At 38.9% G+C, this 144,179-nt stretch overlaps 2 protein-coding genes across 5 annotated transcripts; both read left to right on the top strand.

The window, feature by feature from the left end:
- Window positions 1-18,802: 18,802 nt before the first annotated feature.
- On the top strand, window positions 18,803-25,687 carry CLN8 (CLN8 transmembrane ER and ERGIC protein). 2 transcript variants are annotated; one of them, XM_009094799.4, is made up of 3 exons: window positions 18,803-18,961; window positions 20,284-20,922; window positions 21,295-25,687. In XM_009094799.4, exons 2-3 carry the CDS (start codon window positions 20,335-20,337, stop codon window positions 21,607-21,609), a joined length of 903 nt encoding a protein of 300 aa, XP_009093047.3. In that variant the 5' UTR covers window positions 18,803-18,961; window positions 20,284-20,334; the 3' UTR covers window positions 21,610-25,687. The 2 variants fall into 2 exon arrangements, with proteins under 2 accessions (XP_009093047.3, XP_018775725.2); XM_018920180.3 differs by having other exon boundaries at window positions 18,812-18,999.
- Window positions 25,688-32,561: 6,874 nt separating this feature from the next.
- On the top strand, window positions 32,562-140,950 carry ARHGEF10 (Rho guanine nucleotide exchange factor 10). Of its 3 annotated transcripts, none has more exons than XM_018920153.3 (29): window positions 32,562-32,626; window positions 44,466-44,539; window positions 59,576-59,740; window positions 61,855-62,145; window positions 63,058-63,121; window positions 64,309-64,388; window positions 65,523-65,579; window positions 68,177-68,340; window positions 71,408-71,524; window positions 72,685-72,799; window positions 75,239-75,351; window positions 79,064-79,141; window positions 79,366-79,545; window positions 80,788-80,904; window positions 82,648-82,737; window positions 84,131-84,301; window positions 86,501-86,646; window positions 88,987-89,162; window positions 104,238-104,353; window positions 105,976-106,103; window positions 106,579-106,679; window positions 107,598-107,719; window positions 111,342-111,428; window positions 112,757-112,980; window positions 114,044-114,201; window positions 122,701-122,843; window positions 128,637-128,811; window positions 135,011-135,133; window positions 137,088-140,950. In XM_018920153.3, the coding sequence occupies exons 2-29, from the start codon at window positions 44,503-44,505 to the stop codon at window positions 137,600-137,602; spliced, it is 4,053 nt and encodes a 1,350-aa protein (XP_018775698.1). In that variant the 5' UTR covers window positions 32,562-32,626; window positions 44,466-44,502; the 3' UTR covers window positions 137,603-140,950. The 3 variants fall into 3 exon arrangements, with proteins under 3 accessions (XP_018775698.1, XP_018775694.1, XP_018775708.1); XM_018920149.3 differs by having other exon boundaries at window positions 82,645-82,737; XM_018920163.3 differs by lacking the exon at window positions 71,408-71,524 and having other exon boundaries at window positions 82,645-82,737.
- Window positions 140,951-144,179: the final 3,229 nt, after the last annotated feature.

Raw genomic sequence — 144,179 nt, 5'->3', positions numbered from 1 at the left:
TGATCAGAATTCAGCAAATCCAGCTTTTTCTTCTCCTCAGTTTTATGTTTCTTCTTAGAAATCAGAAATCAGTTCCTGTCTGTCTGCTTTGCTATTTTTTATGCTCCTAAATCTTGAAAAGTAGCAGAATTCACTTTATGACCCCTTCACACTAATATGATATTATAATTTAAATGAAAGCTGGGGCCATTATATTTATCACTGCTAACCCACAGAAATGGCAAGCACTCACTGGGCATGATGTAGCCTCAAGCATGTGGGATAAATGGCAATATTTTAGGGACTCCTTGGGAGCCTCAGCTCTCATTTCAGTTCTATGAACAAACAATAAAAATGTTTAAGTAACCGTTTGCTTAAAAAGCTTATTTATTTAATTAAAACAGTGATTTCAGTTCTGCAGATTTGTGTCATGCCTGTCCCATACCAGCCTTCTGGCTATTGTTATCTTCTCCTCTATTTCCCTGCAAGGGAAGGTCCCACGGCATCTTCCATTCTTGAATGATTTCTAGCACTGGGTTAAATTTAAATGGGAAAAAAATTATTTGTTAATAGTAATGTACTTGAAAAGTGTGGAAGTGAGGCAAAGAAGCAGTGCCATTGCTACCATCTGCTCTGAGGAGTCGTTCTGCAGGTGAGGAGCTGTGCCCCTTTTGGACAAGATCTTTCTAAATATCCGTGTCCCTGACACCGCGCTTTCCGAGTCACACTGATTTCACGACATGTGCTATTTCCCTGGAATTAACATCCATGCATCCTTCCAGCATCGGGTTCTGCTGAGCCGGTGGGAGGGAGCAGCCGCCTCTGTCGAGGGCGCTGGCAGAGCACAGGACACGGGTGGCACCGGCTGTCCCCAGCGGGGCTCAGGGTCCCGCAGCTGGGAGGAGATGGGTGACATGGGTGGAGACACGGGCGGGACGTGCGGCAGCTGGGAATACCTCTCTCTGGAGCTCTGACTTGGCCATCCCACTGTGAGCCAGCAGGGCCGTAAGAGGTGATGGGGAGCCCTGTGAACCAGTAAGGAATAATGTCCCCGCTTCCCCGCCTGGGGTTGTCATTTCGGAAGCGGTAACCAACAGCCTGCTGTTTGTTCCTGCTCCGCGAGTGAGTGCTCCATTCCCTGCCTTTGTAACCAGGATTAACGCTCCAACCCGCAGGGGGAGCGTCATCTCCGCACTCGGCCGAGCCGCAACCCCTCGCGTACGCGCCAGCATCGCTGCGGAAAGCGGGCGGAGGCTCCAGGAGCCCTGAGCTTCAAACCCAGCGCTTTCTGCCGGCCGGTGTCATCGCCGGGACCTTCTGCCGGCTTGGAAAAGGCTCTGAGACGGGGAGGAAACCGGGCGAGACGGATTCTGCCAGGTTCCAGCGCTGTGTGCCCGTCCCCCCCGGCGCACAGCCAGACGGTGCCAGTGCCGGTGCCGGTCCGGGTCCCGGTGCCCGCGCCAGATGGCAGCAGAGCCGCAGCGACGGGCGGGCACGGGACGGCTCGGAGCCAACGCCGCCCCCGCCCGAGAGCGGCACGGGAAACTTGCAAGGCTAGGGGTTTTTTTTATCGCAGAAAATGTGGGGAGGGTTATGTTTGTTTGCGTGGTTTCAAATCAATAATAAATAAAAAGGAAAACAGGGGAAGCTGGGAGCGCAGTTGAGCTCTCCAGAAAGTGACATGGGCTCCGCGGTGCCAGCGCTGGTGGGTGCACCACAAATTCTTCCCAGGTTCTCTCGGCTGCGGACCTGCGGCTGTGGAGTCACGGCCACATGCTGTTTCTGCAGGGAGAATTTGCCAAAGGGTGACAAACCCCGCGGAAGGTTGTTCCAAATGTGTCGGATCTTTATACACAGAATGCTGAGGCAGTTCCCGTCCAGAAGACAAAATCTCATTAATTTATTTACCTTTTAATTTCTCTTGCTGTGATGCATTGTAATGCCACTCTGATGTTTAAATCATTAGCAAGTGAGACACAGAAAGACATGTCATTTTAGTAAAATTATTGTTGGAACCAGCACCCAAACCCTTTCTGAGCACTGAAAGTAAATTTCTGAGCACTGAAACTCAGGTGAGTTTCCTTGGTAATTCAGTCCTCAGGAGAGTTTCAATCTTAATTACTGTCTTTTACAGGGTCAACACTGGTCTGCTACTATGAAGCTACTGAATTTTTTATCATGGAGCTTTTGTTATACACGTCAGTCCAACCCTGTGCTTGACCTTATTTGTAATAATTACAAATCACCCATGTCAGTGGATAGATTAGTAGGGGGGCTATAATTTTGGGGATTTGTTGTAGTATTTCTTACAGGCTGCTCCTAGACCATTAAAAGTTGTAAATTTGAAGACTAGGAACTAAAGCAAGAAACCATAAAATCCTTTATACAGGCCAGCCTTTCCTAGGTAACATTACATCAACCTTTAAGCAGGATAAGATTGCTCATCCCCAGGCCACCCAGGGCTCGACAGACCCTGTGCCACTGACTGGTGTTGTGTCTCCCTGCCAGGTAAAACTGCATCTCATAACTGCCTCAAACCAGACATGGACATTAAAACTGAGGATGAGACCTCCAAATGCATTCCCAGACCTACAGCTGTGAGCACCTCCTACCCCAGATGGAGGGGCAGCTATAACCAAGCAATGCCGTTGGCCCTAGAGCCGTGGAAAAGGCAGGTGAATACCCTGCCACAGGTCCCTGGCTGCTCAGGAAGAGTCTGTAAAGACAAACAAAGCCACAGGGTGGAGAAAGAACTGTGTAACTAAAATTGCACCTGAGGACCTAGCCTAGTCATACCTTCCCCTGGGAGAACAGCCCCCGAAATAGCCCAGAAACACTACTTCCAGGAGCTGGATGCTAGCCTCCACTTCACTTTGTTAGAAAAGCTCTTGGAGTAGTTGCATGGTATGCATCTATGCAAGAGTTCAGACTATGAATGGGTGATGAATTAGACTGTTGCCTTTCTGCAGGCCTTAATTTCTGAAAGAGTTTAATTTGCTTTATTTGGAGCTGCTGCAATAGCTTTTGTGAGTAATTCCCTATTTTAATTAAAGAAAGTAAACAGGTATGCAGAAAAAGAAAAATTAACAGGACCTGTTTCCTTCCCAGTCAAGACTGAGTTCAGCAGAGTCTGCCTCTGTACATTGCCTCAGTGCATGTGGACAGGGGCTATGGGACAATAAAAGCCCCTTGACATTGCAAAAGGCTGATCAGAAGCCAGTGGTTCAGGCACACTGCTGATGTTGGACCCTGTTTCACAGTGGGCCACAAATGCTGAGCCCTATGAAGGCATCTGCATGTGCTGTGACCATCTGCACCTCCCACGAAGCCAGGCAGGGTTAAGGTCTCCTGGGGCCCTGATGGCCACAAGGCTGGAGCCTGGCAGGATGGAGCCATGGTGGGTATCCATTTCTATTGCTCCCCTCTCCACAGAAGTACTCTTTACTGAAGGCAGAAAGGAATGTGTATAGAGAAAGTGAGAGAGAAGAAGCTGATTTTTTACCTCCTACATAGAGGCACAATAATGCTATGCTGCTTCCTTGTTCTGTCTCTAATGGTCCAAGTAGATTAAGAACCAGCTGCTGCTTCAAGCTGTCCTTGACAGGAGCATGGAGAATTCTATGCAGCTGATGAAGTGCCGACTCCATTAGCTCTGCAGCTGATGAGTTTTCACATACTCCCAGCCAGTCTGAGCAGCCATGGTGGGCTACTGGGGGTGCTCAGTGGCTGTGGGCTGCCACCATGGATCAACAGCTAACTGGAGTGCTGGATGCAGGAGACATTTGTCTTCATTCTGTCTCTCAGTTTAGTAAAGCAGATGATCAATGAACTGTTTCAGAAATGGACTGAAATCCCAAAGTCCTGAGAGAGGGTGGTGAGAGGGACCTCTCTTTCTATTCCTCAAACTTGTTCAGATGTTCTGCCTTCAATACCCCTCTAATATTTTCATCTTTACACAGAGGTTGCTCTGTCCCCTACAATATCCGTGTGAAGAGTCATTTTTTCCCTCTAATGTGATGCTAGATTATTTGTGGAAAGCAGAGGAAAAAAACCAAAAAAACAAAACAAAACAAAAAAAACCCACAAAAACAAATGCAGAATATTCTGCACTTGGGGTCAGAAATGCACCCTCAGACCTGAAGTGGTGATTCAGGAAGATGGGTTGACAGGGTGCAGTGGCAAATGTAGTGATATAGTGAATCATTGTCTGGCATGGCTCTCAGAGATCATGAAAACATGTGAAGGAAAAGCAGACATCACATCTGTCATGGTAGATGAGAGTCTGTGTAGAGGTTTCTCCTCTCTGCAAATACAATTGCTCTCCTTCTGTAATGGGCAGGCTGACAGAGCTCACTGAAGGAGTAGCCAGCATGTTTTCAATGCAAACTGATGTGCCTGCTATACTGTGACCTGTGTTGAGCCTTCCTGCCAGTATCACTTTTATTCTGTGATAGCAACTCTTCTTGGGCTGCTTCTGGGAGACATGGGGATGCATGGGGTTGATAACCCAGAAGCAAACAACCCTAGCTGGCTGGCTCCCAGGCTTTGGCAGACACACGTGGATTCCTGGCCCTGTCATCAAACCTCACTGGTACTGCCTTGCCTCAGATCTTGTGCAGCAAACTGTGCAATTGCCAAGGAGCCCAATTACTTCCAAAAGCACACTTGTCCTTTGCAGGGCTGCACGACCTGCAGCCAGCACGGCTCCCTGCCTTGTGTGGAGCTGACCTACCCTGACTGCATGCAGTGCCTTCTTACTGTGAGCCCCTGCTCCCAACAGCCAAATCATCAGGACAGGCATGGTCCTGGAAGGTGGTGATGCCATTGATGTCCTTTGGGTCCCAGATCACACAGAGCTCAGCTGTCAAGAAATGTTCCCTAGAAAACGTTTATTTTCCATTGACTAGAGGGAAACTGGGGATATACAGTATAAGGCTGAGCGATGCACCACAAACATCCTTTCTGAAGACTTCTAGGATTTCTTTTCTCCTTTTCTCCTCTGCTTACCAGTTGCCTAAAGGCAGAGCCAGCCTCTGAATATTTGTGACATTTTTCTCCAACAGAATTTTCCCAAATACGGTAAAAATTCAAAGTGCACTATGTTCTCTTTTATAGATAAGTTGCCTGAAGGATTTAGTCAAATCAGAGAAATCACAAGCACATCTGCTTTTTCTTCCACACACTAGGTGTACATCCATGGCTCAGCTTAAGGAAAACTCTATAATGTCAATTGATAAATGCATACATACATTCAACAAAAATGCTGCAGCATTGAAAAGAACTGAAAGCATTTTTCATTTAGGTGGGACCGACCATAACTTTTTATCAAAGAAGCCCTCTAATATATAGCTGATGCCTAATTTAAAACATACTTTTTAAAATGAGCTAATACATAGAGCAAAGAAAACAGCTAAGAAGTATTAGGATAACCCATAGCAGAAAAATAAGTGGCTGGCAAACAGTGCTTTCACAGAGCCTAAGCAGACCTCCAACCTCCATAAATAAATATTTGATAATATTATCTTCTTTTGCACAATTACTGTATCACAACAAAGAAACTGAAAATTGAGGATCCTTTTAGACATATCAATGAACATAATCTCAATTTTTAACTATATTATGAAAGCAAGATTAAGTAACAAGGCATCAAAGTACAACACTGATACGGGTGTGAAATTTCTGTTCTAAAATAATTTTGCACTTGTTTTCTCCCATCTGGCAGGTTTAATATGGCAAATTTTTTCTCCATTAGGAACAGAAACAATGAATACCACAAATTTCTGCAATGAGACTGTCCCCAATAAGTACTGTTCGCACATTTAAAATTTAATATTTATTTCACCCAAAATACATAGGAGTTTTGTTTTTTTCTAGAATCCCTTTTGTCGACATTCTCCTTTCTTCCCCATGTTTCTCCTTGTGGGAACTCAGAACATCACTCCTGATGTCCAGAGCTACCGAGAGAACCCTTGGGGGTCTCGGGGGTCTTGGAATGTTGCCAAAAGCACTTGGTGGCTTGATTTTGATCCATCTAGGGATGTGCCACCGATGTATGAGAAGATGGAACCTGTGGGAATTACCCGGGTGTGAATGGTGAAGGGAAAAATGTAGTTATAGGGTAAATTACAGATTTTGGGGTTTCTGTACAGGGGGGTTAAGGAGACAAGATGGAGGAAACAAGGCAGGTCACAAGACTCTTCCTCCTTCTTCTTGTCATCCATCTTCTGCTGTGGTGTTGGCACTTGGGGATTGGTCTGGGGTAAGAATGTATCCGGTGACGAGGGTGATAGGTATTGGGGATAAAAAGTAAATATGATATATGTAGTTTTTGTTATAAAAGATGTGCCCGCCTTGGGGGTGGCCAGAGTGCCGTTGGCTGCCGTGCTGGTCAGATCCCAGTCGGGCAGAGAAGGGACTTTACAGATAAGATATAATAAACAATTCTGAAGACCGAAAAACCCTGGAGTCCAGACTCATCTTTTGAGACACAGCCTGCCAGAACCATCCTAAGCGTGTGTGGAGACAGAGACAAACAGCCGAACTCCACATCTCCTCTGCAGTGTCTTGTAATATCCTGAACAGGGATGCTTGCCTGACCCTGCCACATTCTCTGGGCTCTGCGCACTACCTCTGTCCTCCCAGTATACTCTCCTCAAATACTGACACTGGTTTTCATATACAGAAATAATTGCATTTTATATACTCTCCAATCCAAAATTTCCTTGGATTTCAGAGGGTGTATTTTCTGTCCTCTATGTCAGGCAGTTGTGAAAAGTGTGATTTAGACAGTGATTTATATCGTCTGTGGCACAGCCTTCACAGTACTCAGATGGTGCTTAATGATACCATTGCAGAGTAGCTCATAAAACTGGGCACATAAATGTTTTTATGATTATGGACATGCATGGGCTCAATTCCATATATCTCCCTGAATTTAGGCATTTCTGCTGAAATAGCTTTCTGCCATTCTGCAGTGCACCTGGTAAGAGGTCTGGGCTAAAATCAGCTAAAGCATTGAGTCATTTGTTTCTCCAGGGTTGCCAGTCCCTGGAGAAACATAACTTAAAACACTGAGAAAGCAATAGTGCTGAGAAACACTAGGAAAGAAATAAGTAAGGCCTCCCTTGTTGTCTAGCTTAAATTTTGTTCTTTGTGTGAAGAAAGAGATCTTTTATGCATTAATTTTAGAACACACAAGATTTAACTGAAAAATATTCCTTTCAAACCATCTCAAGCTGTTACCCTGTCAGCAGGAAAAAAAACATGCTACTAACTGAGCTGTCATTGTCTCTGAGGAGTCAATCTTTAAGCCACTCTCTCTCCATCTTTTAAAGTAGTCTTACAGAAACATGACCTGTCAAGTGTGAACAAGCCAAACCATAGGAAAGGAATATCAGCCAGAAGGATTAAAATACTGAGGCAGAAAGATGCTGAGAGATGGATCTCATGATTTTGGATAAAGGGCCTTGTAAGAGAAAAGTTTGGTAGTTTGACAGAAGAGAGATTTGGGAATGGGGAAGAGAAAGAGGTACAGACTGGAATATCATTTTGATAGGGAAAAGAGGTTGAGGATGTCTTTGCAATAGTAGGAGAGAGGGGAGATGAGCACTGAAGTGAGATGAGAGGGATTTGAGAATTGAGCCTAACGGTATTGCAAAATGGTAGACTTGAGGAGACAAGACAGGAGTATTTACTAGACAAACTTGATGACACTGTCGTTGTCAGTGCCCTCCCCATGCACATGCAAGCACACTCCCAACGCCTTCTTCGTGGGCAAACAGCTGCTGACACTGCTAAGGGGCACGCTTGGATGTGTTTGCAGTAACAGATTAGCTGTCCCTTCTGTTGAGAAATCACTTTTCAGCCACAGCTAAAACTGGTTCATTCCAGGACGAATGTTTTCTGTGGAGTGGCTGCTGCACTGTAGAAGGCTGACATCCATGTAAGTTTATGGAAACCTGGTGGTGGTCAGCTGAAGACCCTCATGACCCACCTAATTGTCTTACTGTCAATTTAGTTATGAATTCTGTCTTAATCTCCCTTGATTCCTGCCTAGAGCCTTCTGAACAAGATTCATACTGAACTGGGACCAGTTGTCTGCCTCACATTTTTTTATCCCTCCCTAGCTGCTCATATAGCATCTCTGCTCAGATATTTTGGTATGGATCTGGCAACATCACATCACACTTATTTTTGTCATTTCTTCAGCTTCATTAACCTAGGATCTGTCTATGGGCTCTTTTTATGGGGAAAAAAAAACCAACAAACAAAAACCTCTGAACATTTTCAGTTAATATGTTACAAGAGAAAGTTTTTTAAAACAACTCTCCTTTTGAATAGAATAGCTATGCCATGTTTTCTTGGCCAAAAGTGTTGACAATACAAAATATTAACAACTGTAGTTGAATAACTTTATTTAAAAATATGCACATATATAAAAACTATTTTCTTTAAAAATGCTTACATTCTACAGCCTATTTGCATGAAGATAAATAAGACCAAAGGTCCTGCAATTATGTTTTAAATTCACTGTCTTGTCCTTCAGAAACAGACTGAGTAGAACTAAGAAATAAAATTGCAGTTAAAGATAAAAAAATCCATTACTTTTTAAAAAATCTATTACTTCTCAGCTACAGCATCTCAAAATTAAAAACTGTTTTTCTGTGAAGAGGCTTAACACCTACCTATGAGTCCAATGGAGTAGTCACACAGTGATTTAGTGGGAGATCAAGAATTTGATCACAGAAAAAGGTGCTCACCCACCGTTGTCATAAGTAAGACTATGACTTCAGGCACAATGAACATACCTCCACAGTAGTGTTCAGGGAAAACAAATTTCTTCAGAAAGAAATTTGGAGATCATTCTGGCATTCATTCTGCACAAACATAGGGCTAGAAAAAAGATGCAATACTTTCATAGAATTTTCTTATAGGTTGCTGGTAGAACAACTACTAGAATACTGCTTCCAAACAAATCAAGATTCAAAAAAGTTATAGATTAATAAACTTTTCATAGATTGCTTAATCATTCTAGAAGCTTGTTCTATTTAAATGTTCAAAGATTAAAGACCCTTTATCACAATTTATAAATGCCAAATCTAGCTGTTGAAGTTATAATGAGATTCAGTGACTGGAAGATGAAGCTAAACCAATTCAGACCGTAAATAATGCTCTCATTAGTTATCTGTGCACATATAAACTCTTGAAATAATCTATCAAGGGTTGCCCATCACTAAAAATTAAATCAAAATAGTTTTTTTAAATTTGGTAGACATGCTTTAATTCAGCAACATCTATTGGACTTGAAGCAAATTAAATAATGGATGTCCATTGACCTGTGTTACTCAGAGGACTGAAGTAAATAATTTTAAGGCCTATATTAATCACTAAGTTCTTTAATTTATCCAATGAAAATAACAATGTTATTGCTTGGTCAGGTGAGTTAATCCTTATGTCTTGATTTGTTTATTCTAATCATAGTATTAGAGTACCCATTGCAGGGGATACTTCCTTCCTCCCACAGCCAGCAACAACCCTAAAACCGACAAATGGGACACATCCTGGCCTCTAGGTCATGTTGCCGCCTTTGTCAGCAAGAATTCACAGAGGCCATGCTGGATCAGATAGGGACATTTTCACCAGCACTGCTGTCCAAAGGGATTACAGAGAAGGTGACATTATTTAGGGTTTTAACTATACCCTGCTGAGAGATGTACCATGGCAGTTACATCTTTTAAAATGCATTGCAGTGCAGCCTGGAAACAATGTGGTCATATTTCAAGGAAAGAGACATCTAAGTGTGCTTCTCATTAAGTTCCCAGTCAAGCAATTCCAAAGTCTAATCATTGCTCTGCCTTTTTACTTGGCTGGCAGTGATTCATTCACCTCCCTTGGACCATGTGCCAAATGACAATAATCTGCTCTCTGGGGGCTTCCAAGCAGTAGCTACTGTTATGTAGTGTGCTGTAATCTGAAGGTGCATTTCAGCATTTCAGACCAGCACAGTGACTGGTCTTTCATCTGTATTGATGATGATGGAACAAGCAGCATAAAAGCTGAAGAGAAGATGGGGGAAGGGGTTGTGACCTAATTGCAGCCTTCCAGTACCTAAAGGGAGTTTGCAAGAAAGCTGGACAGGGACTTTTCACAGGGGCATGTAGTGATAGGACAAGGGGGAATAGGCTTAAGCTGAAGGAGGGTGGGTTTAGGTTAGGTAATAGGAAGAAATTCTTTATTGTGAGGGTGGTGAGGAACTGGAACAGGTTGCTCTGAGAAGTTGTGGAAGTCCTGTCACTGAAAGTGTTCCAAGGCCAGGTTGGATGTGACTCTGAACAGCAAAGAGTGTCCCTGCCCACAGCAGGGGGAGTCGGAACTAGATATCTTTAAGGTTGCTTCCAATATAATGTGATTTTATGTTTTCAATTGGCCCTTTCATTGCAGTTTGTAACTTCTCTTTCCTTAGATAGCTGCTAACAGCTACTGGCCTTGCATCTGACATATATAAGCAATAAGAGCTATATATTTAGGGAGAAGGCTGTTACACCTTGCTGCTAGTCAAATTATATACTCTTTTGCATTTGGTGTAGTTTTGGTTTTTTGGGGGGCTTGTTTGTTTGTTGTTGTTTTTGTTTGGTTTTGTGGGTGGTTTTTTTTCCTAGTTAAATAACACTTTGGCCTAACTTATGGTCTGTGGTTTACAGCTTTGGTCAAGGATTTCTCTTTTGTAAAGTCCTTACACCACTTTTTCTACCCTTAAGGGCTGGTGCTTTATGAATCCTTTGCATATCAAATTGTTCCAAATGGCAGTCATGGAAGTCACCAACCACTTGTTCTGAAGAACCAGACAATGAACACTCCTTCTCCAGCTCCAGGCTGTGTAAGCCAAAAGGACATGACAGGTCTGCTGCCAGACCTCGTATCACCCCAGCTGTTACCAAAGCTATTTGTAGAACTTTTCCTTCCCTACCTGGAGCTTACTGCAACAGGTCAGAAAAGGGTTACTGGTCAAGGTAGCCCAGCTTGCCTTGACAGGAGAATAAGCAGCTCAGGAGCAGATTAGAAGGCGCAGTAAACTGCAACATTAAGGGTGGTGAGCTGAAGACAACTGCTTCTGCTAGCACAGCCAGATCTTGCAGTGAACGTGTACAGCAGCCTTAGCTTTGCTTGATTTCTCATCTAAAATAAGGAAAACAATAGAAAGTAGGATTTTCCTCTGGCAGCTTCTACTTATCTCAGTCTCATATACATAGCTCCCCCTTAATGCTGGATTTTAATTTGCCCATTGAGGCCTCTAAAAGCTTCCTTCTTTGTTCTTATTCACTTCCCACTCACTTCTAAAGACAGTGGCTGTGATCATATTGTGAATTCTGTTATGCAGCAGTACCAATTAGTACTTGAACTTATTCCTGACTGCTGCTTTAGAAGAAGCTGAAAGTATTTTGTCATTTTCGTTCTTCAGGCCACTTCATGAAAAATTCACCTTCTGCAATAGATTATGGGTTTGTAAATCACAATAATAATTCAAATCACAAAAACTTAATTTAACAGATTGAATTTATGCAATTTGTTGCTATTGCCAATGCATTCACTTCTTTCATGTTTAGTTCCAGCTCTGTATTGAATACAAAATGGAGACTGGGGAATGTACAACTAATCAAATGGGGTAAAATAAGAAGTGTCTATCTGGATCCTTATGTTTGGGCTTCAGGCAAAGTTGGTATTTTATTACTTATTGCTATTGCAATATGGTTTTGATGGTCACATTTCTTCAGAAACCTGTCACTTTGAAGCAGTCAGTATTTTGTTTTTTTCCTTATCCTCTTCAGCAGTGGTAATGATTAATCTGATTCTTTTGGCATGAAGTTTTAAATCCAGTCCCTTCAGCAGAATGAAATTTTAACCTTAGCAAATGGAAATCTGCCTTGTCAGTGTAGAGTTCTTTTCTATGTGCTGAAGGGCTAAATGTTCAATAAACTCTCCTACAATGATTTCATGAGTATACCTGCTCTCTCCTTGGTTGTCAGTTTGATTTTTGGTAGTGTAGGTAAATTTAGATTTCATTTTATAGGGAAAAGTGAGATACTCCTGCCAAATGACCTTAAGGGAGGTTTCATTCTGTGCAGCTATTTCACCCCCTTCTGTGAAAAACATTTCCAGAGGGGCATTTTATTTCACAGAATACTCTGATTTGGACAGGACTCACAGGAATCATCGAGTCCAGCTCTCAAGTGAATGGCTCATATAGGGATTAAAGCTGTGACCTCAGTGTTATTAGCACCATGTTCTAACCAACTGAGCTAATAATGAAACTTTTAATTACCTTAAGACCAAATCAGAAATAGAATTACTTGGCAGCTAAAATCTAGTTTCTGTTAATAGACTATCCCCTGGAGGTGTTGGAACAGCAGAGATCCTGCACCTCTGACACTGTAAAAACTGTTTCCTTTTAACAAAGGTGTTGACTCATTAACTGGCTTCTTTTGCCTTCAGTTTGTTCTTTTTTTTCAGACATTAATTTCATTTGGAATGCTTATGATGCACAGGAGTTTTGGTCTTCTTTTCTAAATAACTGCCAAAAAACTAGGGCCACTGTTTTCTATAGATTGTGTAAGCAGGTATCCCTTTTCTGTCAATTCACAAATACAGCAACTTCAGTTCAGTCCAGACAGTCACCTTTACAGGGAAAAAAATGTACTCTGATTACAGTGAAGACCTTTACTATAAATTTCAATGGGGCTTTTCCTTTATTAACATAATTGATTGCAAAATTATGTGTTAGAAGACATAAGAAGGCTAAGAATCAGTTAATTGTTCACAGGATGAGTATTCTTCTTTTCAAGAACAAGAAAATCAGCTAACTTCACATTTAGGGAAGTTGTCAAGTTCTGTGGAAGTGAGAAGATAGTTCCTAGTAAGAACTTAATCATTTCACTGAGGGCTGCTTTATTTAGGAGTCTATCAGTGTGAAGCTGTAAACTTATGCTGGATATATTCTAATTTTCCTTGTGCTGTATTTTCAAGGGCCTAAGCCTTCTGAAAGAAAGGATGGAGCAGTAAACAACATGCATCTCCAACACGCTGTGCACATGTAGTGAACAGACAGAATGTTGTGCTGTAGCATCATCATTTCCAAAGGAAGGAGGGTGGGTATATAGCTGAAGCCCAGTTTAGCCTTCAGCCCACTAAAAGCTGTCTCCTTCCATAGCCCACTGCTCACCAGCAGGGCCATGTCACAGCTCTACCCTTTGAACTTGACAAAATATTTACACACAGATTTAATAGATTACAGCCTCAGTCCACAAAGACTTACTTGTGCTTTTCACTGTGAGGAATCCCACTGAAATATTAATAAAGTTTGGCATCAACTTTTCTGAGAAAAAAGCTTGAAAAACTTGTTCATGACTCTGAGTGGCCATTATGAATCAAAAAATCAAATTGTTTTGAGAGAAGCACAGTAAAGGAAACTTGTTTCCTGTGATTTTTCCATCAGAAATTTCTCTCATAACCTGTTATACCCACTGGTCTTCTGCCGTCCTTAGAAATTTGCAGAATGACCTGCCCCTGTGCATAAATCTTGTGATGTGATGTTGAGTTTGGGTTAGCTCTGTAATTGATGTAACAGGACAGAGAACTCTTGTTTTGTGGTGCAGCCTTTCTTTTCTTGGGGTACTAACTGGGAGTTCCTTTCTACTGATTTCTATGAAAATTTTCAGATCATATTTACTTTGAATGAAAACAGCCAACCAGTTTAAAACACAATATAAAAACCTCTTGTGAGATGATGTGCAAAGGGTAAGATTACATAAAACCTCACTTCTTTAAAATTTTATGATTTTTTAATTGTTTGTTTTCCTCTAAATTTCCTTAAAATACTCTAGAGGCTACTACAATGGGTTATACCCATAACCTGCTATGGTTTATTTCAGTGAGGTTTTCATTAAGCTTGCAAGAAGGAGGAGAGGCAAACTTGGCAGAAAATTGTCTAACACATGTTCATTCTCACTCTTGAAATATATTACTTTCCCTCTGTGAATATGACTTTTGAATGAAAAGCCTTAAGTCTTTCACATTAAACTATCTGATGAACCTACTGCAATATGCAAGAGTCTAGCAAAACAGTGAAAAGGACAGTTTACTCTTTACTGAAAGTGAAAATTCTGGAAAAATGGAGTACAAAGAAATGTGAAAAGCCCACACAGGGCCTGACCACAAACTGGTAAAAATCAGTTCAGTGGTCATGTGCTGGATGATGCTTCTGTTTCAGCCCATCACACCAATGTAGTAAATGTGGACTGATGAAAGCTCTAGGATCATTTAACACTGACAGATTTGTGGCAGACATCAAATACTTGACTACTGACCATTGCATATAAACCTAGATTTAAAGAGAAAGGAGGTATTAGGAAGATTTTGCAGCAAAACAGGCTTAGTTAAATGAAAATCTGTATAAAGGATTAAAAGAGACAATATAACTGCTGTTTACTAACATTAATATGTATAGAATTTATTTTTAGAAATTCATTAGGTAAATGGTAAGAATCTTCTTATTCTAAACAAATTTAAATAGACCAAATTTAAAAAAAAATCCATCTTTTGCAGGTCTAGAGTAAGCTGCTATAAAAGCAGCTTGTTCACAGCTGTTGTTTTAATCATACGTTTCTTCCAACTATTCCTAGCAAAATGCTGTAACAGAAAAAAAATTCCTTTTAATTTTTAGTATTAATTGTTGCTTTATACTCTTGTAATTGTTGCATAGTACTGCAATTTGTGAAATAACTGAATGTTTCTACTTGGATCAGGCTGAAAACAAGAACATAATTCATCACCTTCCGTCTTCTTTACTTCTTATGGGTTGCTTATTCCAAGAAACAATTTAAGCTGTTCAGAATCCTCTTACTGTGATGGATTTGCTGTCATTTTGCTGAAGTCACCAAAATTAAACTTGTCATATTACTGAGTTAGGCCACAGAAATATTCCTCATTTCTGCCCACTGTTGCCACACAGTAATTGTATGGTCCTTAATTTCACTTTGATAATTTTCAGAGTAATTGTAGCTGTCTACATGTACAACTGAAAGATGGTCTGAGGAGATACCTGGCATCAAACCTTTGCTAGAGACCCATTGGTAAACCTGCCACTGGCTGCTCTCATTTGACAAACATCATTTGACTTGCTGGTAAATCCCCTAGTTTCTATTCAGGTGAGACTACTTGAAGCTAAATAAAGCCCCAGAATGATAAGCATGTATTTCAGGAGACAGACACAGTCTTTTCCTTTGATACCTGAAGAGGCAGTGGAGGTAACTGTGTGAGAAAGGAGAAAGAAGGACTAGACATTCTGGGTCAACCTGAAACACCAGTTAAGATTAACCTTCATGACTACAGCTGTGAAGCAACAGAGTAAATACTAAGGCAGAATAACTTGTTCCAGCACACACTGTTAAGACATGCTATTTGGTGAGGGAGGAATAAAAAATTCAACTGCAAACCCAAGATCTTATCATCACCTCATGGTACTTACCTGGAGCCAGCCAGAAGCAACTGAGGAACTTAAGTCCAGGACTGAATACAGTTGGTATTATTCTTACTTATTATTCCTATGGGGTAAAAGAAGGGGTTAATGACACCAGTGATACTGGGCACTAGAAGGTGAAGATCCTCAGACAGGACCATAAAGAGGCACTGACTAGACAGAGGTAGTGAAGAGAGGGAGACAAAACCAAAGATTAAATATATTTAAGCAATGACTCAACAGACATGCTTATGCTGCATGGAATGTAAAGGGAAGCTTGCAAAATGGAAAGAGACTAAGAAGTCTGTGGGGTGAGGTATGGACTTCAAGAGAAAAAGAAGAGGTGAAGCTGCAATGACTTATTCACAGATTAAGTAGAGCCAGCAGAAGAGAGAATTCGAGATTCAGATAAATTCATGACACAAATGGTTGGACCAATCAGGAAAGACCTTGAGAGTGTCACGTATTAAAACAGAAATAAATTAGGATTAGAAAGAAAAAGGAGAGGGTATCTTGCCTTAAATGGAACTAAAAGAATGAGAAAAGAAGAAATAGTGAATTAATAATTGCCCAAAGGCTATACTTGGTGTGATCCAACCAAGCAGTGGACAAGGAATGGACAAATGTCACAGGTTCAGCACTGGAATGAGTAATATCCTGAACTTTGTCAACATGTAACAGAGCTTCTGGAGTGAAACTGAGCTATCCAACACTACTCAACAGTGGTTGTATACCTCCAGCATTTTCATGGAATGTTCACAAACAGAAATGGGGGATAACCTTGAGAGGGACTGAGTAAAGAATCTTCGGTTTTTCTATATCACTTCCATTATCTGGAAATAATGGAAACTGACAGAAACTGACAGTTTCATTGCTGTGATCTTTCCAATAGCTGGTAGCTCAAAGTGTAAATGGTCAGCAAATCTGAACTGTTTAAAATTTCAAGAATATCAAGTGTTTCAAGGCAACTATTTCACTGTCTGAAGCATAAGGAGTTGATTAATTTATTTTAAACTGACTATAAGTGAAATACAAAAAGAGTTTGTGCAGATCTCCCAGTACTGAGGAAAGCATAGCAGTCTAGGTAGATGAATATGTTATGCAATGTAAAGACATTCTGCATCCATGGCACACATGAAAGCCTTGTAATACAGGTTTTCTAAAAGAAGTCAAGTATACTTCCTATTAGCTAAGAGGAAAAAGGCCTTAAACAAGCATGTTCAAAGTGCTCAGTTTAACAATCATGATTTGCATCTAGGAATACTGCATAAGTACTTGTTGGACAAGAACCAGGAGAACTTTGAGAGTGTGCGTAAAGCATTGAAAAACCAAGATTACACATTTGGTATTGCCACAGCGTTCCTTGAGGCAAGCATGCAGTAAGCCTCCCACAGACTTGAACCAAAGCTCTCATAATTAATAGTAAAGCTCCCATAGATTTGAACCCAGATTGTAGATTAGTAGAAGAAGGTGTAAATTTCAGTTTGAAAAGAGAATTCAAGAAGCATGTCACTGAAATACAGAATTATGTGACAGGTCAACACAAGTTGTGCATATATGCATTAATCAATGTCTGTAAATGTGAGAGCTTTTCTAAAACTTTGGGACCAGAGGGCTAAAACCTTTTGAGAAGTCAGTGAGGTCTTGGCTTTTAAATTAACAGTAGACTTTTTATTCTTTATTAGGAAGATTACCAGCTCAGGTTTTATTCATGATCATATGACTTCAACATACACTGACTACAAGTGTTTGGTACTATGGAATTATAATAGAAATGAAAATAACCTTAGGCAGTAACTTGAGTTCCTTCATATTCTACTTAGAGGATGACAAAGAGCTATAAAATGATCAGGGAATAGCCTCATCTGACAGGTTTTCTTCCAATCTCCATCCCTTTTCTTTTGCTACAGATAACTTCTGGCCCCATCATGCCATGACTCCTGCAGAGAGAAAAATCCCCTCTGTTGCCACTGCAAAAAGCAGAATTCAGAGTGGCTCACTGTGGACTTTTCTGCCCACACATGTCCAAGGCAAATGTTTACAGGACAAACAGTTTTCTGCAATGGAGGGATTATTTTGATTATAGGTTTGAAACTCCTTTCTCAACTTGGTCCTAAACCACATAACTCACTATGAATGACAGTGGATCACAGGTTGGCCATATTCTGTATTCCCACCACTTACACATAAAATCCTACTGTAGTCATCAGTACAGTAGGGTCCCCTCTCACTGAAGGTGTCACTGGCTGGCCTTGTGTCCCCATACCTATCTCCTAACTCATACCCATACCCAACTCACCTTTTAGGTGCTCTCACACCTCCGAGAGGGGTCTAGTCTGCCTCTGGAAGCACAGGGAGCAGGAAAGGGACTTGGCATCATGACACTTTGACTTGGGGAATAATGAAAACAAAAGTGTTAAAAACTAAAGACATTTTTAACTATCATCAAGTATCTGTGCATTTGTAAATAAAACCGAGGAGCTGTTGATTTGTTACCACACACTGTATTTAATTATTGCTATGACACTAAGGTATGCCAAGGTTCACCTGAACTAACTGGTACTTGTCTAAAGAGTTCCTGGGAAGTGGGCATGGGTCCATTTGAAGCAAGGTTTGAAAAACCCAGTTTTCCACAGAGAATGGCAGCACTTCCCTCTCCCCATCTGGAAACCAAGAACCTGTCAGACTGCCGATGCAGATTTTCCAGCTCTGGTCTCTCATCACAGGTAGACTCAGGATAGGATTTCAGCTGTTCTAGGCCAATCTTCCACGTGACAGAAGTTGTTTGATTTTGTCTTTTTTGGTCGCCCTTTTTGAGGAATCACCGGATTTGTTGTGGGACTGGGCGTTTCCCTGGCAAAATCCAGAGTCCCTGCCAGTCACTCCTGTTGAAGGCAAAGCACACCGCGGGCGCGGGGCTGTCACACGGCCGAGGAAGCCTCCCGGGGCAGTTTCAGTGACCGCGGGAGATTCAGCCTGAGTCACCGGGATGACAACATCAGCTGTCACAAATATGAAGAGAATCATGTAGCAGAACACCACTGACATCCATTTCATAACTTGCTGTCTTTAATGAAACTGGATAATTATAGCTAAGTGTACTGGCTATGCCACCGCCGATATTTGTTTTTTACATCGATCTCGCTGAGCAGGCGTCTATCAAGTGTCGCCCTCTCCGTGGCGGCGCTGCCCTCAGGCACAGAAAGGCACCTCTCAAACAAGGCTCCCCCTGCCCCAGTGGTATAGCCGCGCCTTCCTCCCCCATCCCGCGGCGCCCGGTGGTTGCTGCTGCGGCGGCGCGTGCGCAGAGAGCGCCCGGCGGCGGCGGCGGGCGGTGCTGAGGGGCCGGAGGGTCGAGCCGGGTCCGGGCCTCCCCAGGCGGGTCGGACCGGGCCGGGCGCTCCTGGGGGAACGGGCAGGGCAGTCCCGGCGCCGGGAAGGGCCGTCCTGTCATTGCGGGCAGCGCTGTGGGTGAGGAGAGGGGTTTGTGCATCGGGGCCGGTCTCCAGGTGTGCGTGAGGGGCTCGACGGCCCCGGGGGCTCGGGAGGGCTACGAGGGGCGTCGGTGCCGTGGCGTCGGAGCTGTCACGGCCCTGCTAGAGCCGGGGCTTGCGGTAGTGAGTCGCGCTGTTCAGGGCCTGGTCGTGCCGTGGCGTTGGTGTGTTTTGCCCTAGTTTTCCCCGAGGAGATGGGGGGGGGGGGTGTGGCGGGGGGCGCTGCTGGGACTTGGATTCGGTCTCGCCAGCTGTGATGCCGTGGGATGGGCGAAGGGCCGTCGGGGCTCCCGGCCATCCCCCTCCTTTTAGCGGGGCACCTGCGAGCAGAGGGCAGGGCGAGTAGGTGCAGCACGGGGAACGGTGGTGGTGGCATTTGCTGCCTGATGAAGCTCGGCAGGCGCTGTGCCCTCGGTGGTCTTTATGGCCTTTTTGCTTGCGTTCATCAGAGTCCCAAACGCACGGTGGTGTTCAGCACTCCCAGGCTGTGGCCGGTGTGGTGGTCGTGCTCGTATCACCTGTATGGTTCATGAAACGAGCTGGAGTTCAAATATTTCAGTATTATCTGGCTTTTCCCTCCCCACAAGCCTTTTTGTTTGAACTACGATGTGTTCAGGAAGCTTCAGACAACTTGAGGCACTTAATGCTGGGCTGTTCAACTAATTACACTCATGTTGCTAATAATATGTAATAGTGTTGCTTGTCTGCATTCCATACTCTTTTTACATTTTTGAATATGTTTATTTGTTTGGTTTTTTTTTTTTTTGGAAAGAGGCTTAGTGTTCAGAAACTGATTGCAGAGTCTTGTTTTGAGCCGTGATCATTACAGCCCCTTTTTGGTGTAAGTGGCCCCCCTTACTGCATTAGTTTTCTGTAGTTTTATGCCCTGGATCTGTATTTGAGATTCTGAACTACACCCAAAGCTGTAGTAAATGCTGTAAAATCAGTGTGGGAAAAGCAGGGGAGTAGAACATTAACTGTGCAATGCTGTTGAAATAAAAGTTTCATAAGTAACAAAACAGGGTTTGCTTATTGTATTTTCTCTTCCTTTTTCTTGCCTTCCTACTTGATCCTCTTCTGCTTTTGCTTCAGTGCATTACTTTGAACTAGTAGGGACTTCATGGGCCAGTTGTAAATCTTATTGCTTATGGTTTTTTGTCTGCCTGTCTTTGGGATGACTGTGCCTAATGGCAACAGGATCAAAGTCATAACTGCAGTGGATGTGAGCCCTCTGTGGTTTTGAGTCTAGATATATGAATGTACTTGAAAATTCACTAAATTTTTTTATCCTTGTTCCAGATGGACGAATTTATGCTTACTGGTTTGCATAATAGCAGAGGCTAAATAGGCATGAAGGAGACTATAGTGGGGATGAGAAGTGTCCAAAGAGAAGAAATGAATCCTACAAATGATCATCCAGTGTTTGGGACCGTTTTTGACTGGGACTATCTCTTATGGGAAATTCGTTTGACATTTTTAGCTGCTGGTTTTTTAATCTATTTGGGAGTATTTCTTCTGTCTCACTGGTTGTCTTCTTGGAGAAGTACTACTTACCGTGCCTTGTATGCAAAGGAGAAGGTGTTTTGGAATATGGCAGTCACACGTGGTGTCTTTGGACTTCAGAGTTGTGTTGCTGGGTTATGGGCTTTGCTCATAGATCCTGTTTTTCATGCTGACAAAGTATATTCACAGCAAAAGTGGAGTTGGTTTAACTGTTTAATAGCAGCTGGATTTTTCTTGCTTGAAAATGTAGCAGTTCATGTGTCCAACATTATTTTTAGAACATTTGATGTTTTCTTAGTAGTTCATCATTTGCTTGCTTTTGGTGGCTTGGCTGGTTTAGTAATTAATGTGAAATCTGGACATTATCTGCCTTTGATGGGAATGTTGCTGGAGATGAGTACTCCCTCAACATGCATTTCCTGGATGCTTCTGAAGGTAAGAATGTGATAATTTTCAAATTATGTTTGTAACAGTTTTCATGCGTTTCACTTGTCCGTAGATAATGTGTGGTTTGTTGGGATAATTTTTCATCAAAACTGCATTTATCCAGCTGATACCAGTTATTGTCATACCTGCTTTTGTCAGGATGGCACTTGTGCGGGCACGTGCACAGTAGGATGGTACAGATCCATACCAAGTTTAAGATTCCATTATATATATGTGGAGTAGCACTGCACTATGAGGAAAAAATGCCTGAGAGTGTGTGTATATAAAACTGGGTATTTGTATTCGTTCTGTAGATTCCTCAGTTCCTTATCTTGAAGTAACAGTTTCACTTCTGCGTACTTTGTGTTCTTATTTTTCTAGGCTGGCCGTGCTAACACCTTTTTCTGGAAGGCAAACCAGTGGGTGATGATCCATTTGTTTCACTGCCGCATGATTCTTACCTACCACATGTGGTGGGTGTGTATTTTCAATTGGAATTCTATTATAGAAAACCTGGGACTTCTTCACTTCATTGTTTTATTCTCGGGATTATTTGCTGTTACGCTAATACTTAACCCATACTGGACATATAAAAAAACTCAGCAACTCCTCAGCCCAACTGACTGGAACTTTGAAAATAAAGCTGTGGAAAATGGAAAATTAAATGGTGAAACACATCAAAAGAAGAGGATATAGCACTTAAACAACAGTTTCCCAGCAGGGTAACAGAAGAATGCAATGCAAAGTCATTCTTTGCACGTGAACTAGAAGATTTTGCAAGAAGCTCATTGATGCAGTGACTCCTTGCTGGTAGCACTCTGAGTGCATCACAAGTGTTGAAAAGCATTGTTTGTGTTTATTATCTGTATACATATAAGAACTTTAACCCTCGTTATAAATTACACCAACAATTTGTCAGGTTGGACAGTATTTCGTAATTAAGCAGTGATGTGCTCCCTAATGGCATGTTTTTTTTCTTAATGCTTCAAAGTGGCTTTACAGTAAGTCATCTATTAAGCTCAGCTTGAATCAAGTTTAGCTTGAATCCTATTTAACATATGGTAGAGATACTGAAAATTATGTTAAATTGTGTATTAAGATCAATTATGATCCAAGTTAGGTATGCATGGGTACCTAATTCCTGTCTGCCAGTGAATCATTCCAAGTGGCAGAACTGGTCAGTGGTAGAAGGCAGTCATGGCCGAGGTTTGGGGTTTTTTGTTGGTTGGTTTGTGGGTTTGGGGTTTTTTGGGTATTGTTTTTTGTTCCTTTTTTCTTTTAAGCACACTTAAGGAACAAGGAAAATAATTGAGTGTTTGCTGTCAAAGTTGTAGTTTTCAGGTTCCCCTCAGTATGGGAGGAGTTTATATCCACCAAAACCATGCATGTGGAGATCCATGGATTTGCCATATGTGTGGTTTGGAAGGTAATCATAGTGGCCCCTTCTGGACTTTAAATCAATGAAATACAAGTGGCAACGCCAGAAGGTGACTCTGTGTCATCCTTGAAAAAAATGCTGCTTGATTAGTAAAAATATTTTGTTTTTATGTCTTGTGTGAGGGGTCATGCAATTAGTTCCACTAGTGCTTCTGTTATGGTTTCTTTCATTTTTGGGAATGCACTTAGTTTTAGATGGTTTCAGAATCTGAGGTGACTCCTTGATGGAGGAAAGCCTGTATCACCTCCTGTAGGAGTTAGGTTGTTTTAATATTTTTATTTAACTTTAAAGAACATACCAAGCAACACTAGCAATACTTTGCATTTTATCTGCCTTTGCCTGAGAAACTGGGTTGCTCTTTAGATAGGGACTAATGGTGATTGATGTTCTCCCACTTAAGATACTGGTTTGATGGTTCCTGGGTGAAATGTTGGGAAGCAGATGGAGGAGGCATAAAGATCACGGTAGAAGAGAGTGACACCTAGTGGTAGGAGAATGACAGGGGTATTAGTTTTGGTGCACGGAACAAATGAGATTTAAAAAGTGATTAATTGGAGCTCTGTGTGACATGACTGCTACAGAAATTTATTTCCCAAAGCATTAAGACTGGACAAGTCCAAGCTGTGAAGAATTTTACATCAAGCAATTTTACATCGTCTCTACAATTAGAGACTTTGTAAACTGATCTGTGGTAGAGCATATTGTTTTAAATGTGTGAGGGAAGCACTCTTTAGTGTAAACAGCCCCATTTATTAATTTTTGGTGGGAATGTCTTTGATTTGTTCTGTATGATGGGAGTGGTTGGGTTGCTGTGTTCCCTTATTCACTCTGTGTGAGCAGAGAGTTGAATTGCTGTTCTATGATGGGGAGGAAACTTCTTACTTAGGTCACAAATACATAGGCAGATCTTATTGATAATGATGAAATGGTGAATATCTGAAATTGCCCATTCAAAACCAGGCTGAGAGGGTCACAGTAATTTTACATAGCAACCCTGTCTGATATTGTGCTGATGTTTAATAGATAAAATCTAAATTTGGGGCTATCTTCTTATTTTTAAGCTGGGCAGAATGAAGTTGCAGTGTTGTCTGCCTGGGCACCATCCTATGGTAAAAAGGTTTCTCAAAAGTTTGAAATGGTGTACCTGTTTCAAGCAGTTTTCTGTGGGAGAGTAATGTTAAAAGTACTTTGGAAGAAACCTGAGGGGTAAATTCCTTGGCCATGGAAAAATGTTCTGAATGCATATATTGCAGAATCCAAGCTTCACTTGTAGGAGATCCAGGGAGAAAGGCAGAGATTAAGTCATCAGGTATCAGAATGATGATGTACTCTATGAAGCTTCAAACTTGAAGGTTTGGATTCGATAAAACAAGGTAATAATTGTTAAAATCCCAGCTACAGAATTCTGAAGAATTGTAATAGAAAATGGAGGCATCAGAAGAAGTTTGGGATGAGTGTGTAATATTTATAGTGGCTGGCTAAAGAATGTGAAGTTCCTATGTGCTAAAATAAAAGAATATGGAGGGTGGGGGTTAGTAGTGAATTGAGACTGAAAAAAGACAGGTAGAAATTTATGTCATAGCGCCTGATGTCTAAAGTTTAATATTTTATATTATTAATGTGTAATGTATTATATACATTAATGTATTAATGTATATAATGTATAACTTTATTAATTGAATTTTAAATATTTCATTAAAATTGTGTTTTTATCATCATAATGCAGTTTTTTTAGTTTGCATCCTAGTGTGAGTTTTTTCACCAGAAGACTGTAAGGTTTGCATGTCTTAGCTATATAATGAATGCTACTCTAGAGCCCGTGTTAACCTAAACACTGGTAGACCTGCTAGAACAAGAAAGCTATGCAATAAAGCAAATAACAGCACTTATTCTATTTCTGATGGTTTAAGAGTACTTTACAGTCCAGCTAGAAATACAACACAACAAAAATACAGACAACCTTTCTTCTTTTCATGGTCTTTTCATGTCTTGGAGTTACCAGTTCTGTTACACAGAGCCTCTTTTTTTATACTTGAGTATAAGAGGACCTTTTATAAGGGCATGTAGTGATAGGACAAGGGTAATGACTTCAAAGTAAAAGAGGGGAGAGTTAGATTATATTAGGAAGAAATTGTTCCCAATGAGGGTGGTGAGGCACTGGAACGGGTTGCCCAGAGAAGTTGTGGATACCCCATCCCTGGAAGTGTTCAGGGCAAGGTTGAATGGGGCTTTGAACAACCTGGTGTAGTGGAAGGTGTCCCTGCCTACAGCAGGAGGGTTGGAACTAGATAATCCATGAGGTCTCTTCCAATCTCTGACTTCTGGGATTCTTCAGTGTCTATTGACTGCTTCCTTCAGGAGGATTTTCTGGTTTATGATTGTGGAAGTCACATTGCTCTGAAAAAGTTCTTGAACTGAAGGTGTTGGTACTTAACACTAAGTGATCCTTTTCAACCTAAAGGTAGAGTAGCCCTATGTGGTTGTAAATTTTGTTGAAGTGAAATTAATCCAAATCCTTTTGGGCCTTCTTACACAGATTCATCCATAATCCACAATTTAGAAAAATTCAGTCACCTTCCATAGTGGTTGGATTGGGTCACAGAGTTTGCTGCTGTGGATTTGGAAAACTTGTATAACATGATTTTGGGTGAATTATTTGTTTGCCAAGGTGACTGCTAGGGACTTGGCTCTGCTTTCTTGTTGAACAAGCTTATTTGAGGAGTTGTGTTCATGTCACCTTTCTGAAGCTTTTTTTTTTAAAAAACCCCAAACAACAAAAACCCAAGCCGGCAAACTGTGGTGGGGGTATTGGTGTTCAGTTGATTTCGTTTGGTTTTTTTGTTTTTTTAAAGAAAGGTGTCTGATCTGAGACAGCCTTTTCCAGTCATCTGGTTCTTATGGTCTTCATACAACATTCCTAAATCAGTGTTTTCCTCCATTTATAGCCTATATATTTTTTTCCAAAACTTGTCATTGTTTTCCCCCCTGAACCCACCATTTTTTAACTTTTACTCTTACTTGCAATACTGGTCATGATCGTGGAGTCACATTACCACTGCAATATTTTTTCTAGTAGTTTTCAATTCATGCTGTTAGGCACATCTTCCACTAAATATCCATGTCCAAATCTTTCAGAGTGTTTTTGTGTTTTCCTGAAAATATGAATTAAATATTGATGTGATATGCAGTTATGAGAAACCTTCTTTAACCTCAGGGACATTCCCTCTTAAAGTGAATTTTAAAGTGTTAAGCAAACTTAAGTCTGCTCTTGTACAATATATACAATTTGATAAAAAGCATCTTTACACTGTACATAAATAAAAGTATTTTATTGAATAGCTGTCTATTGTGATCTTCATTTCCTGATTAAAATAATGCCTGTTATTTTTTACTTGCTATTTGTAGCTTAAACAGTTTTTGCAGTGCATGCACTAAAATGTTTTATTTTGAAATGTTAAACATGGCAAAGGTAATGTCATATTCATGGAAATAGCTTATAAAAATCTTGTAAACCACTGTTCCTTCACAGCATTTCATGCGTTATTCCCACAAGCATGTTTGGAACACTAGAAGCTGTGCTATATGTAAGTGTGTATTAAAAACAGTTAAAAAAACATCTCTTGGGAATGACCTTTATGGTTGGGTATTTGAAGTGTGTGGTCCATTAGGCTCTGACCATAGAGACACTTCATTTGGTACCACATGATACTTCATAGTTTAGTATATGTAATCCTAAATAATTACATAGTTTAGTATATGTAATCCTAAAAACCCGAACATAAAGACCAAAAACTTTGCCCCATTGCAAAATAGAAAAATACAGTTCTGAGCATTTCTTTCAGGATGTTTTTCAGGAAATGATTCCTGATGCTTTTTAGATTAGTGAGTCCACAGAACCCAGCATCATTACTGGTATTTTAATTATTCTTGTAAGAATGCACAGTACAAGCAACTGGTTGGCTCCCTCTGCAGTGAAGTCCCCGAGGTTAATTGAAGCAGAAGCAAGACATTCATGTGTACAGCTCCACTAACCGTGAGATGTGTGTGGGTACAGCTTAGGATGAAAAGAACAATGTATAATAGTGTTTGTATGAGTAAAGTCCCCCCTTCTTTTTTGTGTTTCTTTTCTTTTTTTTATTCTTTTGGTAAATGATCTGTAAAATTAATTTAACTGTTATTGTTTTGCTATTCAGGTGTTTCAGTTACTAGGTAAATACATTTTACTTGGTAGTGTTAAACATATTCTCAGAAAAATGTTGGAGCAGACTTGGGCCGACAATGTTACACAGCAGTTATAGTCTTGTGTCATTGCACTATTACTTAAATCGGAACAAAGAATGCAAGCAGTGGTCATTAATGAAGTAAACTATGCCTGTTGATGTAGTTGTCAGCCCCCAGATGGGTTTCCAGTGTTGGAGGAGACATTTCATGCACTGGATCTGATTGACTACTTAGCATGTTCTGCTAGTGGTGGTGCCATAGAGCAGGAACAAGTATTTTGCAGCACATTGTGCCTTCTGCTTTTCCCTAAGTTGCACACTGGTGAGTGGGGTGGAAAGATGATGATACAGCAAACCTGCAAGGCCATAGCAGACCTTGTTCATAGTTCAAGATGGCAGACAGGTCAAGCTTGGAAGGACTGGGGCCTGCTCACCTGTACACAAATGAGAAAGCAAAGAAATTGGCTGTGCCATTGCTTGATTCTATTGTGTGTGTATTCTGAGAGCCACCTAGGGTCACTTCTGAGTCCTTAGGAATATGACCTGAGCAGAGAGAGTGGAAATTTAATACTAGCTTTGCCAGATGCATTATGTCTGGTTTGAAATTTTTTTTTCCTTGTATGATTGTAGCTGTCTCTGCTCCTTTGACTGCTTGGCTCACATTAGTGTGCTGTATAAGCTGACAGTATTTTCACCACTCTGTCCTCAGACACTGTAAAGAATTGTGAGGGTTTAGTACAGTTAATTGATTCCGGCAGCTCCAGGTATTTGCTTGTATTTTTATATTGCTATATAGATGTGCAGCTTCCTTTTCTTGCCTTGCTGCTTCAAATGCTAAAAGCAGTTTACCAGTGAACACTGCATTTTGTTGCCAAAGTCATGCTCATTCAAGTTTAAGCCTGAGGCTTGCAAAAAGAAGGGGATAAAATATACCTGAGAAAGGACTAATTTTGTAGAAAGGTAGTGTGTTGAATTTCCTATATTTTTGAACCTTGCAGTTCTACTGTCAGAATCTTTTAAGTGAAAATCAAGGTATCAAATTTATGATACCTTGAAAAACAAAGTCATGCAGACAAACTACAGAATTATATAGAATATTTTGCATTGAGGTTTGCATAGAATAGGCATATAGCATCCAACAAGAGCTTGTTCATCTTGTTTTGTGGGTCATATTTACAGGAAGAAAGTGTATCCTGTAAAGCAGCAGCAGCCTTCCTAAGGACTCATTAAGAATTAAATCAGAAAAAAGCTAGGAGACTTTAGGGTGAGGTAGATGGAGCTGGTTGCTACATTGTATACTGCTGACCAGGTTGTGGTTACATATTGAATGTGTAGTTTTTTCTGAGGCTATAACTCTTCCTTTTTTCTCTCAGCACCATATTGACTATTACCGTGACACTGGTTGAGGCAAAGTTTAAAAACTTTTTAGGACATCAGAATTGCTGAGCAATATATTACCCTTGGCTGAAAGAGCCTAAAGTCTGTTCTAATTTAAAGTAATTTATTCTTGTGTCATCATTGCCTTTTTATCTTGCATAATTATTTTTTAACCCTGGAGATTCTTTTGCATACTCATGCATACAAATCAATCTGCTCTTTTGTTTTCCCAGCCATACTCTTTGCTCGTCACTTTTCCCACTTGAATTCCTTTTTATTAAATGTTGGCAGCTTAGAGTTGTACATAGTATTTGATATAAAATCTTCTCAGAATCTTGTATTACACTAGTACCTCCTTTCCTTCCCTGGGAACAGTTCTGCTTTGGCCAAAAGCTGCATTTGTCTTTCAGGGTTTCATGGCCTCAGCGCTTTGTGGTGCTCCTGAGAAGAAATTCTCTTAAGTTTTTCCCTTTATCAGCTTCAGGATGAAGAAGAGGCATCAGAGAACAGTGAGAGTAGGAATGTTGTGTTATAGAAATAACTTGTGCATATGACTCTCTGGGGTGCGGGTGCCCAGGCCCAGCAGCAGCAGCCAGGGCTCTGTGTAGGGAGCCAGGGCTGCCCCAGCCAGACACAGCCGATTCCAGCCAGGCACAGCTGGTTCCAGCCGGATCCAACCACCCACCGCAGGGTGCAGCTGAGCCATGGCGGGGGCACTGCGGAGAAACATAGGTAAAGAAGGGCAAAAAATGCTGCATAGGAGTGAGAGAACAAAGTGAGAGATATCTCTGCGAGCATCAAGTTCATTGAAGAAGGAGGGGGAGCAGCTGCTCCAGGGCACCAGAGCAGATTCACCTGCAGCCCGTGGAGGAGGCCCTGAAGGAGCAGGTTTATCCTGAAGGACTGCAGCTTGTGGGGAACACCCACACGAAAGCAGAGGAGAAATGAGAGGAGGAAGAAGCGCTGGGAGGAGCTGTTATTGACTGACCACAACTTGGGTTCCCATCCCACTGTGCCCCTCCGGGTGGAGGAGGCAAAGGAGATGGGAATACAGTGATGTTGAGCCTGGTGCAAAGGAAGAACAGAGAGGGGAGGGTCTTTTTAGTTTTGTCTCTGTTACCATCTCATTTTTAATTTTAATTGACAAAAAATAAAATTTCCCCAAGCTGAGTCTGTTTGGCCCATGACAGTAGTTGCTAAGGGATCTTCTTGTCTTCATTTTGACCTACAAGATTTCCATATTATTTTCTCCCCCAGTCCTGCTGACAAGGGGGAATGAGAGAGTAACTGGGTGAGGGTCTGGTTGCTGGCCAAGGTCAACCCATCACAAGAAGTTCTTGCATCAGCTGTACTATCACTTATGTTCCACCCATGACAACAAGGAGATGATGTAACACAAGGGCTTTGCTCTTGAAAAATATTAAAATATAGGAAAATTTATACCTAGTCTGTCTGCATCGGCAGTCTGAGAATTTGACTTGCAAATACTCCATGTAAAAGAAGGAAAGAAGTTAAATGAAATGCATTAATGAAAGATGTTCTAGTGCTGGTAAAAGATCACAATATTATAAAATTAAATTGTCAGGTTAAACTGTACTGGTGTGCTCAGAACTGAGGAACTGTCTCCCAGTAGTGGTGCTGGTGCTTCAGGAAGATGTGGAAGATGAGTCAGCAGTAGGCATCAAAGCAGAATATGAATAAGCAATGTTTTTATAAACCCAAATGTTAGTTTTGATATAATAGTCTGAATTTAGGAAAACTGTGGTTTGCTTTTATTTTTTAAAATATATACTATATTGTATGTATTCTATATATAAATAAAAAAAATACTGTCACTCAGTCTCAGTCTGGTTTGGTAAGAAAAGTAGAGGGGACCTGTAACTTTGCAAGGCTTCAGCATTTGTTCTGCAGATGCTCAAGTTAAGCAAACTCATTGGAAGTCCTGGCTTGGAGTGATTTCTGAGGGATTACAGTAAACTGATGACACACTGCCTTCATGGGGGACACAGTTAGGAACAACAGAATTTCCAGTGGATGGATACTCCCTAGGAAAAAGTGCCAGCCACATCAACTGTTAAACAGAAGAATCTGAAAAAAAGTAGGCTTTGCTGGGGAACTTGATAACCTAAGTTTTAGTTGTTTTGTTCATTTCATGCAGTATTTTGGAAAGCAAGCTATTGGAATGATGTCTTTAGGTGTCATAAATTTAGGTATACATTCAACCATGCCAATTTCCAAGGAGTGAGAAAAAAGGCATCCCACCATCATGACACTGTGTCACAGGGAGTCAGGATGCTGGCCAGGGCTGATGGTGTCCTGAAGATGCCGGGTACATGAGCTGGAGTAGGTGGATGGTGAAGATGTGTGGGGTAGATGACCTACGTGCAGCAGCTTGGAGGCAAAGTATCTTTGTGGAAGCCTCAGGAATCAGAAATGAGAGCAGGTAAATTTTGGTGAGGTCTCATGCATGTATCACCAGTAAAACCAATTTAAACCTCAACTACTTAAAATCTGGTTATAAGAAGCATCATGGTAACAGTGGAGACAGCAGTTATCTCTAACATCTAGAACTAATTATGGGTGGATAAATAATGAATTTGTGATTGCAATGATTAGGGCGCTAATTATTACTACTAATAGGCTATTGCCTCATAAAACAGTAGGAAAGTGCAAGTTATTTTGAAAGTTAGTTTTTATAAGTAGATCTGCTATTGTTGGATTTATCCAACAAGGTTTCCACAGCAACCTTTTATTGGAATATATGTATGGTCACCAGAATCAAAAGAAGGAGTAGTCAAAGATCAAAAGGGTTCACAAAAAGTCTTAAAGAAGGATTTCAATTTTGTCTAGGATAATTGTGAAAGATAAGAATCTGTGAAAGGTATTTATGAAAGGGAGGATTTAATGCACGTAAATTGTGAGATAGGTGTCAAAAGGAGAAGGATGTTGCTAGTAAATGGTATTTTTAATTACAGAATCAAGCTAGTTGTACTTGGTCTAGGTATGTGTCTGTTTTGTGAAGTGGCCTCTAATGATAAGTACTTATTAAACAGTTTGCACAAGATGGATTCCCTACAATTCAGCTCCTGAAATGATAGCTTGGTGTGAGTGAAATGCAGCATATTTTAAAAATCACGGAAACAACAGGATAGAACGGTCTCTGATGGAACTGAGAGGTCTCATATATGAACTGAACACCATAATGGTACTCCTGGCCTTTGACATACGGCCCAAGTGTCTTGTTTGCTTTCTTATGTAGCAAATAAGACAATTAGATCTATATGAAAGCTATTTTGAGTCAATGCCATGATGAACTGCATTTAAAAGAAATAACTTTGTGAAAATGGAAACATTTTTGAAAGGAATAATTTAAAAAACTTTGTGATTTAGTCTGTATGAACCCACACAAAGACTTGGAAAATTGTGAATCTGTGAGTAAAACTACAGACAAAGGGAAAATGTAGGGAAAAGGCAGATTAATCAAATGTCAAATGCCACCATTTTCTAGTAATGATTTCCTGTAATGATAATGAATTTACTATTTACTGAGTAAATAGTAGAATGAGTTTACTTAAATAGGCAGGGATCACCGCTGGATGACGCGTGGATCTTTGAACAGCATTTAATTCCAAGACTTCATTCTTAAAAGTGGTCCAAAGACTTCAGATAATACTTAATAACATTAAATAGTTGTAATGACTTATAATTTATTTAAGAATTTATAACGTACTTAAGAGCATTTCTTTTTGTAGAAGTGTGACAGATGTGTACATGTATATATTGTGAGGTACACATTTGCAAAATGATTGCATCTTGTAAAGGTTTTCTATATTTTAACTGAGTGGCATGGTCAGTCCTGAGTGTACAAGTGGTTGGTGTTACTCTCAGGACAAGCGTTCCATCCTTGAGTGGCACGGGCTTTGGGCACCTGTGTGGTTGGCTTGGTCAGTGCTGGTCTGCAGAGATGCTCACTGCGAGGACTGTCACGCAAAAAGAAAAAAAAATCGGCATGATGTGCCAGCGTCTCTAGATAGCATTTAATTTGAAAACTATTACTGGATTTCTGGATATAAATGAAATTAAAATCCAAAATAGCGCCGTGTCCCCGTTTGTACCCTGGCGTGTTCAGGGGCTATTCGTGAGCCTGAGGCTGAGTGTGCCGAATTGTTTAGCCCCGGGCCCGCCTGCCCTCCCGGTGTCTGCAGCCAGGCAGCTCCGCTCTCCGCCCGTGCACCGGAGCCTCGCGGGGCTGCCCCGCCCGCAGGGCCTCGGGGCGAGCGGTGGGATGTGCTCCCGCCCCGGGGCGTGTCACGTGCGGCGGCAGGAATGCGGCGGGCTCCGGGGAACACGAGGTGCCCGCCCCGCCCCGGCCCGACCCGCCCGACCGGCGGGGCCAACTGGGATCCGACCGGGCCTCGCGGGGGCGGGCGCCGGGAGCGGCGGCCCCGGGAGGCGGTGACGGCAGCGGCGGCCGCAGCGAGGCGGGGCCGGGCCGGGCGGCTCCCGCCGGCGCTCAGGAGCTCCGCCCGGCGGCCAGTGCGAGCTCCGCGGCGGGCTGAGTGACGTGTCCGGGCAGCCGGGCAGCCGCCGGGGCCCCGGCGGAGCGGGCCGGAGCGGGCCGTGCCGGGCGGCGGCCGCCTCGGAGCGTTTGGCGGCGGCTCCGGCCGCGGCGGAGGAGGTGGGTGTTCGCTTCGCGGCGGGCTCTTACTCTGGTGTTGTCACAGAAAGTTTGGTCCTCGGAGGGTGGGCTCGATGTTTGGTGCGGAGAAGCCCTTCAGGGGCGGGGGCTGCCTCGCCGGGGCTGCGGGGGCCCGGGGCGGCAGCCGCTGGACACGGCCGCCGGGCAGGAGGGCGACAGGCATGGTGTGATTTTGTCATTAAAAAGGTTTTGCCCGTGCGAGGTGGGTCACTGAAGAGAGGATGCGAGGTGGACGTAAAATGCCTTGGCCAAACTTCTCGCTGCTGAACTGTGGTGAAGTTTCTTCTGCGAGGTTTTCGCGGGGGGGTTCTCGCGTGTGCGCTGCTTCGTGCTCCGCGGTGTGGGGAGGCGCCGGCTCCACCTTCGCTCCCCTCTCCATCACCTACGGACATGGCTTTGGAAAATAAAAATAGAACTCCCGTGGGAGCTGGAGTTCCTTTCCTTCCCCGTTCTTCAACTCTGGTGTCGACCAGTTTTTTAGTTGGCATCTGTAATCAAACTGGTTGTCTTGACACAGGGGAAAAATACCTATTCACAATAACACAGTGCTTTTATGTATTTTTTTCCCTTGGTTTCTTTGTAATTAACGGTGCAGCTATTGGAGAAGTGACATAGTTGTTTGTGGTGATCCCAGACCATGTAGTTGCTTTTGCAAGATGCCCTGCGCTTACAGGGTAAACTAAGAAGAGCTTTAAAAGATTGCCCAGTCATGCACTGGACGAGTGAGTGAGCAAGCTGTGTCAGGAGGCAGTACCAAGCGCTGGGAAAGGCAGTTCCTAATAATTTGACCACAGCAAAGGCTTATTTTAAAGATTTTTAGGTGTTGCTTGTATTTTTGGCCAAAACAATTTTATCCATCCTAAATTCTGTCATCTTTCATTTACATATTTCTTCAATCTTTCTTTCTTTTTCTTCCTTTTTTTTTTCTCCTTTCTTTCCCAAAGATCCTAAGTCCATGGCTTTATCCTGAGCTAGCAGGTTTTAAGTTGTTTAATCAAAATGTAAAAAGCATCTTTTTGTTTCAGTCTTGCAGTTTAACTGTTAGCATAAAAAGGTGTAGGGTTGGGGTCTTTTTTTCATGAGTCAGGAAATGAAAAATATTGCTTAAAAACTGTTTCATGCTAAATCAGTGAGATCTGTTTGTGGCTATTAGTTTGTGGCTATTTTTATTGTAAATAAAATATTTTTTTTCTTAAAGACTTCAGTCTGCTTGATGAACTCCAGTGAGCAATCTGTTCTGCAGTAGAAATGAAGTGTAACATTTTTAAAATTTTCTGTTGGCTCTCTGGAGACACAGGTTTATTGCCTGAATGTGGGGACATATTTGGTGCCTACAGCTTCAAGCCCATTATTCAGGCAGAGGTTCTGGCTGTTCAGCTGTTTTCTTCAATGCTCCCTTCATTCTTTTCACTTGGGTGATCTGTTTGATCTTGATAATCTGTCTGACTTGCTTTGTTTAATCCATCTTGTCGTTTTCTTTTTTTTTCCTTCTCACCCTCGGGCTTAGTATTCCATGAACTAGTTACATGTGTTTATCTGGTTATGAACAGTAGTTCTTTAGGTACTGCCTTGAAATCTGATATTTCCCAAAGCTCTACAGTCAGATTTCAAGATTTTTATAATATATTCTATGGATTCCTTAGGTTACCTGTGGCATTGTACATGAGATGTGGCTTACTGTGTGAGTGATGGTGGGTATCTTGTGATGGTACTGGGTTTCCAGTGTGTGGGGCTTCTGTGGCTGATACCCAGCGATGGATGTGGTAGGAGGAAGGACCATGAAAGCAGACTGACTAGAGGAATGGGCATTCTATCATGTTCTGTTGAATGTCAGGCCCTGGCAGCATCCTGTGGGTTTGTCCTTCAGGAGCTGCTATGGCACAGGATATGGAGAGGAGTCCCAGTGCTGCGTGGTGGGTGTGTGCAGTCTAGCATTGCAGCTCTGAGATGTGGGAGCCAAATGTACAAGTCTTGTGCTATTGGCTCTGACAGACCAGTTATGAGCACACTAAAGTACTGAAAAGGGGGTTGCCTCCTTCCCTCTGTGGTGAGGAGCTCTCTTTGACCCTGAGCTGTGCTAATACTTAGCACGATAGGCTGGGATTTCACTCATCAGTAGACAGCAAAAATCCTTTCCTATACTGGAGTACTATAAAACAAACTTCATCTTGCCAGGCTGGGCTGGACGTGACTCTGAGCAACCTTGTCTTGTGGAAAATGTCCTTGCACCACGCAGGGCAAGGGGGTTGGAACCTGGATGATTTTTAAGGTCCCTTCCAACCCAAACCATTCTATAATTCTGTGAAGAAATCTCAACAACAGAGGAATTCTTCAGTTGTTTAGGAGTCACTGCATAATTTATAAACATTTGAAGGAAGACAGCAAACCTGACAGGCTATTGTTAAACTTCATAATTGTTAATGGAATTTAATACAACTGGGAGTAGTACATTGCTTATTTGTAAAACAGGAAGTCTATTAACTGTTTCTATATGAATTAGAAATTATGTTTAGAATCTGATGTAGAAAATTTATAAACTTCTGTCTATTTCTGAAGCAGCCAGGAAGCAAAAGCTTCAGTCCAGAAGGAGGACAGTTTTGGTTCAGACTTTCAGACTGAGATTTGTATGTTGTGCAAAGCTGCAGTCAGTTTATTTGTGCATCTGTAGTACACTGTTCTCAATTTTGTATGTGATGGAGAAATGAGCTATGTGAGGTACTTATTTTCTTTAATTTATATATTAAAGGTGGGGGACAGTATATGGAACAATAATTTTGTTTCTGCTTTTGTATAGTGATTTCTATTTCACTTTTTTCTTTATGTATTTCTATTTTACAGTTTTACTTTAGAATGTTAGAAGGGATCCCATGGAGTTGTTGTATGGTCTCTAAAAAGTATTTCTTAAACATATTTTCTGTAAGTTCAGCTTCCTGATGGTTTTTTGAGCTGTAAGTGCATTTCTGGACTATTCTTGGATGCTTCTTGTGGAACATCTATTGTGGCAGTTGTACCATAGACAAATTTCCTTTGGAGTTACAGTGTTAAACACTGTGAATGCAATTGGTCTTACTTTTTGAACATTTTGTATGTTATAATGAAACGATAAATGAGGTTTCATTGGTAGGGATATGAATTAGTCTTTCGTTTTGTGTCTATTTGACAACATGAGAGGGAGGCATTTTTCACATCTAAGATCATATTTTGTTAAAAGCAGCATTTGTTACTGGTACTTTTCCCCCACTCCCATTCCTTTTAATACCATGCAATTCTCATTATTACATCTGTTAGTGGAAAATTAATATTGGTAAATTCATTTCTGAATCTAGAAGTAGTTTAGTGAGTAGAAAAGCTGTAAGCTTGGATGCTTGGAAATTTTCAGAGTTTGGTTCATAAACTGAAACCTGAAAATTACTTAGGGGAGACTTTGGGAGTATCATGAGGGAGAGAGGCTCTTTATTAGAGGGAGGTAGGAGGCACATGAGCAAGGTGAGCCAGAATTCTCATTGTGGACCTATACAACTATGTCTTAGTGTTCTTTTTGTTTTCAAATCTTTTTCAGTAATGTCACTGTACATTTTGGCATGTGGTTTGCAGAGCAGAATATTGTGACTCAAGTTCTATCACATATCCACGGAAGAAAACTGCTGCATTATTAATAGCACCTTTTGAGATTTTCATCTGTTGGACATTTTCTTATTGTAAAGAATATTGCGTTTTACTTGCACCAAAATAATGTAGGTTATTTAGAAACCAGGAATATCTAAAAGTAGAACTTGTTTTTAAGGGGAGTGATAACAAGTAATGCTAAACGAGAGTTGAAAAATATGTTTTCAAACTTCTGTTTTTAGATCAAAAACTTGATTCATGTTTATTCTGAAATGCCTGAATCAGCAAGACTGTGGGAAGTGATGCAGAACTGCACAACATTGATTATGTCCTACATGTTCACTGCTCAGTCAGGAAGCCTGAAGCTTAATGTCAAATGTGTGGGTGAAGCAGTTAAGCAGAGCAAAATAAATTGTTCTACTTACGTGCTGCTGAATAGGGGCATTATCTTGGGAAAATCTGTTTCAGTGACTTACTGTACTGTACAATACTTGTTACTTGGGATTGAACCATGAATGTGGACTGTTAGGATCCAAGCTCAAGGTCAAACATTCACTCTTGTTTCTCTTCTGTAATCCCTTGTTTCTCAAAATGCATTAAAAATTACAGAAATTGTATGAATATTTTTTTCCTTAGAGATCTAGATTGTGCATCTCAAAAACTTCCAAGAATGAGGGTAAAAGTTATTTCCTCATCTGGAAATTGGGCTAATAACGTACTGAGAAGTAGATGGCAATATTTAGATTTTCTGGTAGGATCACAGTGAGTCTTGAGCTTATGTCTCTTGTTTTTATATTTTTCACTTTTCTAAAGTGTTCTCAGTCTCATCCTAAGTGTCTTTTAGAATTTCATGCTTAATATTCAATATTGTTGCAAACCATGGATTGACTAATTTGAGTTTTAAAAACTTCACTTTCAGATTGTAGAAGGTAAAGAGGAAAGATGTCTACTAGATAATTTCCAAATCAAGGAATGAGTGAAGACTGCTGATGTTTGGACTAGATGCAGAACTTACACTTCTGTGGGAATCTAGCTTCCATGATACATTTTTTGAAGACAAGGGCTGTTCTTTGCAGCTGCTGTTACTTTTTTTCTTTCTTCCTGTAATTAATGATTTAACTGCTGTATTACCTGATTTCTGATTTATTTGAATAAAATTTTGGTGTTAGAAAAATAGTGTTATTTTTCTAGAGTTTGTGTTTTAACTTTGTTATTAGAAATGTATTTCCATATTTTACTCCATATATTTTTGAAACTTAGTAATAAGACTCTATTTATATTCTTAATAACTTTATTCATCAGATGAAACACAGTTGTTCAGCAGGATGATTTTCTCGGACAGTAGTACCCAAAGAGCTGGAAATGTTTAGGTGAAGTGTCTGTCAGGACCTGGTTTGCAGGCAGCAGTAGTAACTGAATATTCATTTCAGTGTATCCTTTCACTTACATCCATGGAAACAGTTTCTGGTGGAAATTTTCATCAGTTGTCATCAGTATTTTGAAAGACAACCTATGCCATTTGAAACCAGGATGCACGGGTGTAGTGCAAGTTGAAACAAGACATTCTGGTTTTGTAATGAATGTCTGACTAATGTACAGTTGGAGGGGAAAAATGCTTTATTGACTGTATCTATAAATAACATTTCCATGGCTTTTTTTTTTCCAAGTTAAGACCTTGATTTGCTGCAGAATGAAACCCTCCCTCTGACAAAATTACTGTCTTTTACATGTAAGGCTGATCAGGATTACTATATTAAGTGATATTTCAGTGCATTTTTAATAAAAAGCATTTCTAAACTCTCTTCATAATAACTCTAATTGCAAATATATTATAATAATATGTATGCAACTAAACCCTGTATAGGTTTACATCACAATTGAAGTGTACTGCAGCATATGAGGATCTTCTCTAATTAAAAATAGAAACCTTGATGAGGATATTTCCAATTAAGGTATTTTTTGATATCTAGCATTAAGAGGGACTAATCTGAGTTAAAAAGGGAAATTGCAAAAATATGATTGCTTTTCCAGATGAAGTTACTTGATTGCAGTCAAATTATAACACTAATTAAGAAAAATGCTCTTAATATTAATATTTTTATTTTGCTTGTGAGTGGGACATGAAGTATCTTTGTCTTGACCCAGTGATGCAGTTTCCTAGTTTGTGTGGCACAGAAGAAAACCAGATCATTCTTGATTTAAAGCATATGATGCCAGTGCTCCCTTTTAATTCTTCAGAGGCTTGCAATATGTTACCGTACTCTTGACCTCCAGGATGGTCTGCAAATTTTGGGGTGATGCCCATCTTCTTACTTTGGGTGTTCACATAGTTGCCAGGACAAAAGACAGGAGCAAGGCTCATTCACTAAAAAGTTAGGTGTCCTGACTTCATGTTTGGAAACCACTTCCTCTCCCTTTTTATGCATATTCCTCTCATTCCTCACCATTTGTAAGTCATGGCTTTTCTATTTGTAAAGTAAATGCATTGCTACTGAGCTTAATAAAACCATATGCTTCTGTTGGATTCAGCAAGGTCTTTTGCAGAATGTGATTGTGATCTAGGTGGGCGTGCTGCTCAATGGGTGGAAGCCTGGTGGGATTTGGAGGTTGGTTTTGGAGGTGGCTGGTTGGCTGTAACTTGAGGCTGGTAACCAGTGGAGAGCCCCAGCTGTCCACCATAGGATGTGTCCAGTTTAATGTTATGCATGAACTGGAAGTCCACCAGCCCTTGCTCATGGAGTTTGTAAGTGGGGGGAAGGGCTGGGCAGTGGATGTGCTTGAGATTCAGGCTGTCATCCCGAAGGACTTGGCCAGATGGGAGGAGCTGGCTCTCAAGAACTCTGTGGAATTCAGCAATGAGGAGGGTAAGGTTACTCACCTGGGAAGGAATGTCTCCTCGGAGGGGAAGGGTTCCTCTCACTCAGCACTTGTCAGACCACACCTGCAGTATGCACACTTGATTCCAGTTTTGTGTCCACACCTCACCCCAGTACAAGGGAGATGGGGATAAAACCAAGCAAGTTCAGCACAAGGCTCTTACAATGTCAGGGAGTGGCAGCCGTGCCCTGGAGGAGAAAGAAGCTTCATGGGGGCCTGGCAGTGGGAGTTCTGTAGTTCTGGGTGGAAGAAGACTCAACTGGGCATTATACAGCAATATTCACTAAGTGATGTGACCACAAAGGGATTTTAGACATTCAGGGGCTTTACCTTCTCAAGTTTTCTTGTTTTAATGTTTTTTAGCTTAATTTTTAGACTTTCAGGCTTTCTCAGAGACATTGCATTTCTGCTTGGACTAAGTTTACTCCCCAAGTCACAGTTTCTTGGAAATCAGTCTCCTTGATTCAACTTCTGTTTGCTATTATGAAATGTTCATTCTCTCTGCAGTGTTAAGAATGAAGAATCCTGATGTTGCTGCAGTTACAGTGCACACAGCCATAAGAGAAGGTGTGTGAGTCACCATTACAGTTCTTATGGTGATAGAGCTGAGAAAGCTTGGCAGCAAAAAGTGCCCTTTGGGAGCTGAGCACAAAAGTGCTGTGTCCCCAGGTCTGAAAGCTGCACTGCCTTGTAGTTTTGGCAGAGCTTGTGCCAGTCCCATTTTTGTTACATTCTGACTTCTGCACAAGTAGTGACTGTTGGAAAATAGTTTTGTTGAAGTGGAAATGCAGATGTTGATCAGTATTTGTAATCCTTCAGCTGAGAACTGATAGTCTGTTGTTTGTCCCACAATTAGAGGAAATCATTGAACAAAATCAGATACGCAGACACAGCTTAGAAGCCTAGTCCTGGAGGCAAAAAGAGTTACCATGGGTTAGGAGAAGGGAAAACTGAGTCTCAAAGAGGAATGTTGACATTTTTCTGTAGTCTTTGGACAAGTATAAAGGTGTCTTTGCCTTTGTTTCATTTGCTGAAACTGCCCTTTGCTGTGAAATCAGAATTTCAGTCTCACAGATTTTGCAGGTATTAGCACTGTGAGGTTGTGAGGTCTGCTGTGGAACGTCACAGACTCTCACTTCCTTCAGTACCATCTTCCATGGTCAAAGATGAGTGTAGTTGGTGGAAAATTTGAAGTGTCGGGAGCTGTCCTTAGGGACCATTTCACACTTGGATGATTTTGTTTTCTGGTGTGAGTGCCATTGGAGATCTGACTGCTTTAACTGTGGGGGACTTCTCTGCACTAGAAACGTTGCCCATGAACATCTGATTTTAATGTGATATTGTAATACCTTTTCTTTTTTCCTTAAAAATCAACTTAAAACTTAGAAAACATTGCAAACTTGATCAGGAGCTGAATATATTGCAGTATAATAAGGGACCTGTTGTATTTTTTTTCTTTAAAAATGTATGCATTTAATATGATTATTCCTGATTTTTAGTGCCAAACTTAGGAAGTTACTACCTAAACATCTGGAATAAAAGCATGCTGTTGTGCTACGAGTAGGGTTTGTTTTTAACAGTAGTCTCATAGGCTTGGAATAGTTGGGGTTTCCCTAGATAGATTGGTTCAGCTGTAAGTGGGTGGGTAAAGTGGGAACTTAAAAAATTGGAAAACTATCTTTAAATATGAGCAAGAATTGCCTGTTCCTCCTCACAGTTTGGCAGCAAAGGACTGGATGAAGACATCAGGAAGTAGACATTGGAAGTGAGGGCAGTGTTTAGACCAGAGTGGGCCAGCTGCCTTTTATCGAAGTGCTCAGGAGCTCCTTGGCCTCTCCCCCTGTGTCTGCTGTATGTGGGGCTCATGGGGGAAATATAGGGGAGGAGGGAGAAAGGAGATAATTTGTAGACCACTTTTGTGGCCCACAGCAGTCACTGCTATCTCTACCCACATCTGAAGCAAAGAAGGTGATGAGCACCAAGTTAGGTGAATTCTTTTCACATCTGGATGCCAATGGGAATAAAGTAACTCTGAGAGCTTCTTTCTGTCCCTTTGTTCCTGTGATTGCTGTGGAGTCTGGAAGGGTGAACTTTGAGTCATTAAACAGAGGTTATACTGTGTTTGAGAAAACAGTGTTACATGGGGGAAAAGAGCTCCATATTTTTATAAGCTCTGTGAAATATTGAGTTAGGGCAGTTGTTCATTTATTCATATTAATAATTCTATGATGAAATACACATGAATGTAATAACATGTTTCATGTTTAATAAGGATTTTTCTTTTTGCAGTCTTTTAAATACATTTGGAACAAAGTCTTAATATTCTATGTCTTAAAAGCTGTTAATTTTTAAAATATAATTTTATGTTAAACGAAGCAACATCTACTCAGTGGTCTCAATGCTGCATCTGGAATTCAGTGCTCATTGTGAGGCCCCAGTACGAGTGAAGGACTGGAGAACTGGAGCAAGTCCAGTAAAGGCCACTGCTGTGGTTGGGGGTGGGAAGAGGTCAGGAGAGGCTGAGGAAATCGAGTTTGTGTCATTTTGAGAAGAAAGGAATGAGGGGGATTGAATTGCAGTCTTCTGCTTCCCAAGGCAGTGATGGAAAGAAGGTAGAGACTGGCTTTGTTCAGGCATGCACAGCAGGAGAATGAGAGGCAATGGCTGCAAGCTGCTGCAGCCCAGCTCCAGTTGGACTTACAGGAAATATTCTTCCTGGAGTTTCTGGTTAATCTCAGGAGCAGGATGTTCTGGGGGGTGGTCAAACCTCCACCTTCAGGGGTTTTCATAACTTGGGGGGACAAAGACCCTGAGTAACCTGATTTAATTTTGAAAACACCTGTCTTGAGTGTATGAGAGAACATTCAGAAATCCCTTTCAGCTTAATTTGATCTTTGATTTTCACTATTGTCTAAATGCACCTGTAAGCTGTGCTGTGTAACTACATTAGCAGGAGAATCAATGGGAAAAGCTCTTGAGCCACAAATGCAAATGTATCATATGCTGCTAGTCAAATTAAATCATCTGCCTTAATCTTGATTTAAACATCTTTGAGTTGGTTCCCCGACTCTCAGAAGAAGAGTGAAAAACTTCTCTTTGAAATATGGTGCTATTAGAGATTGTTCATAAACGTACTGTCTGCTACATAATATGGCTATTTTTTTTTTGGAGGGTATTAATGCAATCTGTAATACACAAGCTCTCTTTCCTGCTGCAGGGTTTTTCTCAGCATCTAAAAAGTAGCAAAAAATATGTGGAACTTCAAAATGTGTTAATGTAATGGATAAATCAACCCCTGAGGCATTCTTAAGTGAGAAAGTGTATCTTTCTTTTTGTGAATAAGTGCACTGTTCAGATAGGAGCAAGCAGGTCAGTGGGTAGGACTCTAACACTGGGTCTGTGTCCTTCTTTCACACAATTCTTGTGTAATTTGAAGCATGTCACTGTGAGCTAGATCAAAATGGAAATCAAGCTCCATGGCTCAGCTCTGTGTCTTGTTAATATTTGCTGGTGAGGAAGGAATTGATTTTAAAAAAATCATTGTTGGAAGTTAACTTTGATAGATTTTTAAAAGCTTGTGTCATATATTTAAAGAAAAAAAAATTGTAAGAGCCTTTTTGCTGCTCTCTCAAAGATGCATTTGGAAAAGGTCTGAGACTCACTTTCAGAGGTTTGCTTGGTATTATATGTGTCACACTTGAAAACCTATGCTCCAGTCATAAGCAGCTTAAAACAAATACAGGAAAATAGCCATTTCTTCAAACCATAACTATCACTTGTTTTGGCTGACAGTTTTGGTGTGGCAGGATGGATTCCAGACATCTGTAAGCAGGAACACGCCTTGGAGCTCTGCAGATATAAACTGCAGAGAAGCTTTAGAAGGAACACTGTACAGTGAAAGCACATAATGGAATTTACTGTGTTATAGACAGATGTTGGGTGAATCCTTTCTGAACCTTGGCTCTGAAGCTACTTGATTTGTCTAGGACTAGATTAAGAGTTACCAAAGCTTAAGACAGTTTAAAAGGGAATTTTGTATGCTTAGTAAATGAAGTTGTTATGGATTGTCTCATCATAGTAGGATCTTGTGCTACCAGAGTTGTTATCCTTCCTGGCACATCTGTCCTGATAATTCACCCTTGCAAACCTAATCTTAGGGAGGCAAATTGCCTGCTGCCTCCTAGGGTTGGATCCTTTCTTGAAGCTTTTTTTTTTCTATTCACTGCCACTTTTTCTGTAAGTGGCAATTGATTTGACCTTTGAATCCTGATCCATTTAGTGTAATATTTTGCCACTGTACCTTGAATTTCACTGTCTCTTTCAACTTAATCTTTTCATATTTGGGCTATGGAGACTTGCCAAGGGCTTGAATTGTTTTGTTTCCAGCAGAAGAGATAACTTCTTGAGATGAACATCTTTGGGCCGTTCAAGAGTAGGACAGAAAATTCAGCATTGGAAACTTACTTTTCCTTCTCAGCCCTATTTTGAAATCTTTCTTTTTGACATACTGTCTCTTGAGTTATAGTGACAATGGGCTGGGGGCAGAGTGTGTGCTTTGCTTAGTACAATATGTTTTCCTTCAGGATGATACTGGAATTTAACTATTAAGTAGCATTATGGGGAAGGAGGGATGATGTGTCTCATGGGTTCTGGGCTTTGCTCTCTTCAGTTGAGTATTCAGTACCAAATTAGGGGAATGCTTTGTAGAGTTATTCTTTTCCTTAAAACATGAGATCAATGACATTTGAGAAAAGAAGATGAAAGAAAAGATCCTCAGGAAGTTGCTCGCTAGTACTTCACTCTCCTTAGGAAAGGTGGAAGTAAAGGGACTCAAGCAGAATTTTTAAGATTAGCAGAAAAAAAAAAAACCAATGGAAAGAAGCTGTGTACAAACTGAATAGTTAAAACTTGTTATTTCTGATTGCTGAATAGAGAAAAGCAGCATGAACACTGATAAGCTTCCTAGAATTTTTATCCTTCACCCCTTCATGATTATTTTGTGATGGCCTATATACTCCAAACAGACATTGAAATAACATATTTTAGTAATCTCCTTGTGATTGTCACAGTGGGAACTGCAGAGTACAAAATAGTTTAAAAACTTCATCTTTCTTCAGCTGGTTTACTGAGATCATTAAAAGAATTGGCTCCAATACTGAGGGCTGAGTACACAAAAATTTGGACTGTATTCATATTGAAGCAAGAAGTCAGGCAATATTCCTCTCTTCCATAGTGGTATCAGCTAATAGGTATGAGCTTGGCCAAATTGAAAAGGAGTGTCTCAGTAGTTGGAAATTGTGTTCATCTACAAAACATGTTCCCTTCATTTTTGCAGTTTTCCAGCCTCCTCAAGGTGCAGTGGATATACTAGAATGGACACAGAGGATTTCCCTCCGCCACCACCAGAAGGTAATTGAAATAGTTTGGAGTTTAAAGCAAATTTTTCTGTAAGAATTTGATTATCTTTCCAGCAGTGATTTTACCTCTGCAACATTCCCATTCCCCATATCACCCTAAGGCTTGGTCTCAGTGGTATTCTGTTGAAACATGAGTTCCTGTCATCTACCCTCTCTTGTTCTTGGACTTCACTTGCTGGTGTAGTTAGAACATGATGGGAAGAAACATTGGAGCAATTGGTCCTTGCAGTCTATATCTAAAAAGATATGTTTTCTACAGCAACTCCATGTAGTCTGAGCACAGACACAGAGGAGTATTATGGATGCTGGACTAAGGGGCTCATTGTGTAAGGTTAACACTCAGTGCCCCTTGCCTGTTGTATCCTGGTAGCTGGATGGCCTCTGGTGTAACCCAGGTTTCTGAGGGCACAAAGGTAGGATCTACAGAGACACTGTCTCACTGCCTTTTGCGTTCATGCTCAAAGAGAACGTTGCATGTGGTGGTTTTTTTATCCTGTAAGTGCATCATTGTGTACTGCTTGTAAGTACATATTTTAATACTTAACAGGATTTGGCATTTGGTAGCTGGATATTGAGAGACTTCATAGAAGTGTTATGTGCTTGTTCATCCCAAAACATAAATTTATGGAGATCTGTGGTTGAACCTGCTTATATTTCAGTTAAGTTGCTATTGTAGTTTGTATAGATAGTGATTTTTCTGTAAAATATTATCTGTTCCTTATATTGGACAATATTAGTTATGGACTTGCACTTTATTATATATATTGATAGATGTATATATTAATATATATAAATAATATACATTATTGTGTATAAGACATTTCACTCAATGTTCGCACAGAACTTACATGAAGCCATTTGAGTGTAAAGGCATATTTAATCTTAGTTTTGTTCAGCTGTAACTCTTTAGGAATGTCATTCTAGATCAAAACTATTTTCTCTCTAGGCACTGCCTCAGATAGAGGTCTGTTACTAGATACTGCCTAGGGAGTTGGAAATGTGAAAGAAGCAGAAACTTGTGAAATCAGCTTTTAATGGTTTAGATTTCTGGCCAACATTATTGGCAGTTTCATTTATGCTCTGATATCACTTAGGTTATTGTTGGCAGCAATTTCTCGGCTGTCCATATCCTAGTCCATGTGGTCAGGACCCTGAATTTAGCTCAGTTTTGTTTAGTGACAGTTACTGTGAAACTGTCTCTATGGGGTAATCCATCTCCAAAGCAGTGTAGTGCTGTAGGGGAAGAGCCATCCCAATGGAATCAATATTTCCACTTGAGCAGAGACTGCCGTTTTTCAGACAGCCAATAACTGCAGCAACAGCTCCAACTTTGTGCAGCGTTTCAGCTGTGGGATAGATACTCTGACAAGATTTCAGGGTGATGCAGTTCCGTGCGCTTCCAGAATTCAAGTTCTTTCTTGGCAGAGGTTCTTGTGACATGTAGAACTGTGTGTAACATGTCCTTATTTTCAGATGTGTCAGTTCTTAAGAGGCTAGAATTAGTTTTATTTAACATAAATTGAGATTCTCCTCTACCTAATCTTGCATCAATGTCAATTGATACTTTTTTTGGAGGGGAGGGGAAAGGAGTAGGGAGGGGATTTTGAAAAGGCTCCCCAGAGACCAGCACCAAGCCTGACAGAGTTAAAAAAGTGCTTGGTTAATGGTCTCAGGCACATGGTATTATTCTGGGGGGCCATTTGCAGAGCCAGGAGTGGGACTTTGATGAGCCTTATGGGTCTTCCAGCTCAGAATATTCTGTGATTTCTCTCTCATCTGAAAAAGCTTTTCTGAAACTAGTGGAACTTATCTATTTTTTTTAGTTTGCCATTGCTAACTCTTAAAAACCCATTAAAGGGATTATCAGTGATAATGACACTAAAAGACATTTTAGTTCACTACCTAGCTAATTCTCAGTACCTGTTTTGCAGGTGGAAAAGAGGTGAGGATTTTAGGGCCAAGTATGACAGCAAATACACATAACAACTAACAAATGAAGGCTTATTTTACTTGCATATACAGTGGCCATCCATGTGTCTGTTCAGGAGGGGAGAGCAGCATCAGCCTTTGGACCGTGGGCACATGGGTGGGTTTTCCTAGCTCATACTAAGGGTGAGATTCCTGTTGGGTGCAGAACCCTTTGCTACACCATTAAAAAAATTTCTTATTTTTGGCATAATGATTCTAAAATCCCACTCTGGGGCCACAGATGAAATCAATTCCTTTTTTAAAAGGAAGTTCTTATGATATTGTGGGTACTTTTCTGTTTCTTATTTTTTGACCTAACAAAGATAGCTGTAGTGCTTAAAGCCATGTGGGCTCCTTTCTGCAAGTGTATACCTTGCATTATAAATCTCAGCTTTATTCTTGATGATTATTTTTTCTATGGTTTTGCCAGGTAAATTCTCCACACTTATTTTTTATCAATTTTTTAATGCATGCAAAGGGGAAGAATAGTAGGAAACCTTCATCTTTGTCATGGGGATGTTGCAAGGTTAAATAATGTGTTTTCATTAGCCATAGCCATCTGTACCTTGTTTAAGTTAAGGTGCAGTAAAAGTCAGTAGTGAAGCTGCTTGTGCCACTACTTGATAAGGAAAAATGACATGTGATAAAAGAATGGAATGTAACATATTTTATTTGTTTTAATTTATTCTGCTTATTCAACTTATCTGTTCATAGGTGTTTGGACATTCCATTCATGCATTGCTAATCAGGTAGTGACAAGTCTGTGCTGGTTACCTTTCCTACCTCAGAGCAAATTCAAGTAGTGAGTAACTTGGAAAAATTATTGCCTGTGTGTTCTGTCCTCTAGATTGCTTTAAAAAGAGCTTCTTCTTATAGCCATGATTAAAAAATTCCTAGTATTATTCTCTGGGTATGTCTGTGTATGTTTTAGCAAACAGAGAGCAGTTGGAGTGGGGTAGATGTGAAGGCTTCCTTAGCTAAGAGCAAAATCCAAAAAAGTACTTCCAAAATGGATACTTGAAATGTTAGTGCTAGCTTGTGTTCCCTTCTTTAGTGTGTCTATGCATATGAATTTTGGTGTGAAGTGAAGGTATTTAGAATTTCTTACATAAAAGAATTCCATGGCTATTTTGTGAAATAAAATAGAGGATGATTCTTGTTCTGTCAACAAAAAATTCCTTTCTTGAAAGCTAAGTGAAAATGGCAGATTTTATCATGGCTGTAAGTTGTAATTATGCTTTTAATTTATTGCTGTAATGGAGTGTCCTTTACCAAACACATTTGGACAAGAAGAGGATATGCTGGGACTGCAGACTGTGGAGGGAGGAATTAGAAAGCTGATAGTTCTAAGAATGTGGCATCACATTGAGTCTGTTGTGTACAGGACTTACCTTCACACTGAACAACTGGGACTGGAGGCTGGTTGTTAATGTTAGGGTGGTGTTTACGTGTGATGGATGGCCTGTACTTGTGCAATTACTGATTTATTTGGGGATGTCATGTCTGGCAGTGTGTCATTCCTCTACCTGGAGAATATCTGATGATCTTGCAAAGTGGAAGCCCTTTTCTTGAAGTGAGGGCTTGAGAGGTGTTTATCAGAGCCTGTTTCCAAAGGAAACCTGTGTTTGTTTGTCTGGCATGATGGTTGCCTGAGAAACAGCTTCTTGCCCAAAGGAAATTGGGGGTACTTTCTTGTTCAAGGAGGCTTCGTCTCATTGTCTCTGAATATGTCTGTGTCTCATTCTTTCAGATACATGGCACTGTGCCTCACATGATTTCTCTGTGAAAACTGTTAGAAAGCATTGGTTATATTTCCTCATACTGAGTATGCTTTTCTTTGTTTCCCATTTATAGAAAATTAACATAAGTGATACATGAAAATTTTAAAGTGAAATACTGAAATTTCAATGTTTGTACAAGGGCATTTTGAGAATCAATTTGAATGCATAGTCTTCATAGTATTGCCAACTATTCTCTCTACCTGAGAGAGAATAAACTTCATTTGAGAAGTATAAGAGGTGCCCTTAAGGACCAAGTAGAGTGGAGAGCTGGATGTTCACTTGCCCTCACCACTGTCCCCAGTTCCTTGGGTGGTGCTAGATAAGAGGCCTTGTCATGCTGAAGTTTGGGATTTAGGATGTTCCTTGAAATGAAGTTGTTTTTTTCTAAAACTGGTAGTAGACTAAAAATATCTCATAGACATCAATTTTGTATGCCTTTTCATAAAAAAAAATCACCTCTCTAGACCTATGAGTGGGATATTTCTTTGCTCCTGATATGGAGACATGTAGAACAAGGAGACCAAGGACTTAAATCTGGATATCCTGTATGCAGCTGAGTGCTGTCATTGTGTCTTTCCGCAGTTATTTTTTGTTGTTTCCCTGTCAGGGCCAGAACACTAAAATAGTCTTTGCTCTTCTGTCCCTGAGAAGGAAGTCTGGCCTGAGTCCTTGGGTAAGAATGAAGTATGCTCTCATAACTGAACTGTGAACTATGCTCCCATAAAAGTTTCCACTGGGATGACCTTACATATTATAACAAAAAAAACCCTAAAAAAAAAAACCCCGCCAACCCCAAAAAACTGAAATATAACAAAAAACCCACCAACTTATTAAAAAAATCTATTTTCTTTAGTAAGGAGCTGCTGGTGAGCTGCTGTGTTTTGCTGTAGAGACGACTGTATTTCTCTGCCAGGGGAGCTGCTTTTTATTTTGTATCCTATATGTATCTCTTTCAGATTATTTAGGTACCTTTTTTACTATTTAGTGAAAAATTTCATCGATTATTTATGTTTTAATTGTTTTAAACAGCCAATTTTGTGACTGAGACAAGAGGTGGTTAAATTGGGCTTTTTTAATATCAACAAGAGAAGCACTTGTATGTTTTATGATTTAGTTTCTGAAAGTACAGAACATTGAAGACCCTAATTTACTGTGGTTGGGGAAATAAGGCATTGCTTAAATTAAGCTGCATATATGAAGGGAGTTGGTCTTGGGCTAAACAATATTGTTAGGTATCTATTTTCAGCATACAGACAGTTACAAATGATTGTAAAAAGGGAGCCAAGATTTCAGGAGAATGAGAACAGAATATGAATTGTAGTTATGAATAGCTCCTTGTTTTTGAAACTGGCAATAGCTAGCTGGTTTCTGACATCCCATCTGTAACAGAACAATTTATTTATTTCTAAAGGTCACATTTCTCTCAGTAAATGAAAGACAATGCATTGTTTAAGGTAAGGATTAATTATTTTATGTGACAATTCAGACAAGCTGTGTAATGAAGAGCAACAAGAAAATTCCCTTTGCAAAAACCAGTTATGGTGTCACATGTCACTCCTAATTATGTATTTTTTCTTCTAGCCAAGTATATTTGAGTGTTGGGAAAAAGAAAAAATAGAAAGAAAATAAATAGATTAATAAATAGCTTATTTTTGGTTTTAGTAGCCGCAGAGAAAACACAGTATACATAGATGTAATTATATCTTATTTTATTTTGAAGAAAAATGGTAAAAACTTGGCTAGATGTTTAGAACATGTTAAATGGTGTTACTGTTCTGGATTTCTTGGTGGGTGACTTCATTCCTTTGATAGTATTTGGTCTTTTCTTTCTGGATAATAAGATGTAGTTGTTTTGTTGGATTTTTTCCTGTTTATTCAGCTGCTCTTTAAGGTGACTTGACTTTACTTGCAAGGTCTGTGTAGGGACAAGGCCCAGACATGTTAATCAGAAAGAGTATGGATGATGAGATAAAGGCCTTTCAGGGGATTGCAGCAGAACTTGATCATGGGTTGATGGTAACTAGTAATTGATTGTTGTCAAACTAGTGTTGATTGCTTTAAAAAACCCCCAAAATTGTAAAGGAATTTATGCTGATTTTTGGTATTCTTTCAATGAACAGTTGAAACTAAGCTCTGAAATTTTAATTTCAATGAGCCAACATGTAAGAAGAGGGTGAGGTTTTTTTTTTTTTTTCTAAAATTCTTTTGCCTTTTTAGGACTTGTATCTATCATTAACAAAGAACTGACAAATTTTTCATTTTTGAAGTTTTTTGCTTGTGTTTCACTGAACTCAATAAATATTCACTAACCATGCCTAAAGCCTCTGTAAAGACTCTACTCTAGAGTTGACAGAAAGATTCACTTTTTATGAATTTTTATAATTCTCTTACCTTGTGCATCAGCTTGTCTCACATAAAAGCTTGTCTGTATTATAATAAATAAAGTGTGTGAATTTTTGAATGAAACATTTATTAGGTGCTGCTTGCTTTTCCTGTGTGCAGGAACTGAAACTATACCTAGTAATCTGAGGAAAACATACTTGTTAAACATTTTTGGGAGAAGATTCTCCCAACCCACTGTATATATTTTCTTTTTTCTTCTCCGTTGAAAGAATCTTTCTAGCCTTACCATATTATCATTAAAATAAATACAGAAAATTATTTAGTAGGTCAAAGAAGGGTTGTTGCAAGAATATATCTTACTGTTAAATAGTCTGTTGTTGAGCTTGATAATTTTGTTTAGGTGAAAGCATGATAGTTTCTGGATAACCTTATTCTGTTAGAAGTTTCTCTAGGGGCTGGAAGGGAAGATGCCTGTACTCCTGTGCCGTGGGGATGCCAACTGATGGTTGACTTCCCTGTCTCTGTATTTTCCTGTTCTGTATGTTGGCAGGGGGAACAGAGGGAAATGCAGGTGCTGCCCTGGGAGCAGTGAATTGGTGAAGTGTAATTTGTCCAGAGGATCTTATCAGTCTCCTGTGTTGCAAAGGGAAGTAGACGTAAAATTAACTTTGGCTGGGATTGCTGTTTTCCCATGCATATCAGATGGTGACCCATTCATATTTGCATGGGAAGAACACTTGCTAACTGTCTTGGGTCTGGCTGAGATGGAGTTCATTTTCCCCACAGCAGCTCTCTCAGATCTGGCTGATGTTGGCTCTGCTGGAAATGGGGGAAGCTTTTGGCAGCTTTTCACCACAGTAGCCACCCCTGGAGCACCAAAACCTGGCCGTGGAAAACAAATACACAAAACCAATTCTTAACAAGACTTTTTGTATTAGATGAAATTCCTCCCTGACTTCCATCTGGACTGGCTGAAGGTCTGAATGGTAATATTTGCTTATGGTGGTTTTCTTTGGCCAGTCCTGGGGCCAAGGCAGAGCTTCCTTCCTTCTCCATGGCTAATGAAAGGGGGCAGTGAGAAGGGCTCTGAGGCTGTTGGACTGAAAGGTCCCAAGGTAACACCATTGTTGCCCAGTATCCACTGGTGATAGAATTTCTGGTAACAGGTATGTTAAAAGGGTACTGTAAAATAGGATTTCCTCAGAGTTCAGTGATGTAAGAATTACTGTTTTCATGAGTTTCCTTGAATTCCACTGGGTTTTTGGGGATTTTTTTGAGATCAAACTTGACATTACCATGTTAGGGAAAAGAAGATCAAGATGTGTTCAAATAATAATTAAAAAAATACTAAGAAAGGGTGCTATAAAACTCCCTCCTCATTAGTTGTTGAGATAATGGCTTTGTCTTTTTTTGCATATATTATGCTTAGTTTACAAATCAGTCTATCTGATTAGTGCTCTTTAGGCTGAATGAAGGAGTAACCATAGAAATGAGGAGGTACGAAGCTAGCTGAAATCCAAAGTATTTCCAGTATTGTCCTGGATTTACAGGGCGTAACCATTCTGTTCTAGTTTATACTTTTTAAATAAAAGATACAGTCAATTGCAGTAAAATTTAATACCTAGTTTGTTTCTTTGCCCAGAATTCATCAAGGAGAAAACACAAATAGTTAAATCTTATTTATTTTTAAACATGTGAACAGGTTGCACTCAGTGCTTGGAGCGTTAGAGGAGCTGTAATTGTTGGGAACAAGGAACCTTTGGGCAGTGTGTGTCCAGAAGGACACTCAGCTTCCTGAAGCTGCGTGCATCTTCTGACCCCACCTGGGCTCTTGCTCTGGAGGTGGGCTGAGCATATCAACAGCTGCATGTCAGCAGCTGTTGGAAGTCAGAGGCTTTTAGGTGTTCTAAGTGGTGCTTTTGGGGGGACCCAGTGAGTGCTAAGTGTTGACATTGCTAGACAAAGCAATGCTGTTGTTCAGCCTGGACCAGTGATCCAGGATTAGGCATCCCTTTGCCGAAGTCGTCCAAAGGTTCAGTCTAGGAAGTATGTACAATTGCTGGCAAGGTGGGGGGAAAAACGCAATCCAAAAATTAAGCCAAGTCCTTTGCTAACTTCTTTACCAGACTGTGTCATCCTGGTAGGAAGATGTTGTTAGATCCAAGACCTAAAAACTCAAGCTTTTGCCCTGATTGGCCTTCAGCTTTTCTTTAGTATGATAGTTTATGCACCCAAGCTGTATGTTTTCTTTCTGTAAAGGTGGGATCTCATGCTCCCTGTTTCAGATCTCCAGGGTCTATCTGGCTGCCTTCTTCTTCATACGGTTCCCAGTTACTTTGAAAGAGCTTTTGGTCCAACGAATTGCTAGCTGATTCAGTAGTTTTATATTGCTGGTTAGAATTAAACAGACTGTATTAGAGAAATGCATATGCCTCAAAGCATTAAATGGCAATTGCTTCAAAGTAAGAGTAATTATTTTGAAAAATAGATATTAATAGTTAATAGTGATAGAGAAAAGAAATATAGAAGTAAATACCAAGTCAGATTGCTCTCACTTTCTAAGTTTCCTTAAAAAAGGTTATTTTTTCATAAAATTGTCAACTATATGGTCGAAACTGCATTTTCTAGAAAAGTTTTCTGGTTTTCCTTTGTATATCATTTGTATATATGGTTAGCCAACATGCTTGCAGTGCCAGAGCTGGATATTTAGTTTTCTCAATGACTTGGTAGTTGTCTGCTGTTTTTTTTCTATTATATTAATTCTATTAATATGTTGGAGCTCTCTGGTTTTCCTGTTTCCTGTGTGGATTGTCCATTTGGCAGCATGCTGTAGGTGAGTTCAGCTGATCGTGTGCACTGTAGCTGAGGCTGAGCTTGGATGCACAGCCACCATCAGCAGACCCTTTGTACCTCAGCTCAGCTGCCTGGTGGCATTTATACTAATTCAGATGGGTGACTTTGGGGGTACTAAGGGTTAAGTGTATTGGTATTCCTTGAATACAGATGGAAAGCTAGTAGCCTTTAATATGGATAGGTGCTTTTCATGTATTTATGCAGAATTCCAAATAGTCTGTACAGGCTTTCCTTACAGCACCTGCAAAATTTCTTGTTATTTCTTGGAAATTCATCTGTCAGAATGTGCTAGTATGGTGCTAAAGCAGAAAAGACATCCTCAGGGCCAGGTTTGATCTGTGTTTCTAGAGGTGACAGGCAATGCTAGTGTGCTGAGTATTTAAGGTAAATGGCCATAAAACACTGATTTTACATACCTGCCTTTATGGTTATTAGGTAGCCAGCACTGAAAAGCAGATTGAGGCTTTGCAAAGGAGTACAAGTCTGCTGGTGTTGCTCCTGCTTTTCTCTGGACTGCATGATTCATGTCATAATGTTATTTTAGACTTTTGAGTTTTTGCAACTCAGTTCTTTTAAACTTTAGGTAATTAAGACAGATTTTTAGCACTGTGAGTAGTTTGTAAATTTCAGGGGTTTTGCTATTTGTAAATCTCTCCTAACATCCATAGACCTGGGCTTTATTTCAAGGAATGCAATTTTTTTTTTGTATTAGGCCTGCTGTTAGCAGGCTCTCTGAAACGTGAGCAGGCAGATTCATTGCTCTTCTGACTCTGGTTTTGAATTTGTTTTCTTATCCAGAAGAACAATATCTGTTGTGCATGCTCAACAACATAATTAGCATGTAATGTGTGTATTTGCAAAATACTTAAAGAGGCATTTGTACTTATTTCTTTGTTATTTATTTGCAGGGAAAGCCTGTTAATTCATGTGGTTTTGCGTTTGTTTCTATCCCTGGAAACAATTTTTGCATGAATGTATACTCTTTAGTTTGGTTGGGTTTGTTTTGTTTTTTTTTTTGTAACTGTTGTCCACAGAGACTGGGTAATGCTGACATTGCGGTCATGCTTTGGATGTGTGTGCGAGCTGTGTGTAATTAGCAGCGTGCTTGTACCGCAAGGACCTGGGTTCCCTGCAGAGCCGGCTTAGCACAGCTGTGAGTGCAAAGGGAATGGGTGCAAATGAGTGCAAAGGAAAAGTCCTGGCTCTAACCCACTTCCCATGGGAAGGAGCGCTCACTCCTGTGTTTTTGCGAGCACAGTTTGTCCTAGATGTTTATTTTCCCCCAGAAAAACACATACTTTCCACCTGTGTGACCATGTGAGGAGGTGATTTATGGATGCCAGTGGTGTGCTGGTGGATGTCCCGTGTGACTGGGAAGTGGCAGTGAAGTGGCAGTGCTTGTACAGGTCAGCCTTTCTCCTGCAGGGTCCCTCCTGCCCTGCACCTCATCGCTCTTTCTGCCCAGGTGCTGGTGCAGGTGTCCTTTCAGGAAGGGCAGAACAGTGATGTGTCAGCTGAGTACCAGAGTGAAAGAATATTTAACTGCAGTTTTCTCTCCTGGAAATGAAGAATTAGTGGTCACAAGTGGGAGGGAAACAAGTGAGTTGAAACAAACAAACATGTTGCCTTCTAGCATTAGGAATGCAACCTAAGCAGTGATTTCAAACTGGGAGAAACAAGATGTTGTCCAGTGGCAACCAAGTTTCTTGAAACCTGTCTGCAAGTTCCTGCTGAATGTGAGGCAGCTGTTATTTTACAAAGTTGGCCAAATCTGGAAGCTTCTGCAGGTGTGAGAGTTTCCTAGCACAAGCTTCACCATCCTGACAAACACCAAGCCTCTGCTGTAAAATCTCTGCTGAAATAAAAAGGGAGCAGCTTGAAAGCCCATTTATCCTGGAGCACAGTCAGCAGGGTGTGTTTGGCCCCAAATGGTTAGTTTTATAAAAATAATGCTAACTTGAAAAGTTCAGTTGTTTCCTGGTATCTGCATGCTTTCAATATTTATTTCTATTGTACACTTCCATAAGGAGCTTGGCAGATTTTAATTGTCTAGAAATACAGGTCTGTAAAGGGAAGGGTATCTCATAAGAGAAATGTCTGGAATGTAAAAAGGATAAATAATAAGAATTTAGATTGCTATGTCTGGCAGTTTGTTTTGACTTGTAACCTGTGTGAGTTAGCAAATTTCATATTAACTCAAAATGTTCTGGGATAGTAGCATTTTAAAATATTTTTTTTACTAATAAGTTTTGTGTATTTCAAGACGCTCTAGTATTTGTAGAAAGTTGAAATATTTGGGAATGCATTTGAAAGGAAGGTAGGTCTTCGCAGTCCTAAGTGTTTTGTTGCAATCCAAAATAATGAATAAAAAAGATAAATGTTTTAAAACTGCATGTTGGAATAAGAGCAGGCACCTCCTGCCAGTGCATTTTAGGTTCAATTGTATTAATATTTTTTCACTAAATAATAACTAGATCTATGCCATTTAAAGCATTGTACACTTATTTCCTTCATCGATCTTATGGTAGAAGTGACTAAAATATTTATGAGTTGTTTAAATATAATAGATACATTTCTGCTTTTTGTTCCATAATAGCCTGTGAACTTTAAAAAAAAGAGTACAACTGATTGCAGAGATGATGTTCCTAATTATACAGAAGGCTTCCACTTCTAAAAATGTTTTTCAAACCTTAAAGTATAAAGTATTCATATTTCTTGGTGGTAGCATGTCTGTTTGTGTTTAGGGCTTCCAGGTTTATTGTTCTCATGCCCCAGACTGCTGAACTGTTTGTGCTTGGGGTTCTATTTTATTCTTCCTTTATCATGAAGAAAAGTTGAAAGAAAGAAGAAGAAGAAAGTTGACTTCTTCAATTGACATCTTCTGAGTCATCATGGATTTACGAGATTGCCGGGGGAGGACAGACATTTGGGGTGCTTTTATTTATTTCAGGTGTGTTCATATTGTATTCAAAATGCACTTGATGGTAAGGGCAGAGCTATTTTATCTGACTTCTATGTCACTAAAAAAAACTGTTTAAGAAAACTGTTAATGAAGCTTCGCTGACTTAATCTGGGCTTTAGAATTAATGTCATTCCTTTAACTCCTTAGTTAATAGATGGGAAGGCAAAGGGTGCCAAGAATGCTTTGCAATTGGCAGTGCAACCAAAAGTTTTTTAAATTTGTTTATGCCCCAGCAGGTCTCTGTAAACACAACCTAAGTGAGCTTATTTCTGAAGTAAACTTAAGAAATGTCATTTCACTGGATAACAAAGCCAGAAAAAGTCATAAATCTGTGTGCTGTGCACAGTCATGAGAACATGTATTCCTTTTTCTGATTTTTAGATTAACACTTTCATACTTAATTTAACTTGAAGACAATGTTTCCATTATATCAGATTTCTTTTCCCTTTGAAAACTCCAAGTGGAAATTTTTAGAAATGTGACAATTTCCCTGAAGCATTTAAAGAGCTCTCAGAGTGGTATTGCCATAAGATGAACAAGTTCAATCAGTTTTTGTATTCTCATTGCACTGATTGGCGCACATAAAGCTAAGGATGTGAGTAGTGGTGAAAGGGAAAATTGAATTTTTAGTAACTAATTTAATTATTTGAAGTAATTCCAGATAGTCTCTGTCACTCTAAGCATTGTGTGACTATTATTTCGTTAAAAAAAAATAGGGCATTTTAAAATTATGTCAAAAAAAAAAAAGCTGTGTGTTTGTGCAAGGGAGGATGCCTTTGAAAATTCCCCCCTCACACACACACCCACCCCAGATTCCCCCTCTTACCCACGCCCCCCCCCCCCTTTTTTTTTTTCTGCAAGACATTTGCCACTATTTGGCTTTATCCTTTTGATTTGCAGATAAAGGGTAGGAGGAACTGGGGCTTTCTTCATGAGCATGAAATTTTGCAAGACCTGTGGTGGTGTTTAGTAGCCAGATTCAGCCTGGGTCTAGCTGCTGTCTGTCTTCCTAATTGTAGCACTTAAAAAGAGCTTTTGTCTGTGTGTTGTTGTGACATAACACAAAGAACTGTGGAAAATAGGTATTTTCAAACTAGGAATTTGTTCTTTTTTTTGTGTGACATAATCTGTTTTTATCTGCAGTTCTGATCAGCTCTTTAGCTGAAGCAAAAAGCCCCTATCCTCTTTTATTTTTGTTGTTAAAATACTTTTTCCATCAATTGAAATAGTATGCCCTTGATATTAAAAGCTTAAAGGAGAATATTTATATTAAATTTGAGATGGAAGGTATCTTTAAATTTAAAAGGCTAAATTTTATGCCTGAAGAATTAAGCAAATGTAGAAGTAATGCAAATCTGAAATACAGTTTTAAAACTTTCTGAACTGAGGATATTTGTTTGTCTCCTGTAAACCCTTTCTGACAGACAATGTATTCTTTCTTTTTTTGTCTCTTTTTGTAATCTTAACCCGCTGTCCCATCAGTGATGTGATTATGGAATCTTTCCAGGCTGTAGTGCCCATTTATTAGGTTCTGTGCCATGTTTATCTATGATGCAAAGTAAATGTTTTGAAATGAATGAAGAGGGGCAGTGTTAACAGCCATAACAGAAAAAAAATCAGGTGGCACGTCCAATTTAAATTTTTTACTAATGTTGAAAAGACATTTTCCCCTCTTTCATTTCTTTTCCCCATTACACAGTCAAGCAACAAATATTACAGTTTAGTCAGATGGATGCTTAATCAGGAAGAATGCCATGTTTGTCTTTAATCACTTGGAAGAGCTCTGAAGAATTTCTTGCATCTTTCAGGAAAAGAGGAATTGCTAATGGACAAAGCAAAAATGAGAAGCCTGACTTCATGCAGAAGAATTTTTGAAAGAAATTCATCAAAATGAAATTAAATATCCTGCTGTCTCAGCCATAACACATGACAATAAATGCAGGATAATCCAGGTTTTTTGTTCCTTACTATTTTTGCAATTAGTTCCCTTTTTTCCAGCAGAGAGGCTGCATGAAAGATCTTGTTATTTGTAGCTGTGGTAAAATATGCTGGCTCAGCCTGCCTGAAGAAACAGAAGCCTTGGCAGGAATGCTGATTACCATGACAATCTAACCAGTCTAGAGCTTTGGGGTGTTGAGAGTTTTATCATAAAGATAAAAAATGTGTTCTGGATGGTAGGATAGCTGATACCATCATCATGATACAGCAGATCAAATCATCTTTGCAAGAGTTATTTTTCATTTTGTGTTACCCGAGAATGGAGGGGGGAAACTTATCACCTCCAGGTAAATTTTTATAACATACTTGTGTATTTACACCTTTATCTTTTTTAGGATATTGTTTTATGCTGTAGGTACATGAAGGGATTTACATTTTCATGGGTTTTCCCCAGTAGCATGGGAGGAAACTGCTGTGTACTTCTTCCTGTTCCCTCTCCCCAGCCTCTTGTACAGTGCCAAATCTGTGCTACAGTATCTTCACAAGCAAGGAGGAAAAAACCCAAACCCACCCTTCCTATCCATATTAGAGTGTCATTATTTCAGCCATTACTTCCTCAAGGGTTCCACACCCTCCCTCCACCAGAATGCATGTGTGTGGTAATAGGGCTAATAGCATGTTGCATGGTTTAAAACTATCTCAGATTGGAGTAGGAAAACCAATCTGCTGGTCCATGTTGGAGTGTGTGAGCTAAGTCATTGTCACTGGTATTTGGACACTGTTAGGAAATAATAGACTTAGGAGTTTCAGTTAGAAAGGAAAAATGACTTGAAGTTTTAAAGTTGCAAAGTCCCCATGCAAATAAATTAATCTGTGAAGTTTTCTTGTTTAAAAATTGGCTGTTTAAGTGTTTTTCTAAAAATCTTTTGGCTCATTATGACAAAAGCAAGGGTATTTCCATTATTACTTGTTTATTTCTTTCCAAGTATTTTCCTTGTTTGCACTAAAGGATTTATTGAAAACTGCATGAGGTTATCTACATATCAATCAACTTTTGTTCTGTTCCAGTAACCTAAAAATCTAAGGGTTCATTGTGTATGCTTCATTTGTATTGTGGAGCATTTACTGCTCCCATGAAATCATTATTAAGGGCAAAGAAACAAAGGTGTGTCTTTCTGCTCAGTTCTAGAACATGAACCAAAAGCCGCGGGCCCGAATGATGAAGAAGAGGATGAGGGAGAACAGTTTGATTTTGATAGTGGAGATGAGATACCAGAAGCAGACAGGCAAGCCCTTGTGCCACCTATTCCTGGAAATTACACAGAGCACCAAGAGGCTGGTGCTGCAGGTAAGTCAGCCTGTTGGTCTGTACCTCCACTGGGCTAAATAGTCAAGACTGATCATAGGATGCCTTGTTTTGACAGTGCAATAAAAGTACTTGAAGAAGAGTTTTCCATGGTGTTATGGCCCACCCCTGAGGGTAACTCAGGTTCTTCTTAATGGATCTCTTGGAGCAGATTAGAGTAAAACAACAGTGAAGGATTGGTGTTTGTAAATGTGCACATGTTGGGTTTATTTTGGATCAGTTTGGTTGTAATGGAAAGCATATATGTAGCCATTTTTGTTATTGTTATATAAAGTAATATGGCAATATCAAAGCATAAAAATACCACCTGCTTAAGGAAACATGTAAGGGAAAAGGAAAGAAGAAAGAAAAAGAAAGAAAGGGTAAGAGTAGGAAGATCCATAATCTTCTGGCCATGGGATCTGTGATGACACTTGATTGAAGTGACAATTGAAGGTCTTTATCTGTCAGAGGTGGGGGGAAAAGCCCATGAATTTCAAACTCTGGTGGGTTAGTACACTCTCAGGTTCAGGTGGGGGTGCCCAAGCACCTCCTCTGCCAGGTTGAAGATCTATGCTGTCTTTTGATCACGTGCATCAGAAATGAGTCTGAAGGCCCTTCAGGGGTGGTTGAGAGTTTATGAGCTCTTCTAAGGCAGCTGTCTCTAATGTCAGTAAACCTTGTGTGAATGTGACATTCCCTGGGAGGAGGGTGTGTGGAAGGGAGGGCAGTTTGGCTGTGATTTGGGGGGCCTCTCCCCAGGGTCTGCCTCCTACCAGCCCCAGAGCCTGGTTGGTAGCCTCTGGTGGTCGGAAGTTCACCCCCTCTGTCCTATGCAAACCAGAGGTTTGTCATTACACACCCAAAAACTCACTGCCTTTTCTTTGTGGGCTTGCAAACCTGGCCTCAGCAAAGCACCCAGGCACCTCTGCAAATGGTCACTTTGTTTTGAGTCATAGTCCAGTCTCTCACACGTGGAAATAACATGCAGGTGTTTTGAATATTCTTGCCAGTTGCAGTCGTGGTAGATCTGGCAGGGCTAGTGACCATCACATGTAGTTCCTGTGAGTTTTTCCATTAAAGTATGACATCCAAACCAATGGATGTGGCATAGGCTGCAGGAAAATTGTGTATCCTTGCTGGTCTTAAGGCACATTGATGGCTCGACATAAGCTGTTTTGTTGCTGAGCTTGAGATGTTGTGCATAAAACTAAGTAGAGTTTGAATGTATGAATTTTGTTCATAAACAGAAGTTTTGCTAAATATTGAAACACTTTTAATGACAGATGCAGATGTTTCCAGTGCTGAGGTGTAGTCTGGAAATTGCTGTGTTCTGCTCAAATTGCTAACAACTGATTTTGCTTACTTTAATCCAATTTCCTTTTGTAAACAGATTCACTGTACTTATGGCAGTTAAAAATAGGTAACTCTTCAGGTACTGTACAGTTTGACAACCTGGAACTTAAACACCATCTTTCCCTGAGCATCTGTTGCTTGGTCTCCCTTATTATGAAGTTGTGCTTACAGCTTAAAATCATTGGATCACTTGGAAGCTACAGTTCTGCTGTTCCCTTCAGAGGGCCCCGTGCTTCTGCTGTTGCTCAGCTTGTCTCAAAAAATACTGGGAACTTTGTATAACAGAAAACAATACATTTTCAAAGGTGAAAACTGGAAGTGAAGTTATTTTCTTCCTCCCTTTCTTAACAGAGCATTTTCAGGACTGGTCTTTGAAGAATGTCCCTCCATGACTTTTCTTGTCCTCATGACTACCCCTAAACTATTTCTTGTGTTTCTGTTTGTAAGATTCAAATTCATCTAGAATTCAGATTTTAACCTTCATGATTTAAGACTGTTTTGACTCATGTGCTTATGTCAGTCAAGTTATTGTATTTCCATAGGCATCTTTGTAACTCATCTTGTTTTGGTCTTGTTGCATTCCTCATCCATAAAATGGGGATGTTGGCAATACTGTGTGGGAATTTTGAGTCCTAGATTGTAAGCAACTTGTGTAGTAAAGATCAGGTCAGTGTTTAGCATACTTGCAAAGAGCTATTAGAGCAGCTTGAACAGGTATGAAAACTAAAACTTTGTATGTTCATTTAATCTTTCAACTAAAGGAGCTGATAATTTAAAAGACACTGAGAAGCTGCAAACATCAGAACCTGCTGCAGAAGGCACTCCAGCCAAAGTAAATCCCTACTCAGTCATAAATATTTCCCCAATCCAAGATAAGGATCCATCCTCATCACCAGAACCAAGTCCTCAGGATGAATGTGCAAGTCCCAGCCTGTCTGGTGGATATTCTGTTCCTGTCCCTTGTGGATATGCTGTGCCATCCAACTTGCCTTTGATAGTGCCAGCGTACTGCAGTCCTGTCATCATACGCAGTGTTTCTGTAGATGAAGAAGGTACTGTATTTACACACCTTACTTTATTTGAAAGGGAATCCTTGGTTAACCTCAGGTACCTTTCTGGTATAGCACTCACCCTGGGTGAGTATGATCAATGCTAATTCCTTTCTAATGTAATGAAATAATTTCCAGATACTGAGTTCAGTGCTCAAGCCAAATGGTTTCTTCTCATACCTTTTACTGTTTTTCCTAGATCCTGGCAAAATTCCTCTCCCTTCTGCCTTTTCTATATGCATTTCTGTTTGTTTATTTTCCAATTCTTGTGGATTTAGAGTTGCTGTGGGATTTTTCCCTTGATGATGTGATGAATTCTCTGTCTTCTATACAATTTTAAGACAGAAGAAGAAACTAGAAAGAGGAATAACTATGGATTATTACAGAAACAAGAGATCCATTTTGTAACCAGAGTTGAGAAAGTTGACAGCTTAATGTCAAGACAGTAAGAAAATAAAGCTCCCCATATCCTGCCTTTTTCTTTTTGTATTTTGAATATACTTTCCTTTGACTGGGCAGCAGTTCTTCTATAATTCCAGCCTTTGCTTTTTACCGCTATTAGGAATACTGTCAAGTGACAGCAAATGTTTGTGTGGTCCTTATTACCTGTAGAAGAATATATGTTTGAGAGATATAAATAAATTCATTAGGCATTATGATTTCCTCTTAACAGCTCTTGTAACAAATGGCTGTGTCTTTGAATTACTTAGCTTTCAAAAATGCATTGTGTGAAGAAACTTCCAAATTTTTTTAAACATGTGTAAGAATAAAACTATTGCAAGGAAGGAGTTTATTCTTTAGCAATGATCTAGAAAATCAGTTTCTTATGCTAAAATGTGCAGTTTGAGCCAAACTGACATGTTATTGTATGCCCTTTCTTTTTTTTTTTTTTTTTTTTTTTTTTCTACTTGGCAGGTACACAGTCAGCAACTGAAGAAGGTCATTATAATTCTGTAAACCTGGAGGACCCTCAGAATAGGTGATTGCCAGTTCATCATGTTTTAATGATTTGTAAAGCCTTAATTCCTAAGAAAGCTCGCATTTAATAAGTATTTCATTTTCCTTGTGTGATGCTTCCATGTTTGTTGTTTTGGTTTTTTTCACTTTCTTACTCCTGTAATTCTGGTTGAGTACAAAAATCAGCACTGGTGTGTGTAACTGCATGACATTTTTGAAGACACTGGGTTAATTTTTTTCTAGAGTGATGGCAATGTCAGGTGCAACAGATTGCTGGAGGTTTGGTCTAGCCTGTTACTTTCAGAAGGAACACTTCCAATACTCCATCAGATCAACCATGTCCTTGCTGGCTGAGCCTTCAACCCTCCAAAGATGGAGGTGCTGCAGCTGCCCCAAGCAGTCTTCCCTGCTGTTCTACCTTCCCTTCCCCCCTTTTCCCCACTTACCTCCCCAAATGTCCAAACCAAATCTCTCAGTGGACAGTCTGTTGACCATTTCCCCTTTGTCTGGCATTAAAAAAAAAAAAAAAAAAAAAAGGCCCCAAAATCCCCAAAACAAACCCAGCCAAAAAAATAACCCTGATTCTACCAGCTCTGTAGTTCTCTTTTGGGTAGTTGTAGCTACTCTTGGATCACCCCATAACATCTTTTTCATCAGACTAAATAATCTCCATGTTTTTAATCTCCTTCCTTGTAAACCATGTGCTTTAGTCCTTGACTTCAGTTTCTCTACATTTCTCTAGAGGTAGATTCAGTTTCTCCACAGCTCTCTACAAGGGGAATGTTGGGAAGCCAAAACTGGACATGCTGCTACAGGTTCAGCCTCACCAGCACCAGGTGGAGGAGGGGAGCAACTTTGCCTGATGGCTTCTGATGTAACCCAGAATGTCTTTATCCTATTTATCATGAAAAAGAAGTTCTCACTTCACTGTTTCTGAGAGACTTTCCTGTGTTCTGGTAGATGAACTCAAAAACAGAGTGTTTTTTAAGATTGTGAAGAAAGTGTTTTCAATTTTCTGACTAAAATTGTCAGACTATTAACTAGAATAGCTTATTCATCGCCCAACTACATACTGAAGCAACATTTTTTGACCAGTCAGAGCCTTGGAGTGGAAACTAGAAGGCAGAAATATAAGTCTTGTCTTCGTGGATGTTTAAAAACGTTGTGGTGTAACTTTTAGTTCTTTTATTTTCTGGCCTCTTTTTCAAGTGAAGATAACCAGACCAAGAAAGAGGATGATGCCCTGGCCAAATGGGTTGCAGATCCTGCAAATACAGCATGGATGGAAAGTAAGTACCAGTGAGCACTGAAGTACAACTGTGGAAGGTGGTCAGTTTTAAGCTGTGATCAGCAGTATGTGTGTGTCTATGTGCACAAGCAGTTTGTATGGGAATGTCCATGTTCACTTTTATTGTGTCTTTTCAGATAGATTCCAGAACTGAGCTGTAGAACATTCAATAGTGTAATAAAACATTCAGCTGTAGAACATTCAATAGTGGAATAAAATTGTATTTTAGAATAAAGTTAACATTCATTTTTCCACCTTTTGGAGTCTGTGGAATCATGTGTTATGGAAGTAATTTAGCTCCATCAATGCATGTGCAGTGGAAATAAGCTCCAGTTCAGAGTCTGATCTGTGACTGTATTTGAAATTGCTCTTCTTGTGCAGTAGTGGCAAATAAGTACTTGGAGGAGGAGGAAGGGAAGGAACTGTCCTGGTGTGTGCTGTTGATTCTTGGCTGATAGCTGCATTTTAAACCAGAACAGAGACTGTGTGGTTTGAGGACAGATTATCCTGCCTGTTCTCAGCTGTTCCCACTGGGCTGGAGTTCATCTTTCAGATTTTGTGAAATGACTGAGGAATTTGTTTTTTTATTCTGCCTCTTAATGTACTATGATAATCATTACGTTCTTTAGTTTTGGTTCTTTTTAAAAAGTCAATTTCAGCTTTTCTACTGCCATTTAGTAAAGCAATGAGCAGCCTTCAACAGGCAGAAGACACACCATACTTCTGTAAGAAAGAGGGGAAAATACTGATTTTTGAAGTGGATTTTTGCTTTCAGGCTACCGAAGGTCATCATAAACAATGCAGATAAAATGGAAATTTCACAAATACCATATACTGCTTTGTCCATTATTGCAATATTTAAATGATTAGATGTGCAAGCAAAATGCTAGTTGAGAGTGAGTCATATTTCTATTGTATTCATATATGCCAATATAACCAAAATTCTTTAAAATATAATAGTATATTTCAGTTGGAGAGGACCTACAGCATTTCAACTGCCTGACCATTTCAGGGTTGACCAAGAGCTAAAGGCATGTTAAGGGCTTTGTCCAAATGCCTCTTAAACACTTGGTCCCATTCAAATTTTAAGAAGTTTCTCATTTGTTTTTTTTTTTTTTTTTCTGTCTTGTTTTAGACCCAGATGAGGTAATTTATGATGATGTGCCAAGAGAAGATTCAGACTCTGAACCAGGTTTGAGGTCTTTGTAATGTTGAAAGCAATGTAAAATGGAATTATGTGCATGTGTACTAAAGAGATACATTCGATAAGTGCCTAAAATCTATGTAAATGGATTTACCATTGTGTCAATGATTTGTAGGTCTTACAAAGTTCAGAATTCTACTAATACTTAAAAGACTGTCTCAGCAGGTCTCCTATACTTCTCTTCTCAGAAGCTGAATTTTACTTTGTTTTATAGATACTGTTCCAAGTGCTTGAGTATTCTGCATATTAGAGAATTACAGTGTTGGGTGTTTTAGCAGTAGTGCCCTGAACAAGGCAAGGTAGTTAGGAAAATGGTCTTTTAAACAGCAAAATGGTGCATGATAATGTATCATTGTCATGGTTATAGAGAGAAGCTCTTTCCTTGAAAGTCCCCTTCAATATAGAAATGCTTGATAGACGGAAGAGATGGTCCAGGGTGCCTGTTCAGCATCCTGATTGTGACTCTACACAAATGTTTTATTTCAGCTTTGAAGTGGTCTGCTCCTGATGGTTGTGACCATGTTTGGAGGGGGCAGAATAGATCTCAAAGTAGTTGCTGGAGTCAAGATTTTACCTTTACTGGAAATGATGGAGTTAGGGCTCAAGAAGCATATTTTATGAAGCTCTTGCTCAGGTTTGTTTTGCGGTTTTTGGGGATAGTGAAGTCTGCCTAAAGATCAGTTGCTACTGGCTGATTTTTGTGTTTGAGTGAATTGACTTATTGGGAGCTCAGCATCTTACTCATCATGGCTCTCAGAAGGTGTAGGTCTTTGATGCTGAAGTTGTTAATGAATCAAGAAAACACTTTAGCTTTCTTGTGTGAAACCCACATTAATCTTTAAAGCTGTAACAGTTTAATTTCTTGTCCCTAATAGTGTTCAGGCAAGGTGTTTTACAAATTATTACTAATTTTTTTTCATTTATTACTGGAAGTACCGTGTTATATTCATGACTTGAATGCTTATATTACTGGAAGTTCCCTCAGTGCTGCTCTGAGCAGGGACATCTTTGTGCTGTTGCTGATCAGTCAGGAAACATGTACACCAGGCCCAGGTGGCTGAGCTAGGTGGGATATGGAATGTGGGGCAAAACTCTGCTGAGCTTATTGGTCAGAATTTTTAGCTTAACCCATAAGACATCAATTAAAATTTTGATTTTCATGTTGTCTTCTAAGACATTGAAAGATTCTGAGGAAACAGGTAGTAGGGGAAGTTTCATTTTCTTCTATTCATGATCTTGGTGTTTATTATTTGTATATTTTGTCAGGGAGAGGCAACTATTCCAAAAAAAGTTTCAATGAGGCAATCTACATTACCACATGGACAAGATAAATTCACCCAGTCATGGGGTAAATCCTGCTCCAAAGCTCACAGCACGGGAGTTAGACTTGCATAAGTCTTGATTTATTTTGACTTAGTATGATGGTTCTTTTAAATTACTCATTGTGCTAGATTACCACTAAGATGTCTTCTTTAGTAACAATATTTTAAGGATGCTCTTGACATGCATGGGGATTTAAAAAAAATTAAAAATCAAAGTCTTCCAAATTAGACTAATTAAATTGTTTAGAATTAACACAGAGGATTCCAGTGTTAATATTAAAATCCAGGGGTTTGATGGATATGTAGAACATATCAGCTTTTCTTTTGGGTACATATTTTTTCTCTGTTTAAAAGAAATGTCAATCTTAAAATAAAAGCACAACTGCTGTTTCCTGAATTTAATAGGAGACGGTTGTAAATGCTGCATCATAACCTCTGACAATAGTGATTCCTGATAGAAGTGTTGTACCATGACAAGTGTCCACACTTTTCCATTTGTACTGACATATGATGCTGCAGGTAGAGTGCATTCCTGTTTCCTGATAAGCAATTGGCTCTAAATTTTCCATTTTATTTTGAGTAAGTTTTATGTTCTTGACGTCTGTGCCAATGAAAAGACCTGTGTTTTTAACAGGAGGTACTTTGGCCAGCCTTTTCAATATAGATTTGAAAAGGTTATGTCTTGAAAAGGTGAATACTTCAAGTTTTTAGAGTAAATCATGAGCAGGGTAGCTGCCAGTTACAGGGAACTTCCAGTGACTGGTGGTGATGAGTCATAAAACGCCATTGTGTAACATGTTTCTTGCTGCATTGGTCTGACCTGCTCTGCTGGAAGTAGTGACATTTTCATTTGATTCTTGTCATGTTTTAGCATTTTTTTACCATGTCCCTCGGGACAAATGGCCAGCTTAAATATGGAAGGATGATGCTTCTCGGTGCAGATGTGCGTTCACAGTTAGAGTTTAAACTTCCTTTGAAGTTCTAAATCATTTTGTTGGATTTGGAAACAACAGTGTCATTTGAGTAGCACATGTTTCTAAAAGGATCATGGTGTGTACCTATAACACTCTCCTTTTAAAGTACTCTGTTTCAACAAAGATAATCCACTTTGGCTATTTGAATATTGGATTTAATTCAAAATTTTTAATGTGCATACAAAAGTCTGTACAATTTTTTGTAGCATATCCTGAGTAAGTTTTCTGGTGTTTGAACAAACATACATTTCAGTGTAGCTTTTTTTTTATTTTGTTTTAATTCTTGCAGAGGAAATGATTTATGATGATGTTGAAAATGGTGATGATGGTGGAAACAGCTCACTGGAATACGGGTGGAGTTCAAGTGAGTTTGAAAGCTATGAAGAACAGAGTGATTCTGAGTGTAAGAATGGAATTCCCAGCTCCTTTTTGCGAGGCAACCACAAGAGACATGTATGTATCCTGCAGTGCTGCTCAGTCATGGCTGCTCAGTGAGGTTGTCCTGGTTTCTAATACTTCCCTTTCTCACCTGTATTTCTTTTTTCCTCAATTCACTTTCAAATGCCAACAGTGTCTTTTTAAAGGAGATATGAATCAGTGTGGAAGTGACAGTACATAACAAAATGTAACAGGGAAAAGAAGATATGAAAATATTGAACAGAAGCTTCTTAAAAAGGAGAAAACTCAAATTGGATAAAAATGAAAATAAAATGAGATTGTTTTTGTTTATGGGCAGTTCCTTACCTTCTCTTCTTTTGCAGTTGCTGGATTAGTGTAAGTGCTAAATAAGTGTGGAAAATAATGTGAAAAATAAATGGCCTCACAAGAATTGATGGTTTGGGATCTTTCGGTGCTCAAAAGTCACAAAACTCTTTGCCAGTGTTCCCTAGCTTTCTGTCTTTGATCTGTATGAGTTTGCTTGTTTGAAAGTGACTGAACTTAAAAAACTTCTGAAAGTAAAAGATTTTTTGTAATCAAAAGAGTTCTACCTGTTAGGAGAGAAGAGAGGTGGCATGATTAAAATGATCCATCTGTGACACTTGTCAGGTCTCGTGCCTTTGGCTCCATCTGTTCTGCAGGAGGCAGGAAGGCACAGGAGACACAGGTGCCTGTCCTTGCTGCACCTCTCCCATTGCACAGGGAGAGAGGCCCTGGGCTCTTGACTTCTCTTTGCCTTGGCTCCTCTTCTTCTGCCCTTGAGTACCCTCTTTATGAGAGGCTCCCCAGTGTGTGCTGACTGGGGACAGACCCCCAAGAGCCACTTGGCAACTGTGTGTTGTGAGCTGCCTCAGCACCCCGTGGCTGGAATGTGCAGAGGTTGCAGACAGGGTGTTATTTCATGGCACCCTTATTTTCATTTTGCAGGTTTCTTAACTTGATGAGAATAAAAGCCTTGCTGTCTGTGTTTCCCTCCAGTACATGTAATCTACTCTCCCCTCACCTCCATCCATGCTGCACGTCCTTTGGAAATCAGGGAGTGAGCAATTAACTGCAAGACTTGAGCCCACCCAAATCTGCACTTTGTAAGCTGAGTGCTCATCCTCTGGTTTTGTCTTGGTTTTGTTCTGACTAGAACGATCTTAAGCTGTTGCAGCTGTTTGTTTGTGAGTTTTTTCTAACAAGACTGAAAAAATGGAGTCTGAATTTTTTTTTTGTTCTAAATACCTTGGAAGACACTAGGAAATTACTTTGCATGTGAGTGTGTAAGCCTTAACATGGCTGCTGACTTATTATTTTTTTTTAATCTTCTGTTGTTATCCCTAACTTCAGCTTTGGCCATAGTCATAAGAATCTATTTACATATGTGAACAAAGGAAGGTTTAAAGCCATTTTTTGGAACCCTTAAAAGTACACTTTGATCTGTCATGGAAAACTGTTGGCAGTGGTTGAATGTGATTGCACCAGGATCAGGCACAGAGTGTCTGAGCAAGAGACTGAGGAGTGATGAGAGAAGAGGGGTGTGCCCTTGAGTACTGCCATGCAGATGGTTTTTTCAGGCTTGTAACAAAACGTTTTGGGGATTGCCTTGTGAGGATGGGTGTGAGGAGGTGAGGAACACTTAAGCTGGTGGATGGAAAAGTCACATAAGCTCCTGCACCTGGATGGGTTGCTGGGAGATGGAGAAATTGGGAAATTAGGGAAGGGTTTGGCAGAGAGTGAGGAAGGAAACTTTAGGATTGCCAAAAAAACCCTTGCAACAAACAACCAAGAAAACAAACAAAACCCCCCAAAAACCAACCCCAGCCCTCCCTGCATTGGCATTTCAGCACGGGCTGACACTACTCTTCTTTATATACATTTTCTCTGTATCCATTCCTTGCACTAACTCTCACTTCTCCTCAGGCCCTGTGACAGGATATTCCCAGCACATCACCTTCTGTGGCCTTTCAGAGCCTGTGAGGGACTTGCCCTACTTATAATTTTAGTGTTAGTTGAAAAGTATGGCAAGGTTGGAGGGAGGATTTTTAATTTTAAGTGCTGGTATGACTTCCCTCAAAGTCACCTTTTCATTATAATTCTTATTATTCTATTTATTTACTGTTTTATTTTAAGAAGGGAAGGTTTTTGTGCTGTTAAATATTTCTTGTCTGTGAACCAGATACTATTCTTTATTATACTGCTGTAATGCCAGAATCATGATGTTAGAGGTAATTGCATCCTGACCCAGCCTAGTGGAACTACGTGCTGGGCCTATCTCTTTTTTTCAACTCAGTAAGCCTTCTCTTTCCTGAGGCTTTGATCTCTTGCCAAATAACTCTGTTGATATCAAGCTGAGGGGTTTTCCACTGGACTTCTATTATAGGGCACACCAAATATTTTCCTCTCTTTTTTTTTCTTTCCTGGTTGCATTTTAACCTCTTTTATCTACTTTTGTCAGAATGTTTAACAAATGGTAATTAGTATTCCAGAGCATTCCTTTCTCTGTGATAGTTTCCTTACCTTGCAAATGAATATATTCATGTATGAGATGGTTACACCCAAGTTCATACAATGAGACTATGATGCATGTGGAAACCACAGGAACATGAATCCTGTTAGTGTCTCCTTACCTGACTCACTGCCCTGTCAACTTCTGTATTCTCAGGTGCCAGCAATCTCCACAGGTTCCTCAATCTCTGAGTTTTCTTCTGATTCACTGTTTTGATGGATAGTCTGAAATACAGACTAGGTTTTGTGCTCCAGTGAATAATGCTTATGGTTAAAGCTGATGTATTCTTTCCATATGGTTTTTGAGATAGGCACAATACAAATAATATGTATAAGAATTTAGTTGCCTTAGTCTAAGTGGCTTTGCTCCCCTCTTTACAGAAAAGCACCTGGTGGAGTTCAGCAGTGCCCGGGTTCCTTCCTCAGACTGGAGCTTCTCTCAGTGATAGTTTTCTCCCTCAGTGATAGTTTTCCCTTAGCTGTCTTTGTGTCAGTAGATAGATGGGGCAATGTGCATGATTTATGTGAGTGCTTCAGCATGAAGTTTTCACTATGGCTTTTTGAAAAGATTGTGTCTTTTTATACACTGTAGCTTTCTCATGACCTAATGCGTTTAAAGGAGCATTATGAAAAAAAGATGAAAGATTTGATGTCAAACACTGTGGGAGCAGTAGAGATTCAGCAACTAAAGCAAAAACATGAGCTGAAGGTAGTGTAGTTGATTTTTATAACTACCTACATTTAAATAATTGCTTTTCCAACACAGACAATGTTGTCTTTTATTAAAAGCTTGAAAAAGTTGACAATAATTTGTATGAAATGAATTCTTAATGTTCTGAATTTTTATTGTGCAGTCTTAAGTTAAAGACTGCAATATTGCTATACTCTTAAAAATACTTGGTCAAGGACCTTTCCTCATCCTTACTTTTAATGCTGACAGTCTCAGAAAATGAGATAGGGTTGTCTTTCCCTGATGACTGGTGCCCTTATCCTAGAGTGTGAGCCAGGTGTACAACCTTAGTGTCTCTCTGAGACCTTGGCTCCATGGGGCTAGCCTAGCCCTAGCTCTGCAGCCACACAGGATCAAATTGGGAATCTCCCTGCTCTCCATTCTGAATGGAACCAGTATGAAAAGACTGGGTTTTTGCAAAAAGCTTCAGTCTCAAACCCAGAAATTGCCTGATTGCAGCAAGGCAGCTTTGTTTGTGTTCTGACAGTAGTGGGGATTTTTTGTTGTAGTGACATTACGGGACAGAAGTACAAAGCAGGGTATTTTAATAAACATTTTGCAGCAAAGCAAAATGTCTTTGGTGGGTTTTTTTTGTTAAATGAAATTTCATTTGACCGTAGTAGTGTACTGTAAGATTATGGAATTCTTATCAAATCAATGCATTTCTTCAATGAATGAAGTTATTAGTTGTAACTTTTTTCTTCATGACAGTATTTGTTTAAGAATATAGTTAATATATAACTGAGTCTAGGGGATTATCTTTAGGTCAGAAATACTTTGGAAGAGTTATTTGGACACTGAAAGATGGACAAGACCTGTGGCCATTAATGACCTGTGAGTAGTAGGTATTTGTTCCATAAGATAACATTTGAGACTATTTAAAGTTTGTTTTAATGCAGAAGGGTTCTTAAGCATTTCTGCTCTTTTAGAATTGCATACAGTATTGCCATGAAGTAAGTCCTTGTCTCCAATTTTTATTTTATTTTGAAATACAGGAGCTTGGCTCTGAGCTTTCATGGTTCTCTCTACTGACTGTATATTCGTTTGACTTTGGACAATATTGATAGCCTAAAAGTGTGCAGGCTCAGATGCTTTCCTATTATTCACTGAACATGTAGACTGTATTTTTTATCTTGCAGATGCAAAAACTTATGAGAGCTGCTAGAGAAGGTACCAAAGATGGACTTGAAAAGACAAAAGCAGCTGTGAAGAAGGGTCGGTCCTTCATTAGGACAAAATCTTTCATTTCTCAAGGTATATGCTATTTACAGTGTTTCTCTTTGTTACATTTTCTAGTAATTTCTGAGAAAGAAGATGAATGGCCTAGCAAATTTTTGTAGTGGGAGCTGAGAGCTAGATGCCAGACATCAGATATATATCAAAAATGTATGGTATAATATTCAGTTCAGATGATGGTATGGTCAATTCATCTTGAGCAGTTTTTTGTGTTTGGGGCAAGAATCTGAGTGACCTGAGAAACCTGAGGACCACAGAGAAGGGTCAGCTTAAGAAGAATAACAAAAAGTCCCACCAAGCAGTGTGATCTAGGTACTGGTAGATGGGAGTATGGAAATGGTGTTAAGTTACTGTTGCAGTGTAATCAACAGCCAAACCCCTTACAGCCACTTGCTCGTTCCCCTACCACCAGGACTGGGGAGAGAATTAGAAGGGTAAGAGTGAGAATTTGTGGGTTGAGATAAAGGCAGTGTAATAGTGAACATAAAAGCCATACACAAGCAAAGAAAGTCAAGGAACTAGTTCACTGCTTCCTAAGGGCAGGCAGGTGCTTATCCATCTCCAGGAGAGAAGGGCCCCATTACACACAGTGGTTACTTGGAACACAAACACCATCACTCCCAATGTCCCCTCCCCTTACTCCTCTTTCCTCCCACTTTATACATAGAGCAGGATATCATATGGACTGTAATATCCTTTTAGTCAATTTGGATGACTGGTTCTGGCTGCATCTCCTCCCAGCCTGTCATGCACCCTCACCAGCAGGGCAGTATGAAAAGCAGAAAAGGCCTTGGCTTTTTTTATTGCTGAACAGGTGTAAACCCTGTTCAGCAATAAAAAAAAAAAATCTCTATATTATCAGCCCTGTGGCCAAATCCAAAATGTAGCTCCATACTAGTCACTGTGAAGAAAATTAAATCTACCCCAGTCAAAATCAGCATGGTTACTAAGTCTGTCCAGGTCTCTCCATCAAGTAACTTCTGAATGTCAGGAGAGTGTGTTGTTAAGACATGGCTTTCAGTGGAGAAGCAGTTAACTGTTTTAAAATGCTCATCACTGGTAAGGGGTAATGCTTTCTGTGATTAAGAGTGAAAGCAGGGGAAAAGACTGTACTCCTTAATCAGTCTGATGATTTTTGATAAAAGCTGAATTTTGGGTTGGCAAAACAAAAGATGATGTAAAACCAAAAAGCCACAGAAGTATTTGTGTTCTTTCTGTAGTTGAGAGCAAGTGACAGTCCTTTGTCATGAGCCATGGCAGCAGCTGTCCACAGGTAATTTTTTCAAGAGACAGGTGGTAAATTAAACTGGTTTCTTTTCAGGATAAGTCTGAGAGATAGTGTATCTTTCTGCTCAAGTGTCTGCCCAACTAATTAAACGGTATTAACTTCAGAGCTTTTGAAACTACAGTTTTAGGAAGCAAAGACCACAAGGCTGGAACAAAATATTTTTATTGAGAGAGGTAACATAAAGTTGCTGCATGGGCCAGGACACATCTCTGTCATGACCTCTGCTTCTCAATTTGCTTAATTCACAGCTTGAATATAGAAAGGTACACAAAATGAGGTGATCAAAAAGGATATCCTCAACTTCTTGCAGTTGAACAGATGAAAATGATCTGCAGGGCAGTGTTACAATGGACCTGGCATTCCTTCTTACATTTCTAGAGATTAGGTTGCAGACCCAGTGTATCTGTGGATGGCTGAATCTCATAACCAATTTCCAAATCAGCAGGGAGCTAGTGAAAAATTTGTTTACTAATCTCACAAGCTTCTCCCAAACGTCAGATCTGCTTCCCTTATTTCTCTTTCTGTTCTAAGACAGTTTCTCATACTGTTCTTTCTTTATGTCTCCTTTCCTCTGATCTGCTTGTTTGCCTGGCTATGTACTGCCACCTATCAGTGCACTTTGGTGGTGCTTTTTCAGTAAAATTTTTACCCACAGAGCAATGCTGAATCCCTCACTCCTTTCTGATGAAAACAAACATTTTGGTTATTTGCAGTATTTTAGTTCAGCTATAGAAGGGTATATGGAATTTTTTTTTAGCTGGATCATAATATGGGTGTTTTCAGTTTCTTCCCAGGGACCATTTATTTTAAAACTGCTGTCCCTGGGGCTGTAGTGCTTTAGCCCAAGTTGTCATGTCCTGCCCTCTGGACAGCCCCATTCTCCTGGCTGAGAGGAGGGGGTAGTGGTCAACTAAAAGATACTTAAGGCTGTCTGCAGCTGTGGGATATTAGGATGCCTTTGAAAGGTGTTCTGTATTAGAGTACCTATTGGTGGTAGCATTTATGTGATTTCCCAGATGATACAGAAGTACTGGGAAATTTCTTTTGTTTGGTAAGTGAAAATTTATTATTTATGTGCTCGGATGGTAGAGTCTGCTTTTTTGGTTTTGTTTTGCTTTTTCTTCTTTCAATCCACATGTAGAAGCTGACATTTGGTTATTTATTTGTAGATCACAGATCATCTTGTCTGGAAGAAGAAGAGCAAAATTTATTTATTGATGTGGACTGTGTGCATACAGAAGCAATTATGACTCCTATGCCTGAAGGATTATCACAGCAGCAGGTAGTAAGCTTTGGGAACTTTGGGAAGTATGGTCTTCTTCTTTTTCTCCCCTTCTGCTCTGCACCAGTGGCTCTTAGGTGCCTTCGATCTTCAAACATATTGGCATTTTACTTGAGTAGACATCAAATTCAGAACTGAATAAGTAGTTATTTGAAAATCTGTGTGTGTGCATATAGTTGCATCAGTCCTCAATTCACCCAGAGGTTTGCATTATAAAATTATCTATAAGAGCTATATTGTTTCACTGCCTGAACACTTAAACTAAATGTGATGGTTTTGAGTGAAAAAAGGAGAGAGTTAAAGCATTTTTATTGAACCAAAAAACATTGTTCTAGGTGCTCTGGGATTTTCATTTCAAATGTAGACAATATCCTGTGTGCTCTTTGAATCCAAAGTTTTTTCTTGGTTAGAAAAAATCATCCCCAGTAAAGTCAAGTCTACAGAAGAAGTAATTTTGCTGTTTTCCACCTCAGACTGTATAGTGGCTGTGGAAATCACTTCAAAAGATACTGAAATCAGCATCAGTTAAGAAATTTTGGCTGAAAATAAATCCCTAGGTTCATTTTGCTGTATTGTTATGACAACTAATAACTCTATGAGAGTTTTTAGCTTCTTGTGGTGTCAAGTCATGAGTTACGTTAAGAAAATGAGCAAAAAACCAAACTAAGAGGCAATTGAGGAGAGGGCCATAGATGTTCGGGATTATTTTTTGTTTTGTTTTACCTTTTACTTGGGTGAGGTTTACTTTTCTTTTGTGTTTAACACAGTGAAGTGCTAATGTTGTAACAAAGCAACTATCAAACTGTGTTCCATTACTGTAAGATTTTATTATCATGTGAGATTTCAACATGAGTCTGAATGCTCTTTCCTTCTTTCCAAATAGGAATTTGAGTTTCACTAGGGCAGTTTTGTACAAATAAGTTTACCCTCTTTTGCAAAAAACCCACAGGGTGCTTATAATTTGGGGCAAACTGGTAATACTTGTGTAAGGCATGACAAATATTGCTCATCTGCCCAGGAGGAGCTCTCCAAGTGGGCAGGAATAGAGTTAGGAAAGCCAAAGCTCAGTTGGAGCTAGTGAGGTGTGAGAAGTAACTGTGAAGAGGTTCTGATATGAACATTGGAAACAATGGAGGCTGAGAAGAACACACTACACTGCTTGGTGGGGCATGGACCTAATGTCAAAGGGTCAAACTGTGCCACCTTTGCCTTGGGTCTTATTTATAGGTGAGGCGTGTCCTTGGGACTCAGCCCTTGAGCCCAGAGGCATCTGCTGGGGTGAAGCCTAATCTGCAGCTGGGGGAGTTGGGGCCTTCTGGACATACAGGTGTCTGTGGGACCAGATGGGATGGATGTAAGGATGCTGTGGGTAAGGCCTTTTTCAGTCATTTAACATCACAGTGATGAGAAGAATGGGAAAAAGTGTCACACTCTTACCCACAAGAAGGAGAACTGAGTCTGGCCTCACCTCAGTCCCAACAAAAGTGATGGAGCACATGCTCTTGGGGGCTATGTCTGCACTCAGTAAGACAGGAGGGTGAGTGGGGAAAAATCAGCATAGACAAATAGACCAGAGTCCATTTGTGCATGACCAGCTTGAGCCTCTTTGAGGTGACTGAGGAGAGGTGATTGTGATGACTTTATGGGCAGAGGGGAGAAAAGTGTGTCACTTACCTCTGCCTTAACAGGGCTTTCAGCTTTCTCCTGAAGTATTCCTGTACTCCTTTAGGTGAGATACCCTCTGTCTGGGTGGACTAAAAGGTGGGTGGGAAACAGGTGAGGATGCCACGCTCAGTGAGTTCGTGGTACAAAGTGCAGTGTGGGGTCAGTGTTGGTGCTGTCCCTCAGGAGCAGGCACGGGCCTCTAGCATGTACAGCCTGTGTGAGCAATCTGGATGCCAGCTGCAGTGCACATCTGGAGGTGATGCCAAACTGGAGGATGCAGCAGCTGTGTGAGGGAGGTTGGCTGCTGGTCAGCAGGGCTCTGGTGGGCTGGGTGCACAGAACACTGGAGCAGTTCAGGGGGGCCAGCACAGCCTGGCTGTGGGAAGGGGTGGCCTTCCACCCTTCCCAGGGGTGCCCCAGGCCAGGGCCCCCTTCTAGCCCAGCTGCCCTGTCACAGCAAAACTGCTCTGTGGACATGCTGGTTTCAAACAGCAGGTGGCATGATGGCTTCTGTTTAAATCCTGGTGCCTGCAAGTACTGAGGCTAGGGCTCATAGCTATTGCAATAACCTGAAGCCACTACTAAGTATTCTTTTTGTGTGTTATAGAGCCTGAAATTTATTTCTACAGATGTTTGTTCTTTTCAGAAGAAATGAACTGTGACTAAAAGTAGGATTAGTGTTCTTCACCAGAGCCACTGATCCGCTATACCAAATAAGACGCTGCTAAATCCTTTCTAAACACAGATTAGACACAACTAATTTTACTGTATATATCTTAAGCAAAGCCTCAGGTAATTCTGAAGTCCTCCTTTGAAATGCCTGTACCTGAAAGAAAACTCTCACATAACCTGCATTTAATAATGCGAAACACAAGTGTGGAAAATTTAAAGGCAGTGATGGTAGAGGAGGCAGGAGGCTGTGGGTTCTGGAGCAGAAAGAAGCAAGTCTGAAATTTGACTTTCATGGTCATTTAGGCTAGCTTAAAATAGCAAAATGATCAGTCTTTCCTTCTCATGTATTTATGGAAAGTGATTTGATCCTACTCCTATGCTGTCTTCTCCCTCACAGTCCCCATTTGAAACTCTAGGGTGAGCTGGATTAGGAAATGGATTTGGGTGAAAACAAATCCTTGTAACCAACAAGAAATCTAATTGATGGCTAGAGGCTTAAGTTCTAAACCAGACTGGTTCTCCAGTCCTTCCTGTCCTGCCACCCACATGTCCATACAAAGTGCATTTCAGCTGAAGCAGAAGGTGGAGAAGGAGGTGTAATAATTAGCCTGTAGTTTAGCATGAAATATGGTCGCTTTTCCTGAAGGTCTTACAACTCTGTCAATGCATATAAATATAGATAACATGGGGGTCTTCACTTAAGCATGGTAATGTCCAAAAGAGAATACTGACTTGGATAATTTCTCAGTTTATTTGGTACAGTTATATGGCCTTAACTTTAAAAGGCAATTAGTATTTGCTTGTTTGCCCTTCATGTTGCTCCTAATAAAATTCATAAAACCTATTAAAAATAAATTTTAGGACTTACTTTTGAAAAATTGTTTCCTATTTTGTTGTAGCACATCACTGAAGTAGTCAACATTATCTTACACCTATGATTGTTTCCATTAATGCCTACATACGTACATATAGGGTGCATTATATCCTGATTTGAAAGATCACCGAGTTCACTGAAGCTCAGCTCCTGGCCCTGCACAGGACAGCCCTAAAAATTACTCCAGGTGCCTGAGAGCATTGTTAAATGCCAAAGTCAAAACACAATACTCAAAAGTTAAGCTTGGATTTAAAACAGTCAGAAAAAAATACAGATATCGATACAAGAATTGTTGTGTTCTTTAAAGTAAGTACTTTTAGAGTAATAGTAAATTAAATTACTTTTGAAGAGGTACAGTATTATTTTATTGCAGTTCCAGTATTGAAATTGCTTTGTATTGCTTTTGTTTTATTAATGAGATAATTTTATCATCATAATTTCCAACTATAATAAATGTATTACCTGATTAGAGCTTTGGACAAAACTTTGTTGTTTCAACAGGTTGTGAGAAGGTATATTTTGGGCTCTGTAGTTGATAGTGAGAAGAATTACGTGGATGCTCTCAAAAGAATCCTGGAGGTACCTTAATATCTTTTGCATTTTAAAATTTTGAATATTTTTAAAAGAATCATTAAATATCATTAAAGAATCTTTCCTATGACTAACACAGATTTTGCTACAGATGCTCCATGCCAAATGTTCAGTGATTTTCGTGTGTGTACCGTTGCATAAGTTTGTTTTTCTGCTTATAGAAGTCCATTTTTTGTTTGTTTAAACCAATTTGCTTTTTTTTTTTTCCACAGCAATACGAGAAGCCCCTTTCAGATATGGAACCAAAATTACTGAGTGAAAGAAAACTTAAAATGGTCTTTTATCGAATTAAGGAAATTCTTCAGTGCCATTCAATGTTTCAGATTGCGCTGGCGAGTCGTGTATCTGAGTGGGACTCTGTTGAAATGATCGGTGATGTGTTTGTTGCTTCAGTAAGCAAACCTGTCAGAACAGATAATCTGGTTTTATTTTAGTCTTGTTTTTCTATCTCCATGTCTTTCTAATTTAGCTGCTTTATTCCCATGTTCTCCAATGCCTGTGGCAACTGTCAGAGTATTCATGTACTATCCTGGTAAGGAAACTGACACCAACACATGTCTTCAGCTCGGTTGGCAGATGTGAAAGGATTGTGAGAAGAGTTTTCAGGCTTTGATTAATCTTTCAGACATCTAAGTAAACAGTTTATGAGAAATTAGAGATTCACAAACCCACCAAAATTGAGGTGAGACTGAGGCTCAGCATCTTGTAAAAGTGGGTAGTCATACCTAGTAGTGTGCAAGTAGAAAGAAACCACAGTAGCTAATGTCCTAAATTCCTAAACTGAGATGGGGCACTGATAAAGAGTATCTGTAAAACCCTGTCCCATCATTAATGGAAGTCCATTCAGTAAAGGACAGAATTAGCTACTGCTTTAAATTAGAGAAAACAAGAAATGGCCTTGATTAATAGAAAGATGTTGCTCACCATGAAAGTGTGGCTTGAAGAGGCTGCCTGCCTTCTGGCTTGAATGCTTTGTTTTGTTGCCACCCAGGTGCTGGAAATCACCACCTTTTCATGTCTGCTGTAAGAGAGCTGGGATGTGATCACAGTTCACCCAAAATTAAATAGTTACTGAAGATTTGTTGTGAAAAGCAAACCTGCCTTGTTGTGACTGAAGCTAGTTAGGTAGTCTTAATGAGACAAGCTCTGCAAAAGAGAGGGATGAAGTTACCAAGAAGGCAACCATTCCCATGACTCTTTGCAGGTCACACAATCTGCCTGCTTTTTTAGTAAGTCCTTAATAGCTGAAGTCAGAGTGTGAAGGCCCTGGGACTTTCTGATTCACTTAATCTGGAAGACAGGTAGTGAAATGATCAGGGGATCTCAACTGTCAATTTGAATCTCGGTGGATGCCCTTTGATTGCCCACAGTCCGTCTGCCCCAGTGTTCTAGCCAAGATGAAACAATTTCTGTAAATACATTAAATGTCATTCACAGCTGTTACATCTTTCTGTTTCCAGCCTGTCTTCTGCAGAAAGATTATTTTGGGTATTACCAGTGTTTCTGTATATCCACCACTAGGCCAAGCAAAGCCTTTAGTTCTGAGTGAGTCCCTGACAGCCAAAGGTCTATATAGCTATGCTGGCAGAGGTCTTTTGTACTTTTAGTTAAGATTTACCCTTTTTTCTTTTTAGTTTTCTAAATCTATGGTATTGGATGCATACAGTGAATATGTAAACAACTTCAGTACAGCAGTTGGGATTCTCAAGAAATCTTGTGCCACCAAACCTGCCTTTTTAGACTTCTTAAAGGTTAGTTCATTCTTAAAATAGTTGTGCATATATGATCAATAAGAAAGCATGAGGTTTAATTTGGGAGGAAATTTGGCTGCTGCTACCGTACATTGTCTCACTGGTTTTATGGATTTGGCACAAACAGAGCCCAGAGGATGCCCTTCCAGTACTGTATTTTTGATATAGTAATGTGCTGTCAGATCTGGGATGTATTTTGAAGTGCACAGTATTTTTATTGTTATTGAAATCAGTTTATTGGTGTTTGCTTTACTTTATTTGTCTAAACATTAGGATTCTTCCATATCAGGTGAGCTTCAAATAGTACTTTATAGTATGAAGCCATTTTTTAATTTGAAATTTATTTTAATTCTAATTTGTTTATTGTGTTGTGAGAGGTAGTGCAGCTGGATTTCCATTCTACAACAATTTCTCTGGATTCTGAAGATTGTGTTTCTGGCTTGGGGTTGAAATTGGTGATTTTTTTGCTGAATGCATACTGCCCTCTTGCATATGATGCTTGTCATGCTATGTATGAAGAGCCTGGCACACACAGTAGAAGTGCTGTGAATCCCTAGGGTTGACACCTTACAGACAGTACACAGAATCTATTGCAAGGCTTTTGGGTTATCTGTGACATTGCTGAGAGTCTGAGAGCTCAGCTTGTCTCATTCCCCAGGCATCCTGGATTGAGTTGTGCCTCTCAGAGCTGGTCATGCTGTCAGGTCTCTTACAAAAAACAGTAAAAACTGGGTACCTAGTGCAACTCTTAGGTTGCCTAGAGAGGGTTGCAGGGGTTTGACTTCAGATCTTAAATTAACTAACAACTATTTGGAGTGTGGACAACTCTGTGCAGGATGATATTTTGGAAGCCTCAAGCATCTTGAAGATCAGACTCTCTAGTGTGTTGTCACAAGTTAAACATGTTCTACTGTTAAAAGCATGTTTTTCCAATAGAGACATAATCCACACCTCTCATCACTGCTTGTCAGGGCCACACTGGTTCTGCTTGCAGAAACACAGCCAAACTCTGGTGCACTTCTTTACCTTTCCTTTTTTATTTTTGCCCACCAGCAATGAAGATCAAAATCTTCATTACTGCTTTTTGGAGAAAAATAGATGTTTGTATAGATAACTATGAAATAAATTGTTGTGAAGCTGATAGTTGTAGCAATAAATAGCACTTTAAGCAAAACACCAGTTTAACATTGTTGAGAATTGCTTTTTTTTTAATATTGAGTATTTCCTCTAGCCTTCCTTTTTCTGGCCATTTCTGGCTTTTTTGCATATGCAAAAGAAATTTGTCTAGTTTTATCTGCCATTCATGGTAAGTAAAGTAATGGATTCTAACATTTTAATTTCCAAATATAAATGAACAATTTTTTCCTTTGTTTCTTCTAATAAAAAAGATTTAAATCTCTGTTTGCATAGCACTGAGATTATGATGTTATCTTAGATTCCCTCTTATAAACTATAGGTAGATTTTTAGATTCATAGGTGCTGCATTGCTGGCTTTGGCCCAGCTTTATTTATTTAAAGAGGATATTTCAGTTCAGTGGCAGACCATCATTTTGATAGTGACAGGTTTTTCTAAAAGATTTAGTATTTTTTAAATAAATATTGATAGTAAATGGAGTCCTTAGTCTTCTTATTATAATTAATGTAAACAAAATAGAAGAATTTTTAGGAAATGTTTTCCTGTCATTCTGTAACTGGTGGAAATGTGCTCATGGTAGTAAATGTGTCTTTCTTGCATTGCAGCAGTGTCAGGAGTCCAGCCCTGATCGCATTACTCTGTATGGTTTAATGATGAAACCTATCCAGCGTTTTCCACAGTTCATTCTGCTATTGCAGGTAAATAATGTTTACCAAAGGGAGGCTCCTTTTGCATTCCTGAATAGCTTACCCTTGGGATTACATGGTAGCTGCCTTCTGCTAGAGGATCATATTGCAGTGGAAGTGACCACTAGATCATGGGGAAATAAAGAGAAAATCTCAGTGCATTAAACATGCTGATTTCATAGTCTAATTGCAGGGACAGGCAGTAAGGGCACTGCAGGAAAGCCTTAGTAAACTAGATATACTATAGATTACTTGCTAAGCAAAAGGTAGCTTATAAATAGTTTTCTATTAAAGGTGTACTTCAAATATGCTACTTGTTTATATATGTTTGTTAGCTAGAAACACTTCAAAACATGACTAGGGATAAGTGGCATTATTTTCCACTGAAGAAAAAAACAAGAGGATTAAACTCATACCTTGGATAGTTTAGAATATATGTGAAATATACAGATCAACAGTCCACTCTCTGACAATTGGCTCACAGGACCTGCTAGAGTATGTTGTGTCTTCCTTCTGACCTGCAGCATCTTGTTTCTTTTCCCATGGAAACTGTGGATTTGACAGGGAGTCCTTGGGTCTCATGTCAACAGGCAGTCAAGTTGCAGGAAGAGCACAATTCCCCAGTATAGAACTGCTCCAGAAAAATTTAGTCTGTTTTTACCTCCTTCCAGACCACAGCAGATCTATCCCAAAAAACACTGTGTGTTAGCTGTGTTCACAGGTGCCAAGAGAAGGACAGGCTTTGGGCTGCAGGTCTGGGAATTACTGGGGGTAAAGGACCAGAGATAGTCATGGGGGAAGCTTGAGAATTGGAAGCCATGGTGAGAATTTTGAAAATAGCAGGAATGATGAAGTTTATTGTGGCAGGAAGATTTTTAAGTGCTCTGGGAATGGAGACAAAGTGTTATTCAAACTGTTCCTACTGTATTCCTGCAAAAGACAAAGACTAGGAAGAGCTGTTGTGACCTTAATGAAGTAATGTCTCCTACTTTAGGAGGAGTATGCTGTCCATGTTTTAATGAGGAATAATAACAGTAATAAAGATAATACAATATTATTATGATAGTAAATATCAGAAAAGTTTCATTTTAAATCATTGTTTATAGACACATGCATCTTATAATATAATACTGATTGCCAGATTGTTTAATATTATCTCCCTTCTCTGTAATTTTGTTCTTTAAATAAGAATGTAAGTGATCCCATTCAGTATATTTTTAAAGAATTCTATGAAATTTGGGAAGTTAAGCAATGTGCTATCTGAATATTCATTAGGTGTTTATTGGTCTTACTCTTTAGTAGTACTCAAGAATGTTGAGTTGTAACTGTACATTCTGCAATCTTTGGAACCTGACTTTGAAAATAAATCTGATTTGTTTTGTTTTGTTTTATAATTACCCCTCAGGATATGTTGAAGAACACTAATAAAGGACATCCTGACAGATTACCTCTACAGATGGCTCTCACAGAACTCGAGACACTGGCAGAGAAGTTAAATGAAAGGAAAAGGGATGCAGATCAGCGCTGTGAAATAAAACAAATAGCAAAAGCAATGAATGAACGTTACCTGAACAAGGTAAGGAAAGTAGGAAAGTATAATGGGAATGGAAGAGTCAGTTTCTGGGCCTTGAGCAATCTCTACAACAGACACTAAAGAGACAGCTAGGTTGGTTTTTTCTGTAGAGATCAACCTCATGGGGTCATTCTAGTGGTAGATGTGAGATGTGACCTACCTCTGGGACTGAACAGGCTCACCACTGTGTGCTGGAATAGGCAACACACTGAACTTGCCTCAGCATTATTGGTGTGCTGTGGCAGCGTAGGAAATAATAATATATAGTAAAATCTCATGTACTGGTTCGGCATGGGTTCAACATCTTCCATGTTTTAGGGAAAAATCTCAGTCTATTTCATTCATAGATTTGTATCATACAATAGAAATGTCTGAAAAGAACTCTAGAAGTCATTCAGTAAGAAGGAAGGAACAATCTTTTTTATTGAGTTCATCAGTAGCTATCTATACTGTGGATATATGTATGCCTGTTTTATTTGTATCATAAATTATTCCTTCCCATGAAGTGGGGCATAAATGCCTCAATTACTGCTTTTGTGAAGTTTCAATTTATTATCTTGTGGATTCCTTCTGTTCTAAAGTAGTGGCGATGTGCTGAAGGAATGGGGTTGTTTTTGGAGATACAAAAAAGCATATCTTTTAGGAAAGCAGTAGTCAACCAGAAAATGCTTTTAAGCTATGTACCAGGAATGGAATACTGAATTTATTTTCATACTGAAACAGTATTTCCATTCTAAGTTTGTTAGAAGATGGACTCAGACATTTTACTTTCTTTTCTAGTTGTCATAATCCTGCTTCTTGAAGCAGCTATTAATCATCTTCAAATAGTTCTTAGACACAGAATGTTCTTTTGAAGAGGTGGCCCAGGTTACCTTTTGTTAGTTGATACTGATTGCAAGATTTTGTGTTTTATGCAGTGGAGGATTCATTGATATATACATGGGTTGTCACTCCAAATCTCGCAGGGTCCCACAGGCCTTGTGTTAATATCACAGAATCAGCTGAGTTGGAAGGGACCCACATGGATCATGGAGTCCAGCTCCTGTCTCTGCACAAGACCAGCCCTGAGAGTTACACCAAGTGCCTGAGAATATTGTCCAAATGCTTCTTGAACTATGTCAGGCTTGGGGCTTTGACCACTACCCTGGGGAGCCTGTTCCAGAGCCCAGCCACCCTCTGGGTGAAGAACTGTCCCCTCACAAGGAGCTGTAACTGCAGTGAGGTCTCCCCTCAGTCTCCTCTTCTCCACACTAAGCAGACCAAGTGACCTCAGTTACTCCTCATACAGCTTCCCCTCAAGGCCCTTCACCATCCTTGATGCCATCCTTTGGACACTCGCTAATAGCTTAATATCTTTCTTACATTGTGGCACCCAAAACTGCACTCAATATTCAGGTGGGGCCAGTGCAGAGAAGAGTGGGACAATCCTTCCCTTGCCTGGGTGCTAATGCTGGGCCTGATGCACCCCAGGACAGGGTTGGCCCTCCTGGGCCTGTATATTTGCATTTACAGTTTTGGAACAATTCCAGCCAGGGTGAAATAGGTGGTGAAGGAGGTGGCTGATTAGAAAATTAGAGTTATGGACCATTTTATTCTGTTAGACATTTTGGTGATGTGTTTGATATGTAAGGGATTGGTTCATGCTTGCACACAGTGGCTGATCCTCAGCCCTTGAAGGCAAATGTCAGGAACAATTTACATGCCAACAGTCTCTTGGACATGTCATCTTCTCCACAGTCTGTGACACCCTGGCAGCTGCACTCCTCAGCTGTGTCAGCCCAGGGGGGACAGTGGGGACAGGCTGAGCACACTTCCTCCTCACACTCTGGCCTCCCACTCTGGGCAGCTGGAATCATGTGTAGGTCTTCAGTAGACTATGAAAGAAGAGACTAAGGAAGGAAATCACAGAAATTGTTGAAGGAACCATTTTTTTTGCTAAGAAACTTATCAGTGTGGAAGATTCCTGGAGCAGCCATGGTCTACATTAAGATGCAAAGCCCTTTAAGTCCACATGGGACAGCAGAAGTTACTGTTTCTCTAAATCAAAAGCAGAGTAATAAAGAGACCTAATTCCCTTGCCAAATCCACCTGCAATCACTTGTGCTGGGATGGCATGTGGTAACCCATTGTTTTTGCTTTTTGTATGCTGGATGTTGGATGCACTGTGTGTAATATACAATGCTGATTGTTTCCAAACTCCAGCTACTCAGCAGTGGAAACAGATACCTCATCCGGACTGATGATATGGTTGAGACAGTTTATAATGACAAAGGAGAAATTCTCAAAACCAAAGAACGGCGACTTTTCATGTTAAATGATGTGCTGATGTGTGCAACAGTGAATATTCGGTAAGATTTAACTTTCTTTTTTAGATGATCTTTTGAACCCCAGATGTCAAAAAATGGCACCTATTGAATTGCTTTTGTGCTGTTGTATTTACTGTGGCTAATGGTTTCTTGGAGTAGTCATAATAAAAGGATAACAAGCTTTGTCATAGTCCTCCAAATTCCTGACTGATATTTGGAAGTTCTAGAGTAAATTTGTAAGAAAATTGTATCAATTGGAGATTACAGATAGAAATGCTCTGTAGTGTCTTGTTATTGCTATCTATTAGTGCTTGGTGGAATACAGGCATGCCCCAAGGTAATACTTTTTTCTCTTCTTCCTTAAATTCAGACTGTAACACACACAGATTTGTAACTTGATAAATACCACCCTCTGCAAAGCAAACAACCTCCAACAAGCAAACAAAACAAAATTCATAATTGTAATGCAGGCTGCCAGAAAAAACCTGGAACTTGCTAACAAAGTTACAGATGGGGAAGGGTTATTATCTATGGGACCAGACATTGAAAGATTAAAGGTGGAATACTTTGAAAAAAGGCATTTTTTTCATAGTTCCTTCTGTGCTTTTGTTGGCTGTAATTATTACTGTTGCTAAATGTCTGTGTAAGCCAAGGTTGTGTTCACATTCATATGTTGCTTGTATCATAAATTGTTTTATGTAATGGTACATTCTGACAAAGAAAATGTGGATTGTTAAAGTCTTCCAAGAGAAGCTTTTCTTAAGCATAATATATTATATATATAACTCATTATATTAAGCATAATATGAGTTGATATCTTAATTCATTCCTGACATATGAATCCTGTACATATATTTCTAAGTGTGTGATTGCTTGGTCTCATGTCCATGTGAGTGAGAAGTGTCGTGTAATAACTACACTTCAGAAAATTAATAAGCTCATGTCAATTATCCTGTGGTCCTTGCCTTTACAAATTCTTTACTTTCTTAGTAACACTTGAATATTGTTTTTAACTACTCATATTTTATCTTCTTTCATACCAGTAAAGTATTGGATTTTCTGTATTTGTACGTGAAGCAGCAAAGTACAGTCTGTTTTTTTTTTTCATTAAAATGCTAAAGTTAAAAGTTCATGATCATGCCAAGTCTCTGACCCTCTGAGGGTTATGACCTCTGTAAAAGTAAGTATCTTTTGCAAGGCATAGAAAATTCCTCTGTAACTAGTAGACTCTTGGCACCTGGGACATTTGAGTGTTTCTGGTTTGCAAAAGATAGATATTTTTACAGATGACACAACCCTCAGGTCTTTCTTTGCACATAGTGTAGATGACCAGCAGGAGCTGGTGGCCTGACTCTGAAGCAACAGCAGTTAGATAGGGTGGATGCTATTCCTAGTGACTGAACAACTGTGTCCTGCCTAGATTTTTTTGTTACTTCTGAGCTAGGTCAAGAATTTATAAATATTTGCTTAAGTTGTGGCAGTTGCTTTCTTTGTTCGTACTTGCTTCTACATTGAAACAAAAGTCTGTGTCGCAGCCTTAGGTAGCTGACTAGCTGAATTTCAGCATTTAGCTACTGTTCTCAGTAAATGCATTTTGCTGATTTCCCTCAAGCAGTTGACTTCTGGATTTCAGTCATTCTTTCTGTGATATAAGCCTTTTTTGTTCACTTTAGCATCTCTTTTGTCCTTTATAATGTTTGTAACATGTTCTTGAATGGGAATAAAGGAATGAAGGAAACAAAGTAAAATTAGTATTGATATAATTTCTATTCCTAATGAGCTTCCTCAGTGTGCTCTTTCCTCGGAAATGCCTGTTGTGATACGCACTTCTTAAGCAGCAGCTCAGGCAGGATTACTCTTGGAAGCTGCAGCAGTTGCAGAGGTCTGCTATACAGAGCAGTCTGGGCTGTGGGGCTTGGCAGAAATGTTGGCTTGTCAGCCCTTCAGTTGTCCTTCCTGTTGCCAGCAGTCATTCAAAGGCTCCATCATCCCTACTTCCCTAAACATAGCAGTTAGGGCCCAGAAAGAACCGTTTCAAAAAAATCAGGAAAATGGGGAGCCAAAGTATAATCCCAAGCACTTGTGTTAGGATTTCAGAATGCACATTGATCTTCAAAGATGGTCATTTATGTTTTGCTATAGAAATGTAAGGACTGTTGTTGGCAGTCCTGTGGTGCTTGCAGACAAGATTATCTGCACCTGCATGGCTGCTCTTTGCACACTGGGAAAGGTCAGTCACAAAAGTCAGCCTGATGCATGAATTTGTTTCAAGATGTGCACTGTACTCAAGCTGATAAACAGCAGATTTTAAAAGCTAAAATAATAAATAGTATGGCCTGAAACACAGTTGCTTGTCGCAGCAATAATTTGTGCATCTTCCAGCTCTTCCTATGAAAGCAGTGGCACCGTGACAACTGGCCAGAGGTATTTATTGAAGTGGAGTGTGCCGCTGGGACAAGTGGACGTCATAGAGTATGGCAGCAGTGAGGGCCAAGGAGAAAACTGCAGGTTCCCACCCCAGCTCCCTGCTGAAAATGTCATCATTAACTCTAAGCCAAGTAAGTGACAGGAATTACTGACTTTTATAGACTACTTCGTTAAAATCTGTATTTGAAATTCAGTGGGCTACTGATAACAAAGGAAAGCATTTTGTCTGTGAAGATTTCTGTAATATGAAGAGTAGTAAAGCCTCATTCTTTGGAAACTGGGAATACATAAAGTGACAGCCAGGCTCCTGCTTTGCAGCATGAATTACTTGTATTTGTTGTAGTTTAGAATTTTATGCATGAATACACTAAAGCATGAGAGAGTGCAGACATGCAAAAATGGGAGTTTGATGTGGTGCACCAGTGGTCTCGTGGTCGCTGGTTCTGCCTTTGTGCTTTATCTCACAGTTAAAGAAGCTTCTCTCAATAAAGATGACCAAGCCACCCTGTTGCAGTGTTTAAGATTCTGAACACAAGTGATAACTGCAGGGTAGACTTCACTTACTTCTCTCAAGCCCATGCTATTTTGCCCTTCAAACTCATGCTACAGAAAAAATCTTTAATGAATGTTTTTGAAACTATATGTTAATAGGTAATTTCCTTCTAGCCTCTCTCCAAAAATGACCTCAAGCTCTGAAGTTTACAAATTCTTTTGCACTAGTTAATCCCTCCTACAAGTCTGCCAACTGCTTTCAAGAGAAATATGAATTTTAAGGCTTTACTTGTTAGCTACACTTTCATACATAAGGAGTTATTTTTATATCCTCTTTGTTGCCTAAATATTGTAATATTAAATGCCTTTAATATATCTAGATTATAATTTGATTCCTATTCATGGATTCTGAAATTCACATGGATTTCAGTGGTAGTAGCTCTAGGCATTGTTTCACACTACATTTATTTAATATTGCACCCTTGGCTTAATGAATTTTCCCACAGTTGTGCTTTAAGGAGGCATAAATGCTACAGCATCAGTGTAGCATTTACTAGCCCCTGTATTCTCCAGGATGGTTTTTGTCTGGTATTCTTGCTCCTCCTTTTGTAAATAGCTACAGAAAATTTTATGGGCACTTATGTCTTTATTTCAAGTATGACTTAATTCTTGTAACTCCTTTTAAGCAGTAAGGGACAACATAGAGAATAAGATTAAAGCCTTTAGCTTATAATTTACCAGCTGCTGTATGCATAACTCTGAAAAAACTATATAAAGAAGTCTATTTCTTAGAATTGGGGGTCCCTTTTGGGGGAACAAATGTTGAGTATTCCTACTATGATTTTGTGCAACAGTTTCACAGCTGATAAGACCAAATCCTTTCATGTCATGTCAGCATGGTCATATGGGGAAGAAAAGAATGATGGGAGAAACAAAAACTCCTGACCAAACAGTCATGTAGAACTTGAACCTCTTTGAGGCTTTTGAGGTTTTTCAGCTTTGTCATGTTTGGTGACAAAACCACACAAAAAAAAAAAAAAAAGGCTTTGTACATCATGTGTAAATCAACCTTCAGGTTAAATGGCACTCTGTAGGTAAAATGTGAGCTGAACTAATTGTTCTCTTGGTAAGCTCTGTTATATTAATTCAGTCTTCTAATAAAATGGATCAAAAGATAAAAAACATAAAAAGGATTTGAAGGATACTGTTAAACTGAAAACATCCTCTGGTTTAATCAAACTTGCCTGGCAAATGATGATCCAACTAAATTGAATGTAAACAATCGTGAAGGAGGAACATCATAGCCTTATTTTTGCACATACTACTGTGTTTGCACTGGCTGTTACTCTGAATGCAGAGTTGTTTGAATTGGCCTTTATGTACAAGTTTAAATACACACCTAATTGTGTTAGTTATTCTGTACAGTTGTCTCCTTAGTTCCAGTTTGAGTTACCAGACTGGTAAGACTGTGTACTGTGGTTCAGTGTTGCTTCTTATTTGCACCCACCAAGTTGCTGCATTTTATAGTTAATGACGTCATGATCTTTAATATGGTAGTATCACATTGTTAATGACACTACTGGGTGTTTACTACAAGTTGCAAAGTGGTAACAGAGAAATCCTATCTACTCTGTTTGAAATTTCATGTCTTTGCAGTCATCATAAAATTATGTTTCCCTCTGTTTTCAAAGTATACAATGAAATCACAGTGCCCACAAAGTACATGGTTTTAATAAAATACAGTGATCAAGAACAGTTTGAGATGCTGCAGGCAAAATCCTGAGACATAAAACCATTTCTCAGACCTGATTTTCAGCTTACATATCCAGTTTGAGGGTACGGAAAAGATACAGAATAATGGTGATACTTCTGTGTAAGTAGTACATTAAGTAGTAGAAGGATTACCTCTTACATTTTTGGAAGACTGAGAATAGTTGGTTCGTATCTGCCACATGCCAGGTTGAGTACTTGACTCCTGTAAGTTTAGTATTCTGACATTGCTGCTGTGATTAGCAAGGATTCTTGATGGATTCAGGTTGTGTTCTTGTGAGGATTACTGGTTATTAGTTACATTTCCCTTATCATGGCACTTTTTTCTCCAGCAAAACCTTTTCTGTGAGGAGGTAGCTGTCACAATTGTATCTTGCTGCTTATTATTGAGTAAATGCAATTGGTGCTTCCAGTTTTCTGTGATGTTGCAAGAAAAAGCAGTTTAGTCTAAAGACACAAACTTTACTTTGAGTGCTGAATTAATGGCTAAATTTGAATTAATCTTGTACAGCCTGTTATATGCTACTGAAAGGTTGAAAGATTTTATGAGTATGTATAAATCAAAGGCATGCCTCAGTGCTGCTGTAAGATGAAAAACAAGGGCTGTGTGAACTTGGTATTCACTTGGCAAAATCAGTGGGCAGTTTTCTACCCCATTGAGCTTTGTACAGCAGTCTTTTGTCTCTGGATTCTACAGAAGAACACATTTTGGGGCTGTTTTTTTGGTTTTAAGCCATTTGTATTTTGGTAGGAAAAACTGTGTGTCCTGGGGGTGTATGGGGCAAAGCAGGAAAATTTTTCTTGAGTGTATTCTGCTAAAGTGCCCTGTCCTTGATGTGCTCTTGCCTTGTTCCTGTCGTTCTCCCCTAGCACCAACAATAGACTAAATTTTCATAGTTACAAACATGAAGAGGGATTGAAGTCTTAGCTGTTTGTACAATTCTAATATTTTTTCTTAGTGGAGTGCAATTACAACATGTGCTTGCTTCCTGCAGTCATAACCAATAAACATTTCACAATCTCAGTCTTCAGGAAAAAATACATTTCTCTCAGCAAATTAGTCAAAGTCCTGTTTCATGTATTGGAGTTAGTCTTGCTTGAAAGTCTGTGTGTCTCTCTGGCATCCCAGACAGACAGCTTTTGTGGAAGCAGTTATTTAATTATGTGTGCCAAAAAATGTGATGTGTTAATTTTCTTCATAGAGCCATTGGCAGAAAGATGTGAGATAGTTTTTCCCCTAGGAAATCCATGTATTATTTCTGGTAGGCTGTTCCTGTTCTCTTTACCTCAGTTAGTCCATGTGCAGAAGCACAGACACAGTCACAGTATGGAAAAGTTGAATAAATATAGGAACAGGGGAATGTTTTCAGTGGGAACAAAAATTTGTATATTGTTGCTTTTGATTTACTTGCATTGGTAAGAAATTCCCCTCCCTCACCTGGCCGGTCGTGCTGTACCTGATGGCTCTCAGGACACGGTTGGCCCTCCTGGCTGCCGCAGTACTGCTGACTCAGTAGGACATAGGATCCCCAGATTTCATTCTGTGTGGCTGCTCTCCAGTGTCTGTGCTCAGCCTGTTGTGCATCCAGGGATGCCCTGTCACATGTGCAGGATCCAGCACTTGGCCTTGTTGAACTTCCTATGGTTGGTGATTGCCCAGCCCTATAATTTGTCAAGGTTTCTCTGCAGAGTCTCTCTGCCTTCAAGGGAATTGGCAGCTCCTCCCAATTTAGTGTCATTGGTAAAGTTCTTATTATTCCTTGGAGTCATTTATGAAGACATTGAAGAGAACTGAGCCTAAAATGAAGCCCTGGGAAATCCCAGTAGTGACAGGTCACCAGTCTGGTGCTACCATCCCATTCATTATACATAAACCTTTGTGCCTGACCTGTGAGCCAGTTTCTCACCCATCACATGATGTGTTTATCCAGCTGTGTGCTGGACATTTTGAGGCCTGTGAGAAGCCTCAGATCAATAGCTTTACTGAAATCCACAGTTCACTTCAACTGGCTTCCTCTGATCAACTGTCTGGGTTGCTTTATCATAAAAGGAAATTCAGTTACTTAAACAGGACTTCAACTTCATGAACTTGTTCTGGCTGGGATCAATGACTGTGTTGTCTTTCAGGTGTTTTTCACTAGTTCCAGAATAACCCTTGTAACTTTTACAGACCCTGAATTGGGACTGACAGGCAGGTAGTCCCAAGGCAAGAGTCATCATTCTTGCCTTGGGACAATGTTTGCCAGGTTCCAGTTGATTTGGACTCTTCAGGTTCCCCGTTGGGTTGACTATGCAGAAAGAGGGCATTAAGAAAGTTCAACGCTACCTGTACTTTTATGATAAAAAAAAGGATGGATGACAGCACAGTGAATGCAGCTTGTTTTTAATATGTCATTGATATGAAATAATATAAATACTTTTCAAAAATGTAAATAGTATAGTCAAAGGCAAATTTATAACTTCTTACCAAACTATTCAGTATTATCCCTCTAGAAGAATCAGAAGATAATGTTTCCTTGCAATTCATCCATGTGTACATAAAATCACTGCAAATATGTGTATTTCACTGCCTTTTAATTGGGAATATAGGAATGGAAGTCAAATATACTGGCCAGACTTTCATTTTCTCAGACTTCTGGCACACGTTATGAGTTTGCAGCACTTCATGCAAATGTGAAATGCGGTTTGTGCTGCGGCAAATGCTGGTTTGGTGCGGCAGCAACAGCAACCACCCCCAGTTGCCTGTTCTTGGGTCCCCAAAAATGAAAAGGGGTGAGTGACACATTTCTCACAGGGCTTTTATTTAAGAAGATCAGACTAGAGAGACTCTATAGAACCAAAAGGAGAGGGCTAGGCATCCTGCCATGTCTGGGTGGGAAACCAGTGTCTGGCAGCAGTGTTCTGCTCTGCTCAGGTTGATTAAGAGACATAGACAGCATAGACAGGTACTTAAGCAAAGAAACAACAACTTGAGCCATTTGTCTGAAGGCTGAAAGGGGAAATGATCCAGACCCATCTGTACTAGAAATCCATGCAGTGATGAGCACTTAAGAAAACAGTGATGTCAAAAATCAGGTTAGTGTGTTTATGGCTGCATTTTCATGTCATTTTTTTTTCTTTCACAGGTTTACAGTTTGTAACTGAGAGCAAAGCTCAGCACTGCTAAATGATGGCTGTTCTCCTTTCTCATTCAGAGTTCCAGGGATGCATTTGTACTCTGTTTCCACTTGATTGTGTTCTTGATCTCTGTGGGGTTTGTTTACTGTCATATATTGTAGTGACATGCTGCTGAAGTGCAGAAATGATTCCTCTCTTCCAAGCTTCTTTCTGCTTGATGCAGTCACTTTGTGTAGGCCTTTGAGTGTTTCCAGGGAAACAGGGAGGGATGTATTATGGGCTAGAGTGTGCACTTGTTTATGTCAATATCTTGCTTAGTGGAATGGCATCTCTTTTCCAAAATGAAGATAGTGCTGCTGTGATAGCCATTGCCATTAAAGCTGGTTTCTTTTGAAGGTTTGTTTAATAAGAGATACAGAATTGGGAAGAAAAAAGAAGTCAGCTTTATCCCTCTAAGGCACAGCAATAGTAATACAGTATCCAGAGTAAGCAAAACTAGTATTAAGTGACGTGTCAACACCAGCATTGGTGATAAGATTTTAGAAAGAAAGATGTGGTATGACTTGCTAATTGAAGTAGCTTTAATCTCAATGAAATATATAAAGATGAATAATGTAAGGCTTTATTTTAAAGTTAATGTTACTGAAGGCAATACTATGCACTAAATGATATTTAATATGTTTATAAATGTAAACTGTCGCTGATATATACAAACAGAAGACCAAAGAGTTTAAATAAATCTAGTGCCAAAAAGCCTGTTCAACTGAGCAAATGGGGTGACATTAAATACTTGACTTTGTTAAGAGGACATAAGTTTCTATCTAGTGGATTAGGCAAGGATAAATTTGGGTGTTACATGCTTGTCTCACCCATGCAGGATAAGATTCTTCTCTGCCTTTTGTATTTTTTATAGAGGTTATAGGATTTGTCATCCACTTCCTATAAACCTTGTTCTGTATTGCCAGGGATCTCATCCACATCATGACACAGAGTAGTGGAATTACTAGAAACCCAGCTGGTGTGTATGAAAGAGGGAGGTGAGCTCCCCAGAGTGCCACTTCCACATGACTTGGTATAGTCTGGTGGGAGCTCCGGTGTAAACCTCTGGCAGCTCGGCCAGTTTACAACTGCCTGCAGACCTCTCTTGGGACCCTGCAGTACTTTCATTGTCTAAATGCCTTCACACCTGTACTGTGTGTTTCACTGCCTGTTTATATACTTTTTGCACCCAGTTTCTCCCTCACCCTTCGTGCCCATGCAGGTCCATCCCTGAGGTCCTGTGTGACTTCTGTCCCTCCTTAGGGAGGGCAGGGGCTTCCAGGTCCATGCTGTCCTCAGCCTTCCTCTTCGGGCCTTGTGAGCCAAAAGAAGAGCATGGCACTTTTTTCCTTTCACTCTCAAGTCTTTGTTTCCAGCATTTTTCTTTCTCCTGCGAACAGATCCAGGAATAGCAGTCAGTACATTGTCCAGGAAGACCCCTGACTATTGTCCCAGCTAGTGTGACATTGGGGAGCCAGGCTGTGGGGTCCACTCTAGTGAGCATATCAGGGCTCCAGTGTTTCTCCCTCATGTTCCCTGCTGCTTTAATCTCTGACACAGTACAGCTGCTTCTGTCAGAAGGAAAAATATTTATGGCCTTTTATATCTGAAATTCCTGGTGCGGTCAGGATTAGCTGGAGCTCAATATAATCTTGAAGCCATGCTCTCAATGTATGAACTACTTCTCACTGTCTACCAGGCTTTACATTTCCTTGGTGGTTTTGCATTATTTTGTATAATTTTATTCACAAATGGTATAGCACTATGAATTCAATACCTTACTCACTGCTTGCAGTTGCAAGCTCTTGATTTTATCTTGCTGTTTCTCAAGATATGTGAAAGAGCAGTTTTGTGGTTAGATGGTAATTTTTATGCAACCTATTTCTTCAGTGTTGGATCTGGTACAATGAGAAAGACAGGTCTCAGCATTCATGTAATTACCAGTTGAGAGCAGGGTATTAGCGACTGACAGTGAGGTAAAGTATGTTAAAAATACTTTGTCAGAGTTGAGACTTGTGAGGTTTGTTTCCTATCTCTACTCTGTGTATTGGGTGTTGTGTGGTATTTGGTTCTGTGGTTAGGACCTGAAGAACTCCCCTGTCTTGCATGGCAGTGAGAATAGTTAGTTTAATACATTAGTTTGAACGACTCAGATTATAAATTTCAATAATTAAGAACGTAAATTATGTTTAGATGCTTACATGATTAAAGTATAATTAGACTAAACAGTGTCATTTCAGGTTTATGATAAAGCTCTTCGTGGTGGTTGATGATGGAGAGTCCTGACTATATCCTGACTGCTTGCTTACACCTTGCCTGGATAGTTTGCATTCTGAATAGTTTGCATTCCAGTAAGCTCAAGGGGTTTATTGCTTATCACCTAATACTTTATATATGCTTGTGCTGCTTCTTTCCACGCTAGGTTACTAAGCCTAAGTTAGGGTTGTACTGCAAAGATATGTGCGAGTAGCTGCACATACCAGCTTTTCATTGATGGCTGCCAACTAAACTCTTGTTCTCTGACAATCATTCTGACTTCCCATTTGCTTAAATTTCCAAACCTGGAGACTGATGCCACTCAAAAACTTGGTTAGTTTGAACCTGAGAGTGTGGTATAGTATCAGGAGACCTAGTTGACCTATGGTGGCTCAGATTTTTTGGGTGAATGCGACTGTGGAGATCATGAGTTGGATTTGGCATGAAAAAGCAAACCAGGGAGGGCAATATGTCTGCTTTTCTATGATGAACTTTAAATTGACCCATGGACTTGTTTAGGTCATGAGCCAGGATTTTAGACAACTTTTTTTTTTTTTTTTAATTACTATTTGAGTCAAATTCCAACTGGCTGTTCAAAAACTCTCATAAAGGAGAAACAAGAAAACTGAACTGAACCTGCCCATGTGCTTCTCTGATGCATCTGTGGAAACAGGAACAGCATGAGTGAGCAAGTGAAGATACAAGTATGAGGAGGGTGATGATGTGGGTGCTGTCAGGGGCTTTGCTTGCATAACACAGCGTGCAGGAAGTTGGTAGTTCAGCATCTAAAAACCTCATCTGCTTTTTTACTGGCTTTAGCACTCATGCAGAATTTCTGGGGATGATGTATATCAGAGGTATGGGTATGCCTCTAGTGTATAACAGGTGGGTGGATGCCTCAAGTTCTGTGCAAGATAAAGTTTTATTACAGAAGAGGGCCCTCATCACCAGCCTTCTAGCCAAAAGCTAGGTGTTCTGGGACAAGAGACTTTGCAAAGGAAACATGTTTACATAACATCAGTATGAACTGTTAAATGAATTACTGGTATTTCCAAGATTCACAATCTTTTTGCCAACTCTATTTATTTGTTGCTGAAATAAATAGCTTGCATATAAAATGGCACATAAAGATTTCCTTTTCTATTTGTGCTTAAAAAAGTAGCTCCACTAGAGCTGTGAAAGGAGAATGTTGTTTCTCACTTTGATAAGTTCTCTTCCAATGAGCAGCTGTAAAGCAATGGTGTGTTTTGCATAGCAGTGTATCTATAGGAAGAGGATTTAGTACCAAGTATAGGGGAAGAATTTTTCAACTGCAGTGACTGAATCTTGGGCCTTATTAATAGTTTCTGGTTTTCCTTCTTTATATTAATTATCAAGGTCTTCAGTGTACAGGAAACTATTTTACTCTAGATACAACATTGTCTTTCACAGTCTCCATTCTTGTCCTTTTTAATGGTGGGCATTATAAATTAAGCAGTGGGATGCTGTCTGCGTAATATTACTTCAGGAAAAAAATCAGCATAACTTTTCTAGGACAATCAAAGCCAAATTTAAAGAATTGAACAGTTCTGTCTACACTTAAGTGGTTTTAAATATATTACTGCTGCATCATGTAGTTTAACATAAATAGGTTAACCATCTCACAGTGTCTGTCTGGTTTATTATGAACTGATCAAGAATTCATCTAGTATCATGATACTTTGCTTTCCAGAAAACTGTGCAAGCTTCTCATGTTTAAATATAGTTGAAATGCTGTGTAAGGGCCTGTTTTTTTATTATTTGTTCCAAGTGTGTAATCCTATAAAAGTACCAGTTTGATTTTCCTTCCTCAGACACAGCAGCTTTTAAAGTTACCTCCCACATATGTAACTTCTTCCCCCATCCCACGTGATTTTTATGCTCTATATGAGGATTGAAACTTTCCCAGATCTCTTCCTTTCATAACTTTTGACGTTTCAGTGTGCTGCCTAGATGCACACAGATGGCTCAGTGGGAGGAAGCAATACAAATGTGCTCAGCCTCGAAGGCCAGATTGCAAATGGCAAGTCAAATTTGGGATATACCAACCTTTCAGAGTGGTCTTCAAATCTGGCTTGTTCTTCAAGGGTATCATTAATTGTGTATTACCCCTCAGTAATACTGGAACTGTAGTCAGGAAAAGAGCTTCTCTCAGATTCAGTTGTGGTTTTTGCATTTGAGCATTTATGATCTTCCATTCTGTGCAACACAGGTCTGACTTCAGGGCTATGTGTCTCTCAGAAGCAAAGTAATCTTGAAAAGGACCTTGAATTTTCCATGATGCAGTGATTTTTCACTTCATTTCAATATAGCTTTTCCAAGAGCAATTTATGTTGATGTATTGTGGTTCTGAACTATGTGGAGAAAAGGTCATTACTATGATGATACTCAAGGCAGATGTTGTCTGTATAAGTTACTTTGCAGTAAAAGAGACACCCATCAGTCTGTCTATTAACAGTATTTCGTTTCAGCATGATGGACAATACAGAAATGTTTGCAAAAGTAGTTGCAATATTGAAAGTATATTGACTGATGCTTTTATTTTCTTTGTGTGACATTTGGATTTATATAATAGTATTATTGAAGAAAATCCTTCTAATTGGGAATAAACAGGAGTTTAGTATAGGATGGGACCAGCTGAGCCATTGTGTTTGCTTGCCCAGCAATAGATGTTCAAATTATGGGTGATTGCATCTACTCTGTCTTTATTAGCATAAGTCTGTGATAAAATACTAATTCACAAATGAGAATCAGAACACACAGCAAGAGCTTGAAAATGTTTGCAGGTAACAAATCACCATAGAAAATAAATGTGTCCCTTTGAAATTCTTAGAAAGGAAGGATAGGGTGTGAGCAGTTCAGGATTAAGATAACCAATATGCTTGAAGTGGCCATGGAAATTGAGAATTTAAGGGAACCAGATGGATGACAATCCTGAGGGAGCAGCTACTGTGCCAGCACCTATTCAAGCAGCTGCAGTTGTGCAGGGAGAGGGCAGTGGCTGCTCCCCAGCAATGCAGCCCTCTGCCAGAGGTGGGAATCCTTCCCTCTACCCAGGCACTAGCACACAGGCACTTCTCTAGCATGTGTGTATTTATTCACAACCTTCCCAATTCCACTTTTGCCTGAATCAAGTTTAACTGACTTTAACCACACCCAGGGAGTTTCCTGCAGGCTTTGAAAATGCCTGGATATAAATCACCTAAAATTGCTTCCTTTTCAGTTACAAAAATTGCTTCATACCAGGCAAAACTGATGAATTTGAAGCTGTGGTGCTGAGAGTAATACTGGGAAAAAAGCAGGTAAAATAAATGTGTGGTATTATACTCAAATGTATCTTGGCCTAAGAAGAAATTGTTATAAAAAGCAAATTCTCTCCCCAGTTTTACATATCAGCAAAATCAGTTTAAACTTTAACCTCCTTTCTTCCCTCTAAACCAAGTTGTGGTTTTGTTTTCTTTTCTAACCTTGAGTGTATTTCATTGTAATGCTGAGCAAGGAACTGGGTATCTTGCAAGAATTACTGGTTGTTGGCAGTAAACTTGCCTGTTGCAGGGAGGCACAAATTCCTCTAAAATCTTAGCAACAAAGGAGTTGGTGAAAAAGATTCTTGCTAGATTACATGTGGCCAAGATTTCACCCTTGATCTGTAGGTGGAATGTAAAAAAGTTGCCTTTGAAGCCACATGTGTGGTTATTGGTTACAGCATGCTGCCTTCTCTCCTGCCCAGGCACACTCTGTAGCACGTAGGATGTGTAGAGTTAGGGAGATCCTTCTCTAAAACCATGAAGGGCTTTTTTCCCATAGGAAAAATAAGTTGTTTTAGAGTTTGATAATTAACAAGAGTGGCTTGGAAAGAGAAGGAAATGTCTTTATCATTTGTGAAACATTTCACAGTACAAAAGAAACCGACCATGTATCTGCTTTGGAGTGAAGCCAAGCGCTTTTCACTGCACTCCTATGGATAAAAGGAGGAGTGAACACCCACCCCAAAATAGCCAGCAATTGAATGGTCAGGGAACATGTGTGGGCTGAAGCAGCCAGTCTGTGGCTGTGAACTGAGAAACATCTGATGAACAGAGCAGTGTTCTCCCCCAGCTCCTCCACTCAAGAAAAACCCTCCATCAGACAGTTCTTAGTGTTTGGTTAACCACTGAGAAGCCAGTTCTGTTTTAAAGGACATTGTGAGTAACCCTTACAGGACCCAGTTCAGAGATTAAAGTTGCTATAGTTTGCAACTATTATCCAGATACAATCCAAGTGATCACTTTTTGGAGAAGTTGCTTCTGATGAATCTACATCATTGTTGATTTCTGAAGCCTTATTTTTCTGTGCCAGTTTGTGTCCACTAGAGACCTCGGTGAAAGGCTGATATTAGTGGTGCCTATTGATCTAGTCCTTGGGTATCAAAATTTCTTCTTAACTTGGCTGTTTCTCTTTTTTAGAACATCAGAGGATGGAAGCAGACTCTCATTAATTATTTACTGTTTTGATTTTGTGCTTAGCTTCCTGTACTAAGAATGTGATCTTTTAATGAATGAGCCTAAAATTACTTTTGTTTGGTTTTTCTGTGTGGCAGCCTTTCAGATGCCAGGTTAGTCTATTTGCTTTGACACTCATATTGCATCCTTTTTATCTTGACTTATTAATAGCTTATAAAATATGTATGATGGAGACAAAAGAGACTCAGGTGACAATTACTGAATGAAATTCAAGATTCATGCCTTATTTCCAAGGGTGGAACAGAGATATTTGTAAGATTATTTGATGCTTCAAGAAGAGGATTATCAGACGTGGTGGACATATATGTACTGCCCAGGGCAAGCCCATCTGTGTAGGCAGTTAAAGCTTGCTGAATGGCCTCAGTTGAAGACTATGGCATAAAGTCCTGCAGTATCTGGGACTTGCCTGGATGCTGCTTGTTATATGCTGCATTAATGTCTGTTCTCCAAACAATAATAAACAAAATGTCTGCTAACTGTCTTTATCAAGCTACAAAGAGTGACCCTGGCTTTTATAATTTAAGAATAATGTAATTTGCTTGGGTGAAAATATTCATCCTGTACAAGTGAAACCTCACAGAGTCATTGTTTCACATCCTGATCGTTCAAAGTTTTCTCTTGGTTCAAGCCCACAAAGCTAAATTTCGAAGACTTGAAGTAATTTTTTCCCACCAGATGTTTGGTTTGATTAGTAGTGGAGTTTGTAAATTACAGGTGACAGGACTTCTGCCAAAAACTCAGCTAATCAAACAATTATTTCTGTTCAGTGTAATTTTTTTTTTTTTTTTTTTTTTTTTTGCAGAAGTTATCTTTTCATTAGAGAAACTTGGAGCAAGAATGATACAATTTGTGGTTTTTACAGTGCCAGACACACTGTCATGGCTTTTAGCTAGATTTCAACAGATTTCCTGTTACACTGATCTGCACCTTTCTTTGCAAGTAGCCCCATAAAAATCGACCATTTAATGCATCTAGGAACTAGTGATTCTGGTACTTAACAAATTACAATTATTGTGGATGTTAGCAAGAAAAAGGGTGTAAGCTATCAGAAGATAGATACAAAGAGAGAAGAGAGATTTCTCAAGTGTTTGGGCTGAAGAAAGTGAAAATGCAGCTTAATGAAAGTATGGAGTCTTCAGTTCAAGAAAAGTGTTTAATTTTTTTTGAAACAAAACTGCAAACATACTCAACTGACCATAATTTCAAAATTGTTTTTCTTAGATCTACTTTGGAGATGTTTCTTTTCGTGTTGTACAATAAATTATCTTTAAGTAATTATCTTTTCTTATGGACTAATTTGGTTTTCGGTGTAAGAAAGGCTAGATTGTTCTTTTAATTAGCATTCAGAGCAGGCAAAGAAGAGGATGATAATCACATCTATTATCTGGATGGGTAAACAGTAGTAAAGGGCAGTCATTCCCTGTCTGGTGCTCAAGTGCAATGCACAGAAATAATTTCTTTGATCTAATTTACCAGAAGATTTAAGGGCCAGATAATAATTTGGAATTTTATGGGAATATTTCAGGTTTATGTTGCATTTTCCTGCAGTGAAATGGAGAACTAAATAAAGTAGCCATTAATATTTTCTTTGAGTCTTGAAATTTTATGCTTTTCAGGGTTTAAGGCAGACTTCCAGCTTAATATAGTGAATTACATTAAAGAAAAGCATTGTGATGGCCTGTGTCTTTATGATGCCTCCAAACAGGAAAATGTCATTAGACAACAGTTATTTTGATGCCTAACTAAAAATATACTAATGATTTAAGTAGAATTGTTTCATGCATGTTTATTTTTGATATGTTCTCTGATTTAGGCTATTTGGACAGCTTTGTGTTTGGTTTGTGTTTTGTACCCTGGCCTTGCAGCAGGCTGGGGGGAGCAGAGGTGCCAGCAGTGTGAGTGTGGCACCTGGGCTGTGCCCAGCATCCTCTGTCCTGCAGCCAGAGCAGGTGGCAGAGCTTGTGCCCGGGCTCCTCAGCTGTCTGCAGAGCCAGCAGCCTGCACTGTGTTCAGATCCAGGGGCGTTTGCAGCCCACAGACTGGCTTCCAAAGCTGTGCTAAGGATGAAGGATCCATAGTTTAAATACTACACTGTGTGAGCTGAAGAATCTGCAGGAGTTTCCTGGCAAGATAATCCAGTCCTGTTCCTGTCATTCAGCCAAAAGGAAACATGCTGACTCTGTATGAGTCAGGGTGGGTTTTTTCATGGGACAGTGAGTGTTGTTTCCAAAGGAATTACATAACCCTTCCACTCCTAGCATCGTGGTAGTCAGAGTATATTAGCAGGGGTTTGCAAGCTTTGTGCATTTAAATGAACACCTTACCCTAGTAATCAGTGTGTTTTTCTGAGTTACTGTTCCCTTATAAGCCCCTGTACTTGTTGATTATTAGCATAAAATATTTCTGCTGCTGTTCAGATTTGCTGTTGATTTTAGAACAGATCCTTTTTTGATTTAAGCACGATTGCAGTAAAATTGCAAGTGGTTCAGTGAAATTGCGGGTTTGTGTTAGAGTTAGGATATAGATATATGAGCCAGAACTGTCTCATGATCAATAAAGCATAAATAAATTTTGAATTTCAAACCATCATAGCAAAAACTACAGGTAAATGTTTTTGCTTCTCATGTAACCAAAAACAACCTCCAGGAAATGTTTGCATTAATGTTTTACAGCAAGTCTGATGTTTGATGCTAAACAAAACTTCCATGGCAGCAAGAGATTTGGAGGTCAGTGGAGCTTTGATATTTGTTACAATTCTAGTGTGGGGTATTAAAACTGCAGATAGTGCTCTCCATCATACTAAATTAACAACTTGAATCTAATTTTTAGCTAAAAAGGCAGTAAGATGATCTAAAAGGAAATGCAAATGGTAATGCCTGTATGTGCAAAGAAATAAACCACTCTGCTTTTAAGATGTAATATATATTTATATTGTCTTTGTCATACTTTCCTCATTTAACTGAAAATTGCATATTTTTGTTATGTATGACCTTATGGTTTTATTCATTTCAGACAAGCTCTATATGGGACCAGGGCAACTGTACCATGATCTGCAGAACCTTTTACATGACTTGAATGTACTTGGTCAAATTAGCCAATTAATAAGCAGCCTTAAAGGAAACTATCAGGTAATAAACAAAGCTGGATTTATTTTTCGAGTCTGTTCTTGTAAAGTAATATAATTGTCTCTCCTTAGGGTTTGTGCAAGGCATTCTTTAGTTCTGCCTGAAAAAAGTGGAATAATTTTACCTCTAGTATTACTTCTAGTTAACAGCATTTACTGTTAACTGTTAAATGTTATAAATAGATTACAGCTGTCCTTCTAATCTTGCTTTCCTTTATTGTTTTTAAGTGTAGGTGGATACTACAAGTGTCTGCATTTGCTCAGTAGCTGATAAGCTTTTATGGAAACAGAATTACATTTTGATGTAAGAAATTGGATTCTTGCAGTTAGACATGGTAGTAGGAGGATGGTTGTTTGAGGAAGATCTTGATCCCCATCCAAGCTCATAATCCTGGCTTTTGGGGAGAAACTGTGCTTAAAACTGAAAATATAAAAGGATTTTCAGAAGAATTTTGAAACTACTTTGCTTTAGCTTTGTTCACATCCCTTTGATTTAGCTTATATTCTGGCAAACAAATGTAGTACTTAGCACCAAATGAAGCCTTAAGACATTAAACAATTACTTTTTTGCTTGGTTTTTTATATGTTTTATATGTGGTTACACATAGTTTTTAACTCCTACCTGCCACCACAGGTTGCAAATGTGTGTATATGTTTGAATATATAAAAGCTCAGTTTCTCTTGATATATCTTGGCTTCAGAGTAAAGGCATTAAATAAAACATAGCATTTTGTGAAAATATGTACTCTGGACAAAATTTATGCAAAGAGTGCTTTTGGAAAAAGCCTCACAAGTATTAGAAAGTGAATTTCATCTGCATAATTGGAAATATGTATAGCACAGAAATACCATAAGACTTCACCCATCACCATATAAAAAAACCTTTCTGCCTTCACTGACAGCCAGAGGCAACTACACTTTGAAAACTTAAAAATCAGTTATTGTTTCAGGGTAGATGTTTGTAAGATCATTACAGGAATTTAGCTAATGAGGTCAGCTTCTTGATATTTGAAAAGCACTTAAGTTGTCATAGAATTCTGATGGTGGAAAGTGCATGTACTTCTGTGTACTTGTAAGTCTTGATGCTTTGTAAATTCAGGTGAGCTTTTACTCTCTGCAACAGAACACTCACCTTGCAGTTATTGTTTCAGCATCTTAAACAGATTTAGACCACACATCTTTCATGATGGATCTCTAAACATTTTGTCTCAAAGATTTGAACAAAAATATATTTTCCATATGATTCGTAGATGTTTTCAAAAAATTTTCTGCAGTAGCAGAATTTGTGATGCTGGAATAAAGTAAAAGGCTTGTGCATGCACCTGATACAGATTCATGTTTGAATTTCACAAACACTCGGGAATGTCATTTATGCATCATCAAACTGAGCAACGTGAGATTAAATGTTCAGATGAAATACATTAGAAAATATTTTACTGAAATAAAATTAGAAAATATTTTATTTCTGAACTGTGTTTACAATTATGGCTAAATTATCCATGATGGAAATGTGGTCTAATTGAAGGCCATGTGTCATTGTTTGTTATATGCAGGAATCACCTTATTATCCTGTTTGCAATAGGCAGGTAGGCTGGTGTTGAATCTTAGTTGTTTTTAATTTTTCAGAACTTAAACCAATCTGTAGCCCATGACTGGACCTCAGGTTTACAAAAACTGATTTTGAAAAAAGAAGATGAAATCAGAGCAGCCGATCGCTGTAGAATTCAGCTGCAACTCCCAGGAAAACAGGACAAGTCAGTAGAAATCTTGATTACAAAACTTTCTCAATTGGTTTATGTATTAGGCATAGATGTATGAGTGAGGATTTGGGAATCTGTAGCTCTTCCCTCCCTTCTTGTCTCCATAGTAAGCCCCTGAGTTTTGCTCTTAAGCCATAATTCTGACAGCTTTAATGTTCCAGAGCAGCACTGTAGCTTTTCTCCTGTTCTTCAGCCCAGCATTCTGAATGCAAGAAGCAAGAGAGGAACTGTGGCAGTGGCAGCTAATAGGGAACAGTCACTGTTGTATTCCTTCACCAGTTCCTCTCATCACATTTCATGTAAAGTATATGGCATATGGCATATCATAGTCTGCACACTTAACTCAGAGCTGAGTCTTTGTCTAAGTATTAGAAAATAATGAAATTTCATCTTGCTCAACATTCTTAGCCATGGCTGTATTCATACCCAATGCATTTATAGTGGCTTTTTTTTTTTTTCTGCACTGCAGGTCTGGGCGGCCAACCTTCTTTACAGCTGTGTTCAATACATTTACCCCTGCCATCAAACAGTCTTGGATCAACAATTTACAAATGGCTAAACTGGCCCTTGGTAATTCCTACTTACTCAAATTTCCTAACAAGTTAAAATAGCTCTCAATGTATAGTGTAATACTTTCTTTTTTTTTTTGGAGAATGATTTTCCTTTTTTGGTGAAAACTGTAGCTGTTTAAAATTGCAATACAGTAAATAGTAGTGATTGTGTATCACTACAAAGTAAAAAAATAGATAAATCAGGGCACTCATTATGATGAAACATATTTTCAAGAGTGTTTTAATGAAGTCTGGTATTCATTATCAATTGTTGCATCTAAATCAACACAAATAGTCTCTAAGTTAGAGCAATAAAAAATATGCTGTCCTTTGATGTTATTAATCTCCTGTGTTTGCACAAAGGGATAGGTTTCCAAAGATACTTGGACTTTTCAATGCCTAACTTGAGAAACATTAACTTGCTTGAAAGCAAATTTCACCAGCACATAGTCAAAATAGAGTGCTTTTGTGATGTCTCATGGAAGACAAGCAAAATAACAAAAAAGAAGAGAGAATGGATGTTTCCATCACTCCAGGACAAGGATCCTTATAATTATAATAACTGGCAGCTGGTAGTGATTTTTCTTAAACAGGCAGAGAAATGCTGTTCAACAAACAGATTTCTTAGAGTCTTGAGGAGAGGTTTGATGTGTCTTTTCCTCTTTCAATATTCAATTTACAAGATCATTAAGAGACTACACTTAACATTTTGCTAATGTAAGATGTTCTTTTTTTGTGTTATCATTATGTATGTAATCCATTCAATGGAATTTTTGCTCATAGTTTCATGTTGTCATTTATGCATCTATGGCATAAGAACAGCCTGATCTGCATTGACTAGTCCTGACAGAATTCTTTTCTGTTTCTGTGGAAAGGTGGAAGTGATGATTCAGTGGAAGGATTGTGGAGTGTTTATTGTTTTTTCTTTCCCTTACAGCAGAGGATAATCTGTTAGGTTGGTTCTGCATAGAAGATGATGGGAATCAAATAAAAAAGGAAAAACATCCTCTCCTTGTTAGACACATGCCAGTGATGATGGCCAAGCAACAGGAGTTTAAGGTGAACAGAATTTTCATATGAGATTATAATTAGATTTTCTTGTGTGATATAATTTCTCAAGAATACTGTGTTGTAAATGCATCTGTTAGTTCACATCTGTTACTTCTCTTGAGTGGCTGCCTTGGTTTAAGACCATTAGCTATTAAAGGTCTAGAAGAGTCACCAGAATGCAAAATGCTGCAATCTTTGATGCATTAGGGAGCATAATGTTTATTTTTACATAGTATGGCATTCACTTCCATATGTAAGTGAATCACTCAGTATATACAGAACTGTTGGGAATTTTTACTTCATCTTGAGATTCCCGAGTGTGTGTTTGGGGCTTAGAAGCAACCTAAAGCTTACAAAGAACAGGAATCTGATCTCCATGAAAGCTGTCCTTTCCTGGTGTAACTATCCTAAATCCTCCTCAAATTTCTGATTTTTATCAGTGCACAGAGAACAATATTTTAAAAATATTCTTTAAAAATATGTTTCTTGGAATCTTATGTAAAATGTCATATTCTGAATTATGTAGACATTGTGTTAATGGTTCATTTCCTTAAGCAATGTGTCCATTTGAAGCCTTATTGACTACTGATTTTGATGATGAAAATAAGTACAATACCAAACCAATAGATGAAAGGGAAGAGTGCTGGATGTTTTTTTTCCAGTGTACCAATAGGATTTCTCATTGACCAGCAGTCAGTAAGTCTTGTGCAAAAAGAGTAATGGAAATAAAATTGTGTATGTGTGGATGGAATCCCAAAGTTTAGTTAATGTCATTGCATGGGTGCTGCTTAAAGAGGTGAGTCTGCAGGCCCCCACTGCTAGAACAGCCTTCACAGGAGGGAAGCCCAGCTCACAGCTTCACTTCAAATGTGGGTATACAAATTGGGTGTTGGGGGAAAATAATTGGTGGTTCGAAATGCAGTAGAAATGTCTAATGGTGCTAAGACAATTTATTCCTATGGTACTGGTTTTCAGAGCAGCTAAAGTTTACTGAAACTCTCTGATTTTCTATACAACCAGTCATGCTTGTCTTATTAAACAGCTTTTTCTGAGGTTTACTTTCTAAAGTCACCACTGGTGAAATAACCAGCTATTTTAAATTTTTTTCAGAAACTTAAATCGTGTATGTATTTCCTTAGAGCCCAGGCAAAAATGTGTGCCAGGATCTGTGAAGGCCCAGGCTCAACTCTTGTAATCAAGTTAGAACAGAGTCTTCTTATTTTGAAAGGAAAAGGAACTTTGTCACCTTTACAGTTGGCTGAGATCTTTGCTGTGGTCACTTCAGGAGAGCAGAGTATGTGACAATATTGGCCTCAGCCCTGGGCAAACTTTGCCAGTTTTGCAGCTCCTAAAGTGATGTGGGTGTGAACCCAGGTGTCATTCCTGGTTCTCCCAAATCCTTGATATCACTAGAAAATATGACTTTAGTATTATAATTATATACTTAAATATAATTTAAGTATTGTTTCAGTAATACTAAAACATGGCTTTAGTATTACTGCAGCCTCAGCTGCAATTTGGCTCTCCAACCCCAACTCAGGGTGGGAAGAGAAGCTCTGCTTGGCCAATCCTGTTTGTTGGCCCTCTGTGCTGCTCAGGCTGCCCAGTGGTGTAGGGAGACATCGGAGCAGGTTTACGTCCTGGGCTTCTGTCAAGACTGAGAGCTAAACTGCCAGGGTTTAATTATGGAAAAAACATCACTTTTGACTAAGATGCAAAGTGACACAAGGTGTAATGAGGAGCCTGGGAAATATCCAACATGCAGACTGTCTTATTTTTCACTAGTGATTTATTTCATTGTCATGGCTACTGTAAATCACTACAAGTAGAGAGCTTCAGCATGTGTTAAATGAGACATGCTAAGACAGGCATGGAAGCTCTTTTTTCTTTCTCTTTTTTTGACTATTGATTTCAAATTTTTATCTGCATATAGTGAATTGCTTTGCTGAATAAATAATGGTTTTTTCTGCTAAGGCAAATCACATTGTAATGCCTGCTGACTTCAAGGGGACTGTAAAATTCTTTGCACTTTGGAAAATTAAGTAAACATGGAATTTACAACTCTTAACTTTTGCCTACTTGTTTTGTGGTGTTTTTTTGGTTTTCTTGGGTTTTTTGGGTTTGGTTTTTTTGGGTTTTGGTTTGTTTTTTTTTTTTTTTTTTTGATTGGTGAGGGGGTTTTTGTTTATTTTGATTTTGTTTTGATTTTTGTTTCTTTTGTTTTTTGTGTTTTCTTTTAATTGTTCACCGTTTGGAGGTGATGTTGCTAGGCTACAGGGAATTAATACTAACTGAGTACTCTAAGTTGATAATGAGTTTTCACTAGTACTACAATATGATCACAAGGACATTGATGTCCAAGATGAGAACATTAGTTTGAATTCTAGAGAATCTAGTGTAAAAATGTAATATGACACCTCATTAGAAACCTTTTTATTCTCTACACAGTTATGAATTGCTTTTATATATTTTGAAAAGCTTTACGAAATGGCCGTGGATATTAGGGAAATTAGAAATCCATGACTGGTCATAAAAATGGGTTTTTTTCAGATCCTTGATGCTTGATTCATCTTCAGAGTTGGGATGGACTTTAAATATAGACCTTGAGTCTGGTGTTGCTTTCAGTTTTTTTTTAAATGGCCTGCATGATAAAATCATGAGTATTATTACTAACATAGTGACAGTAACATGATGACATGAGATTGGAAGAGAGTTGAAGTCTGAAGAATGATAGTATTACCATTCAAAATAATTAAGGCACCTGGAGAAATAATTGGGTTGGGGGAAGGAAAATAAAAAGTATCACAGTCAGCAGGACAGACACATGGTATGCTCACTGAGAAATTAGGAGTTTCACAATTCCACATTAAAGAGGTGGTTTGCTTGGTCTGTTAGAGTAATTTTTTAATAGACCATCAAGGTAAGGATTGGTTAGGAATGTAATATTGTTACAAAGAGCAGTAATGAATGAGATGTTTAGAAACAGGCTTCTGAAGAGGTAACCATGGTGTAGTGCTGCTACCAGCCCTGCTAGAATAGTGTGGTCAGGTGAGAAAACTCTGTGCTCTTAAACATACACATGAGGCTGATATATCTGCTGGAGAGATGTTAGTTGAAAAAGTGGCAATAATAAGTTTAAAACCAAAAAATTTAAAAATCAGTTGTTTAAAAAAGTTATATATAATTAAATGATAGTATTAATTTAGCCTAATGAGGCAGGGTCATGACATATATCAGCCTTACATGCAAAAGGACACTGCAGAGAAAGAGAAGTAAGTACCTGGTGTCTGAGATGAGAAGTAACAGGCTAATGATTACATTACATTAAGGATGGTGTCAGGTTGGGGACATGAAAAAACTTAATAAAAAGTCATGAAACATTTGAGCAGATCAGCAAAAGAGAATTTGTAGTCTTTGACCATGAAGGTCTGTAGGGGTAGATGAGGAATGTGTCAGGAACAATATCTCTGCAGCTGACCCTGCCCAGGGGAGGCTGGGTGAACTGAACTGACTCCTTGCCTTATGAGATTCTTTGATATCCTTAAATGCTTCTGTTGATTGCAAACTAAAATAGACAGAAACAGGCTTATTTTTCTAATGTGCTAACAGCTCTCTTTTCCTCTCCTTGAAGGTTGAATGTGCTGCTTATAATCCTGAGCCATACCTTGCTGGAGAAACAGAGTCAGATTCCTGTGCTGTGGAGCATGGTTTTCTCTGGGTAAGTCTAATCTTTACACTGTACCCAAAGTAAAATCTGAAAGTGGTTGTCTCCTGGTTTTTTCCATTGCTTTTTGTGACTGTCGACAATGTGTAGGTGTGAAAGAAATGTTGGGTTGTTTTTTTTCTCTTTGTTTATTTGTTTAAAGGGTTAGCTACTAATTTGTCCATGTGATCTTGCTGGTCTCTGTAGGGTGTCAGTTAAGTGTGTGTGATTTGTGCAGCACAGAACGAATTCCAAAGCGCTGAGCACATTCAGAAGGGAGTTATGTGCTAATTTGTAACAATTGCTGCTTAAACCCATATGAGCTTGCACTGTCCTACTGTCTGTTTTCATATTTCAAGAACGTTTTAGCCAAAAATAATCTGTTTAAATCTGCATAGGAAAAAAATTTACTTTGCATATTGCTATGACCCCAGACATGCAGATATTCCAGCAGAAAAAAATGAGGTGGATAGAAGCTGTTCACAAAAGAAAAAAAAAAAAAAAAAGGCAAGCTAATGATTTCAGGAGCTTTTCTAGTTACTACAATACTGAAATTTTAAGGGAACCCTTACAAATTAAAAGTTAGAAATAGCTTTTCTTAGTGGTCTTTTTCAGGGCAACCCATATAATTTCCTTTTGTCTTTGCCATTTGTAAACAGTAATTGCAAAAACATGCAAATTAAATCTTTCTGCTGCTACAAAATATTCTTTCTTTCTCTTTTCCTATTTTATTTTGTGTAAACAGAAAGGGTTAAAAACATATACTGTGCTTGGGTAGATTTTTTTGCTTCTCCCTGGGGAGATCCCTAGGGAGTCTTTAGGGCTCCCTGAAATGTCAAGTTTATGGACATGTTCATGATACTTAGTTCTGGATCAGGGAGAAATCAGCAAGTTTAGAAGACTCTTTCTTTTGGGATGGAGCATTGCTTTGTTGAGCTGTTATTGTGCAAAGGACAGGCCTCAGCTATATTACCTGTTTTAAAAGAACCTGAAACAATTAGAACACCAGTTCTTAAAGTAGCATGTTGCACAGATACTTACAGTAACTGCATTATGTAATGTATATACATTTGATGCAGATATCAGAATAGGCCATACTATTATTCCTGCTTTAAAAACTTTTTTTTTTTGTGAGTGTAGAAGGCAAGTTTGTGTGTATAATGTTTTGATATATCTTATATTTGTGCTGAATTATTCTCTTATGTCTTAATGAACATTTAACTTGAGATGCATTCTCCAGTTAACATTCCAGCCATTCTTTCTTGTACTTGTTGATCTTCCTGGAGAAAAGTATCAGTCAAGGTCTGTTGTGCTTTTTTTTAATTTTCTTTTTTTCATTTCAGATTGGCAGCTGTACTAACCAGATGGGCCAGGTTGCAATAGTCTCATTTCAAAGCTCCAGCCCCAAGGTTATTGAGTGCTTCAATGTGGAATCACGGATTCTCTGCATGGTCTACATACCAGAGGAGGAGAAGCTGAAAGAGCAAAACAAAGCTCCAGACTCTGAAAATGCTCTTGCAAAAACTTCTAATGTGCCTGCTATTTGCCTTGGCATGGAAGAAGGAAGGTGATTCTTGGTTTTGGTGTAATGTGTATGATTTATTGATTAAGGTTGCTATTCTATAGCAAAATTGTTTGAGATACTTCCAAGAAAATGTTTACTTTTGAAAAAAGTATCCAAGTGTCAAGGTATCCTTTCCACTTAAATCAAGGGTAAAATGCACTCTACATTATTTAAAAAGATACCGTGTGGTATTTGAAATTAAAGCAGGGCATCTTTTTGATGAAAGAGGATTAGTTAATCATACCTGAAAAATATAGATACTACTTTTGTAACATTACAACATAATCTTCAGGTACTGGAAAATTTTCAGAATGGCAAAGAGGAGTCCATTAATCTTCTGCCTTGTCATATTATGCAGGATTTGTCACAATAAAAAGAAAATATTGCTGTTTACTATTGACATGAATTACTTTGCTGTCTTTGAACTGATGGCCTACTGAGCCATCCCTTGATTTGTGTTGAAGAACAAGGCTACATGTTCTCAACTTATAGGTCAGTTAACAAACAGATCTTGTTACAGTTAGTGAGGCCATAAGTGTGTAACTTCAAGTGATTTTGAAGGTGTTTGTAACTAGTATAAATGAAGGAGGGCAAAATTTTCCAAGGAAAATGCCATTTCTAGAAATCAGTGATTTAATTCCAGATTTAACAATATTCTTACCATACACATTGTAACAATCAATAGGAATTGTGGAAATTTTAAGTCTGAGTGGTATCTGGTAGTGAGTTTTTCTTTTCTTCTCCCTAGTTCTCCATGTAATATAGATATATTTTTTTAATTAATTAAAGTTTTAGATAGACTCATAATAAGGACTTTGAGCAGAATTTTTATTATGTCTCTTTTTTGAATAACTGTTTCTGCAGACAAGATAATATGAATGTGTTGTCATATGTCAATGTTAAGTAATTGCAAGTTGTCTACGCAGACATTCTTGGGTGTCAAGAATTGAAGGAAAAAATCCTCTTTCCCCCAATATTTTATTTTAAACTTCTCTTTTGCATATTCTAGCAAGAACTATGTAAAACAAAATTTCACAGGTCTGTTTCTTCTTGCTTCTTTCTATAGCATTTCTATTTACAAAAGTTGCCAAGGCTCAAAGAAAATTCGACTTCAACACTTCTTCACTCCTGAAAAATCAACTGTTATGAGCTTAACATATAGGTCTCAGTACTTGTTTGCTGGCTTGGTAAATGGAAATGTCTCAATCTACACAAAAGCAGAAGGTAATGCTGCATAGTGATATGATTTGATGGCATCCTGAGGAACTGACATGTCAGTGTATTTTGGCAGAAGTAATTTTCCACTAATGTATTTTCTGAAAATTCTTTGTAAAACTGCTGAACTAGGATTACTGCACTTTCCGGTATGTCTGACAAGCCTTGTCTCTTTTTGAAGGATAGTAGGAACTTTGATACTGTTCCCACTTTTACCGTACATGCATATGACAATTGATTTTCCCCCTTAGCTTAAACCTTGAAGTCTTTAGTGTTGCAAGAGTCCAGAAATTTATGTGCTAACAGCAGTACACAGTATTTTACACAGTACTTATATAATACTAATACTTTACAGTATTAAGCACAGTACTTACTTCTCTCAACTACCAAGTATTGGTGTTTATGAAACACCGAAATCCCCTATTGGTAGAGATTTCCATATATCTCATTTAAAATGACAACCCTGTTTTTTCTGTACAGATGGCATAAGTCTTTTTCCTGTGTGTGCAGTTCATGTATTTTATGGTACACCTCCTTTTTCTGTTAGCATCACAGTTGGTTGTTTTGTATAAATAATTGGCTAAAATAATTTGAATAAAGGAGAATCCCAGGCAGTTTTTCTGAACCATAGCTGTCTTTTCCAGAGCTGGTTCATGTGCTTCCAGTACATCTCACTAAATTCCCTGCAGTATTACATATATATATAGAGAGAGATTCAGTTCAAAATCAGTGATGCTTTGCTCAAGGTTTGAAACCTTAATTTAAGTGAAATGTTAGCACAGAGACTCCTAACCTTGCAAGGTACAGAGCCAGCAGAGATCTGCCTTGTTTGTGTGAGCTGCAGTAATGATGGTTGTCATGCTTCTCTGAAAAGGTGGGCCCTGTGAACAGTGTAGCTGAATTTGTGTGGCACTGTACCTTGGCTACTAAATCCTCAGTCTCTAACTGAGGAACCAAACTCAGTATCTGTAAACTTGGGCCAAATTATGTGTCCACTGTTAGATTGTATAAAGAGCTTGTTTGGGAAAGGTACAGGATGCCTTTTTTTTTTTTTTTTTTTCCCAAGCAACAAAGGATCTGGGAAAAAGTGCTGGGAAAGAGACTTCCTTTGTCCAGTTGTTGTCTTCATCCCAGTAGGTTTCCTGTTGAGCTGTTGTCTCTGATCCAAAGCCAGGCATTAGATTTCAGTTCCCTTTAAAACATTTTTTTTTTTTACCACTGAATAGCATTTTTTTTACTTTGCTTTTGAGGTACAGGAATGAGGTCTTGATCCTAGATTCATAATGGTTTTGGTATTTCAGTTTTTCTACCTGGGAGGGATATTAAAGTGAATCTGTCATCTTCTCTGAAAGGTGTTGGTGTATTTAAGTTGTTTTAAGACTGCAGTTACTATCACTCAACTTCTTCCAGAAAAGACCACTTCAAAAACACAACTGACGTTCTTGGCAGTATAGCTAAGAAAGGATTCATGGGTTGCATATCTACAGAGAGTGTCAAAGGTGGGGCAGAGCTGTTAACCAGACTGCATTACAGGCTGGTTATGAGGTGGAGGTTATTGCATTGAACAAGGTCATAGTATCCTCTCTTTGTCTTTTTCTGAAGACACTGGTTTTGGGCAGTGAGATATTCAAAGAGCTTGTCAGTATAATGGTCCCTGGAGCTTTGAGATAGGAAATAACAATATTTTTCTGACTCTTGTCAGTTAATCTTGTAGTTCCTCTCCTTACTGCTTGATCAGTGTGGCTTATTTCAGTTCTCCATGCCCCAAGTTGTGTGACTCAGCTGCTGCCATGTTAGCATCCATCTTCCTCATGTTGGCTGCTGTGGTTATGTCAGGCAGTCAGCCCTGGAGGGGTGTTTTTATGAGCACTGACCTATTTACCAAACAAAGGAATCCAAGCAGTGAAATGAGAGGGAGGGGGAATGCAACCTCGGAGGAGCTTTGTGCAATTCATCAGGGTTGCCTTCTCTTCTGCAGAGGAGGTTACTTTTCAGCTGCTTCAGCTTGGGTTTCAGTCTGTCATCACAAAGGAGATTAAGTGAAGATTTAAAATTGAATGTGAAATATATCACTGCATTGCATCTTGATTTGAAGCCTGAGAAGGACAAATACTGTTAGATTCACAGGAGAAATGATTGCTACAGGATTCCATGAATGAGAAAGGATAACCTTTCTTCTAGGATGAAAATCTATCTCACAGTCTGTGATAAGAGTTGGGATCCTTTTGACTTCCTCCCTGGCAGAAATTGTGTGGGTCAGTTGAGTGACTGAAGCTCGATTCCTTCCTCTGTATAGTCAGAGAGCCATGATTTGTGTCATTTGTGTCATTTACCCAAACAGCTCTAATTTTTCCAGTTGTTCTCAGAGAGGTCAGTGCATATAAACATCTGTGATGTTTGTTTACCAACAGCAAGTGCTTTCTTCTGACTTTCTTTACGAGGGAACTATGTCACATTAACAGCATCCAGAGTGCTCTGGCTGAAGAAAATCTTGTCTTGAAGTAGTAAAAAATGGAAACTGAGAAGTCTGTACAGTAAACCAAGGAGCAAATGCCATGTTAGTGGGAAAGTAGGAGGTGCACAACTTCCTTTCTGGAGGGTGGTCATATTTTAGTGAGACTCCTCTATATCCATGCACTTTCACATATGAGGTTAAAAAGTACTTAAGTACTTTTTAGTATTCTATGTATTTTCAAGTATTTAAAAATACATAATTTAATATATTTGAACAAAAACTTGAAAGTCTTGAGGTGCTGATACCAGAACACTAGGGTGCAGGTCAGCTAATACATTGATTGTAAAAACAGTACCCCTGATAATTATCATCACCAATCCTTTATATTATGTGTGTGAGAAGATTTGTTTTGGGAACTGTGAGACAGCTAGTGAATTAAATGCTGTTCTGTATAGGAAGGGGAGTGGTGCAGATTGCAAAATTTCTCTTTTGCACAGTTTTCAGTCTGAAAAATTCTGCCTTTAGTGTTTGCCTCGGGCTGAGTTAATATTTCCATGCAAAACATGCTTAGAAGAGGTTAAGGGAACAGTGTGTAGTATTGTCTTTGTTTAAAAAACATAACAAAACCCCTTTGTGATGATTGCAGACAGCCCAGCAGATGTGTTTTGTGAGTGATGTAATAGCAGAAAAGGTCAGCGCGTGTTTGACTTCCATTCACAAAAGTATCTTAGGAAAGGGAAATCACAATCTTTATATAATATAGGTGGATTGTTCCTGATATACTGGAGTCAGTTCCAGCTTCCTTTCTCCTAGACATTGATATACATTTCCTTTTCATAATGTCATGTAAAGAACAGAGCAGAGAAACAGGAAAAAGAAAATAAAAACTCAGAATTATTGTGGCAGAAAGTAGAAGAATTAATATTTCAGTAGTTCAGTAAGAGTTTGGTCCAGTGGAATAATAGCTGAGGCAATTTTGGCCATGCACAGAACAGAAGAGACTTCACTGGTAAGAACTTAGGGAACTCTGAAGTTGGTCAGAAGTTTTGATTTCTTACCTGACCAAAGAGGCTTTGTGACACTAATCAAGGGAGCACATTCAGAGGATTAATATCTAGGAAAATGACAAAAACTGAAAGGAAATACAAGAGTAAGGGAAACAGTTATAAAAGTGAAGGAGTAGCAAGTCAGTTGCCTGGTGATGTACCTTGATGTATTTGGTAAGACCCTTGTGTCCTCTGACAAATTGAGGAAAGGAAGAATATGTGGAATGTAAAATGCTGGTGTCAAAGTCAGAGCTTGAGTGGATCCATGTACTACTCCAGCTTGTCTGAAGGGTGGATTTCTGGCATGTGATTGCCACTTCAAGTAGACATTGTGAGAGGTATTGCTGTGAAAAATAAACAGTGGTATTAAGCTGTTAGGGAGAGGACTAGAGCAGCGATACTGAAACAGAGATAAAATACTGTTGTCTTTGCAGTGTCACATAATACTCATCACCAGAAATATGTTGACGTTGCTTTCAGTCTTATTTGTGTATCTCATGCCAGGACCTCAGTACCACCCCCTGTATAACTGTAGGAAGAGCTCTGTCAGCTATTTGGCTTGAAGAATTTGATGCATGTGGGAGAAAAATTGAGTATGCATGTACAGTGTAGGACATTCCTAGTTACACATTGTTTAGGAGAGCAAGCCTGAGTGTCTCATCTCATTTTCAAGTGATCAGGAATGTGCTAAACTTTTGACTTCTGTAGGTACCATTTACTCCTCCACAGTGCTGGCTTATGTACCATGTGATGGAAAAAATGTTTGTGCTCCACTGCACTAATGAACCAAGACCTGCTGTTCCCAGGGCTGTGTTGGCAGCTCTGTTGAAAGCATCAATAGTGCTGCTAAGCAAGAGAGGAAGCTGTCAACAAAAACGCTTGCTCGGCTCAGCTTGACTGAAAGCATAAAGGAAGGCAGGACTACTACAAACTTTGAAAAGACCTTCTGAGGAAATAAACTGTATGTTAATAGGTTATCTCGTATGAAGACCTGAGTGCACCAGATAATTACAATTTTTAAAAGTACTAAATATTTAAAATATTTCTAAATTAATAATAGGAAGCATATTCTTATAAATTATTGTAAAATAATTTTGCTTCCTTCACTGGGTTTTGTGGGAACAAACACAGAAGGGTGAAATGAACATTGTTTTAAAACTTTTCCTATAAAATGGACATTGTTTTAAAAGTTCTTCTATTTACTCAAATTTAATCAGATAGGAAGATAACTAATTTTTCAAATTCATATAAAAATCACAAAACTAATAACAAAATGCACTAATGGAAATAATGTCCTTTTACACTGAACTCTGAGAAATATATCCTGAGCATGAGAGACCTTACTTTGATGCAGCTAAAGAGCCTGATATATGTACTGCAAGATACTGTTCAACACTGGTGTGTAAACTATGGCATGTAACTTCTGGAGAAACATAAGTTACAAAGAGTTATTAAAAATAGTGGCATAACACAGTGACATAACACTTATCTATTAGTATAAAATCTGTCTTCTATTTTTTAAAAATACTTATCTAATATGCAAATATCAGATATCTTATATACAACATAAATATATAACATCTAATTTCCAGAAGCCCCTGGATTCATTTCTATCTTTGATTTTGTAGACACATCTCTTCCTGCAAACAGCTGTACCTGCAATTCATATCCTCATGAGACATGCCTTGAGTTTCTGTTGGCAAAAGTTTTGTCTTGACTTCTATTTCTCGCTTATTTTCTCTTTTGCCAGGAAAAAATAAACCTGTTTTAATCATTAAGTAGCAAAGGATTTTATAGCATCAAGTAAAGCTATTCCTTATCTCTTTTTGCAAGTGCTGTGACTAATTTTAAGTACCTGGATAGTGCCAGTTGTTGAAACTATTCACATAAGCATGTCTTGAATCTGCAGGTGTTTACACAAGTCAGTTAGAGATAATGCTTCTTTTCCCTTAGATTTTAGAAGCAATGGACATTGGATCAGACAGATAATATTAAATAGCCAGTGTCAAACATGAAGTCTGTGCAGGCAGGTATTGAACAGGGTCTGCTGAGATCTGGAGAGAGAGGCAAGAAGAGTATTATGTTTTCTTCAAAGTGTCATTTTGTTAGTGTTAAACCACTTGTGAGCCCTACACAGACTTGATAAGTGCTTTTGGGGATGGGTGATAAAATTCTTGGTCAGCAAAATGAAATTGTGATCTTACTTTTAGCCAGCAGCCTGTGTTTAAAGCATTTACAGAAGTATGTTGGATAATCAGGCTTAATCCCTTGCCTTGCTTGAGTGGATTTTTACCCATGCTTTCCACTCTCAAGAGATTTCTCTGGCTGCCACAAAATGAAAGGAGATGCACAGGGCTTAATTTGTCCTCCTGGTGCCATTCCACTTTGTATAATTAATGAATCATTCACTGAGGCAGGATCCAGAACACAGCTGAGACATCCTTTGAATACTGTCCTAAATACTAGACCAGAGAGTGTCCCCCTACCCTTTTTTCCCCTCTTCTGTCTCAGGTGCTTTCTGATCTAGAAGACATCAGTGTTTGCAGGAGGAAATAAAAAAGCACCAGAGAATAGCCTTATCACATGACTAGGGTCATAGGGTAGAGTGGGCTGATAAATCAGGTGGGATTTCAGGCATTTTTTTCAAGAAATTGTGGTAACACAAAAGACAGGAGTCCTCTATCTCACCTTCTTTGTATGTCCAATCCTATGGAACTCTTAAACTGGATTGTCAAGTACTGTGTTAACACACACACCAACAGAAATTGTTCTGTGAGAACTGAGATTTTTAGGCATAATGTTGAATCAGATATTCATAACTCAGATGGTATTTATAACATTGATAGTATTGAAAGCACCTTCTTACATTGATAGAAATTTTTAATAAGGCTTAATGCTTAGTCCTTTGAGGAGTTACATGGAACTTCAGGGCATAAAGGTCCAGATTTAAGAAAAAAAGAAATTTAAGAAAAATGTAAATGAGTCCACAGTTGAGGTCCTGAAAATCCTTTTTTTCCTGTTGTTTCAGTATCAGCTATGCTTTATGTATAAATTAATGTATGCCTTGAATGTATTTAAGAGAAAGACTTGTCAAGTTCTGTGAACTTTTGTTTTATAATAATGTTTTTTTTCAATGTGAAAATATAACTAGAAAAGATAGCTTTTTGCTCAGCATGTCTGCTCCTTGCCCAAACTCATGGTCTTTGTCCTTCAGAAAAGGCAGGAAGAATGTAGCAGAATGATGCTGGGTTTATCCCTAGGAATGGTGCTACGTACAGATTGTTGTTAAACTTCTGCAGTCGGCGTCCCTCGCGCAATGGAAATTGTGACATGCACCTGTGCAGCTGCACTCTCTGAAGGCTCTGCACTGCCTGCAGTGCTTGCAGCAATCAGAGAGTATGGGCAGCCTCCAGTTTAGAATTGAATTGGGGGGTAATGTGGTTGCTAAAGAATGGAAACTTTTCCCGAAGTTTGTTTATTACTAACAGTACATATGAGTCATAGAGAACACAGAGTGACTCTGACATTACTGGGAGAGTTTGCAGGCTAATAACTGGAAGCACTCTTCTCGATGCAAACTGAAATAATGAAAATTATTTTGACAGCCTGAAACTAAATGTCACTTCTACAAAGATGCTTTCAGAAGAGGGCCACATCCTGAGAATGACTCAGCGAAGGTTGTATCTCAGAGATGACAGAAATTTTGAGAATTACTCCAGAACTGAGGCTTCTCATTATTGTTGTTGCTATTGTGATTGGTGAAGCAGGACATTTTGTGCCCCCGTTCCCTAAGCAAATAATAGAAGATGCACTTGTTTTCAGGAGGAAAAAGAAAAAAATTGTTCTGAAGTGTTTGCCTAAAGATGTGTTTACTTTAGTCTCATCAATCAAAATTTAAGTGGGTACTGAGTTGAAACCAGTGTCAGAAAAGTAAACAACTTTTCTGCAGCTTGTGCATGAAGAAGGCTTTCAATGAAGAAATTGTGCTTTTTGAAATATTTTATCTCAGGGTGAAACCCAGTTACTTTTAACAGATTTTTATATTATTAAATCATAATAAATAGAAATGTCATCTCTGAGACTATATTCTGTGAGCACTTACAATATATAAACTAGTATGAAAACATTAAAATTCTTTTTTATGTACTTAACATGTCAATTTGTATGTATCAAAGAGAAAGCCACAACTGTTTCAAGAAGCCTATGTTGCTGGTTCTTAAATTTGGGGATAAGTAACCTCCTAGTCCTTGTTTCAAAGAGATGGCCATTGGGAGTGACCATAGCAGTAGGTGGAAGCATGCAGTTCTTACCAGAGCCTCTCTGAATAACTGATTGTGCCACATGCACATGCATAATTTAATTTAGATCTGCTAAATGCAGTCGAAAGAAAACACTGTGGGTTTTATAATTAGAGGAAAAAGTAAGAAAAGTGAAGGTATGGCACAAGACCAAGTTTTACTTTCTTCTTTTTTTTTGGTCCTAATTTCCATCTTAATTGAAGCATCTGGTAGTAGGAAGGTCCATTCCATCAAAATGCTCTTAGAGAGTGAACTGCACTCATTACAGCCTACAGTAAAAATCTTCCTGATGATTTTGCATATGAAGGATGATTCTGTCCTAGTTAGAAATTGATTCCTCTTGAAATAAGTTGGCTATAAGCTCCTCCTGGGTTGGAGACAATTGTGTCAGCCATGGGTTTCTGACTGTATTTCCTCTGGAAAGGAAAGCAGCTGAATTAGAACAGCAATGTGGTATTCCTGAATTATTATTTAATCTGGATAAAATTTACTCTGTTGACAATTATATGAATACTTAGGTTTGGGTTTTCTCCTTAATGTTGTTTTAGCCTTGCCAATTTATCCTGGAAGCTAAAAGAAATCATACACAAATCACAGTGTAGCTTGAAGTGGCAACTTGCAGAAATTCAAGCAGTGGACTTTTCAGAACTGTTTTAAAGCAAAGATCACCATTTGGTTGTGTATAACCTTTCTTCTTTTTTTATTGAAGATGGGACATGGAACACAGAACCTCAGAAGATAGTTAAATTGGGTGTTCTGCCTGTTAGAAGTCTGCTTGTGATGGAGGAGACCATTTGGGCTGCATGTGGTGGACAAATTTTTATAATCAGCACTGTGACACATTCCATAGAGGTAAACACTTTTAAAAGCATTGCTCACGTATTATGCTTCAGGGTATAAATGGTGAAATTTTAAAGATGAAAATGTGTTTAAGAAGCATCATGATTCAGGAAGTTTTTATTGAATGTGGTCTCAGTTCTTTGAAATCTCACTCCCTTAGTTTGTAATTCTGCTGTTGTGTTCTCTGCTGATGTCTCATCAGACCTTGCTGCCATTTACCCACTGGTTTCCATAAGGTGCTTGGAAATGATGAAATATTTGGGGCAAGAGATTTTCTTAAAAATTAAATCTGAGGTAAAGCAGCAGAGAACTGGGTGCCTATAGGCACATTTTATGTTAATTACAGAAGAAGGTTTAACTTAAGACTGCCTCTATATAGTTAGATGTTAATTCTACATTGCAATAATTTCATAGCATAGTTTTTCAGAGTTTTGTTTCTCGGTAGCCTAGAAAAATTTTATTTGCATAAGAGCAGTTTCTGATGAATAGTCACACAAAAGCCAGCTTTTTCTGAATGAGAAAAGAGTCTTAAGGGTTCAAACTCACATTTATGACCACATTTTCCAGAAAATGTTAAGCCCTTATTTATGTCAAAATTACAGCTTTCACCAAAAGAACATCTTAGTAGTCCAAAGTTAAGAGTTATTAAAGCATCAGGAGTTCAACCTACAATAGAGTGTCACTGAATTGCATGATGTTTACAGCCATGAAGTTTTTTCTAACAGGAGTCATGATGAGCTCACAGCCTCCTTCTTTGTGTGCTTTGTTGCTGCATTTTTTTCTTTGATGGTCGTGTTTTCTCCCAACAATTGTCTGTTTGGTACAATTGATTCTGTGAGTCACTGTCATGGGTTTTCAGGAAAATAGCTAACATCCTAATTTCCTCTGTGTTTTCTGAGAGATTTGTTTCATCTGATAAGATGCTTGGATTGTATATTCTCCTACTTTGCTTTTCTTTAAGGTTTGTTTTGTTGGTAGTTTGAATGGTATGATTAGGGAGGGATTTTGGATGAGTGATTTGGATAGGTGCTTGAAATGGAGTTTTGTTGGTTTCACAGCCTCTGGACACATGGTTGCTATTCTACAGACTTTAGTAAAATCTCTCAGATTCTCACTAGGAAAACAGTAAGAAATCACAGCCAGGTTGTTCCTGTGTGAGGCTGGATATGTACAGCCAGATCTCTGTAAATAGGTTTGGCAAGTCTGGCCTAATTCTGTAACACAGCTCTCCCTAAGTCTGGTGGTATGGCTGCAGTTTGGGCTATGCTGGGCTGTTTTGGCAGAGGAGAACAAACCCAGGGTTAAACAAACTTTGAGGATTAAAGAATGTTTAAAGCTTACTCTGTCATAATACAGTAAAATGTCATGGACTGCAGTGTTGAAAACAGAAATTTGGAGACATAAAATAACAAGTACTCTACCAATATCTCTCAGACATGGCAGTTTCATTTTTCAGCTGTTACTACAGATTTTCCTACAAAAGCATCACAGGAAGCTGCTTCTCATTTCTCAACTAAGCCATCTGTTGTATTCAGAGCTCAGGTTATTATAGGTCTATTGCACACACAATAAGTGCTGCAGCAAGCAACATACAAGAAATGGTGCATATGGGTTGAGTAATGTTTTTTCAATATAAATAATTTTGTTCAAGAACATGATGATTTTCTGTATGTCTGGCTAAAGATCATCTTTTTAATTTCACACAAATATCCATGGCATAGTGTGTCACCTTCCTCATAGAATTGTGAATTAGTGATGATTTTCTGTTGCTCCTTTATGGATATTAAGACATACTGATCTTTTTCTCATCATCTCACTGTGACTAAAACAGGTCACTAATGTTTTCAGTGTTGCAGCCTACTTAGTGACCTGTTTTGATAACTTCCTAGTTTTATGTTTCCAAAAGTGATCTGCTATGTTGTCCTTCCCATGTTGACTGGCAATATTGTTTTGATATTATACAACATATGAGGCAATTTCAACTCTGTCTATATTAAATATTTTAACCTCTGAGCTGCCTGTTCCTTACTGTGAAGAGCAGAATCTTTGCTATGGGTAGAAGCAGGAGCAAGGAAATGTTTGTTCTCTCTCTGTGCTCTCTCTTGTTGAAAGTTGTAATGATTTGACTCAAGATCTTTTGCATGAACGTGATCTTCTCTCTGTCAGCAGGAATCCAAGTGTTGCACAACACTCACCTGTTACTCTGCCCTCTTTACAGAACTCCTTTATATTTCCCATATACTTAATGTGGAGATACTCCATGTACCCTGCAATGCAGCTGCTTGCTACTTCATTGCTACTATCATGCATGTGTACTATGTGCTCTGCACCATGTACATTACCTGTAAAGGCATCTGGCAAGATTTTAAGGCCATGTTTGTGCAAATCCATGAGCATATTCAAGTCTATTTTTTAAACTTTTCCTTGTGAGGCACTCTTTGCTTCACAAGTATCTCATATTTAACTGTCTGTGCATTTGCTTAGTGCAAAGTACATTATCCTTGAAGACAATCTCATTCCATGCCTCCTTGCTCTGCTAAGATTTTTATTTAAGATTTTTTCTTTCTTAAATAATTTTAAGTAAATGAGCAGGTTTGGCATTATGTGTATTTGATTTGGATATTACTCATTTCTTCTTTTCTCCCCCCTCTGATATGGGGAAGACTCTCAATTCACTTGTTCTAATAATATGTTACTGTAATCAAATGTTTTAGGTAATGTCTTTTATTGGCACAATGCCCCAAACTGGCACAATGCCTCAAGATCCTTGGCAGGGCACACATGAGAAATGCATCAATTGCTGTTATATATTAATTACATACTCTGATCCTCTTTCTGTGAAGAAGAAATTTGTCACTTAGTTTTGACAGCTGTATTGCTGTTGGGTCCAGACCTACATCTGATAATGGGCTCTGTGCCTGGAGCTCCTTGTACTCTGCAAAGGCAGTTTGTGCTTGTTTCAAAACTTCAAAAAGTGATTTAATAGAATAAAGTCACTGGTTGAGTGTGATTCTATCCTAGTCTGTTTTGTCTTGCTTTAAAAACTTTGCTATCTATACATGGGTTACACTGAAATGTTCAGCTGAGTAAACAAAAATATGGAAATCCCTATACATGAATGTGTGTTGTAACTTCTTTAAAGCAGTGAAAGACATTTGTTGGATGTTGAGGGTAATGGCACCCATTATCCTCTTCACCTGGAGCTGGAGAAATCGTGGTTCATCTCTTGGTGCAGCAGTTTGGTGTGAGTGAGCACTCCTTCAAAAGAAGGGCTCTGCTGTGTCCCACACTGCTGGAACACCGGTGAGCTGCATTGGGCTGTGGCATCCACGGTGCCTTCTGCAGCTCCTGTGCTGCTGTGGTCAGAATGGGAGAGCCTGAGGGGGAAAAGCCAGGCAAGAGGAATGTAGGTATGAAAACTAAAAGAGAAAAAGAAAATTAATTCCATTCTTTTGATAACAGAAGGAATAAGACATCTTTTTTTCCTTTGTATCTGTATTTCTTGTTATAAAAAGAAAAGAAAATTAGAAGTAACAGACCAGCTCAAAGGTTTTCAGATAAATGTGTAATTGAAGTAGATGTCAAAGCTGTCCTTTATGCAAAAATTTATGCATAAGAAAGTGCAGTTTTGGAGTATGTTCTTGTTCCTTCTTAGAGGACCCTTTCAATGAGAAGAGTAGTTCTTCCTACAGGTCTTGTTGTGTTTGCAGTACACAGTTTTACTTCAAGTGGGTCTGTGTGTTCCAGCAGCCAGCTGTACAAATGGCAGGACAGACTTAGTGGGAGTATAATGAGTTGGCTAGTAAAAATGGAATGTGACAAAAATGCATGTGCAAGTTGTTTTCAGTGGCACCAACACAGTTGACAGCTGTGGTTGGATCCCTCTAGAGAATTTTTTTTTTTTTACAATCTTCTTCATTTTTCTTCTAATATCAAAGAGTGCAAGTTGCTGGTCAGGTTTGCTTCAGCAGCCATGGGTCTATCCCCTGGGAGTTCTCAAAAGCCAATTAGTCACCAGTGTGGGAATGTATGAGTGTATAAACAAAGTAAATAGAATCTTTTTTTCAATGGAACATGCATGATGAGAATGTCAGCAAATCTAGTCATAAGGGCTGTTTCTGACTTTGAAAGATGTTTTTATGGATAAATTCTTCTGTTGAATAAATCTTATGATTTTCAAATTGTGTATATCATTTAGTAATGAATGAATATTGGTTACTTGAGGAAAACAGTGAATATTAATGTGTCTGCCAGAGTTGCTTACCTTACATTCTGCAGTGTCATTATTCAAAGAATCAAAAGGTAATACAGTAACACTCAAAAACTGAACCACTGCCTGACAGCTGAAGAGAAAATTCTGTTCGTTTACAAAAACTGAACATTTGGAGAATAATGTTAACAAAAGAAAAACACAAAAGATAATTCCCATCCTCTAAAAACAGCAGATTTCTCAGTGAAAATAGTAGTTTATGCAGTAGCAAAGCATTAAAAAAAAATTAAGTGTTTAGTAAACATAATACCAAAAGTTTTTCTTTGTGGAAATCCTAATTTTTTATTCTTTGTCTCTGATCTTAGCCTGTTAGTTGAATTTTGATGGAAAATTTTGACAATATATCTATAACCTTATTATATTTTGATTTAAATGAAAAAAAAAAAAAGCTGAAATGTAGCTTAATTGTAACACCTGGAAAACTTAAATGTGTATTTCACAAGGAAGGAGGAGGTACTTCTGCATTTTATCTGCAAATGTAATAAAGAATATATAATAGGTGAAGTGATTATTAGAGCACTTAATACTTCCATACCCTTCAGTGAGAGATTTTTTTCCAAGGAACAGTCTGTCATTTATTTAGCTAAGTAAGTTTTGTGTTTATCAGACTGGCTCTCTGATAGTAGCTGGCACAACAATAAAAGGCTGTGTTCAACTTCAGAGACAGTCTTCTTACAAGACAAAACTGGGGGGAAAACAATCCCTCCTGCTTGTTAATGATTAAGAAACTTTACTATAGCTTTTTCTCACATGTTAATAGAGACATAGAGAGAGAGAGATTTCTGCCTTCCTGGAGCCACGTTGTAACTGGCTCTAGATCAAGGAAAAAGGTCTATCTTCAAAGTGTTATGTTACTTACATTTAGAAAGAGGATTTTGGCTTTTATAATGAGAAGCATCAATTCTTTGAAGGACAGGAAAACAATATAGCTAATGCTTGTGAAATTCAGAAGCATCAAAAACCAAACTGCAATATTAAGGCTGACATTGTTATGTGTGTAATTGAGCAAATTGTGTGTTTATATTCTTAAACACTCTACTTTCTAATAATGACTTTTTATTATGTTCTCTTATTCTTGTTATGAAAAGACCCCCAGCAGAACAAAAGAAAATATTTTTTTATTGTTGAAATAGAATTTTTGCTGTAGATAAAAGTACAGCTGTGGTAGTTTCCCCAAAGGAGTATAAATAAAGAAATATTAAATCCTTTTAAGTCTGAGCTGTTTTGGGCTTGCCAGCCCCTATCATGCAATATTTTTAAAAAAACAGAAAATATGAGTTAATCTGTTGTTAGGTGGAACCCTAGCTCAAGAGCTGAGAATCCTTCTATAGTAATAATGATATATTTCCAAAAAAAGTCCCAGGGCAATTAACACATCATACACAGCTATCAGAACATATTCTGAGCAAGGCAGAGGAAGCTTTGTCCTTGTCAAAGAGGATGAAGATACAGTGCTTGCACTGAAAAGCTAGTAAGAAAGGTTGAGTGATATCCTTGACTTGCATCTCCCCACAGAGCCCTTGTTTTTCTTGCAGAACCACTTTGAAGCCCATCAAGAGGAAGGGATGGTAATCTCTCACATGGCTGTGGCTGGAGTGGGAGTCTGGATTGCCTTCACATCTGGATCTACCCTTCGACTGTTCCACACAGAGACACTGGAACACCTCCAGGATGTTAACATTGCCACACCTGTTCACAATATGTTGCCAGGTAGCTGAATTGCATCATGTGGTAACATTTTTGTTTTATCACTGTTGTTTTTCACTGCTGTAGATTGGGCCAGAATCAGAAGGTTCATCTCAGACTTTGAGTGTGGTAAGAGTCTCCTGACTATTTGATTTGCTTTAGTAAGTCATAGTCCATCTGCTGCCCAGGTGAACAATGTGTGCAGTGAGCTGGTTGAGTAACAGCAGGTTGAGATAAGCAGGTGGATTCTTCTGTTTGGTCATATTTTTTTGTGTGACTGTGAAACAGTTGGACAATGTAATCCGTCATGAAATTGTGTTTACTTTGCAGAGATTAGCATTTGCTTTTGGAACCTTAGAATCGAGTACATGATGGAATCATGTTGCCTAGGATCTGGACCAAAAAAACACTTCCTTAATTTTAGTTATATCAATAGATCCAGGAAACTCACATCACTGTGAGCTGAATCACTCACATGCTGCCATTTCAGAGCGTGTTCAGTGTTTTGCTGACCCAAGCTCTAATTTGGTGAATTAAATGATTAGTTTTAAATCTAACCTGTGGTTGTTAGGATAAAATTTTACAAATTAAAACTCTTTGCATGTTTTAAGAGAGAAGCTGTTCAATAAGCAGTTGAAAGGGCTTGTCTCAATTTAGCAAGTGGATGACAAAGACCTCAGCATCAGCAAGCACATCAGGGAGCTGGGGCTGTGCTGGGAGGAGAGAGGCAGAAAAGTGGTACTGGCATGGCTGAGCATGAGGTATCCATGAGTGGACAACCATTCTTTCTGTCTCTCCCTGTTTGTAGACTGGAATAGACCAAGCTTCTGCAGTTTTTATGGGCAATGTGTGTGCCAGCTTTATTGCTTAGTTTTTCTAACTGAAGCCAGTTCTTCCCACACAGAGATTATATTTATATTCTCACAAGAGTTAGTTATAAATCTTACATCAAAAATGTTTCACTTTTTCAGTGTCTTCTTCTTACCATATTTTCTTTCAGATGACATCAGCTTTGCAATAAAACTCCATTATAAATTTTGTCTGTTTGCCATGTTCTAGACAGGGTGCTTTTTGCATGTGGTGTTTGACCATAGCTCCAGCACTGAGCAGCATCAAATCATCTGCCTTTAAATAGATGATTTGATTGAATTCATCAGAATCGTACAAAGAAATCAAGATCAGCTGTAAAAACATTACCTTTTAGTATGTTCTGCTGTTCATAGCAGGGGGAAAAAGGGAAGTAAGACCTGCCTTATACATATTTTCTGCATATAAATATATTCAAAAATTTAGCTTTGTGTTCATTGCCATGGCAATAAAATTGCTGATATGACATACCATTATTTTTGCAAAAGTGTTTTAGCTAATTATAGCTCCTTGGTGTCATTTCCACCCATTTTAGTTCCTTTTTTTTTTTTTTTTCTTCAGTGTCTTCACAGAAAGCACACCAGTGAATGGAAATGGAAGGCTATTTTGGGAGTAGGACATTATTATAGCAAATGTTCAAAGGGAGACTCCTTTCTAAAAATGAACTGAATTTCAATTATTTAGCAGCAGCTCTCAGGCCTGTTTATATGATCTCAAAAATGCTGCAACAACAAAACCTAAAAGACAGAGTTACAGGAGGTTTGCATAATAAAGCAGCAGTTTCAGAATTAAAAGGAGCTAAAGAATCAAGTTCTGTATAATATATATTAAGATTAAAAAAGATAAAAAAACCAACAAAGTGAAGCTGAATTACAACATAGTGAAATAGCTGTGTATTTACAATAGATGTATTTGCCTTCATGAGAGATTTTAATGACATTTAGTTTTAAAGTAAACAGCTCTGTTATCTTTCTGAAATTCAACGGAAGTTCCTTAATATGGAGAAAAAACAGATAAGTAAAATTCAAGTGGTGTTGAAATGAGAGAGGAAATTTGTATAAAAATATTTCTAGGAGTCTTAAGAAAGGAGATATAAAAAGGTAAGATCTCTGTATAACTTTGAAGAAGCTGGGCTTCTTTTTCCTGGATTTTAGAAGTAACAAGATGTATTACTGGCTCAATAGGCTACCTAGAGATGTCTTCACTTCAAAGTAATGTAAATAAGAGGAACGTTGCTTCATTAAGTTAATGAAGTTTTTTTGTTGTTATACTGTACAAGTAAAGGAAAAAATTACTGTCACTGTTAGGAATGATTACTGTGAGTTACAGCACTTAAAAGATAACTGCAGTAACTGAGCAGAGTAGGAGGGTCTCATAACCTTAATAATGAGTTCTCATAGCAGTAAATTTCCCCAATTTTGTTCCTAGGAGAAGACAGTTTTAAATATCACAGCTCTCTGTCTTGTAAAGGACAGAATCACAGGGGACTGAAATGGCACAGAAGGCAATTGTCCTCATGATTTGGTGAAGTTTAGTAATGTATAAAACCAGACTGTGTCTGGCAGATTCTTTTACCTGCTGGAGGTAATTTTAAATCTGTGGCAGTCCACTTCTGAGATTTGGAGATTGGAGGGCTCTCACTTTCTGGAGCTGTGGAAAGTTTGTGTGTAGGAATGCAGGACTGGAAATGAAACCAGGATCACAGAGGGGACTGTGGGATAGACATTAAGTCTAGACTGGTCTGCACTACCTTTACTTCATATATCATAAAAAATATTTCTTAATAATGTATAACAAGATTGTGTTCTGTAACAAAAGAGCAAATGCCATGTGAGAAAGGAAGAGAATGGTTGAGAGGAAGAACATAATCATTGTTATAGATCCAGCTGTTTATTTCACTGTCCAATTCACTGTGGATTCACAGAACAGCTGGATTGCTTTTAAGGATCCCAAGCACCACTCTGTCATCTTAACAGAGGGCATACTGAGCAGCAGAGAAATCTTTTAACACTTGAAGTCAAATACTCACACTTCACTAATGCAAGACACATCATTTGTAGAGCAAGTTTATGCTTATTTTGTGATCTGTAGCTGAAGGATCAACAAAGTTTTTCACCAGCCTTTGTCAGAGCTCACACCAAAAAAAATCGTACTGTACATGGACAGACCACTTGTTTTTTCATAGCCACAGTTAGTATTTTATTAAAGAACATCCTTAAACAAGTTTTTGCCCTCAGCTCTACAAGAATTTGCCCTTTTAAAGAGACTACTGTAATTACTGTGACCTTGATACTTCATTGCTCGTATGGATGATGACAGCTTACCTGTTTAACACAGAGATGATTTCTGCTTAACTGGCCATATTCTGTTTATATCCATATATCCTCTAATGGCATGTTTGTTTCCTGGAAACAGATGGCAAAAGGAAAGGAAAAAAAGTATCATTTCCTCTCTACAAAAAAACAACTCTACTATGAGGCTTTACAGCTTCCTTTTTTCCCACCCCGCCAGGTGCCAGAGCATGAAATCCAGTTGCTTTATGATTACTGTTGGGAAAAGATAAAAAGATGAGAAAACTTCAGGTCAGCCCAGCAGATCTGTACTGGCTGGTTTTTTACATTGTAGGAGCAGCATGGCCATGTAGGAAGATATGGAGCAATGTCTTTGCACCTAATTGGGGTTGAATTCAGGTTTGTGAGGATTTATCCAGCTCTGGTGGTTTTTGTAATGGAGACCTGAGAAGGGTGAACACAGAGCAGACCATACACTTAATTATTGGCTTCAGTTCTTGTAAAGTCAAGATATTGGTCAGATTATTTTACAGGTTTTAACAGTTTTTTCCTCATTGGGACAGTGTGATCTTAAAGTTGAAATTTAAAGATGAGTATTTTATTGGTTTTGGAATATGTTTATCATTTTCCCTTCTTAACTTGTTAATTTGATTTCAATCCTTGACTAGCAGATTAATATTTTAAGTTACCATTTTTTAATGTGTATATATATATATATATATATATGTATATATATATATATATATATTAGTTGTTTTATGTTATTTAAAGTATCTTCTCAGATGCAGATGTTTCCTTTTCCAGCGAGATTTCACAGCAAGCAATTTTTGTTTTGACCTCACTGTAGCTGTTTCATGCTTTAGGTTGTGGTCATTTTTTAAGATTTTAAGTTGCTGGCTGATAATTTGCTGCTTTTACCTATGGAAACAGTAACACTGATTTGCCAGGTTAAAATTACTGTCTAAAAGTTGCTTCAGGTTTGGAGCATGAAATCATGAATACAATGTTATTTTTTAAATGCTTAGAAAGCATTACAGTTCTAAAAATAGGAGCATCTTGCTTCTGCAGGGGATTGAGAGCCAACAGTGCTCTTGAAGCTTTTGATAATGTTAAAAGTTAAAAAATTGTACTCAGGTATTTGTGTAGTTTGTAAAGCAAGCTCTAAACTAAGCTAAGCTTGTACCTTAGCTTGCAGTTGCTGTGGTACAGATGGTAGGAGAGGACTCTCATGTCATAAATAAATGCAAGCCTGAGCTCTAAATCACAGAATTCAAATACTGATTTTTGAAAACTCCAGAACACAGAGGTGTTTGGGCATTATTTTGGAACTTCTTTTGTGCTGAAGGAGTGCCTTTGTGTGCTTTGTTTTGGAAACTAAATTAATCCTATTAATATCTCAAAAAAGCCAAAACAACAAAAAAAAACCCTAACACCAAACCCAACTAAACAACAAATCCATTGAAAAGGCAAAAAAGATTAAAAAGATTTGTAATTTTTGTACAGCATAGACTATCCTTTCTTATTTGGCTGAGGAGGGATGATGCATCCTACCAGCATTAACATGTATACTTCATGGAACTCAACATAGTAGTCTCTGAAGGTCTGCACAAGTAGGTGGAGCCTTTTAAACTTGTCCTTGTTACACCTGACTGGGGTGACCTAATCATTGTGCCTTTAGGGTGGTTTAGGATGTGCTTTTAGGTAGACAGGCCTTGTATTCCAGATCTGACCCTATGTGAGTTTCTTAAAACACACCATTACTGCGTTAATATTTGGTTTTGTAAAGTTCTGTGAGGAAAGACCTGGACTGTGGTGTGCCTCCTGTTTTCCAGTCAAGTGCTTTGCTGCAAGCTGCTCCTTCCCTCTTTTCCTAGTGAGTCTGTAATTCATATATTCCTGGATGTAAATTAGCTCAGCTTCAAGGGACAAGACAGAAAATGCATTCATTTGTGAAACACCATAATTAAGATCCTTTTCCAAAGTGTTGAACATGAGGGTTCGCTCAAGTTAAATCAAATGTGGAATTCAAATTCTAGACCTACTGATGAAGTGATTCACAGTTTGAGAGCTATGATGAAGATGGAATGACTGCTCTCTTACGTGTTGAGTTAATAATAAATCCAAGAATGTGTATGTTTTGGACCTGAAACTCCTTGAACTTCAAGCAGAGTTTAAATGCTCCACCCCAAATTACCTCAAAAAATAGCAATCCTGTAAATAATGTAGAAAAACATAGAATCATGGAATAATTTTGATTGGAACTTACTCTGGAGGCAGTCTTGTTCATCCTTCATGAAGAAGGCCTGACTAGACCTGGTTATTCAAGGTCTTGTCCAGTCAAATTTTTAATATTTCTGGATAGGATGGAGATCCCACCACCTCTCTGAGCAACCCATTGCAGTTTTTGACGACCTCTATGGTGATGCAGCTTTTCCCTGCGTAGAATAAAATTTTCCTATGCCCTAAATTTGAGCATGTTGTTTCTTATCATTTCACTGTGCACTGTCTGTCTTCTGTGCATCCTTCCATCAGGTAAGTGCAGACAGCACTTCCTTTAATATCTCCAGTCCCCTGATCATCTTGGTTGGACTTCTTCCAATATGTCAATGCCATTCTTGTATGTGGGGACCCCAGCTTAGACAGGTGGACACAGCATTTCTGATAGAGTTTCACAGATTAAAAACTAGAAGAAAAAAATAATTATGAGCAGCCTTGAGTCTTGAGCATAGGGTGTTACTGAGTATTGTGAAGTGAAATGCTATTCTGTTTTTTTATTGGGAATATACAAACATAGCCTGTTCATAAAAGTATGTTTGTAGAGACAGTTCTGTGTCTACCTTTGGATGCTGTGGTTCAGAGCTTTAGGGCAGAATGTTTCAGATGTTCAATAATATTTAAATTGTCATGTATGTAAAGTATAATTCCATAATCCAACAAGATATTTGCCTTGCAATGAGTGCTTTGCTGAATTGAGATGGTTCAGCTGATTGTGTTTGCTTGAAGTTGCTTCAATCTAGGCAAAGGTCATCACTGTTCAGTAACAGAGCACTTGCTAAACCCCACAGGGCAGCAGCGTGTCTCTGTGACCAGCCTCCTGGTGTGCCATGGCTTACTGCTGGTTGGAACAAACCTGGGTATTATAGTAGCCTTACCAGTGCCACGCTTGCAGGGGATTCCCAAAGTAACTGGTGAGTGAAATTTCTTAAACAGATCAAGTACTGAAGATGTCACTTCTCTTCTGCCAGTAACTTAAGTGAACCCGCCAAATTATTTATATTGTTTAGATAAAAGAGCTGTGTGATGAAATTATACTTGTTCTTTCTGAGCTTTACAGTATTATCCAGATACTTGTCTAGTTTTGTCTTGGTTGTTTGAGAGGGGACAACGGTTTTTTTTAAGAGATAGGCATTAATCCTGCCAGACTACAGCCAAATATATGGGGATGAGAAGAGAATGCAGACAGTCTAATTTCCAGATTTAGGGAAAATAGATACATTAAGTTTAGAGACACAGACACTTAAAAATGAGCATGTTGTCGAACTGTGACAACAGTTTATTATTTTTTCAATAAATTGGTTGTGTTCCCTTTTCCTCCAAACTGGAGACTTGAAATATATGAAAGTACATATTTCATTTTTTTAACAGTGATCAAGGTTTTTGCATTCTGGAGAGATGTGTTTATGAGTTACTTTCATATTAGCCTATTTGAAATACAAACACACAAATGCCACTGTATCACTATACAAATGTTTAGGCTACTATTAGAAGCAAGGTTTTAAAAGTGTGTTTCATAGGGGCTTTTCCCCAGTGTTTTGGATTTGGAATTCTGCTCAAGCTTCTGTGTTGCAGAGGGAAGCTGGCAGATTTTATGAGGAAAGCTGTTAGCAGCTTCCTCCAGGGGGAAAAAAAAAGCTTATGTAACTTCACAAAATGAAAATTAAATCCTCTGTGTTCAGCAAAATATGCAGCAATAATCTAGTGTGACATGAGATAAATGCTTTGTAAAAATCTGGAACCTATCTTAGGTGAAAATAAATACAATTACAAGAATATGCATAGTTGCAGAATCAAAAAATCTCTCATTCTTCCATTTTCTGTTTTTATTATTTTGGTTTATGTCATATATTCTTGCATTTATCTGGGATCAAGATTGGTGAGATTTCACAGACCTAGCAACATTACGTTTAGAGATCTGTTTTTATAGTCTTTGATAACTGTATTTTGAATTTTAAAACTGGGGCTTTTCCCCATTATGTTTCCAATAGCAATAATGCATCTTTATATGAATGTACTTCCTATAAAAGCAAAATCTGTTTCCTTAAAATGTGAAATGCATTTGGGAGTTAGGGATGGATGTAGTGATTTATAAGATTTTATATGGGCTTTCCCCCTTGCTAGCCTAGCTCTTTTTAATATTGTAGCTTACATGGTAGAACTCATTTTTTTTCTCCTTTTTTTTTTTGCTGTAAAAGGCACATCTACTGATACTGTTACAGCTTCTCAATTTGGGCACATGCAATTTGTTTTTTATATATTCTAATGATTTGCACTGTGTAAATCTTCCTTGTTCCACCAATATCCCACTGATTAAATGCTTAAAAAAAAAAGAAAGAAAAAATGATTGTTCAGTCAGTTCCTTATGAATCTATAATGGTAACTAGACAACCAGAAAGGATGAGTTTTAGTTCCTGTTCTACAGTGTGGACAGGTCTGTTGCAATGAAAGAGATGTTCTTATACTGTTCTGGAGAGGTACAGAGGTAGAACAGGCTTGATTTGGAGCACACAAAATATGTGGGGATGACTGGAGTAAACACAGTGTTACATTTGTGTTGATTCCAACTAAAAGGTCAGCAGTATTTCTGTGCTCATGCCATAGTGAGAACAGAGTACAAAAGTACATCATCTAAAGTTCATAAGCCATATTTCAGCTGATTTATTAGTTCTAAAAGACTTGTGGTAGAACATTATTTTTGTACTTTTTTTTTCTGTAAATAGTGTCCACACAAGGCAAAAGACTGGATGCTTATAATAGGGCTTTAAGAGTTACACTGTTCTGAGCAAATTTCATGAACTAATTATGGTAGAACACTGTGGTCTGAGAAATAATGTTCTTTAATTGTGTCTTTTCTTTTGGCTCCAGGAAGAGGAATGGTGTCATACCATGCACACAATAGCCCAGTCAAGTTTCTTGTAACAGCTACATCTATAAACAAAAAGAACAGAAACAAATTGAGAAACAGCCTCCCTCCTGGCTCAGAACCTAAGGACGATGACCAAAAGAACACTGGGCACAGTGAACGGCCAGGCTCTTCCCTTAGTAACACCCAGGACACTGCGGTTTGGCTGGGGGATTCAGCAGGGTCCATTGCACAAAGAAGTGACTTGTCATCATCTTCTGGATCCCTTACTTTGTCTCATGGATCGAGTTCCCTAGAGCACAGACCAGAGGACAGTAACATTTACGAGCTTCTGAAGGATCAGAATATCTCATTTAAAAGTAAAAGACAGAAAACTAAGAAAATGAAAGCAAGTTCAGTGTTAGTAATTTCTGGTGGCCAAGGACACAGAAGAGTGAACAAGAAGACCAAGCAGCAACGACAAGATGAACTAGTGTCTTCAGTGATGGTCTGGCAAATCCCACTATTAAATATCTAACTGAACTAAATCCAAGATTGTTTTTGCTATTAAAAAATGTGATATCCTTATGTGGCTAATGCCAGCTTAGGACCCAAGCAGATAGGCTTTATACACCTGGGAGCAATTTCAGTAGGCTTGGATCACAGGGTTAAGGGTGCAAGACAGTCTTCACATACTTAGGACATTATTGGAAAATGTTTAGCTATTGGTGCTGTCTTAGATACTCTGAAAAAAAAAGGAATATTAGGGACTTTAAAATGTTTTTAGAATCTCTTACCTTATTTATACTCACATTTATAAATATCTTAATTATGTTCTATAGCACTTAGGGAAGGCAAGGAAGACATGCCATGTCTCATGCTGGTTTCTGCTTGCATAAATCAGTTGTTCCTACTTTTTCCAAAGTAGGAAAAAGTGTCACAAAAGTGACATATTGCATGGAAGAGTAGATTTTAATAAATTAACAAATATTTTTAAATAATAAATAGTCTAATGTGAGCTAGTATTAATTTGGCAAGAATTATAATAGCTTAAAACTTCATTCCACATACCAGAGTTTGGTTGGAACAAAACTGGCTAAATTAATTAATCAGTGTTTGTTTATTTCAACATAGAACATAGACTTTTTAAAACACTAAATCCTAATGCTCAGTGTTATTAGAAATGTTGCAGTACAAAAAGCACATTAATTTTCTTGGTAGGTGAGATGTGTATGCAACTTGTTTTTGTTATACAGAAAATTGCAAGGATGCAATGGCTTTGGACAAATAGAAATAACAGATACAGGACAGCTGTGCATTGTAGTGCTGCTAACATCCTCCCTTTGCAAGTCAATATCAAAGCTAAACATGGATTGTAACAGTTTTTAAGGAAGCAAGCACATCCAGTAAATTAATAATGAAGTTATTAATTAGGTCATTAATTGGGAAGATATATACACTAATATAGGAATATCTATAGGACGTACTATCTATAGGTAGTCACTATAAGTCCTACATTAGCTGAGTTATGCTGTGTCCCCAGGCAAGCATCCATCACATACTGTCACAGTGCAACAGCATCAGCAGAGATGTGGTCATACCTGAGTGGTGAGCCCTTCTTTTCTCCCAGGTTCAGGAAAGCACGGCCCTGTAAATGGGAATTGGGAAAGTGGGGAGCACAGCTTCATTCCCTCAGATGGGCAAGTTGTCACTTTGGTACTGTTAAAAGGATGAATTCTAAGTAGGGACCTGATGAATGTTTTATTCATGAATTGATGTATTTCCAAAGGAAACTTTGAATTTGGGATTGGTATTGAAATTGCCTGTTGTACAAATCTCTGCACATGTGAAATACAAAGGCTTCAGCTCATAAAGACATTGCCAGAAATGGTGACAAGACATCCTTCAGTCAAAATCTGTTTAATGCAGGTAACTTGTTGAATAGAGTTACTGGGAACATTCTTTTCCCTCATCAGTAGACTGAAATACAGAGAAATGAGAATGATTAACTTTCAGTTTTGTGAAGAACTTTAATACTGTCCATCATTTCAGTAAATGCAATCTGAAGTAGAACATTTGTCAGATGTATACATTGACTAGAATCGAATAAAACTTCTGGCTACTTTGATACCATTATTATCCCAGTAAGAGGGTGATTTGCCCTGATTTTTTTTTTTTTTGCCTTGATTCCACTATGTTTTGTTTCAATCTGCCTGTTTTAAATCACTATCAACCATAAGGGCAGTGTTCCCAGCATGTGCCATTTCAAGGCAAACAGTACTAGAGACTGAGGTATTTTTGTTGGATATAGTAGTAGGGTTGGGGTTTTAAAAATAATGCTGAAATTTATTTTCTTAATTTTGCAACAGATCTGTGTACATCTAAAATTTTCAGTCTTTTCTGCTTTAAAAAGCAAACCTCTATCAAGGTGACCCCAAAATATGTGGGTAGGCTGGCTGAGCAAGTTTGACAGAGCACTGAACTAACATCAAGTCTTCTGTGATGCCTGACACCAGTGAGGGGTACAGAGGGAATGCTGGTGAAGGCAGTCTTTGCCTGCAAAGTGGCACCAAGATAGGCATTTCAGAATCAGGTATGCATCCTGATTTCAGAGGCTTTGCCCACATCCTCTATTGAGCCATAATAGCATGGATTTCAATGAGTCACAAAGGATACTTGTTATAGATAGGATTTTAGGCTTAAGATCTTCATTACTGGTTTTTGCTTTTCTTCCATGTCTTTTGCTATGTGTCTTGCAACTTCAGTTGGGTATTGTCAGTGTTGGCATAGGCTTAGTGTTGGCTTGAGTGCTGGTAGGGAAAAACAAAAAAAAGGAAAAAAGCAGAGTGCCTCTAAGCCAGGCAGCTGGCAACATTTTCCCAAACTTTTCTTCTTCTCCCTGACCTACTGCTTAGGCTCCCCTGCCTTGAGAGACCAAGGCCAGTTTCATTTTCTGTACTCTTCCATAGCTATGGCCCTGGGAGCTGCTCTTTGCCCACTGTGTGGAAGTACTACATTGTACAGTTTAATGTATGTATGCTGAAAAGCAAGTTAAGAGATTCTTCTGTGTATAAAGCATTTATGATCTAGTATCCCTTGGCTACGGTGCAGCAAAAAGACCACAGGTTTTATTTCAACACTCCTTGGGCATGGTATTCCACATCCCTGCCTTCAGGACTGGAGAATCACATCTACTCCCTGATGGGTCTTGATCACTAGGAGCAGTAAGTAGAGTCCACTGGAAATCCATGCATAACAGGATCCTCTAGAGTATCTTGAGAATTGTAAAGAGACATTTATCATGTCAGTTGAAATGTCATTTTCTTCAGTTCTATCAATAGAACAAATCAATAGAACAAAGTACAAACCTGCTCTTCTGAAAGTATGTTGGAGTTTTGCCAGTGACTTCTATAAGAAAAGAAAGGGTCCCTCATTCAATTCCCCTATTTATCTTCCTAAGCTGTAAAGCAAAGGAGAAGCTGTATGTCTGTCTATAAAAATACATATTGTCATAAACTAGATTTTAGTAACTAACTGAGCACAAGGGGCAATATTCCTTTTTGACATGCAACTTTCTGGTATTACCTTACTATAAAAACAGGCAGGAACCAAAGTTTCTCTTACAGCTGACCAATAGTCCTTATAGCTGTTGTAGACTGTGCTGCTCAGAGGTTGGATTTTGCTTTCTGATACTGCTTTTCTAGATTAACAGAAATTATGAAAATAATAGGAAAAAAGGGGAGCAAATGTAACCACTACAATATATTCTGTATATGTTTTCTAACACATAGTAGTGTCTTTTGTAACATGAGCCATAAAACTTGTGTATTTATGTTCAAAGTATAAATTGAGAAAAATATTGAATAAAAAATATGATAAAAATTAACTTAAGAAGAACATCTTGGGTTGTCATTTTAACTAGAAGGTTAGAACTTGGGTCATGTGTTAATGAATAATATATATATATATTAATGGACTCATGCAAGAGAAAATAGGATATGTGGTTAGGATGACAAAGATGAATTTTTTTTAAAGTTTTATATTTCTACAATTTAAATGCCAGCAAATGCAGTTTCTGAAAATTATGCTGTCATTTATTATAAGGTTTAATTACTGTATCAATGGCCCCAAATAGTGTCTAAGCAGTAGAATTTCTGCTATGCTGTCTGGAGTAAACATCAGCACTTGGGCAGCATGCATGCTGCATAAAAATGAGAAGCATTAATTTTGAAAATGAGTATTGCAGAGCCAAGGCTTTAAGAGAGGAAATTAATTTTCAGTTGCTAACAAGCAATTCTTTCTAATTAATCTGCCCTAAATGATACATACATAATCCCATGATTGTGTTTAAATGCAGAGACTTATATTTATCAGGCTCAGCCATAGCCTTTTTGAGTGTACCTGTGCTAGAATAAACAAACAAGAGGATTTACTGAGAATTCTTTGGTTGCTAGGAAAGTCTGCCTTTTTGCTCCTGGCTGTATACCACATCTCTCTAATACACAGTTCTAAAAACATCAGATCATATGATTGCAGGATACCTGTGCACATCTGGAGACAGATTCTGTCCCAATGGGAATTAACAGTTCATTATTTATGATGACAATCTGATGGCTAAAATTGCTACTGCCTCTTTGAGAGAGGCCTGAATATTGGGAAGGGTTTCCTGAACTGTGGTTCAGTGCTTTAACTTCACTGTTTCTCTCTCTTCTGTCCTATTTAATTTTCTAACTGCATATAGACAAATTGGTTTTTGTAAAATGCATTTGCAGGTGAATATCAGTCATTTGAAAGGTGCAGCTGTAATGGAGGGTTCTGCATGAGCTAGTCTGTATTGCAATGAGTATACCATGGAGCTGATAACAGTATTTTTAGATTGCTTTACATAGCTTCATAGTAATAATACTTCATATAATAATAGTCCTGTTAAGAAGGCAGATTAGTATCTGTAGCTAGGAAGAAAATAAGTTGAAAAGCATTTCCCTGACTTGCAGCTATATGATGAGTCTGTAAAAGCACACAGATTAAAGCCACTGCTGCTCTCTAAGCCCATGATTAGTCCTTTAAACATCTCCTCCTTGCAGGTGTCCTGCATATCTGGTGGTGGAAAATGTCTGTGTGAGTAAACTGACCAGGGCAGCAACTGGAGTGCTGAGCTGTGTGCACAGGTAGTAGTTGGCTGGCTGGGGTGAGCCTGGCCTAGGCTGCTCCTGTCAGACACCACTGGCAAAGCCACTTACCTGCTACATTTTAGGAACTGATTAACTATGTTGATGTAAATTGTGTGGGGCCATTTGGAGAATAGGTTTTCTGCCTCTAGTTTCTTGATACTGATGCAGCCTTGCATGTATCCATAAAACATTCTTTCTGTGGGATGGTTGCCTAAAAGTCTGAAACTTGGACCTGTCAGGAGATAGAAATACCTACTAGCATAGACTTGACATGTACCATACAGATACCAAGCTGGTATGCAGAGTGCCACTGTTAATCTGGGATGGTTCATCAGCTACTTGCACCATGCCACAGCTCAAAATTCTGGTCTACTTCTATACCTTTTAAGATTTAGGGGCTTTATAGCTGTATGTAGAATCTGCACCCTGTTTCCTCACAAATGCAGCATGCAGACTGCCAGAACTATTCAGTTTGAGAAATCTAGCTCGAGATTTTTCAGAATTAGTTGCTGCTGCCTTGCAATTGTGCTTATTTGATTAATAGCATTTTCTTTAAAGACATGCCCAGCTACCAAATTGCCAGAAATGCTTTTTTCCTCCTAAAACAAAGAGTCAACAAAGCAACACTGAAACAGCTTCAGATGAAAGGATCAAAAAATTTCCTAGCAAATGAAGATTTACTGTGCAACTCCATTTGAAATGTAACAATGCCAATATATGACCAAAAGCGCTTCAAGTGCTTTGGCCAAGCTCCATAAACCACACTATAAAGCAGTTAGTCTTTCACAGCATGACCTTCAAAGGTGTTCAAAGGCATTTTTTTTCCTCCAGCAAAACAGGCCTTGACAGCAGAACTGCAAGTTCTACTGTTGTACATATTGTTATACTCCTATGATAACCACAGTTATCATTAGTGTGTGTCCCGACCTACGAGATGAGCCAGAACACCTAGGATTAAAATGACACACCTTGGGGGAGATGAAATCATTGTAAGAATTTACTGGAAATACAATTTCAGGAGTATTTTGACATCAAAATGTTCAGCTGAGCCTCCAGCAGAGTTTTCTCAAAGCACTGAAGTACCTGATTTCCACTGAAACCTATCTTAAATGCCCAAGTGCAGAGAACAAGAATGGCTTTAAATTCAAAAACCTTAACTACAGAGCTACAGAAGCTTCATTTTTCCTTTCTCTTATTCAACATTGGAGAGAAGCTCTGTGGGTTTCAACTTGAGCATCAGGATCACCTTTAATGTGGGTACAAAAACTGCATTTGCTCACGCCTTCCAACTCAAATTGTTTAAATTGTTTCCTGTGGGCTTTTCTGGTTTTCTCTGTCTTTGTGCATTTCAAGTTGTGGAACATGCCTGCCAGGCTACACTTACTAAATGCTTTTCAGTGTTCCCTTTCTAAGGAGATTTTTTTTCTGTAGAATTGAGTAGCACAGACAGCATGCTTTAATAAGGAGGATTACCCCCAAGATTTGTAGGAGTAACCACTCTTCTGCAAGGTCTCTCAGAGCAGCCTGTGATGCTTTTAATCCTGATCACAAGCAAGTGACACCATCAGTTAACTGAAGCTGCATCTGCACTGCTGAAGGGCACTGCAGAGGTTACAGACACACCATGAGGCCGTACTGGGTGGGATCCATGTGCCTGTCCTTCCCTTGCCTTTCAGAGGAACACGGCTGGTTATAGCCTATGACAATACATGACAACATTCCATATGGCATTTGGGGAGAAATGCACAGGTAATGAGGTATTTTGCTCTACACATGTAGATGAGACAGGTGATGGGAATGATCTGTGGCTGATTATGGCTGGGAAGAAATGACTGGATAAATTCAGCAATGTAAAGAGCAAGGGTAAGTTTTATTTTTTTTTCCAAATTCTTTTGGTTTTTATTTTTAGCAAATTAGGGGATTATGTGCACATTTTCTCAATTG

This window comes from Serinus canaria, chromosome 3, assembly GCF_022539315.1.
Source record: "Serinus canaria isolate serCan28SL12 chromosome 3, serCan2020, whole genome shotgun sequence".
NCBI lineage: Eukaryota > Metazoa > Chordata > Aves > Passeriformes > Fringillidae > Serinus > Serinus canaria.
The sequence above is the reverse complement of the archived record's forward strand: the minus strand, read 5'-3'. Positions and strand labels throughout refer to the sequence as shown.

Coding starts and splice junctions, on each gene's coding strand:
- CLN8 (XM_009094799.4), top strand. CDS start 20,335: ATGAAGGAGACTATAGTGGGGATGAGAAGTGTCCAAAGAGAAGAAATG. Junction 20,923..21,294: donor TTTCCTGGATGCTTCTGAAG/GTAAGAATGTGA, acceptor TTATTTTTCTAG/GCTGGCCGTGCTAACACCTT.
- ARHGEF10 (XM_018920149.3), top strand. CDS start 44,503: ATGGACACAGAGGATTTCCCTCCGCCACCACCAGAAG. Junction 63,122..64,308: donor CTGGAGGACCCTCAGAATAG/GTGATTGCCAGT, acceptor CTCTTTTTCAAG/TGAAGATAACCAGACCAAGA. Junction 79,546..80,787: donor GTGATGTGTTTGTTGCTTCA/GTAAGCAAACCT, acceptor TTTTCTTTTTAG/TTTTCTAAATCTATGGTATT.